The sequence below is a fragment of the Cajanus cajan genome, chromosome 10 (genome assembly GCF_000230855.2).
Source record: "Cajanus cajan strain Asha chromosome 10, NIPB_CcT2T_4, whole genome shotgun sequence".
In the NCBI taxonomy this organism is placed as follows: domain Eukaryota; kingdom Viridiplantae; phylum Streptophyta; class Magnoliopsida; order Fabales; family Fabaceae; genus Cajanus; species Cajanus cajan.
The window spans coordinates 38,682,809-38,824,106 of NC_138526.1; the positions used below are offsets into that span (position 1 = coordinate 38,682,809).

At 35.7% G+C, this 141,298-nt stretch overlaps 6 protein-coding genes and 2 long non-coding RNA genes across 8 annotated transcripts; 4 read left to right on the forward strand and 4 right to left on the reverse strand.

Annotated features, from left to right (window-relative positions):
* The first annotated feature begins 12,021 nt into the window (after positions 1-12,021).
* On the forward strand, positions 12,022-13,896 carry LOC109808548 (stem-specific protein TSJT1). The gene is made up of 4 exons (XM_020371586.3): positions 12,022-12,325; positions 12,725-12,965; positions 13,096-13,216; positions 13,496-13,896. Exons 1-4 carry the CDS (start codon positions 12,114-12,116, stop codon positions 13,684-13,686), a joined length of 765 nt encoding a protein of 254 aa, XP_020227175.1. The 5' UTR covers positions 12,022-12,113; the 3' UTR covers positions 13,687-13,896.
* A 3,279-nt stretch (positions 13,897-17,175) lies between these two features.
* On the forward strand, positions 17,176-20,193 carry LOC109808673 (lanC-like protein GCR2). The gene is made up of 6 exons (XM_020371768.3): positions 17,176-17,414; positions 17,563-17,741; positions 18,306-18,417; positions 18,519-18,635; positions 18,716-19,030; positions 19,648-20,193. Exons 1-6 carry the CDS (start codon positions 17,259-17,261, stop codon positions 19,984-19,986), a joined length of 1,218 nt encoding a protein of 405 aa, XP_020227357.2. The 5' UTR covers positions 17,176-17,258; the 3' UTR covers positions 19,987-20,193.
* A 704-nt stretch (positions 20,194-20,897) lies between these two features.
* Positions 20,898-23,580, reverse strand: LOC109809331 (protochlorophyllide reductase, chloroplastic). The gene is made up of 5 exons (XM_020372603.3): positions 23,412-23,580; positions 23,227-23,325; positions 22,025-22,556; positions 21,363-21,721; positions 20,898-21,262 (listed from the first exon to the last, which is right to left on the reverse strand). Exons 1-5 carry the CDS (start codon positions 23,463-23,465, stop codon positions 21,107-21,109), a joined length of 1,200 nt encoding a protein of 399 aa, XP_020228192.2. The 5' UTR covers positions 23,466-23,580; the 3' UTR covers positions 20,898-21,106.
* Positions 23,581-26,111: 2,531 nt separating this feature from the next.
* On the reverse strand, positions 26,112-32,369 carry LOC109807309 (Transducin/WD40 repeat-like superfamily protein). Its single transcript, XM_083064952.1, has 7 exons — positions 30,777-32,369; positions 28,504-28,594; positions 27,951-28,108; positions 27,815-27,866; positions 27,633-27,715; positions 27,364-27,457; positions 26,112-27,058 (listed from the first exon to the last, which is right to left on the reverse strand). The coding sequence occupies exons 1-7, from the start codon at positions 32,016-32,018 to the stop codon at positions 26,460-26,462; spliced, it is 2,319 nt and encodes a 772-aa protein (XP_082921078.1). The 5' UTR covers positions 32,019-32,369; the 3' UTR covers positions 26,112-26,459.
* Positions 32,370-38,216: 5,847 nt separating this feature from the next.
* LOC114916489 (uncharacterized) lies at positions 38,217-42,405 on the forward strand. Its single transcript, XR_003804915.2, has 2 exons — positions 38,217-41,731; positions 41,876-42,405. It is a non-coding gene; the product is annotated as an uncharacterized LOC114916489 (long non-coding RNA).
* On the reverse strand, positions 40,907-44,776 carry LOC114916490 (uncharacterized). The gene is made up of 2 exons (XR_003804916.2): positions 42,670-44,776; positions 40,907-42,560 (listed from the first exon to the last, which is right to left on the reverse strand). It is a non-coding gene; the product is annotated as an uncharacterized LOC114916490 (long non-coding RNA).
* A 17,641-nt stretch (positions 44,777-62,417) lies between these two features.
* LOC109807308 (uncharacterized) lies at positions 62,418-63,446 on the forward strand. The gene has a single exon (XM_083064847.1). It carries the CDS (start codon positions 62,418-62,420, stop codon positions 63,444-63,446), a length of 1,029 nt encoding a protein of 342 aa, XP_082920973.1.
* Positions 63,447-106,426: 42,980 nt separating this feature from the next.
* Positions 106,427-109,068, reverse strand: LOC109809959 (fiber (DUF1218)). Its single transcript, XM_020373390.3, has 3 exons — positions 108,884-109,068; positions 107,435-107,640; positions 106,427-106,961 (listed from the first exon to the last, which is right to left on the reverse strand). Exons 1-3 carry the CDS (start codon positions 108,971-108,973, stop codon positions 106,700-106,702), a joined length of 558 nt encoding a protein of 185 aa, XP_020228979.1. The 5' UTR covers positions 108,974-109,068; the 3' UTR covers positions 106,427-106,699.
* Between the last annotated feature and the right edge of the window lie 32,230 nt (positions 109,069-141,298).

A 141,298-nucleotide genomic window follows, 5' to 3' on the forward strand; every position in this document is an offset into this window, starting at 1 on the left:
TATGTAGATAAAAAATATAATTAAGAAAAATATCTCATTGAAAATAATTTATCATATCTTTTAATTAAAAAATTGTTATTCATGATAAAAGTAATGAATAATCGATAGTGATAAAATAAAATTACGAGATATGAATCTGAATTGTTTTAGTACTCAACCAAAATTTGTATAAAACAAACATATCATTGAAGATAAGGAAACATTTTGATTCCTTCTTTTTTATATATAGTGAAATCCTCCTCACCTACTCATTGAATTCGTAGTAGTGGCAAAACTAATTAAGTACTATATATTTATATACATACATATATATATATATATAGCTGGCGCAAACTATAGGTTATATAGGATTAAACATAGAAGAACACAGACCGAACGCGTGGACTCAAAACATGCATGATTTTTTAAAGAATGGATATTGAGCGAATCTCTGGTGTGAAATTAAAAAGTGGCACATGCATTGAGTCAGAACTCAGAAGCTGTAACTTGCACATGACATGAGCTGCATTTGATTCATCATCCGTACGTTTCACATGTAACAGATAAGTACAAAATCATTGCAATATTAATGAACTGGGACAAGCACAATCCTCTTTCTATATATTAGAGTTACTGTTTGTTTATCTTCCACTATATATATTATTGTAATGTTAATTTGTGTTCGATCCAAACACGTTTCTGACTCTTTGATGCTACTTTGGGTCCTTCCTTGTCTCTTCTTTTTCCACACAAAAATCAATTCATGCAATGCAAATAAGTCAATTAGACCAGATCCGCATATCGGTTATGGTTAACGTTAATGGGCACAAACTCTGCTAGCTTGATAGAGACTCTCCTTTCGTTTCAATGTTCATTTCGTAACAAACAAGACGCAGACCAAATATCAATATCAAAATTTATTGCTTACGTAAATTTTTGCATAATTCTAAATGTATTGGTTACATTGATTTTGAAATTATGGTTTTATATTTAAAATATTTAATGTGCGTGATGTTTGTTGTTTTTAATATCTGAATATTGGTTAATGTGCCATTATATTTTATTGAAAAGGGAAATCGGAAAGCATAGTGAAAGGAGAGTTGGCTTATCTATTATAGTGTATAGTCTCTGTGTTTTTTTGTCGCTATTCATCCCATACATTGTGTTCACTGTATATGTCTTCCCATCTCGAAAAAAGTAACACAATGGAAAGAGAATAACTTTTATTAAATTAGTTAAATATTCTCATTTTTTTTCTTATTTTATTATGTTATAAGAGTTTACAAAGCCATTTAATTAATTATGTTCTTCTACTTAATCATAACAGTGCTACCATAAAATCTTTTGTTTAAAGGTCACATCTCACGCGTTAAGGACAACTTGAACTAGAATATATATATATAATTAAAATATTTGGAAGACTTTTTTAAAAGAGTTTTCATATATTAAATGAGTAATTTATTTTGTGACAAAAAAATTAAGTTTCATTCTACCCGTACTTGTATAGCTGTAAAATGTTTGTTTAAAAGCTGTTTTGTGCGGACCCAATATGAAAGTGGAGCCCAATAACTTCTTAAAGATGAAACATGAAATAAATTTTTATGTTACACGAATTATAATTGCTTTGTATAGCTATGAAAATTAGGATTAAGTTAGGTGTGAAATTAAAAGGTCTCGTTTTACATGTTATTTACAATCTTTTCCATAAATTTACTTTAAAAAAATTCCCTGAATAAATTAATTTAGATAAATTTAGAAAATGTAATTCGGTTGAATGTAAGATAGACGTAAATTTACATCAGGATAAAAGTAAGTTTTACATAAATCAACTTTATTAATGACTATTTTTTGTCGAAAAATATGATTAATCATTTTTTTAGTAAAAACTCTCTTATCAATAATTTCTTTTTATGTATATAAGACTCAAAATTAAAACATTTTTTTAAAAGAATCGAATTCAACTGCACTATATCTGTGAAAGAACACACTCTTATTATGAAAATTATGGGGTCTTAAATTAATAACTAATAAGCAGGTAGTGTGAATTATGAGTCGCTCTTTATTGCACTTAAAATGTTTGGTTCCCACAAACACATCCATCCAATGTGCAATAAAGGGGCTGTACCTGTACATCCTTGGTAGCTACAAACCTCTCAAAGACATTTCATCCATATTTTAATAAAAATTATGTTATTTTTATAACACTTTAATATATTATTTTTATTGCATTTTATTAATACGAGACTTGCTTGAATTGCATGAATTACTTAAACCATAACAAAGTCTATAGTACTCTTTCAAAAAACTGAATTCATAAGATGAGCAATATGTTCACTCTTAATATAATTTTAAGCAATATAGTGATATTAACACATTAAAATTTACAAAAATAATACATCTTGATTTTTATATACTTTTCAACAATTATTTTCTAGGATGGCAAAGTGGGTCATGGCCCGCGGGCCGGCCCATTGGCCCGCCAAAAATTGGCGGGCCGGGCCAACTATTTCAACCCGCCAACCCGTCAAGCCCGCCAACCCGCCGGGCCAAATAGCGGGCTAGCCCGCCACAACCCGCCGACCCGTATATATATATTTTTTAATTTAATTATTTTTATGTTTATTTTATTTTGATGTAGAAGATGAGGATGAAGATGATTAAGAAAAAAAGTAGAGACAACTTCTTTCAAGAGAGCTTCTAATATTCTTAAAATAAAAATTTAAAGTTAATTAATTGTATTTAAACTTGTTTTGTGGACTATCAAAAAATTTAATTTATAAATAATTTTTAAGTTTATAATTTGGTTTTGATTTTGGTGTAAATGAACTAATTTCTATTTGATTTTGTTTTAAGTTTGTAATTTGTTTTTGTTGAACATATATTATGTACAATATGTATGCATTTTTAATTTCATATGATTATATTTATTTATTTGTAGCAATTTTTTTTTATTTGACCATAAAATATTTTTTTTTCCATTTTTTTTATTTTTATTTTTTGTAAGCGAGCCGGCCCGCCAGCCCGCCAGCCCGATCTTAGGCGGGGCAGGCTAGCATCTCCAGCCCGTTTTACATTGGCGGACCGGTCCGGTCCGCCCCGTTTTTGGCGGGCCAAAACGGGCCGGGCTGGCCCGTTTTTCCATCCCTATTATTTTCTAGTTCTGCATACACGACAAAGTGAATAGCGAGGACAGAATTGAATGTCTGTGCAAATTTAGCAGAAACAATAAAACTGAGTGAGTTTATGGTTATCCCAGCGTGTTTGTGGCACTTTGGCCAAACATTGATTGAAATTTGTAAGTCATAGGTACACGTGCTTGGTGGGAACACAATGATCAAGTTTTCTAGTTACAAGTTACAACCAATCCAACCTTTGCACCATTTATGTGAAGTGTAAACAAAAACAAAGTTCAAACCTAGTACGAATGTAAGTAAAATTATCAGTGTTTTAATTTGGGCCAGTGAACTACACTGTAGTATCAACCTTTTGAAATTATGAAGAGGAACAAGTTTCAATGCATGTTTGGTTCACCATTTTATGCGCACGTTGCACAAATTTTTCATACCTAAATCTCAAATTTACGTATAAGGCAAGGAGGGAGGCAGGACTTTGTAATAGCAGTAGACCGAAATAAAATTTATTTACTATACTTATTATTATGTATTTCAAAAAATTAATCAGATTATAATTTATCAAAATACAATATCTCGTTTACTTGTCACAACAAGATCAGTGATTGAAGTTTATTATTAATTTTTAATAATTTTATTTTCAAAGTATACTAGTAAATTAGAATTAATCAAAAATTCATTTTTTTTTCATCTTATTACAAATAGCAATATCGACTATATTCATATTTGAAAAAAAAATTGCTGCACTCGAGACTAAAAACAGATATTGAACTCAAATAATAATGTTTAGAACAACAAGGAGAACATGTGAAAAATAGTGATAAGAAAAGTAGAAAAAAATTATTTCTTAGTTGTCTCAAAAATTAAATTGTCATTTTCTTATGTAATTTTCACAAATTTTTTTCAATAGAAAATTAATAAATAATAATAATAAAATTTTAAATCAATTATAATAAAATAATATAATGAAGTCATTTAATTGCAAAGGCAAATATTCATAACTTTTAAAATAGCATCAAATTATAAAATAAATAACACTAAAATATTTTATCTAATTATTATATAATAAAGACTATAAAATTAAGTAAATAAAATATTTATCTAAAATGATTAAAAAAATAGAACTTAATTTATATGCACTAATATTATATAATTAATTAAATATTTTCAGTGTCAATCAATAAAAAAGAATCAAGGAAGATAAGACTTGAGTAGATTTTTTAAAAGTCAATAAATTTATAATACATAACAATTTTTATTGGATAATTGTGTAAAAACTCTTTACACTAACTATTCATAACTTATTTTTATTAAAATGGTGTCATTATCTCTACAATAATAACTAAAAAATTATAATATTTATTAAAAAAAACATATAAAAGATATAAATAACACTTGAATTCCATTATATCTACCACTACTAGGGGTGGGTAGATGGACCCGGGTCCGCGGACCGGTCCGTAAGCCCGCGGATTTCGCGGATAACGGACCCGTTTTTTTCAAATCCGTATGATTATGTCTAATTTTTGAGCCCGGCCCGTTAAGTCCGCGGACTTGGCGGATTTAATCCGCGGGCTCGCGGGCTAGTCCGCGGACTTCACATTTAATATTTTTAAATATTATGATTTTAATATTAAGTTGTGTATTTATTTTTTTAAAATTATTATGACATTAAAATTATGTTTAGTTGGTATATATTTGTCATTTGAATGATTTTTATGACATTTTGATGTTTTTATTATTGAAAATTTGCTACTATTATTTAAGTATTTGTAATTATTTTTATTTTAATATTTTAATATTTAGTATTTTAAACCATTTTAACTATTGATAAATTTTAGTATGATAAAATTTAGCTTATAAATAAAAAATATTTTTTCTTCTAATTTTATGTATTTTTATTTTTAAAAAATTTATTTTTTTGAACCATTATTTAGGCCCGCGGACCGGTCCGTTATCCGCGGATTTTGGCGGGCCGGATACGGACTTAAAAAATAAGTCCATTTATTTTACGGACCGGACTTATCCGGCCCGTATAAAACGCGGGTTTTACGGACCGGGCCTTAAACGGGCCGGACCGGTCCGTATACCCACCCCTAACCACTACTCTAAATAAAAAACACCTAATATCAAATTAAATTATACACATATATTAAAATTATAAATAAAAAAAAATCAGCCCCCCCACCCTATAACATACATCCGTCCTCCTATAAGTAATAAGGAGTTGCTGCCATTTCGAATTTAGTACAACAAAAAAAAAAACAAAAAAAACATAATAAAAACGAGAGTTAATCATCTGTACATTATTAATATATATAAAAATTATACTGGTAATCAATTATATCTTTTAATTGTGTCATGTCACTTTTAAAAGTAAATATATTTATAGTAATATATTATAATTAAAAGATATAATTAGTTATTATTATAAAAAAAATTTATACTGATAGTATATAAGTGATTAACTCTAAAAATAAACGTAGCCGACTTTTTTTTTTCTTTCTTTACCTGCCTTTTTATTTTAACTTTTCTCTCACTTTTTATGTGTTTGTTTGGGCCTACCAAGTTGTTCTAAAACACAGTCTGGAAAATAATTTTTATATTATAAATAAAAAATTCATGGTTATGTTATGGACCACGAGTTAAATTTTGAGTGCAAACTCAGAATCATATTTACCATTATATATATAAGGAATATATCAAATGAAAACTTTTATTATCTCGAGAATTGATAAATCTGACATATATACATTATTTAAACGGTCAAAATTTAATAAGAATTCACATGATATAATGGACAGGCTGATGGGCCGGCTTACCGAATGACCCATATTAAACTGGAGGCCGGTGATAAACACACCTCCACTCTCATATAAACACACCCTCTTTTTAAAAAAAAAATATAAAATGTCTAAATTACCCTTTAAAAAAAATGAAATTCTTAAATTTACACCTCCCTTCCCCCACCCTCCTTCCCCGCACCCCACATTTTACACCCCTCTTCTTCCCAAAGCCTCTTTCCGCTCAATGTTATTAAGCAATATACTTTTACAGTCATTCTGAATAGAAAAAAAGGACTAGTCCCACCATAATCAGCATAAGAAAGGTTCTTTTACAGTCATAGCATTTCGAAAAGTACTTTTACAGTCATTAGCATTCCGGAAAGTACTTTTCGGAATAGAAATTATTGTTCATATAATTCCGGAAAGAACTTTCCGTAATAGTAACTTTAATATTATGGAAAATACTTTCCAGAATTATATAACAAAATATTTCCGGAAAATACTTTCCGGAATAAGAATTTAATATTATGGAAAGTATTTTCCGGAACATTTTTATATAATTCCGGAAAGAACTTTTCGTAACAGTAAGAAGAAGAAGAAGAGGAGTGCCAGAAAGAGAAAGAAGAGGGGTGCGCAATGTCGGCAAGTGATTTTGTATGAGAAAGACTCTTACTTGTTCTATGAAAAGAAAGATTAGTACAAAAATAACTTTTAAAATCGGGGTTTTAAAATCAGTCATAAGGTAGCCATTTTAAAAGTGACGCGGTGGCCTGTACTGCAACAGAACGGCCCCAGAACGGCCCTTGCTGCAAGCAGAACGGCCCTTGCTGCAAGAAGAACGGCCTGTACTGCTTGCAGAACGGGGCGTACTGAAAACAGTACGTCCCGTTTTGCTGCAGAACGGCCAGCACTGAAAACAGAACGGGCCGTATTGCAAGCAGTACGGGCCGTTTTGCTTGCAGTACGGCCCGTTCTGCTTGCGGGGAAGGGGGTGCGAGGAAGGGGGTGCGAGGAAGGAGGGGTGTAAATTTAGGAATTTTTTTTAAGGGTAATTTAGACATTTTATATATATTTTTTTAAAAGGGGGTGTGCTTATAGGAGAGTGGAGGTGTGTTTATCATGAGCCTAAACTGGAATAGTGAAGTGAAATATTGGGCCTAAACATTATAGACCCAATTTCTACCGGCACTCCTTTTTATTAAGTTCACACTGCAACTTCATTTTAGTATCTTTTATTAGAATGCCTTGGACAAAATATTTTTACGAGGCTTGGTCTGTGTAATATTTCGATTGATATATACACCTTTTTTTTTTTTTAATAAGTACATCTCCTTTTCTTTTTTAAATAATTAAATTCTTAAAATATTTTATTTTTTAATTTTATTTTCGATATTCAATTTAATATTTTTTTTTCTTTTTCACACACTTCATTTCCTTCTCTTTTTGGTTTTTAAAATTAACTACTCGTATCCAATATCTTGGTAATAATAATTTTTTCTTTACAATTAGCAAAATCAATGACTCATTCATTAGTCTTTCTTTATACTATCTCAAGATTAGTTATCATGTAGGTGTAGAACAAACATGTAGAAAATTATTAACATACAAAAATTATCATTAGTAACAAAGTAATTTACCCAAATTTTAAAAATGTCACTAAAATTTTTATGATGCTTATACCAATAAGAGTAAGTTTTGTTACTAAATTTTTCACAACTGGATTCACTTATTGTATAATAAAGTAATCACTAACATAAAAATCTAATCATTATTATGTAACTCATTCCAATTAAGATATTATTGACTCACTTCATAAACTAATGTAAAAATCTCATACTTTTCTTATTCCAATGCATATTTTAAAATTATTTAATTTTATAATTTCATGTAATAATTTTAAAATACTTTTAATATTTTAAAAATATATCTTATACATTTATATATGAATTCGCACATCGTAGTCAGCATCTAGTCAATATCTAGTTAATTTAATATCTAAGAAGTGTTGGCATAACATTTTTCAAATTAATTAAGATAATTAATATATAATTTCACAAAATTTTAAAGGGTGACTATTTAATTTACTCTTTAACTTATTAAATATAATTTTTTTATAATTATATTATTGATATGAAATATTCATCGCGATGGAATCTACCAAAGGTTGTATTTGGAAGAATTTGAGGAATAAAGAAGATGGACTAGTTTGCATGATAAGACCCATGGAGATATCATTTAATGTTATTTTTTAAATTTTGATGAAGACTTGAGCCCAATTTGAAGATATCATGACAAATTTAAGAAGAAACATTGATGAGTTGGAGTTTAATTAGTTTTTTTGGGCTAAATAGTTGTTTAAGCCAATTTTGTTAATTATTAATGTAATTTTTGTATTTCTTTTTATAATAATTCAGATGTCTTTTTATATTACTTACATCAGTTTTTAATGTTTTTAGGCTTCCTATTATCATAATAATAGTTAGTGGGATAATGAGCAGTTAATTCTAGTGGAAATTAAATGTTAGTGAGAATTTATTTGTAATTGGTGTAGTATCTTTAATGGGAGTTGCTTATAAGCAACTCTCCGTGCCACATCACTGCCACATCAGTTCTGACCCACTTTATGAGTTGCTTAAATTTTAGCAGAGTTGCTTGTAGAAGCAATTCTGCTAAAATTTAAGCAATTCATAAAGTGAACCAGAGCTAAGTTGGCAGTGATGTGGCACAGGAGGTTGCTTATAAGCAACCTCCATTGGAAATGCTCTTAATGGAAATTTATGTTTTATTGTCCATCTAAGCTTATAAATAGGAACCTTTTATAAAGATTTCAATAGAGAATAAATTATTTAGAATTTGTATATTTTTTCAATTGAGAGGATTTTCTCTCTCTAAGTTCTTAGGAATTACTTTTGATTCTTATCTTTGAATTTTCTAATTTAAAGTGACGAATCTTCCTCAACTTATCAACCTTGAGGAATTGTAATGTTGTTTTTCCATTTCTTACCTTAATCCATATTCTTTTTTTTTTTTTTAATTTCCTTATTTTCTTATAAATTGTCCAAAAAAATTCATGATTTGGGATGCTAGAATTTTGATCCTACAGGATTCACATCACACTAACTTTATCAATGATTAATCTCGGTTAGCTAACCTAACTTGTTACGCGTCTCTCTTTCCAACTATGCTTAAACCTTACCTAAAAGAATCAAGTCTTATACTACTTGCACCAAAGACTTGTTAATTATCGGATAAAAGTCTTAAAGGACAAAACTTAATTACAATTTCATAGTTACTCTTGATATCATTCTCCAATCAAAATTAAAATTTTATCTCTCAATAATATACATAAATGTATATCACTAAGATCTGCATTAAATATAAATATATATTTAATAAAATAAAACTTTAATTTTAATATAAAAAAAACAATATCAACCATATGTAAATAACTCTACTTAAACTTTATTTTATAGGTTAAAACCATTATTTGATCTCTTATAATATTTTTTTGTTTCAATTTAGTCCCACTTTAATTTTTTGTTTCAATTTAGTCCCCAATAATTTAAATCATTGTAATTTGGGACTTCCGTCCAAATGATTTAAACGGAGTTAACCGGTGGCCACGTGGATGTCACGTGGATGCCACATAGATGCACAGGTGGATGCCAAATTTCATGAATACACGTGGAACCAGAACAGTCCGTTCTGAAACCAGAACGACCCGTTCTACTTGCACATGTTATGTGTTAATTTTGCAACTGAAACGGGCCGTTCCAAATGCAAATTTAACACAACATGAGTGCATCAAAATGGGCCGTTCTGAAACCAGAACGGGTAGTTCTGCTTTTAGAATGGGGAACGGCCCGTTTCCAGAACGCCAACTTCATGCTTTTTATTGTATTTTTTTTCATTATATATATATTAATAAAAATACAATAAATAAAAATACAATAAATTAATATTATTTATGAATAAAACTAAAAAAAAATCAAATAAATAAAACCTTCCAAAATTCTTCTTTGAAAATCTTGACCAAAATGCCGCAATGTGATTCAAAAATTGAAAATAAAAATTCATAACATATCATAAATTCAAAGACAAAAACATGGTTCAGAAACTGAAAATAAAATTTTAGAACATAACATATACTAAAAAAGTTCAAAGAAATTACTGAGAATGCACATGAAATAACATATACTAAAAAAAATTCATCCTTGACTGTATAGTGTCAATTTGGTAGTAAGTGGTTCACTCCAGTTTGACTAACAATGAAATAAAACCTGTTACCATTGTCCTTAGTGATACACTGCATCGTCCTTAATGATACACTGTATAGCCTAAATGTTTAGCAATCGAAGTTATCAATCCCCATTGACAATATTACCAAATCTAGTGTTTGAAATACTTTGTACCTTGAGTTTTTTTTCCGTGCACGATGAACGACTGTGAAAATTCTGGAACTAGAATGGGCCATTCCAGGTACAAAATTTACACACCAAGAGTGAAACCAGAACGGGCCGTTCTGGTTTCAGAACGGGCCGTTCTGATTCCAGGTGTATTCAAGAAATTTGGGATCCATCTACGTGGCATCTACGTGGCATCCACGTGACCACCAGTTAACTCCGTTTAAATCATTTGGACAGAAGTCCCAAATTGCAATAATTTAAATTATTGAGAACTAAATTGAAACTAATAATTAAAATAAAACTAAATTAAAAAAAATATATTATAAGGAATCAAATAAGGGTTTTAACCTATTTTATATTAAGCACACTAAATACATTACCAATATTATGTGATATTTTTTAGTAAATAAAATGTTAATTTTGGTGACGCTGGAAATTATTAATGACCAATATTACGTGATATATTTTTATTTATTTATTAGAAAACCTTGGGAAAGCCTGGAAATCGCACTCAATAGAACCATTGAATGGTGGGCAGTACCCAGAATTAATCATTAGGTGTGGTGTCCATACATAAGAAAGGAAAAAGGTACCACTGAATCTGCTTCCCTGTGACATTAAATTAAAGCTCACAGAAGATAAAGTAAATAAAAGATAAGAACGCAACATAGTTACAATTTACAAATCCACAGGTTGTCGAAAATACAGTGGCTTTGCTGACTTTTGTGTCACAATTGTCTCTCTTGGTGATCGAATAATTGTATCCGAATGTGTTTTATTTATGTCACCTGGGAAACTGTATTCAATTGCTTTTCATTTTCACTAATTGATTAACATAATTTACCAGTTCAAACTCTTAATTTAACCCTCTTAATTATTAATACCCTGTCACATCTATTGCTAACTTTCTTGTCCTATTTTCAAAGGTCGTATTAGCCGGTTCCCACACGCAATTGCATTCTGCTCTTGAAGCAAAAGCAGCAAAAGAAACACAGAAAAATAAAATTGATAATAATAAAAGAAAATTCCTAGTTGAAGGCTAAAAGAATAATTAATTGCTTACAGCAAGTGACTTTGGTGTCCAAACAAGGGAAACTGCTTCCAATCTCCCATGGTAATAGCAAAAATCGTGGACTTTGGAAGGATAAGATGACAGTGACTAAATGGGTCCTAAACTGTCTTAAAAAACAAACAGAAGAAAGAGATAAATTGTTGTTTGTTTCTAGAGAAAAATACTTTTCTTATTCTGAAAGACTAAACGTGTTGTTCTTGGACATCATCATAAGATTATTTTTTAATAATTTTACTTTTTTTTTAACACAGGATAATTCTTTTGATTGAGAATCAGAGACTAATTTTTTCGAGTGCTGGAAATTATTTAAGAGAGTGGTATCTCTTAACAAATGTTATTATTAATACATGAATCTAAAAATCGAAGTTTAAATCACATATTTACAATATATGATTATCTTTTAACCATAACACATCTCTATAAATTATAATTATGTTGCTAATATCATAATTAAGGTGATAAATATATTTTATAATTCAAAAGAAAAATATTTCCCAGGATAAGATTAAGAGAACAGCTCTTGGAATTTGATACTTATCCATCAAACCAGGCCCACAACATAGAAGACAAGGCCACTTTAACCATTCCCAACTTAGGGGTAGGTAGTAGTACTAATACTATGTAGCACATATGGCTATATAAAAATCACAATGACCCTTCCTAAGAATCCCTGCTTTCCTTTTTCTAACTTGTAGTTCTAGGCAACTATAGTGAGGCAAGAGATTGGTGAAGAATCAAAATGCTGGCCATTTTCCACAAGGCTTTTGCTCATCCACCTGAAGAGCTCAACAGTCCTGCATCTTACAAAGGCTCCAAGAAGCCTAAGGTTCCCCAGGAAACTCTCAATGATTTCCTTTCCCATCATCCTCACAACACTTGCTCTATGAGCTTTGGTCATGCTGCTGTGCTAGCTTATGTCCGTCCTGATCAACCTTTCTCTATCCATCAAAGGTTATTTAATATTCTCATGCTGTAGATCAATGATCAATACATCTGTTATCAACATGTTTGGATATAAGTTTGGAAGAGTTTTTCTACCGAAAATAAAGAGATTTTTTTAAGGAAAGAAACCCTGAAAAACTTCTGTAATATACAGTATGTGTTTTAATGTTACCTACAAGTAGTATACAAGGATAATTACACTAAAATCTCTCAAATTTAGCCTTATTTACACCTACCTCCCTTGCTTTATTCTAAAGGGTACTTTGCATATATGGTCACCTAGAAGTAGGAGAAGTGTTTAATTTTTGAAAAGTAACATGTATCAAGTAAAGGTAGGTGTGAGTATGATTAGTGTTAAATCATGGTTAGTATACAAGGAAAATTCATTTTGCCTTCTTATTATTGCAGGTTGTTTTGTGGGGTTGATGACATATACTGTCTCTTCTTGGGGAGCTTGAACAATTTGTCCCTACTCAACAAGCAATATGGTTTATCAAAGAACACTGATGAGGCCATGTTTGTGATTGAAGCTTACAAGACACTTCGTGACCGTGGTCCATACCCGGCAGATCAAGTTGTCAAGGATCTTGATGGCAGCTTTGCCTTTGTTGTCTATGACAGCAAAATTGGCAGTGTATTTGCAGCACTGGTATACTAATCTACCTTACCTTTTGATTTGTAACACTTTTTCAAACCTATTGCAGCAACATACACAATGGATCTTGTTTTCATTTGATTATTCAAGTGCATCTAACAGAGAGTATGATCATGGTTTGCAGGGTTCTGATGGAGGAGTGAAGTTGTATTGGGGTATTGCAGCTGATGGATCTGTGGTGATCTCTGATGATCTTGAAGTCATAAAAGAGGGTTGTGCCAAATCCTTTGCTCCCTTTCCAACAGGTATCTTTTGAGACATCATTGGCCTGTGACACATTCTGTAACACTCTTACTAATTATTGGAAATCACAAATTTTGATAAGTCTTAGCAATGAGAAACTTAATAAATGAGATGAGACTCATAAAATTTGTGATTTTCAACATAGTTGAATCAATTATAAAGAGTGTTAGAAAAGAGTGCTAGCATTATTCTAGTTGAAATTAGATTAATTAAGAGGCTGATATCCTATATGTTAAGGAAAATAATAGAGTAATAGAAATTGATATGGTGTTGGAATGCAGGGTGTATGTTTCATAGTGAAGGAGGTTTGATGAGCTTTGAGCATCCAATGAACAAGTTGAAGGCAATGCCAAGAGTGGACAGTGAAGGGGCCATGTGTGGGGCAAACTTCAAAGTCGATAAGTTTTCCAGAGTCAACAGCATTCCTCGAGTGGGAAGTCAATCCAATTGGATGGAATGGGACCAGCATTAACTTTGAATTAAATAAACCCTTTGCCTTATGGATAATGTAAAATAAACATGGCATCAATGCTCTTTTTTTTTTTTTTTTTTTTTTTTTTTTCTTTTTTTCTTTTTTTCTAACTTGTTTACCCTTTTGAATTTGTTCTATTTTCTGCTTGCTTGTGTTGTTTGTTCCCCGTTTCCTTCCGGCATAGTACATATTGAAGTGCTTTTTCAGACATGTTACTTGAACATGGTGCTTGAGTTGAGAGTGAGAGAGATCAACACGGTTAAGTCAGGAACTTATGTGTTACAGTGTTTATACATGAAGGTGAACCAACTAGTATAATGTAAGAATATATTTCTCTTATTTTTAATTATTAAAATTTTATATCAAATAAATAAATAACACATAAAAGATATATATAATCATTGAATTATATTTAAAATAAATAAATTTTAATATTTAATATATAATTAATAATACTAATTAAGAATGTCTGCAATTTTAATTTAAAAAATATGTAAGAAGTTAAGGGTCATAAAATATAATTAATAATAATATTTATATTAAAATTAATTATTATTTTATAAAATTAATAAAAATTTAACAAAATTATTAAAATATTATAAAAATATTACTTTGATAATATTTATTAAAAATCTGTAACAATATATATAAAATAAATTGTAAAAATAAATTAACAATATTTATATAATTAAATAATATTTTTCTAAATATTACCGAAAACTCCTTTGTTATAGTGTGTACATACTATGAGTTACTGCAGTGTCTGTCAAAGTGCTTCCGCCAGCTTAATGCCATAGTCATATTGACATTGAATAATAATAATAAAATAAAAAGCATAATTGCTACATTTGTCTTAATTTTTAATACTGATGTGAACTGAAATAATTAATTAGTGTATGCCCAGAAACTTTGGGTACACGAAATAGAAGAAAAAGAATACATAACTCGATGTATGAAAAGAAAAAGTACATGTATTAAAAGGAAACTGTCACCAGTGCAATTTTTTTTTTTTTTAATTCTCAACGTTATTCAAACCTGACGAGTGCATGTTTTAAATTAAAATTTAATTTAATAATTTTTTTATGGATATAATCCATACATAATATCTTAAAATTAATAATTAAAGACTAATCTATATTTTTGTTTGTCAAATATTATTAATTTTTTTATATATTAATATCTTAAAGACTTTATTTTTAGATTATTATTTTTGTTAAGAATTAAATTCGGATTATGTCTAAATGATTTGACCTTAATTAGAAAGTTAATTTCGAAAAAAAAAATTTCAATGAAAAGTTAATTATTTGACTTACATTAAATCAACTTTTCAATTAATAAAAGAGCTTTGAATTACTTAAAAATTACTAAACAAACTTTTTTAATTACCATTAAAAATACTTTTAATTAAATAAATTTATTTGGTGTAAAAAAAAGTTTATAAGTTAAGCAAAATAAAGTATAAGTATGTATTTAATTAGTTTATTTAAGGAAAATAATTTAATTTTGTCAATTTTTTGAAAAACTTTCAAAAGGTAAATTGTTATTTTTTTTTAAATCAATCATTTTCTATTTTTTTAGGAAATACCAAATCTCTAATTAGTGATTGTGTAATTTTAGTTCTCCAAAATTTAATTGAACAATTTTAGTTTCTCAAATATTACGATCGTGTAATTTTGATTTCTTAATTTTTAATCGAATAATTTTAATTTACATAATATCATAATTGTGTGATTTTAAGTCTCTCTTTACTTATTTAAATTATATGTGTTAGTACTTTTAATATATGTATATATATATATATATATAATTTAAATATGATAAAAACTATATTATATATAACTTAAATAGATCAAAAAATGCATAATTACGATATTTATGAATTACAATTATATAATTGTTAAACTTTACTTACTTCTTGACTAAGTCAAATTTGTCACCTAAAATCTTGGGATACTAGTGAAAAAAAAAATCGTACAATCGTGATAAACTAAAATTGTCTAATTAAAAATTGAGGACCAAAATTATAGAATTATGCTACTAGAGACAAAAATTACTTAATTTAAGTGTTAAAGACCAAAATTACACAACTATAATATTCAATATAAAAACACAATTAAATCTAAATATAATAAATAATATAGTGCAATAAAAAAATATAGAAGTTATTAGATAATTTTTACCACCACTTCATAATTATAATCTCGACCGAATCTCTATACGCTAAGTAATTAAGTTTTTTAGCTAAAAAAAAGTAATTAAGCTTTTTAAATTATATGTTACATGGATATAAGGATATTAGTTCCAGATGTAATAACTTTTTAGTAAACTACTATTTTAGTTTATGAATATATATAGTTTTGTCTAGGGGTGAGCAACGGGTGAGTTTGGTCGGGTTCGGGTGAAAAATGTCCAACCCGTTATAAACCGACTTTGAAAAAATGTGACCCATATCCGACCGACTGAGCTTTCGATTTGAGGCGGTTCGGGTTGAAACGGATTCGGTTTTAAGCGGGTGGGTATAATCGGGTTTGAATTTTTTTATAGACCAATTTATCTTAACGAAGATGAAGCTTAAAACGATAAAAAAATATTTTTAAAATAGTGTATAAAAATAGAATGAAGGTGACAATAGATGGTGTAAATAGATTCGTAGTTGAAACATTTACAAACTAAAGAAGCAAAAATAAAAGATAACAAAATTCATAGTTGTTACATGGAAAAGAAATATAAAGTTAGATTACAAAACCATAAGAAATCACAGTCACACAAAATGTACTCAAAATGGAAATAAGAAGATGGAAAAGAAAGACAAAGAAAGAAGCAAAAAGATAACTCTAAAAATGGACTAGTGTGTTGAGAAGTTGAATGAGGAAGGAGAAGACAAAATAAATATTTAAGTTATGAGAAAAAAGAAAAAAATAAGTTACAAATTGATGACTATATTATACTTGAAATAAAGACTTTTAAATTTGGACCATTGTTGTTTAGTTATACAAAAATAATAAAAATTTAAACTTATCTCATTTTCGGTTGGGTTCGGTTTTTAGCGGGTTTAAAAATTCAAAACCGAACCCGCCCAATATAACCCGTATAAAATCAAAATTTTAACCCGATTTACCTATAAGACCCGCCCGAACTCACCCAAAAACAATATTTTTTTTCGGGTTTTTCGGGTGTCGGTTTAATGCTCACCCCTAGTTTTGTCACCTTCTAAAAGTATAATTTATACTAGTTCAAAATTTTAAAAGAGTGATTTAAACTTTATACTGTATAAGTGGATATGATTTAAGTGACTTGAGTTCAAAATTTGCTAGTTAGTAATTTTCCAATTCCTATATATTATCAAATTCAATTCAGAGACTCGAATAAAATAACTAAAATATATGTAGTACTTCATAAACAAAATTCAGAACTTAACATAGTAACACTATATTTTCAATTTTCATGAACCAATAGTAATTTATTTAATAAATTATGGGTGTTGATATGTAAAAACCGAATCTTAAATTATCCTGAGAGGTTTATTTAACCAATATTGATTGGTACACTGCACTTTCCACCGTTGGCCGGAGATGGCAGATCGCTTCTTTCCGAACGAGATGCCACGCTTTGTGGCAGAGACCACTGACCAAACTCCATCAACAGACTCTCTCTCTGCTCTTCTCTCTCTCCCTTACCAATCCCTCTCTCAAAATTTCCAAGCATCTGCATTTCACTTGAAACAATTGGTACACTAAAACTTCGCCCTTTTGTTTGTGGGTTTCTTTCAATTGCCGTTCTTTCATTCTGGGTAGGCTCAAGTTTGTAACTTTCGCGTTGGTGCTATGGTGGGTCGATGTGTGAGTGTTTGTGTTTTGTTCTGTGGTTGTTCTTCAGGTGGTGAGGGAGACATGGGGGTCACGTGGGAAGCGTGTGAAGGACTATTCGCTTTACACGGGGGCTCTTGGGACAGCATACCTGCTTTTCAAGGCCTACCAGGTAACCAAGGATGGGAATGATCTTAACTTGTGCTCAGAGATTGTCAAGGCTTGTGATTCTGCTTCAGCGGATTCTAGGTATTCTCTCTTTCATGCATTGAGGTTATTATAAGCTTATGACTTAGCCATTGTAAAGGGTTGGTTTAAACTTTAATATGTTTAAATAGAGGGTCCTGGTTTTAGTTGTTATAGATTGTTAAAAGAGATGGTTTTGGTTGTAGTTGTTAGACTTTAAGTTGTGATTTGTAAAGGGTTGGTTTAAACTGAAAATGCTCTGAATGGTTTGATTGAAGCACAATACGGCTGCTTGGGTGTTGCCTTACCTATTGGTTTTAAAATCTTATGGTGTCTGGTCATGAATTCTATCTGTGTTTATGCCTTGGATCACTTGAACCAGAATTATAAAAATACTTTTTGGAGAAACATAAACTAAACAGTTGCTGTTTCAATTTGGAGTGCTTCTGGTGAATTTTATAGGTTTCTAGTTTATTTTTCTGAAATATGTTATTAGTATAACTTAATTTGTTATAGTTTGCTATTTTTATGGCAGATGTTTGGCTTGTTGCCATGAACTGCCATTTAATAAAACTGATTTCTTCCCAGTGTGGCAAATGAAATTATTTTGGTTTAATTGATTTGCAGCAAAGTGACATTTATCTGTGGGCGTGCTGGTGTTTGTGCTCTTGGTGCTGTCATAGCTAAGCATACTGGTGATGAAAGACTACTTGACTATTACCTAAGACAATTTAAAGAGGTATTGTGTTGCATTTATTTCTGATCCTTGTGATAATTCCAATTTATACATGAAATCTAGTAGTTTAACCACGTTTATATTTGTCTCTTTGCTTAGAACAGATTGTGATACCTCGTGATTCACCCAATGAGCTATTGTATGGAAGAGCAGGTTACTTATGGGCTTGTTCATTCTTAAACAAGCATATTGGTAACAACACAATACCTACTACCCACATGGTAAGGCATATGTGCTTCATGAGTCATGGCATTTTTAGTCTGCAATTCATTTTGACAAGATGGGTTTTTAACTTCCATAGAGATTAGTTGTGGATGAAGTTGTTAAGTCTGGCAGACAATTGGGTCGCAAGGGAAGATGTCCTCTGATGTATGAATGGCATGGGAAGAAATACTGGGGTGCTGCTCATGGACTTGCAGGAATCATGCATGTTTTGATGGACATGGAACTCAAGCCAGATGAGGCTGAAGATGTCAAGGGTATGCTACGTTACATGATTAAGAATCGTTTCCCTAGTGGAAATTATCCCTCCAGTGAAGGAAGTGAAAATGACCGTCTTGTGCATTGGTGTCATGGTGCTCCTGGAGTCACTCTTACCCTTGTAAAGGCAGCTGAGGTAACCTTCTCCTTAAATACCAAATTTTTGCAGTGTCTTAAAGGAACTGATAAAATGAATAATTTGCATGAATCTTGTCGCTATACATTTTTAGTTTACTGTTTCATTTAAAAATAGGATGACTAATGTGGTATTGAAACCGAAAATGGTAGTGTTTGATTGGCTAAATTTCTCCATATGTACTTCTAAGAGAGAAAATATGATGAAATAAGTTTCTTTATAAGCTAAAATTAGCTTATGCATTATTTAATTTGTAGTTCTTTTTTTTTTTTTTTTTTTTAGTTTTTCTAAAATCTTATATTTAACTTTGCAAAATCTAGTTTTAGTTTATAGAGAAGTTTAATTCAATTTTTTTTTTCTCCTAAGAGAGAATTTGGGAAAGTTTATCCAAACAAGATTATGGGCAATTCAGTTGTTATTCAAGTAATTCAATAAATTATTTCTAGCAGAAGTCATATTCCCTTCACTTGTCATAATCCTGAGTACAAACATGAAATAAAGTTTTACTTCTTGTTTTCTTATGTTTTAAATTGCATAATTGTGCAATAACTATTGAGACTAGTTGTCAAACACATGTTCAGATCTCATGACTGTATACTCTTTTCCATAACCATTAGGTATTTGGGGAGAAGGAGTTTTTACAAGCAGCTGTAGATGCAGGGGAAGTAGTATGGAAGAGGGGTTTGCTTAAGAAAGTTGGGATGTGTCATGGCATCAGTGGGAACACCTATGTATTTCTTTCTCTTTACAGATTGACAGGAAATGAGGAGTACCTGTACAGAGCCAAAGCATTTGCTTGTTTTCTACTTGATAGGGCACAAAATCTGATCTCAGAAGGAAAGATGCATGGAGGAGATCGCCCCTATTCCTTATTTGAAGGTCTTGGAGGAATCGCATATACTTGTCTAGACATGGTTGATCCACAAATGGCCAAGTTCCCAGGCTATGAACTGTGACAATGCATATTTATATTACGCATGATTTTTTTTTTTTTTTTTTTTTAAAACTGCCTCCCCAACGAAGAACTAAATGAACTACTTATAGGGTTGACAAGGACATGGTACATTCTGACAAAATTTGTAAATATGAGAAAAAATTGCAACTCAGAAAATGTGGATCTGTAACGTAATATGATATGTATATGTCTAGGAGTAAACTATGAACCATCATGCATAGTTCCAGCTTTAAAATATATGTTTGAATTAGCTTATATATCGAGGTTAACAAAAGGCTAATTTTTTTTAACAATTTTGAGAGAATTTAAAAAATAATTAAAAAAAAAAGCTAAAACAAAAACAGCAGTATAAATTTTTTTAAAAAAAATTGGACAGAAATTAGTTATCACTAAAGTTGGTAGATATTTTCTACTAATAACATAATTATAAAAAAAAATTTAATGGGCACTAAAAAAATATATAAAGAGAATTCTTTTGCTTCTTACATGTATTGCCTATTAGAATAATTTTATCTGAGATGCAATTGATACTCAAGTACTCAATAGTCAATATGTCTCCCTAGTGGAGATTTGAATTTTGATATCCCACATGGGAGACTAGTAAATAACGAGATTTTTGTATGATTACATTTGAAAAACTTATCCTTTTTTACTCATAATTTTATTAATATTTCCTTTCAACTAATGAACTTGCTACTCCAAAGGAATAAGCTCTATGAAGCCCCTATCTGGTTCTTCCAGCATATTGCTAGTGCAATGGCTCTTGTATGAATCAAGATCTTAAACCATTTGATATGGAGTTCACTTAAAAATGACTATTAACGAAAAACTCGAGAAACTCCAGAAACAGACCCGTGATGGTTAATGAAGAACACCCCACACTACAAATTTGTAGTTACTATGCACAGTTACTTAAGAAAGTTTATGAGCAACTTCGCCATACCACAGGGTTGAATGATTTTATTGAGTCTTGATATCAAAGCAAAGAAGCTCCTAGCTAACAAAACACATTCACGCATTCAAAATGATAGGATATATCTATCCACTCTTTTTAAACGTCATTTTCCTCCATGCAAGTGCAAGGTCTCTAGAACAACATGGATGTTGGAGGCTCCTCCCACTTAGGCCAAACCAACGAGTTTCTCACTAATCTCCCACACCTTACGAGCCTTCTCTGCATCACTAGCCTCCTGTGACAACTGGTTTTCAAATGAAGCAGATGTTTTGTTCCAGCTCCAGTAAACACCAGATTTTGTTAGGCTTGGATCACTCACAACCTACATAAAAGACAATCACCACACATGAGAATTAAAGACACTTGAAAACTTCATGCTCTTTGTATCACTATCTTCCCTTGAGTGTCATTGCTATTGTTACCTGAGCAAGTCTCTTTCCTGCTTCATCTTCTGAGACAAAGCCTTTGGTTATGTACTTTTGGAATGGAGGGAATAGAGTTCTGAACAAGGGAATGTGCTCTCTGAACAAGCCTGTTGTGGCAATGCATCCGGGGTATAGCGAAGCGAATGTGATTCCAGTTTCCTCGTGGAATCTTCTGTGGAATTCTTGCATTGTGAGCATATTACAGACTTTGCTGTCCTTGTATGCCTTGGCACCATCAAAGTCTCCACCATCAATCATGGCTGAACTGTTTAGCCCATTCAAACCACCCTGAAGTCCCCTCAAGTCACCAAGGTTAGCTTTGGGAGGTACATTACCAGCCAATGTGTTTGTGTTCCCTGTTGAGTCGACACAATCAGCATAAAAATGAAATCAAATAAGGACAATATTTAAGTACAGTACCATACATGCTGCTGATGATTCTCCAATCGGAATTGGAAAACATCTTTGTAACATGCATTTATATTTAATACAAATATCAATGCGCATGTTATCAAAGTAAAACTCCAAATCCAATTATGATTGAAGAATAACACTAACAGGATTTATGATACTGGATCTAAGTTTTGTCTAACAAAAAATGGGTGCGATAAGAACTGGAATTCACAACAAACAAACATACTAATGATAATGAACTAGACCTGTGATTGAACCAACAATGATCAAGCGCTTTGAAGGGTAATCAGATTTGTTCAAGTCCTCAAGCAACAAACGGGCAAGGAGAAAATGCCCCAGATGGTTTGTCCCAACACTAAGTTCAAAGCCTTCAGAAGTGAATGTAGGTTCCTTGGCAGTTGGCAAGTAAACAGCAGCATTGCAGACCAGCACATCCAGCGGCATGTCTGATCTTCTGAAGTTATCAACGAATTGGCGGACGCTGTCGAGAGAGGCGAGGTCCAAGTGCATGATGGTGTAGTTTTCCTTGGCCATGCCAGCAGATTTTGCAGCTCTTGAAGCTTTGAGGAAATCCCTGCAGGCCATTATTATATGCCATTTTCCTGTCTCAGCCAAAGCCTTAGCAGTGGCAAGGCCTAATCCAGAGGAAGCCCCAGTTATCACAACACTGCCCTTTCTCAATGTTTTCTTGCCTTCTGGTGTAGATTTGGTAACTGCTGGAGTGGTTGTAGCCACTGTCTCGGCCCTCACAGCACCAATTTTTTGTTGTAAGTCCCTCTGATAGAGAGGGGAACACAAAATAAATAAATAAATTAGACAATGGCCACTAAAACATTTTTGTTCTTGAGGGTGGGGGGATTACACAGTACTTTGTATTTTGTTAAATTTGTTTGTTGTTAAATAAATTGATTAAAAGGATACAGAGCAAAAACCAATTTTTCAACAAGTATAATCACATATTAGACGCTCAACGATTCTAAATTCTAGTTGTCCAAAAAGCATAGGCACATATTAACTAGAATATACTAGTATTATTTTGGTCATTTTGCATGAGAAACCTTAACACTTGGATTTCCAAAAAACATAAAAGAACAAATTACACTAACATCGTGTGAGGTTTCGTTAAATTAACTGATACCCTCCCTTTTTCTACCCTTACATTAATTACTGAATTGTTTGAAAAACATTATACAGATACTCCTAGTGTTTTACTTTGACACCAAAGAAACACATTACAATGTGTACTCTTACAAGGATTGCTATAAACGTTAAGAAAACAAGGAGCCATGTACAATCCGAAGAAACATTAGGGTGTTAGAATAATTTGCTAAATATAAAATTCTTCCGAAATGACATCAAGTAAAATACCTTAATATACTCGGAGATAAGTAAGAAACTACTTAATGGTGAATTGAGAAGAAGATAGCAAAGCTTTAATTGAACTTACCTTGCACCTCAATGCAGAAGAGCTGAAGTCAGCTTTGATAGGTTCTGACAATGAAAGACCGAACAGAGCGGAGTCCTTGAGAGACACACCATTCTTTCCCTGCAAACACAAAAGGCATGATTCAATTATCTCTTTGGAAAAAGCATATAATACACAATGAATAAGAATGAGAATTTGAAGCAAACCTCTTTAGGAAGGGAGAAAGAAGCAGGAACCAAAGAAGCAGCTTGGAGAGCCATTACAAGAAAAAAGTACAAACAAGATTTTCGGTTATGCAATGTAGTGGAGTCAGTTGAAGTGGTGTCACCACTGGGGTAATGAAATATCAAATATGTGGTTCAAGTTTGTGCATTGAAAATGAACTTATATCAAGTGTTGTATCTTTTGAAATGAGAGGATAAGATAAATAGCAGCATGGGCAGTTGCCACGTCATCTCCAACCAACCAATGGAATGGTGAGTTTTGGATTTCTTAAGAAGGGATATTTTGATCCGTTGCCAATAGGAACCACTACATGTCCCCATTACTATTTGTAGTTATGTTATGGCCTATAGTCTGTGAATAATAATATCTGTGGTGAAAGAGATTGAAGGAGTGGAGGTACGTAATTTTAGATAGAATCTGAATGAATGGAAGCCTTTTTTGGCAGCTTTTGGATGGGGATATATTATTTTTTACAAAGAGAAGAAACTAGAAAGTTTGCAACACTCCATAGTCCATGTCCGTTTCTGTGCATTGTGCATGGACTCATCATCATCATCATGGTGTCCCAACCCAATCAGTTTTCTTTTGTGGTCCATGGACTTCAGTAACTTGCTAGATTGGGCTACTCATTCACAATAAATTAAAGAGGGGTCATGCTTTTCATACCTTTCTTTTCTCTGTTAACACCCCTTCTTTTTTTGTTTGATATTTCTAAACTACATCTCTTTTCCCTTATAAAATGGTTCCTCTTCCTCCTCCCTTGCACTCCCTCACTCTTCCATTCATTTCTTCACACCCATCCCCTTGTTGATCCCAAGCCTTAGGTACCAATGGTAGAGACATGAGTTGTTGGGCTTTTTTTTCTTCATAGGATGTCTTAAAATTCTGTGTTGAGATCCTTTGCAAACCATATTGCGTACAATTGTGGGTAGGACAAGATCATCACAAGATGAAAGTAGTCAACCATGGGAATAAGGTGTTACCCATGCTTGAGCACAAGTGAAAGAATACGTGGAGAGGTATAGGCTAACGCCTCTTATACATGCATGGTGGACAAGATTTGTTTGCCTTTTCATAGTGTTAGCACAAGGACACCAATTCCTTTCACCTTCCGGTAGAGGAGATGATCATCACTCTATATGATGAGTTGTGTACTTATAGTGAGACGCTATTTTTAAGTCAGTATGCATCAAACAAAGTAGTAGGAAGGATATATGACTTTCCAACGGGTACCAATTCCAAATTTATTTTTTATTTAGTTCTCTTTAGCTTTTGTATTTTTTTTTTATTTTTTTTAAGACAATTAATTATGTTAATCGTTTTTTAAGCTTGGATCATTGAGTAATTTCTAGCCATTGGCTATTGCCAATTGGCCAAAAAATATATTGAGCAAGAGCAATCATGTCATGCTTGTGAATGGATAGTTGTGAAGGATTTAGTGACGTATTGACCACATGTTAACGAAGTATTGTTTCTTGCACCCATTTTTTTTTTTTTTTTTTTATTTATAATTTTCACCTCAATGTTTCGGACACATAAGATGGGTGTAATATATAAAAAAGTTACGTACAGGAAACATTTGTCAAATTATCACTAGGTGTGCTACAACCATAAAAGGTCATCTAGATGTCTTATGAACATGAGTGAGTTTTCCGGGACATCCCATTTCTTGAGATCTCTTAAATAAAGTTAATTGTTGTGCACCCATCTACCGAAGAGAGTGCTACTATAATTTGGGCATGTACATGAAATTTATTGCTCACTATATGTCATCACAGAACATGTGTTTATTGTCAACGAATGTGATGAGAGCTTTCTTTAGTATCTTAATCACATTTTTGACAAAGATATTAGAAGACTGTGTAAGTGATCCACATCAAAGGAAAAGGAAGATCCACATGCAATGTCATGATATTTCTCATTAAATTTTGCCTTAGTTGTATTATTTTTGTCAATTAAACATATATATTATATGTTAGTATGTGGACTTATTTTTATTTGTCTAATATTTTTACCTGATTTTATTTATTAACTTATTACGGCATTAAAGTTATTTATAATAAAAAAATTGAGTCATGAAATTAACTAAATTAATTATGTTCATATGGATACTTTATTTAACAAGTTTTTTAATTAATAAAAATTATTAACTTGTTTAATTAAAAAATAAAACATTATACATAAATGATAAATAAATTAACTATACTACGAAAAAAAATTATTTTTTTGGTAGTGCAATATGTTGAAATACTTTATGTAAAATAATTTTTGTATAACTCAACGTTACAAAAATTATGTGAAGGACATTGTTGTAAAAAAAAAATTGAGACGGTAGGAACAAGCGAATAGTAGCCCCAGTTATAGCTAAGCCCAAGAAACTACAGTGCTACGAAAACCATGCCTGTAGGCTGTAGCCTAGAACTGTTCAACTGTGTATATGATCGTGGGTTTTGCTCGCTGGGCCCATACTATATAGCTTTATTAGCTGCCAAGAGCTGTAGAGTAGAGTACTGGATGCTTTCACTTTGGAAAAGGGTTCTTACAATCAAGTTTTTAAAACTTTCTTTGTCATGTGCAGATATTGCCATTAGTGACGCCAACACTTGCAGCTATGCTATTTTATTGAAATTATTTCACTTTGGCCAAGATAATGAATTCCATGACAAAACTCGAGACAAAAGTGTAAAAGAATCATCATTTCTAATTTCAATAAACTTTTTCCATGCTCGCGTTACTCTACAATTGCCGATTACATCAATCGGTTTCTAAATTCCTGGTGTAACTTTTTTTTTTTTTTCTTTTTTCTTTTTGGTTTTTTGTTTGCAATGTTTCCCCCCACCTTTATCCCCCCTCACCCTCAGTGCCTGAATGGAATGACAACCTATCTTCATCCAACGCACAGAAACAAGAAAAGAAATGAAACCCCGCTAATATTACAAATCTCGCCCACTTTTCTGTACAGGTTTTCACCAACTAACAATGGAGAAGGTGAATTCTACTGGCTGCCTTCTGATGCATATTCTCATTTCTTATATCCGAAGTGGTAATCCAAAATTTTGGAAAGTTCTAATTTCCCCACGAAGGCCGGCAGTTACAATCACCATACCCCAGGCTGACATTTTTTGACTTACCCCATTAGAGAAATCCATACTCACACGAGGGCTTTGGTTTCTTGCAGCTAGAAGAAGTTTTTCCTCTGGCCATGTTGCAGAAATTCTATCAAAAAAGTAACTATTTGTGGCACTTGCAATGGTCGCATGGCGTGGACTGTTGCTGTAACCTGATGCAGATCTTGAACCCTCAGTAACAAAGTTTTCCTCTACAGGGGTAGGAGGATGATTGGCTGACAACACTTCATCAACATTGTTGTCAAGCTCGGGTTGTTCTCCGGAAAATGTACCATGCATGTCCCATGCATCACCCATACCAGGCCACGGAATGGCCACTGACACATCTTTACAGTGAAAATGTTCATACGATCGTGTGACAGTGACACCTTTACTTCTGTTGGGCCTGCAATCAGCTTCGTTTTTCCAGATGTATACATGGGAGTCCTCACTTGCTGCGACAACGTATTTACCATTTGCCGTGAGGGATGCTGAAATCGGGCTACTTGCATTCCGAAAGCCTGCACAAAACTTCATCAGTTTAATCAACAAGGAAATAAATATACTGAAGACTAGTTGCCATTTAGACAAAGCTGAAAAGCTAGCAAGACCACAACTTTTTTCATCTGTTCAAATAAATGTACCATATGTCAGAGAGACAAATATCCCTCCACTCCAGACAAAACATTAAAAAAATGTTAAAGTTTTGCTTTGAATATAGAATTAACAAAACAAATTTTAGTGCAGATGGAAGCAGTATACCAAATGGTTTGTTCACTTGTTATATGATCTTTTAATTAAATTTTCACTTGATATAACTACATACCTTTAAACTTATGAACCAGATCAACACCATCAACAACCCGAATTCTTGAGTCAGCAGATGTGATAAGTACTTCCGATGAACTTCCTGGGGCAAACTGTTCACAAAATTCAGTTAGGAAGACAAGTATAAACAAGTCAAAGTAAATCCACTACAGTCAAACGCCCCTCCTGTTTTATTTTATTTTATTTTATTTTTTCCCTGTTCATGTTTTGGATTGCTACACAAAAAAATAAGCGTAACTCGAGCATGGCAGTATATCATTACATTACCTGGAAACCAGTAATTTTCTTGTGATGTGATTTCTTTTTCTTGTTCTGCAGATTGATCTGACTTTTCTGTTGCAACTTATTTTCTGAAAGAAATAAAACAAGTTGATAATGAGTGCCTGACAATTACCATAATATAGATGAATAGACACATTTATAAAAACAAAAAGGCCTCCAACAATTACCAGATGTATTATATAAATGGCAGCTACCCTTGTATGAACCAATCAGTGCACCCTGCACCAGCAAATTAAACTGTGTTTGCAACATAAAATTGAATTCCTGAGTGTTCAAATAGATGCATATTAACCCTGGACCAACCTGACCATCAGGCGTATAACATGCAGCAGTGACCATCTCGTGCAGATCAGTCCAATCAACAACTTGTCGATCAGGAATGCTCCATATGCGAACCTTAGCATCCAACGACCCGCTAATGAAGTATCTATCATCAACAGGATTAAACTGGATGCAAGTTACTGTGCCAGAGAGAAAGAAGATTGAAGCAAAAAGCTTAATTAGCAAAGAACAAAAACGGGGACGGGTTGGAGTGAAATAGTTTTCATTGCTAAATCTAGCCACCCTAGTCCTATATGCAATAGAGATGATATTTTGATAAAAGTGCCAGTGTGCAAAATGTAGTTACCCTATCCTCAAAGTCATGCGTATGTTGGAGTATATTGGACAGGGACAGAATGAACTCAGAATCTAATTCAATTTTCAGTGGGGAAGAGGCGGAAGAAACATTGATAAAAACACACATAAGTATACGAGTGTTCAGCCATTTAATCAAGTCATCCCATAAGACTTCTACTCAGATTACAGGGAAGCAAAGATGAGAGCATTGCAAGATGTAATGACTGCATTTACTCACCATAGTCACTGTGTGAAAATACTTTTAAACAAGACTCGCTAGACAAATGCCACAGCCGCACAGTTTTGTCCATTGAAGATGAGAGCAAGTGCTGAGCAGAGCAAAAAAGGTAAAAAAAGAAATATATTAAGAGAATGATCTAAAAATACGTGCATTTTAATTCATATTTATAGAACACATTGCACAGCTTTTGTCAGATATTTGAAGTTTAAAAGATTTTAAACCGATATTAATCTAAAAGATCTATAAATAAATAAACAAAACAAAATAGAAACACACCACCGAATGGAAGCTTTTCAAAGACAACATTTGAATCTGCAATAAATATCAATCATTCCACAATTCATTCTTCAAATCTCAGCCACTCCAAAAGGTGCTCATCCTAGTGCTACTCTTAGTACTCTATAAGGTATGACTCAAACTAGGATGCTAAGAATTAAAATGTGTTATGGTACATATCCACTTGTATAGAAAATGAAGAAAAATAAATTGATTAGAAGTTTCAAAATTATATATGGTTTTATAAAACAATATAAATTAGAAACAGTTTCAAATATTGTTCAATTGTATAAAGTCTAACCATCATCAACAAATATTATTTGACTCATGTAAGCAAATCAATTTTAAAATTTCAAACAAAATAATATTAGGAAAGGTGGGGGGATAAATAAAATAAAAAAAAATTATTATTGGGGAAAATGAGACAGGATTAAAACAGCAACTTAGTTTGGAATTGCTTTTGGACCAGTTTTGAATTTTGACTATCAAAATTTTTAAAATTTAAGTGATTACTAGAAACAAATTTAATTAGCTCAACTGTACCTAGTTATTTTTATAAATTTTAGTAAACATTGCCTAAAACTTTCATAGGAAATAATGATAAATTGACCTGTAGATGAAGTTAAAACAAGATCAAATGTCAACTATTCATTGGAAAGGCATTAATGAACTACTAAAAAGCATTCCCAAGTTACTAAGTACATGTTTGTTTTGACATTTGTGAGAGGCAAACATCCGTTTATTTCAATGCACCTAGATACATGCTATTCCGTTTGGAAGTATAGGAATATGTGCAAATGATAATACAAACACATCCTAAACAGCTGAAGAAGTACTTTAGCGAATTCCGATGCACAATTCCAAATTTCAACATACAAAATTAAATAGGACGAAATTGTTGCTTTGGAACTAAAAGTACTTTTGAGCTCTCTGAACTGAAAACCAAACACGCACAGAGCATGCTAAGCAAGTTACTGACCTGCAGACACTATTTCTGTATTCAGCAGTAAATTTAAGTTACCTTTCATTAAAGCTAAGCCAAATTATCACTACATCTACTGTTCATCACAGTAATTCCTGGAAAAATTGAATACATTCATAGAGTATAATTCACTATCAATGTAAACATTAATTATTACAAAATCTTAAACATATACTACCATCCTTCAGTCTCTAAGTTACTTCTTTCTCCCTAAATTAATCATTTCTAAATTCCTTTGGAAGGAAGGCCTACAATAACAATGTAATTCTGTAGGAAAAAGAAACCAATTTACACCTATTAAAATTAATGTTAATCACCTATACACTGCTAGTGTAAAGTTTTTTTACACTGGCAACCAATTATAGCTATCTATTGTGCCATGTCACTGTTAAAAGTAAATGTGTTTACAGTGACATGGCACAATAAATAGATATAATTGGTGTAAAAAAACTTTACACTAGCAGTGTATAACTCTTAAAATTAAACATTTATAAACAAGAATTCAATCTGATAGGGAGTAGGAAAAATTCCATAAACCTTCTCACTGGGCCAGAACTTTATCCACTGGATCCTACAATACATATTACAATGACTCAACCCAAATAAAGTCAGCAAAACTAGAAAAAGTCTAGTAGCTTGCGCACTGCATATAAAATATCTTCTATGATGCGATAACCAGAAAACACCAACAAAATAGTCGCAGCACCTCTCTCAAATAAGATAACCATTGTTTCATAAACTGTGTATTTAACATAACAGACAACACAATTTGAAATCTAAATTTTTCCTTGATGCATTTTCGGCCACTTGAAAACTGTCTACTCCAGTCAAATTAGTCAACCACCTAAGAATATCAAATCTTTCTGAAATACAGATACAGAGTAGAAAACTCAGTCAAACTGTTGAGTAAAAGCAAATCGTTGGAACCATTCACAGCAACTCAATGTACACTACCTCTACAAATATACTGAGAAATTGAAATTGAAGATCCTTGAGACAATGAGAAGCTAACCTGAGACTTGGACCACGAGAGATCAAGCACATCATGAAGATGCCCCTGAAAGGAGCAAACGGGCTTGTCAGTGAGGGCAAAGACGGTCTGCGGCACCACCAACTGGTCCAAGCTCAACGACTTCCTACTCACACTGGACCTCCCCTTCCTCTTCCTCTCCCCATCGGCGAGCGGCGACAACAGCGCGGCGGCCTCCGGCGAACCATTCACCAGCAAAAGCATATTGACATTACTCCCATGAACATGATCCTCCCCTTTCTCCCTATCCAGCAGCAGCAGCTCCCCCTTCCTCTCCCCCTCCACCACCTGCCACACGTGAATCACACAATCCTCACCGGCACTCGCCAAGTACTTCCCGTCTAAACTAAACTTAATGCTCCAAATGGACCCGTTATGCGCCTGAATCTCCTGGCTCTTGTAAAGCGCAGTCACCTCCTTGCAACTCTTCCCATACTGCTTCACGCGCACCCTCTCCGGGCCGTGGAACGCCGCGTCCTGGCTGTCGTCCGTGGCCGAGCTGGACCGCCGCCCTCCCTTCTCCGACGAGGTGTCCCGCTCGTCGCTGCTGCGGCGGTCGCGGTAGGCGGTGACGGAGGTCGCCACGGTCTTGATGGTCCTGAGCCAGCCGGAGGCGGCACCGGCACCGGCGCCGCCAGCGCCGGCGCCGTTCTTCTTTGCCTTGGAAGAGGCGGCATTGGCGGCGTCGGCGGCTCCGCCGCGGACGCTCTGACGGCGCATGAGCTCCTGCACGATGGGGGAGTGGCCGAGCGTGAGGTCGAACTCCTCCATAGTGAGGTTGCGTCCGGTGGCGACCTCGCGGAGGCGGTGGTCGTTGAGGACGAACTCGGCGCCGTTGTCGAGATCGCGGATTGTGAGAAGCTGCTCCTGGTCGGGCTTGGGATTGGGATTGGGAGGTTTAGGGTTTGCGGCGTCGGATTTGGATCGGAGAGGCGAAAGGCGATCGCGAGGGTGAGGGTGAGGGTGAGGGTGAGGGTGAGGGTTTGGGCGCGTGAGGCCGAGTGAGAGAAAGAGGCGCGTGCGGCGCTCGGAGACGGAGGAAGGGTGGGAGATCCATATGTCGTAGTTGTTGAGCGCGTAGGCGTCGTTGTTGTCGTTGTCTTCGTCGGAGTTAGAATTGGAGCAGGAGCAAGAGGAGGAGAGGGAGAGCAAACGGTCGTGTGAGTCGTAGAAGCAGTCTTGGTCGTCTTCTTGTTGTTGTTGGTCTCCGAGGGCTTTGCTCATGATTCGTTCAAGCAGCGATTCGGCATTCCCATTGGCGATGAAAATGCCCCTTCCCTCCTCCGATCCGATCACCCACTCCTGTGCTGCTGTTAGATCCCAATGCACTATGGCTATGCAGAGAGAGAGAGAGAGAGAGAGAGAGAGAAACCACAAACACAAGCACAAGCACAAGCACAGCGCAGCAGCGTAAACAAAACAACCAGATACGGAATTTCTTTTTTATTTATTTTTATTTTTAATATATATATATATATATATATTTATTTATTTCTTTTTTATCTCATTGATATATGATGATATCTATCTATCTATCCAATCTACCGCCCTCGCCGTTTTCCTTTGCCTTTGCCTTTGCCTTTGCCTTTGCCTTTGCGCTCTGTTCTGTCTCTCTCTGTTTTCCCTTGGACTTCCAACTACTAACAATTTCCAATTCCCCTATTTCTCTTTTTATCTCTCTATCCAAATTAATACTGCTACCACCTTTTATTTATTTCTTTCTAAATTAACGTGGTCCAATTTATTTTTTTTTATCTAACCCTGCCTAAATTATACTTGCTAGAGTAGACCTACACATTGCGCCATGCCTATATAATTCAAACACTACCACCAATATCAAAGATAAGTTCTTGTGTATCAATTTGAGCTCTCAATTTTATGGGTACAAGTTAGTAAATAATGTGTTATATTAGCTAAAGATTTAAACTAACCCTCTTTTTATACTCTTGATGTTTTGGTGCTTTCAACTGAGACATCGTTTTTCTAAATTTTTATAGCACAAAATTCTAATATTAGGTTTGTTTTGTTAAACTTAAAAGGAAGTGTTTTTAAATAAGTGATTAAAAAAATTAAAAAGCAAGTAAGAGTTTTTTTATAAAAAAAAAAAAAAAGACAAATGCTTTTTTTTTTTTAAGTATAAAAGTATTTAATTTATTAGAAAAAAGTATTTAAATATATGAATTATATTTCATATTTATGATGATTATTTTATATTACAATATAAAATTATTTTTATTTATTAATAAATTTTTAAAATATTAATATTTAATTAATAAATAAAAATTTAATTTGATAAGAATTTAAAATTTTCTAAAATTCATCTAATAGAAGAGAAACTCCTAAATTAAATTAAAAAAAAAAACTCTTACGCAATAAAGACGTTGGTACTTAGTATAAAGGTTGATTAATTATTCAATAAAGATGAAACGAGATTACGTTATTTCCTGGGTATTAAGAATATTTGTCAAAGATAAACTTTAAATTTTGCATTTATGTTATGAATAGATAGACGCTAATTCATTTATGAAAACCGATTTTAAAAAAAAACGCTAAATTATCTGTATCTTATGAGGAATATTTTAATTTTATTTCCAACAAAAATAAACATTTTAATAATAGAATATAGATGATTGTCAAATAAAAAAATAACTAGAATATAGATCATCATATCATTGTAATTACTTTTATTTTAAAATGAGATTATTTGTCTTCCTCTTCTTCAAAGAAGAGAAATAATAATAGAAATATGCGTTTCATTTTGTTTCTTAAAATATTTCATCATCCAATAATTGAAAAAATTAATCTTTAAATATATAATCTTCTCAAGTATAATCCGAGGGCAAAGACAGAAAAGCCCTCCATTATATTTTTGTCATAAACATGTTCCATGCCAAGTTTGATTCCCACCAACAATCCCATTGGCGTCATCTTTTGCAAATATTTAACTTCATGCTCAGATTTTTCTCTTTCATTTTCCATAAATATAAAACTTAGAAGAAAAAAAAATGCTTCTAAAATTTTATACACTAAGCATACCTTAAAAAAACAAAAGTCTTATTTCAATGGATGTGTTGTACATAGTTAAGCACATGAGCATGATTTTCCAGGATTGAGTTAAAAGTAACAGTGGTGTAGATCTCCAACCATTACCAACAAAAGTTTTGGTGTTGCTCAATTTGTCCCTCGAATAGTTTAGTGTTTCTCAAAGTGTGTTGCAGTTTTGTGAGGCATTATTATTGTGTCTTGGATTAGCACTCAACAACATATTTGTTTTTGTTTTGGGCAATTCAAAAGCTACCATCACAACAAAGACATTTACTAGAGGAATTTTAGGGACATTTGATTATGCTAACTGGGGACAAATTAAAAGTTAAAGGTGTGTCATTATGCGATAGACACTGTAACTTTGAAAAGTGGTGACTTCCACCCTCTTTACAAGGCTCACCTGAATCATCTATAGGTAGGGATCACTCAACCTCTTTTCTATAATTAAGGATCGATGATGTATTAATTATTTAATTAAATAAACCCCCAATCTTTCCCTTTTAACTTTTCATTATTCATGTGTTGAATATCATTATATTTCAGACCCATGTTATCTTTGTCTTTCAGCAATAATCCAATTTATAAATGATTATTTTAATTGCCTTTTATATATATATATATATATATATATATAAAGATAAAATATTAGATAGAGATTACATTCATGACTATCAAATAGAAAGTTAACAACATATTGAAAATTCTCTGATCAAGCACTTCTATTTATTTAATAATTAATAATATCTAATTGACCCAAAATTTTGTTTATAGAAAATGTATAAAAAAAAATACAAAGTAAGATTTTATTGGCTTTTGAAATACCTCATGGAAGGAAAGTAATGATTTTTTTCTTCTTCTTATATACCCAATATCCACAAGTTACATGACTTTCTAGTTAATATGATCATTAAACTTCGACTAATCTAAATTACCCTCTGGGGGATCCATTTAAAGAGATAAAGTCCTCCCAAATTCCTTTTTTTTTTTTTTTCTCATTTACATTATTTGATCGTGAAATAGTAGTATTACTTAAAATAAATTAAAAAAAATTATCACTTCAACTAATAGACATAAATCATGGAAGGGAAGTGTTGTCAAAATAAATGGTATAAAATCTTTCAATTATTGTACCCAAAAAAACAGTCTGTTTAATTATTAGCTTTATACTACTGTTAATTAGTTTCCCTGCATAGTTTTTTTTTTTTAAATTTTAAATAATGACAGCTGCACGAGAACATTGAGAAGTGAGAATTATTAGAACCATTATATTTTTAAAACTGGTTTTATTCAATAACTAATTAAAAGAGAAAATGTGAGGAAATAGTTAAAAAAAGAACTTGTATGTGTAAGCAATATTAACTTATTGAAAATCTTGTAGTTTTCTCTAATTCCATTAATTTATTTAGACGTACATTAAAAAGTTTTAACTTTTTAAGAATCTGAAATTATAAATATTAATTTTTTTCATGTTTGATTTGTAATTTTAAAAATAATATTTTTAGCAAATATTATTTCTCAAGATTAGTTTTTGCACAAAATTCTTACAAAATTGTTCTTCTGGAAAGTGGAAAAAAGACATTCTTGATTTTGAAAAAAAAGTTTTAATGTTGTAAATGTCATGTTATGTTTTTATGTTTATTTAATACAGTAAAAATATTTAATTTCCATATAATATTTATAAATATTTCTAGAAATATTTATAATTAACATAATAAGTTTTTATCATTTATATAAATCATATTATTATGTTTGTGATTTTCATAAATCATTATTTTTTAGGTATGAAAAACTGTATCATATACCAAACACTCCATTAAAATAAAATTAAGGATATTCAATTCCTACTCTAACATCAAGATGGTTACTAATCATAGATATTAATAGAGGATTCAATATACATAGTTTAGTCAAGCATTTGATATTTGGGAAATATAATAAATCAAAATATTATTCACAAGATATAATTCAATGAGATTAAGGAGGTATATTGAATTGAAATTTTATAAGATTTTTTTTTATGAATTTTAAAATTTTTTTATAAAAATATTATAATTTTAAAGATTTTTATAAAAGATTTTTTTAATCAAGATTTTTTTAATCAAGATTTTGTAATATGAATTGTAATAGATTTGTATCTTAAAAATTTATAAGATTTGAAGGAAATTTATTAAATTTCAAATGACAATATAAATTTTAAAAAATAAAACAATTTTTCTATATACATAAATGTCAAGTAAAGGAAATAAAATTAATTATTTTTTCAATTATATTTTTATGTCCTCTTAAGTAATATTTCTCTACATACAACCTTATATGCATTTATATTTTCTCATTAATAATATGTTTAAATTATAATATTTATTAATTAATAGAATTATCAAAAGAAATTCTAATTATTTTAATTAAATATCACATAACTTTTTATATTAAAAAAAGATTGATTAAATATTACAAGACTTTTTATAATAAACAAATCTTTTAAAATTATTTGAAATCTCAATCTAATACACCTCTTAAATAAATCTCATTCATAAAATAAATATTATAAAACAAGAACTCTCATTTCATTTTTGTTATATATATATATATATATATATATATATATATATATATATATATATATTATTTCCACTAATACATTGTTGACGTATAGATTTTTATATTGAAATACTTTATATTACTTTTAAAAGAATTATTAAAAAAATCAATATTTTTTCAAAAAGCTTTACTTGTTTCTTTCAGTTTTTGGTACACAGTGGTGAACTTATATTGGTAACATTTTTTTTCCATAGATATATTTATGCAATATTTTAAAACTAACAATTAAGAATCAATTCGCGAAATGTATTCCATTAATGGTAACATTTAATATTAAATATAAGTTTTTTTTTATGAAATCAAATATAAGTTATTACTTATTTTATTATATTTCAAAAGTAGATAATAAATTTAATTAGAACTATTAAAATGAGTTTTAACCTGTGAGTAAACCTGACCCATCTTAAAAACGGGCCAAGCCGGAACAGAAAAATGAAAATTTTTATAATAAGTTAAAAAAATGTAACCTAATCCACTTTTGACCCGATCCATTCCGAGTTCAACGGTGGGTCGGGTTGTTCACTTAACCTACTTACACTTTCATCAACCTAACCCACTATAACAACTCACTTGATCATTTATTATTATATATGTATTATTTTAATAAGATATAATTTTTTTGTAGATAAAGGTAAAGTTATTTTAAAAAATTAGGTGGGTTGGTGGATGACCCGTTTAGCCCACCAACCTGTGATGAGTTAGATCAGGTTAATTTTTTTTAGACATTAAGGTTGGTGAGTTGGACCAGGCCAACCCACTTAAAAAATGAGTTGAGATGAACTGAGTCAAACAAGTCAGACACTAGCCCGCTTTAACAACTCTAAATTTAACTTGAATTGTATATGTATACAAGTTCTCAATATTATATATATATATATATATATATATATATATATTAAACATAAACTAAACCTTCTATATTAATATATATTCAATTTTAAAATTTCAAAATCACCTCTTACTGTATACAACAGAAAAATGATTTTTTTTAATTTATTAACTACAACACTATTTACTCTAACATGATAAGAACAAATAAGCTCTTTCTCTAGTAAGTAGAAACATGATAGGAGTATCCGAATCAAGACATAATGCCATAGGATACAACATTATGGCAAGCTCACGATTTTAGTATTAAGAAGATAGCTAAATGTTAACATCAATCTATTATTATTATTATTAAAAATAATATTATAACCAATATTAATAAACTGACGCGTTTCATAGACATGTCTATATATAATTCTGCTATATTAAAGGTCAATTATAGCGCTTACAAGTTAATTTGTCCGTGAGTGGAGACTTGGGCTAGTACAAAAATTGCGAATAATATTAATTAATTAAATACTATACAGATCATCATAACATGGAAACATATAATGAGCAATCAAGGCGTAACAAGTGCAAAATACTTCTACACATGCGATATATTCTTAGGGTCCTAACTCACTTCACATTTATTCTCTTCTTCCTTTAATTCCTTTTTCTTTTTTCCATGCCTTTATTTCACCCCCGAGGATGATTCTTTTGTTTCTTATAAGTTTGCATTTAAGTGGTCAAGAAGAATCTTCCTTTGATCAAAAACTGAAAAAGAACAGAATAAAATCGAACTCAACAAAATACCCACAGGATGTTCATGCCAAGAAAAATAAAATAAAATACGACAGATGTTATACTGGGTTGGATACCCAGTTCAACAATATAATATTTTGTTATTTCATAGTATATATATAAGAATATAAAATTATGAATAATGAAAGAAGTACAAGAGTTTATTAACTTCACGTAATCCTTTAATTTCAACGTAATAACAGTAAATTACAACTCAAAAACAGATGGAAACATGTTGAAGAGAGAGAAAAGCATGTCTTGTTTTTATTTGTTTCCTCTTTGCATATGAAAGCGCTGTCCAAAAAGCACCTTGTCTATGGAAAATGGTTAGAAGGGAAAAAGAAAGGTATAGAATATTATTAAAAAATTTATGATTATAGTGCATTTATTTTTTACGATCAAGAGAGAGAAAATAAGTATAAAAAAAATACAATGTATTGATAGTACTGTACATATATATTTGTTTTATAACTTCATTCAGTTACATGTTATCACATAATAAAATCATTTATTTTATTATAGTTACGTTAATATTTACAATTAAAATGATTTATAATTGATTAATAATTTAAAAATTTGCATTAGCAACTTATAAAAATTAAACTTAAAATAATTAATGGCATTAAAAGATATAAAAAGGATTAAACTATGAGTAACATTCCTTGCATGTGTCAAGCAATGATTGACTTCATGTTGTAGGTTGTGGTCAAACTAAACCTTGCATAGCTCACACGCTATCTACATATTTGTATCATTTGATCTAGTAATTTACCTCTCTGTTTTCCCCCTTTTAGCAAGCACAAGAGAAGATAGCTTCTTCTTCTTCTTTACTAAAAGTAAAAATTAAGTCTAACTTTAATGAAATCCAGAGCATAATTAGGCTTTAAATCTTCAAAGTCGACATACTTTCCATTGTGTTTGGTAGAGAAAACCACAGCTTTTACCTCTTTTACTGCCGACTAAAATCCACATATGAAGATAATCCTATTTGGACTATATATTATATACTATATACTATAACTCCTCAAATACATATATTCACATTATACATTTTTTAATAACTAAATAATCTTTTTGTCAACTAGTAGTCTTAGGGGATTGAGATTCAAATCTGGGTTCTTTCTGAGAAACTCTTGGACCAATTGTGGGGTTGGCATATTTACATTAAATGTTTGAATAACATTAACTATCATACATATATATATATATATATATATAAAATAGAGTAACTCTTAATATGAGGGGACCAAAAATGAAAACGAAATCTACCATACCTTCTTCTGGGGAGGGATTGAGAGTTTAGAGGACAGAAGTTGGGGGGTTCAAATCATCATATTTTTTATTTTAAGATTAATTTTGTTTACTTATAGGTATTCGGCTTGCCACAAACAACAATGTGAGATGTTGGCTTTTGTTTTCTGCCATTCTTTTCTCTTTATTTTGTAACTGAAATAATTGAGACATTCTAAAAAGAGTAATGAAATCTCAAAGTTATGAGGAAGATGAACAGTAGATTTGTTTATTCAAGTAAAAATTGAAGAGGTGGGCTTTTTTGTTAATTGTGAAAGAGAGAGGCTAGGAAAGGGTGTTGGTGGTGGCAGAAGAGATTAAAAAGTGATGGCAGAGTGGTGTGTGTATGTGGGCAACAATTTGAGTTACTGTTCTCCCACACCCACATGGTGTCCAACACCAGCCCATATTCTGTTTGTGTTAAATGAAGGCAACACCAACTCACTTGTTTCAAAATGCTTATTGGATTAAGCTTTAAAAATATGTTAGCAAAAGTTCGATTATCTCTTCCTGCATGAGAAGAAAATTTTGTTAGAAATGACTAAATTCACTTTGATAATCTTAACACTTCAAAATAATTAAAAATAAAATAAAAAAGTGTTTATGCATGTGCCTTTAATTTGAGGACCGTCTTATTAATGTCTCCCACTCCCACCATTCTCTTTTACCTTCCCTCACTTTCTCTTTCTCTCTCACCTTCAAAACACAAAATTCTCCAGCACATATATTTTTTAGCTTGGTTGGTGGAGTTGTGGTCCTAGTAACAACAAGCATAAATGGCCAACATCTACTACTCCTCTAACACATTTCTTACCAACTCCAATCCTAATTAATTTCTAGCTATCTTGCCTTCGGGATTGAAAACACATACTACACAATTAAAATGATATAGTATTCAATAGAACAATTATGAACTGTTCGAGGTCTTCAAGATTGTTTCATGGCTTGTATTTTCTTAGGGTGAAACCATAAATAGCTTGTTTGCTTTTAACTTTTACTCGCTATAATAGTGTCTAAATTAATTTGGCTTCACGAGGCACAAAAATAGAAGTTAAGGGGGGAAATTGTAGAATTGAGAAAATGCTAGTTAGTGGCGTGGTGTGTATGTATGTGCTACGTATAAACTAACAAACATACTCGAGAGTCGAGGTATTCTTATATGTCAGATCGCTTTGAATGGTCGTTAAAGGATAAATTATGTTTTGAAACATAAAAGTTAGTAATAACAAGTGATATAATATGATAGAATTAAGAAGAAAAAAACAAGAGATAAAAGTCTTGTGGTATGTGAATATTGCTATTATATATAGTATAAGACTACACATATTTGATATTAATTTAACATTTTTATATTTAACTTCGCTAATTTGAAGTGAATTTTAGACGCGAAACGTTGTTGATTATTCTCATAATTTCATAAAATAAAATGTCCTAGAATTGCAAAAGATAGTTGGAAACGCATCACCCATGCACACATAAGGATAAATAAAGTGAAAAAAATATTAAAAATGGTGGGGAGGGGGGAACTAATAGAGGATTGCTAGAGAAAAACCGTTATTACACTAGGCTAATGCTAAGAAAGATACTCATTCCATAACCATCAAGTTGTAGTACAATCACTATAAAAGAAAAGACTCAATAACTCTAGTGCCTACACATGTAAAGCACTGATTTAGGGAAAATAAATGTTGTAACGAAAAATAAAATGCTAGAACTTAATTTGTCCACTAAAAAACAATTGGACCTATTACTAGTTTAAAGTCCAATTCCCTCCATTGTTTAATCGTTGAGCTTTAGTGGCCTTCTGGTCATGTGTTTGGGCATCTCATTTGTATCATTATCGGCCTAGCCATAATTGACATTGTCCTCAATGTCATTGGTCACTTTAGAATAGCCACATATCAGTGTTGAGTTGGACGTATGAGATGGAGTTGTGTTTTCTACCAATGACTTGGATGAAGAGGTAGGTGGGAGAAAGTGAGCATTAATGGCTGAATTATTGACAAGGGCACATGGTTGGTCAAAAGAAACGACATCTGCTCCACCAAACAAAGAGTTATCTTTGTTTGAATCATTAGTTGCCTTCCCACCTTCCAAAATGTTGAGAGGCAATGAGAGAGAAGGATAAAACTCCTTTGAGGCTACGGGTCCCAATTGGCAAAGGGGGTCATCTCCCTTATAAGGGCACAACAACGAAACATGGAACATTGGATGAATGTGTGAGGGTTTTGGCAAGGGCACAACAACGAAACATGGAACATTGGATGAATGTGTGAGGGTTTTGGCAAGAGCAGTTCATAAGCCACCAAGTCAATGTGGCGGTGAACCTGGAAGGGGCCTTAATACCTCTTGGCTAGCTTCTGGGATGTGCAACGCTGCAACGATGTTTGTTGGTAGGTCTAAAGCTTTAACAAAACCCAATTGCTGGCCTTAAATGTAATGTCACGACGATGCTGGTTTGCAAAATGTTTCATTTGTTGACGCACTTTGGAAAGATGCATTTTGACCTCCTTTAAAATATTTTTGTGTTCTTGTAGGAGGAGTTGAATGGTCGTGGAAGAATGGCCGTACAACACATCAATGGGGTTAAGAGGCGCACATCCATATAGAGCTTGAAAGGGTGTGGTGCCAATACTGTGTGGAAGGAGGTGTTGTGCCAGTACTCTGTTAGATGGAGATATTGATACCATGCGCAAGGGTGATCATTGACAAAGCAACGGAGGTAACTCATTTGATCTGTGATTATTTGAAAGTATTGTCTGACCAAATATTGACACCACTTTTTTTATTGCCTTCGTGACAACAAACATTTCTCGAACATATATTGACGTGACCTGAAACTTAGGATAAAGGCAATTATTGAAGAAGACAAGAGGATGACAATGCTGGGACAAAACTACACCTATTACTCCACCATAAGCGTCTGTCTCAATGACAAATGGAGAGCTGAAGTCTAGTAGAGCAAGAACAGGAACGAATGTAATTTTTTCTTTTAACTCTATAAATGCTTGTTGGGCCTGTAAACTCCATTGAAAAGTAGTAGAATGCAACAAATTGGTGAAAGGAATGACTATAGGCACACAATTATGAACGAATATACGATAAAAGCTATTTAATTCTAAGAACCCGTGCAGTATTGTGAATGAACATGGAGAAGGCCAACCCCAATAACTTGAATCTCCCTTGGATCAGGTTGAACACCTTGGCCTGAAATAATATGACCTAGATAGGCCATAGAATTCATAACAAACACACTTTGAAAATTTGGCATAAAATTGGTTAGACAATAGGGGCTAAAGAACATAATCCAAATGTGTCTAATAGCACTTACAATATCATACAGCCTCGCTTGGCTCGACATTTAAAATTGCACACTTATGCCCTGCATGAAACTTCTCATCACAATTATAGTAGATACTTGCAAATTTGCATTTTTGTAACCTAAAAAAGCCAGTCCATAGTTGTTGAACCATCAAACAACAATAGATGCAGTTTAGGGGGCCGAATCTGTGAGTTAGGGAAAGGAGGTGGAGGTGGGGTCTGGTGGGTAAAGGTAGATGAATTGGGAGGTATCATGATGGAAGTAATAGATGGAAGGGATGAAGGTATTGTAGTAGAATAAGGAACGCTAGAGTTACCATGGCCAAAAAAATTGGGGCCAGCAACTGTGACAGTAGTATGGTTAGTGAAAATAGGTGGGGTTCTAGGGTAAGATGGGTCAAAATACATAATGTGTGGGGAAAATTGATATGGTAGTGAAATAGGGGGAATATAGGAACTAAAATTATTGTCAACGATGTGCATTGGAGATGAAGAGATAGAGGGTCCAGTGGAAGATGAACCTGGATTCCCAAAATGAGCATGTAGGGTTTCCATGATGGAGGATAGTGAATCTTGATTTTGGGCGATCTCAGATTGCATGGTAGAATATCAAGACCCAGGTTGGAACTTGGGATTCAAATTGTGATTGCAGATCTTGAAATTTTGTGGAGAGGTTATTAACATGTTTATCTTCTTTAGAAGATCGGGGAGGCACGGGGGTAGGTGAAAGCACCAAATAATAGAGGATTGCTAGAGAAAAATGGTTACTACACTTGGCTAATGCTAAGAAAGATACTCATTTCATAACCATCAAGTTGCAGTACAACCACTATAACAAAAAAGAGTCAATAACTCTAAGGCCTACATGTTTAGAGCACTGATTTAGGGAAAATAATTATTGTAACAAAAAATAAAATGTTGAAACTTAATTTGTCTACTAAAAGCCAATTGGACCTATTATTAATTTAAAGCTCAATTTCCTCCATTGTTTAATCGTTGAGCTTTAGTGACCTTCTGGTCATGTGTTTAGGCCTCTCATTTGTATCAGGAATAGATAATATAGGGTGCACTAACATTTCATCTTTAACACATTTGAGTGTCAAAGTCTTTATAAGTGAATTTATAAAAGGACACCAAATATACACCCCTAATATTTAAAAATATAAGGAAATTATAATTCCTAATGTAGTGCTTAACAAAAGGGATGTTTCAAACCCTTTTTTAATTACTCACTAAACACATAAAATAGAAAAACATTAATCAAAATATTCGATATTAGTTAATTTCAATTATTGATTGTTTTCTAAATTATATGTAATGTGAGTTGAGTTTGAATAAAGAAGCCACGAAATGAACTAAAAATAATTTTTAATAATAAATATTGTGTTAATATAAAATATTTGTTATTATATAATAATTTTTTTATAATGTATATGTCACGTGTTCGATAAGTGATGATAAAAATATTTTTAAAATTTATAAAAATCAACAACGGTAAAAGTTAAAGAACTATAATCAAAATTGGTTATATTTGTATAAATTAAAAAATATTAAACTCTTGTTCAAAAAATAAAGAACTGCCACAAAAGGCTTGAATTATACGCTATTAGCAGAAAAGAGTGCGTTGCAAGTGGCAAGTGAGTGACAAGCTTGAATTTGGAAGTTGAGCAAACACAGAACTACGTCAAATCCGATCATAATGTTGACTCATCTTTAAATAATGCACTACATTAACAAAGCAATATATATTTAGTATGCTTATTAATTATGGAATGACGTTAAATGCAAAATCTTATTAATCAAATAAAAGAGTAAATTATATTTTGATTCAATTATTATGATTAATGATTGAAGACTAAATATTTAGGATAGATTTGAGATAGTCAATAATGTTTTTTTACAAGATAGCCAATTATTTGAAAGAATAGATTGTTTTTATGAAATTTAAATGATTTTGTAATATGAGTTTAGAGTTTTAAAGAAGAGAAAAAAATGATTTTAATTTACCTTCAGTTAGATAAACTATATTTATTTTTATTTTACGATTTAATTTTACAAAAAAGTTAAAAATAATATAGTATAATAAAATCGAATTAATCTAATTTTGTTCATATTTTCAAATTTTAATCGAGTCAAATTTAAATTTTAAAAACTGGTTCGACCAAATAATTAGATTAAGGTTGAACAAAAATAAGTCTCAATCCAATTCATATATTCACATCTATAAGTTGTTATTTTCGGGACTCAATACTTTATAGGACTTTTAGTTAAATGAGTCTTAATTAAAAATTAATTTTAAACATGAAAATTTAAAATAAAAAACTTATGTTAATTGTTCAAATTTAAAACAATTTGTACAATAATTAACTGTATTGTCCGTACTGCGAAACCGAGCTCCAAGTTCGGCACCACAACGCAAGCCGACCTCGGACGCGCGCCGCGTGACATCAGCTCAGTATGTAGGTGAATCATAACTGATTCCCGAGGATCTCGCCCCATACGAGATCCGTTATCTGATCATATTACGCCTCACCTCAGGCCCAAGGCCCAAAAGCAACCCTAAATCACACCAAGGTACGTGCATTACATATACGAGACTATTACTCATATAGACCCTAACTTTAGCATCAGAGTCTCTTTTGCAGGTATCACCCCCATCTTGGAGCACCAGCGTACCAGTGAAGGAGGCTCACCGATCTTACTTGGAAGATCGTCCACACGACAAATTCCGGTAAGAACATTTGGCGCCCACTGTGGGGCCGATCAAGACAGCTCTTATCAGCCACCTGTATGGTTTTCACCAGCAGCCATAGCAGACGAGTAACAGACGATGCTGAACACTCAATCACCATGGACAGCGACGCTGCAGCCTTGAGAAGACTGATCGACCAAGTCGAACAGATGCGACAGCAGCATGACATTGACCTGCGCAACATGCATGCCAAGCACGAAGCCGACCTAGCGGCAATGCAGACAGCCAACGAAGCAGACCTCGCAGCGTTACGCGAAGAAAACGAGCGCATTCGCGTCCAACTCCCTCGACGCCCCTCTGATCGCCCTCCTCACGAGAGCAACATCCATGAGGACGAGGCACACTCGGCCTCTCAATCCCGGACGGCGACTAGGGCACCGACCTCACGGCCCGCCACACACCGATCTCATGCATCGACGCACAAGTCGGGCGCAGACGCCAGCAGAGCACCCACTCGTGCCACGGAAGGCCACGAAACCTTTCGCCGACATCCTTTTGTGGACGACATCATGGAAACCCCACTCCCCCGCGGATGGAAGCCTCTCCATCTCGACCGCTATGACGGCACGACGGACCCCGGTGAGCACATTGACCTGTACACAACCCAGGTAAACCTCTACACTAACAGTGATGCTATCCTGTGTAGGGTTTTTCCGACCTCGCTCAAAGGAGCCGCACTCCACTGGTACACCCAGTTACCCGCCGAGTCCATCGACAGCTTCAGCACCCTAATCCAGCGGTTCACGGCGTAATACGCTACCAACCGACCTCACCACACAACCTCCACTGCTTTGGCCAACCTCAGGCAGAATGATGACGAACCTCTGCGAACCTTCATGGAGCGTTTCTCCAGCATCTCGGTGAGGATCCGAAACTTAAACCCCGAGGTCGCCCTGCACTCCATGCTCATGGCCCTCAAAGCCGGCCCCTTTGTCGACAGTCTCTGCCGAGACCCCCGCCCCCGCGACATGGACGAGCTCCGCGCCCGCGCGACCGGATACATCCAGATGGAGGAGCACTCCGCCTTCCGCGACCAGGTTCGCGGGAAAGCTCCAGCAAAGTCGGAACAAGGGCATAAGGATAAAATCAAGGTCAACAACGACAGCCCATTCAAGAAGTCGACTAGGGCAAGCAGAGGGGGGAGATACGACTTCTACACTCCCCTGAACGCACCTAGGGTGCACATCCTGGAGGAAGCCAGCAACAACAACCTGCTCGCCCTTCCACCACCGGGTCACACTCCTAGCAGCGCCGACAAGTCCAAGCACTGCCGGTACCACAGGAACCATGGTCACACCACGGAGGAATGTCGCACACTCCGGGAACGCATCGAGGAGCTCATTCAAGCGGGTCACCTCGGCCAGTATGTCCAGCGACAATAGGGTAACAGAGGCGGCTATGGCAGTCGGGGACGCGGCAGAGGTCGCGGTTCAGGAGCTCGCACTGACCCACACCCGGGCTCCCAGCCAAATGCTAGCGGCCCAGTACAAGCCGAGATAAGCCAAGAGACGGAGTCGGCTCCCTTACGGGGAGTAATCAACACAATTGCAGGCGGCTTTGCGGGGGGAGGCGCCAGCAGCTCGGCCCGAAGGAGACACCTGCGGAGCATCAACTGCGCCCACTCCACCACCTCGGCCCCCCACCAAAGCTCACCGCCGATCTCCTTCTCCGACGAAGACTACGCCGGCGTCAGCCCTAACCAAGATGACCCCATGGTCATCGTTGTGGAGATAGCCAACTGGAAAGTACAGAAAACGCTCATTGACTAGGGAAGCTCGACCGACGTCCTGTACTGGCCTACGTTCCTAAAGCTAGACGTCCCCCACTCTCTCATTCAACCTCACACGGAGCCCCTAGTCGGCTTTGCAGGAGAGCGAGTTGTTGAGATTTCCGTTGAAGTACTTTTGTTATAATTGAAATTTAGTTTAATTCTATCAACGGTCTCAAACACGGCAAGTATACCGGCCGTTCAAGTAGTAAAAATATCGTATCCACAGGGATTAGAAGGTAAAATAAGCATTTATTGACTATTCGTGACTAAAGAATAATTCCAATTTCATAGTTTGTGCAGTGAATTCAAAGTTGTGACTATTGGAATGAAAGCTGTAAATAAATATTGTTTTGTGAGTGGAAAAGGTAAGGAATGGTATTGTGGTATTGTGAGGTTGTGGGGGTCAGATTTCACCAAACGTAACACTAATGTATCCTTAATCTCTTGTTGAATTCATTGCTTAGCCAACCCAAGAGTTTACTCAAACCTAATCCCTTAGAGAAAGAGCCTAGGTGCGGATATTGAATATCAATCCCTTGAGTACCCAATATCTACACCCGCATTACGGGCTAGGGTTTAAGACTACTAATGGGTCAAGCTCTATCCCTAGATACAATCACCACTAGGCATATGTTTCAGAACTAGTTTCAAAGGTTATTTTCCAATACCCATGGAACCTTAAATCATGCAAAGGGTGATCAATCCAAAGCAAGCATTAAGAATAGAAACAAACACAACAAAGAATAAAACAACATGTATATATATCATTAAAACCGTAAAGATTACAATAGAGTACGTTGGTTACATCTAACCCCACAAAATAGGTGAAACCACTCAACAAAGAGGGCAAATACAAAATAGAGATGGAAGAGGAAGTGAAGAACCGAAGGAAAGATCCGCACACGGACGATCCCAAGCCCTGGGAATCCCTTCCGCAGCTCCTGGAGGCGCCCAATGTGAGAATGGGGGTTTCTCCCCCGAAAATGGCTTCAAATACGAGCTTGGGGAGTCAGATTAGGGTTTCGCGCCCGGCGCATAAGTCTTCGCGCCCGGCGCGGGGCCTTCCAGATACTCTCTGCCTCAGGACAAGCCCGGCGCAATTCACATTACGCCCGGCGGAATGGCTCCCAGAGGTGAGATACTCTGTTTTGCTCGCCTGGCGCGGATCACCTTGCGCCCGGCGCAGAACCTCTTCTCTGCTCCTTAGCTTCTTAGATTTCCAATCCTAAGAGTCTTCAACTTTCCACTCTTCCTCAATACCTGCACAAAAAATGAGGTGGATTAAGGTATTGTTAGATGAATTTGGGTTAGTTATATCTGCACACAAAATGAACCAAAAAGAGAACAATTATATTGCAATGGTTCAAAGGATGAGTGGAATTTGTTCAATAAGTCTCATCCAAAAAGAGGTAAAATTGAGACTTAACAACTCCCCCAAACTTAGAACCTTGCTTGTCCTCAAGCAAAAGGTAATTAATCTAGCAGATAACAAGTAATGCAAGTGAGTCAATTTCTACATCCTAGTTCACTTGTATCTTCTTTTCGCAAGCATGAACCTCAGATGAATTTCCAATCACAATTATTGCAATAGAACATGACAAGGTGCAAACAAAGGTTTCAAAAGAGATCAAAGAGCTGAGAAGAGTAATGACTATCTGTGTATGCATCCTCACTAGGAAAATGTTTCTCTCTATGCACACTAGTGTATCAGGGTGAGTGTTTCTCTCTAGTCTACTACTCACGCCACATAATTCAACTTTGCTCTTCGTTTCCAAATGAAACCAGTGGTAAAACAAATGCAGACACTTATCACAAGGTCTTTATTAGGGCAATCTGGGTCAAGCAGGGTCAAGCGGTAGCAGTTTTATGGTTTTTCAAGGATTGAAGGTGCTATAGCTTAAGAGAGCAAATAAGATTTTTCAATGATGTCCCTCTCCATACCCCATTACAACAATTAAGCACATGCCCCTAACCGGATCCAAGCCATTAGCCTTTATGAGATGCATATTTACATTTTTGCATCTTAATATTTTTGTTTTTGTTTTGCTTTGTTTTTCTCTTTTTTTTTTTTTTTTTTTTTGAATTTATTTTGTTTTGTAATGGCTGACCACATACTTTCTTCTTCCCAAAATTTCCCATTCTTCAACTCCCCCAAACTTATTTGATGTCTTCAGTTTGCTCTCTTAACCAAAGCAAGGGTTATGGTTAATTTTTCATGGTTTGGGACAAGTGGAAGGTATGGTGTTTAGGCTTAGGAAGGTATGGGTCAAGTGGAAAATGGATATGGCTTTTTGGCTTAGATGGTTAACAAAATATGGAAGTGTGAATGCCTTGATCATATAAGTGCATAACATAAGCAAACCACCAGGGAAACTCAAGCAAAGTCTATCATGCAACCTAAGCGTAGTTCACTCATCAGTGTTTAGGCTCAAACCTCACCCGGCTATGCATCCACAAACTATCAAGCTCAGCTCAGTTCTATGATCAACATTGAAACCCGTATGCAACTAGTCATGAACTAAAGATCTAATGTGACTTGAAAATGTCTAAGGTACACACACCATAAACATCAAGCAAACTATAATCCAGAATCGACCACAAGCAAAACAAGTATCAACAAGATTAAAAACCATGCTAAGGCAGACTATTCACAAAAAGAACCAACAGAGTAATCACCAAAAGAGATAGATATAAAAATAGTTAAAATACTGAAAATAAAAGACAGAAAAATAAATTGCAAGAAACAAAGGCAAACTAAGGTGAGCTCCATCTGCTTCCATCTATGGGGTCTGGTCATCATCATCTTTAGGGGCTGCTCCACCATCAACGGCTCCGTCTGCATCAGCAGCTCCACTCCCCCAAACTTAGGAGCCTGGTCCCCAGGCCAACCAGTATATGCCTGAAAGTCCTAGAAACCAAGAGTGGTCGCGGAGTATAAGCATGAAAAAGAATGGTGAGCACAAAAATGTATACATAGTGATGACCAAGCGACTATAACACAATGGAGAATATCCTTAGACCAAAATTAAGCACAAAATGCATGTACATAGAAATGGACTAAGACAATGCAACACAAACAGAATACAAAGAAACATGAATGAAAAATAGTTAAATACAAGGTATCAGGAATGCTTTTGCGCCGGGCGCAAAACAGATGCGCCGGGCTTCATATCAGTAAAACTCAACGAGGTCCAAAATCTGATATCGCGCCGGGCATGCATTAAACGCGCCCGGCGTGGTGGTTCCAGAGACCAAAAATTGAGTACTAGGCCGGGCGCAAAAGAGTCACGCCCGGCGCGTAGTCACTTTAAAAGGTCAATTTGCCCGGGTTTTAAATTAGGATCAGACCTTATTTCCACCTAGACACAGAATTGCCTCATTCCTCACATTCCAAACAAAATGTACCCTATATTTACCCATTCAAACATGATTCTAACAACTAACACATAACACAAACAACATATACCACAAAACATATAACACAAAACACAACACAAAACAATCATGCATAACAAACATTAACACTAAAATCTACAACAGAATGAAAGGACAAACACATAAACAAAGTCAGATCTCTGGGTTGCCTCCCAGGAAGCGCTTGTTTACTGTCCCGAGCCTGACGGTGACCAACTTGAAGTGCTCTGATTCTCCTTCTCCTCTTGTTGCTCTTGTTCCTTTTTGCCCCGTGTGCAATCTCATGATTGCTCAACAATGACTCAGAAGGATTGGTGAATCCAATTTGAGCAGTACCTTGCATACAAGAGAACGCTGAAGACTAGAGTACACAGGTTAGCTCCAACAATTCATTGCTAACAAAGAATAACAAAAACAGTAAAGGATTAAATCACAAATAGCTATAAATACTAAATTGCCATTCTAATCCCCGGCAACGGCGCCAAAAACTTGTTGAGATTTCCGTTGAAGTACTTTTGTTATAATTGAAATTTAGTTTAATTCTATCAACGGTCTCAAACACGGCAAGTATACCGGCCGTTCAAGTAGTAAAAATATCGTATCCACAGGGATTAGAAGGTAAAATAAGCATTTATTGACTATTCGTGACTAAAGAATAATTCCAATTTCATAGTTTGTGCAGTGAATTCAAAGTTGTGACTATTGGAATGAAAGCTGTAAATAAATATTGTTTTGTGAGTGGAAAAGGTAAGGAATGGTATTGTGGTATTGTGAGGTTGTGGGGGTCAGATTTCACCAAACGTAACACTAATGTATCCTTAATCTCTTGTTGAATTCATTGCTTAGTCAACCCAAGAGTTTACTCAAACCTAATCCCTTAGAGAAAGAGCCTAGGTGCGGATATTGAATATCAATCCCTTGAGTACCTAATATCTACACCCGCATTACGGGCTAGGGTTTAAGACTACTAATGGGTCAAGCTCTATCCCTAGATACAATCACCACTAGGCATATGTTTCAGAACTAGTTTCAAAGGTTATTTTCCAATACCCATGGAACCTTAAATCATGCAAAGGGTGATCAATCCAAAGCAAGCATTAAGAATAGAAACAAACACAACAAAGAATAAAACAACATGTATATATATCATTAAAACCGTAAAGATTACAATAGAGTACGTTGGTTACATCTAACCCCACAAAATAGGTGAAACCACTCAACAAAGAGGGCAAATACAAAATAGAGATGGAAGAGGAAGTGAAGAACCGAAGGAAAGATCCGCACACGGACGATCCCAAGCCCTGGGAATCCCTTCCGCAGCTCCTGGAGGCGCCCAATGTGAGAATGGGGGTTTCTCCCCCGAAAATGGCTTCAAATACGAGCTTGGGGAGTCAGATTAGGGTTTCGCGCCCGGCGCATAAGTCTTCGCGCCCGGCGCGGGGCCTTCCAGATACTCTCTGCCTCAGGACAAGCCCGGCGCAATTCACATTACGCCCGGCGCAATGGCTCCCAGAGGTGAGATACTCTGTTTTGCTCGCCTGGCGCGGATCACCTTGCGCCCGGCGCAGAACCTCTTCTCTGCTCCTTAGCTTCTTAGATTTCCAATCCTAAGAGTCTTCAACTTTCCACTCTTCCTCAATACCTGCACAAAAAATGAGGTGGATTAAGGTATTGTTAGATGAATTTGGGTTAGTTATATCTGCACACAAAATGAACCAAAAAGAGAACAATTATATTGCAATGGTTCAAAGGATGAGTGGAATTTGTTCAATAAGTCTCATCCAAAAAGAGGTTAAATTGAGACTTAACACGAGTTCACACTCGGGGGTACGTAGACTTGCTGACGACTTTCGGAACGCCACCGGATGCAAGGCGGGTCATGGTCCGATACCTCCTCGTGGAAGCCAACACTTCCTACAACATCATCATCGGGAGGCCAACCTTGAATCAACTCGGGGCAGTAGTGTCAACCCCACACCTCACCATGAAGTTCCCGGGAAAGAACGGTAAAATCATCTCCGTCAAAGCTAATCAGAAAACAGCTCGGCAATGCTACGCCGAGAGCCTGAAGATCTCCTCGTCTAGCAAGCAAAGCAAGGGGAATCCCCCCACCATAGCTCCCTAAGTTTCATTTCTTCTTTTTCTTTCAGTATGAACAACACTGTGCACTCTTTTCCCGCCTCAGCCTTTGACTGAGAGGGTTTTTAACGAGGCACACAGACACCATCAATAAAATTACTCCTTTCATTCATCTCACATTCTTATTTTCCTGTTTATCGAAAGGACGAAAACGAACTCTAAACGCGCAAATGCCCAAACCTGAGGTCGAATACGAACCTCGACGCTCTCGTTAAAGGTGGAGTTCGAACCTTAATTAAATAACCTATCTCAAATTTGAGGTTGAGTCCGAACCTCGACATTCCGAGGTCGAATACGAACCTCGACGCCCTCGTTAAAGGTCGAGTTCGAACCTTAATTAAATAACCTATCTCAAATTTGAGGTCGAGTCCGAACCTCGACATTCTGAGGTCGAATACGAACCTCGACGCTCTCGTTAAAGGTCGAGTTCGAACCTTAATCAAATAACCTATCTCAAATTTGAGGTCGAGTCTGAACCTCGACATTCTGAGGTCGAATACGAACCTCGACGCCCTCGTTAAAGGTCGAGTTCGAACCTTAATTAAATAACCTATCTCAAACTTGAGGTCGAGTCCAAACCTCGACATTCTGAGGTCGAATACGAACCTCGACGCTCTCATTAAAGGTCGAGTTCGAACCTTAATTTAATAACCTATCTCAAATTTGAGGTCGAGTCCGAACCTCGACATTCCGAGGTCGAATACGAACCTCGACGCCCTCGTTAAAGGTCGAGTTCGAACCTTAATTAAATAACCTATCTCAAATTTGAGGTCGAGTCCGAACTTTAACACGCCTGCTTAGATCGAGTTTGAACCTTAATTAAATCGTATACCGCAAAATTTGAGGTCGACTACGAGCCACATATCCGAGGTCGAGTTCGAACCTCGGTGAGACACGCACCACTCTAAATCTAAGGTCGAGTCTGAACCTTAACCAAACCAATTTGCCTATATCCGAGGTCGAATACGAACCTCGACACTTTCGTTAAAAGCCGAGTACGAGCCGCATACCTGAGGTCGAATTCGAACCTTGGCGAAATACACATGACCCTAAACTTAAGGTCGAATACGAACCACTTATCCAAGGTCGAGTTCGAACCCTCACAACGTAACAAGAATATAAGGTCAAATTCGAACCTTAGCATAATTTATTCTACGTCGATTTAAGGTCAAATCCGAACCTCGACACTGTTAACTTAACGGGTCGAATTCGAACCTCGGCACTAGTAAATAAAGGTCGAATTCGAAAAATTCACCTAACGAAAAACCGAGGTCGACATCCTATCTCAACATGGCCAACTCAAAGCAAAGTATCGCCACATATAAAAGCGTAGAACAAACACCAAACGTGTCCAAAAACGCGCAAAATAGCAAAAATCAAACGCGAAGCACATAGGGGCAACAAAAAATATATACATATACGGGCAAAGTTCCCAGAGTTCAACACTTGAGTTCAAATCAGAAAATTAAACCAAGGGGAAAGTTAAACTAGGCTATTACAAAATTGGCCTACGCAGAGGCGTTCTCGCTGGAGCTGTCCTCGACGTCGTCCTCCTTGACAAGCTTCCCAAAGCGGATGACTTTCTCCACATGCATGGAGGAAAAGTCGAACCTGGGAGCGAGGAGCCGTGCCTGGCGAGCAGCCTTCTGGAAACCCCTTTTGTGTTCCACCACCACGGAGCGCTCGACCTCTGCGAGCCTCCCCTCCACGGCCGTCTTCTCCGCCGTCAGTTCCGCCATCTCCGCCCTCAAGGAGGCAATCTCGTCTTCCCGGCCACCAAGAACGACCTCGTTGCGAAGGCGCTCCTCAGCCGCTTCCGCCAACTCCCCTTTGAGAGAGGTCACAACATCCTCCAGAGCCCGCACTTGGCCACAGGAAGATGTTACCTCATCTTCCAAGGAGCGAGCGCGACCTCGAGAGAAGGCGACGAGCTCCTGCAGCTCCCCCACCTGAGAGGCATAAGTCTCGTTCGACCGCAAGGCGATCTCGAGTGACTTCTGCGCCCTCACAAGGTCGCCCCGTGCAGATCAGAGCTCGGCCTCCCGCCGCTTCGCCTCATCAAGGGCAGTGCTGAGAGCCTTGTGCTCCTCCCTCAGAATTTTATTCGCATCCTTCCAAGATTGAAGCCGGCCCCTCAGCTTGGCCAGCTCCTCTTGCTGCTTGGCCAGGTCCTCTCGCTGCTTGGCTAAGTCCTCCTGCTGCTTGGCCCACCTCTGTTTCCAGTGGCCTAGGATGCCCATAGTCCTCTGCAGCAGGACCCGAGCAGCATCGAAACTATCCACAGGGCCGACCTCCTCTATCAGCCCCTGGTCCTCGGAGCTCAACGAACCCTGAGGGAAGAACTTCTCAGCAGTCACCCCCGAGCTCCACAGGGAGTCCATGTCAGCTGAGGCACTCACGTGGTTCAGCCGCACCTTCGAAAGGCCCTTCCCAAAGCGATGGGCCAAGTATCGGCTCTAGGAAGCCCCCTGCGACGAGCCAGAAGGCGGTGCCGAGGCCGCAGCAGTGGACGGGGGAGCCTCACGACTCGGGCCCCCTCCGCGAGCCTCAACGGAGACGAAAACCGGTGTCCCCTGCTCGGCATCCAAGGAGTCCGCAATGGGAACCTCCGCCCTCGCCTGCGAAAACCAACCCCACGTCAGAAAATGAACAAGGTGACATACGGGGAGCCCCAAAAACAAGTAAACACTGCTTACCCCAGCAGCATGGGGGGCTCGCTCGGTGGCTGGGGCCACTTCTTCGGCGGCGGGAGCGACTGGCCCAGCGCCGGAGGTCGCCATCCCGGCAGCATCTCCTGCTTGCGAAAAACGACCCTAGATCAAAAGACAAGAAAGCATAATAAAAGGCAACGAAAAGCCGAAGAAACAATACTCACCACCTCGGCAACTCGAGCAACTTGCTCAGCCGCCCGTACTCCTACCTCAGTGACGGCCACCCCGACCTATAAGAAAACCCACATCACCACAATAAACCAAGCAAAATCTAACACAGAAGAAACGTATAAGGAAGTACGACACTCACATCGGCGGCCTGCGCGGCAGCCTGGGCCGCCCCCCAGTACCCACTGGGGGAGCCTCTTTAGACGGTGGACTCTTAGTGAGATCCACCGCATCAGCATCAGCGGCCTTGGAGGTCACCTCCTCGACACCCAGAGGGGCGGAGGTTCCCTCGACCTCTTTTCCCCCCCTCTTTCTCTTTCGGCTATCCTTCAGGGGGACAGCATCCTCCTTCGAAGGCTCGGGAACCTCGAGCTCAGTAACGTTGTAGCGGTGCTTAAGCTCGCGCCACAAGTTTTTCCCCATAATGCTTGCAGACAAAAACGGAAACACATCAACAAAAGGAAATTACATGAGCCCTGGCAAACCACCAAAACACGAAATACTCACTCTCTAGGCCCCTCTCCCTGTAGGGCGAATTTGCAAGCGACAGAACGAGCTTGCAATCCAACGGGCAAGGGAGCGCAGCAAGGTTTTCAATGGCGGCCGCCTCCGAGGGTTTGGGACGGTTTGGGACACCAGTAAAAAGGAAATTTCGGCAAGCCGCCGAAGTGGAACACCTCGTCCTCCAGGGGGTCAATACCCATAAGGGCGACCCGGAAGAACTCCTGTTTGAAGTTTTTATATGATTGGGAGTAGAGAGTAAACAAACCCCCATCCCTACTCCCATTCAAAGACAAAATACCATAAGGCGGAACGCCTAGCTTCAGTTGATAAAAATGAAAAAAGACGCAAAGGGACACCTCTATCCCCAGAACCGCACACAAGACCTGGAAAGCCCTCAAAAAACCCCAACTGTTGGGGTGCAACTGGAAAGGAGCCGAGTTGATAAAATTCAAAAAATCACACTCGAATTGAGTGAAGGGAAGACAGACACCCAAATCCCTAAAAAAGCATTGATACATATAGAAATGGGGAGGGTCAGTAGGTTCCCCCATATACACGCCCTCATCGGCCTGACAAGGCTCAAGCCGAATCATATGGGAGATCGAAGGGTCGCAAACCCTACACGACCCGGAGATCCTATTGACCTCTAGAAAGGTCCGAAAGACGCTTTGGGGCCCTGCCATCTCACTCTTGACCCAGTCATAGCCAGGAATGCCTGGCTCTGGGCCCCGGGGCTGATCCCTCTTTTCGGCGGCGGCCTTCTCGGTAGCCACCGCCTTACCACGCGCCTTGCCCCGAGAAGGCGCAGAAGGACCGGCACCACTTCCCCCAGCCATGGAAAAGACAAGAAAAACCGGGAAGAAAAGAAAAGAAGACAGTAAAAAGGAAGTACCTGGTACTCCTCTTTAGAAAATAACCCTAACAACGAAGGGGTTACCGGAAACGGTGACTGAAATGGAGAAAATGGAGACGGAGGATGGACGAAAACGAGAGAAACGGCGTACGCAAGAAGTTGAAAGAAGAGTAAAGTGAAGAAGGCAAAGAGGCGCGAGTGAGAGAAAAGAAAGTCTTCTCCCAACAATTCAAAACGGTCGCGCCACGTGTCAACTCAAGGGCACGCCTGACAGCACAATTAATTGCAAATTCATCATTGCATAACCGTCATTTCCCATGGTACGTCACTTGCGCGTTCCTGGGAAATGAACGGTCGCGACACATGTGAAAAGCCACTTTCCCCAACGAGCTCGCCATTAACTCCTCGACCAACGGTCTTCGGAGCTCGGGGGGCTAGTGTACTGTCCGTACTGCGAAACCGAGCTCCAAGCTCGACACCACAACGCAAGCCGACCTCGGACGCGCGCCGCGTGACATCAGCTCAGTATGTAGGTGAATCATAACTGATTCCCGAGGATCTTGCCCCATATGAGATCCGTTATCTGATCATATTACGCCTCACCTCAGGCCCAAGGCCCAAAAGCAACCCTAAATCACACCAAGGTACGTGCATTACATATACGAGACTATTACTCATACAGACCCTAACTTTAGCATCAGAGTCTCTTTTACAAGTACCACCCCCATCTTGGAGCACCAGCGTACCAGTGAAGGAGGCTCACCGATCTTACTTGGAAGATCGTCCACACGACAAATTCCGGTAAGAACATTAACATTCAATAATATTATTTTTTTTCATTATTAAGAAATTATTTATCAAATAGAAAAATAATTTCTCTCAATTGACAGATATCAATTAAATGATTATTTTGTCCAAATTTTCTCACAATAATTAACATTCAACAATATTGTTCAATTATTAAAAATCAGTTTTTGTTCCTATATTAAAAAATAATCCATTTCTTTTATAGAAAAAAAAAACCTTTGTTCCATTATAAAAAAGAGTTCATGTCGCTTTTAAAAAAAATCACGTGACTTAAAAAAAAGTTTATATTCTTATAAAAAAAGATTCCTATTTCGTAAACATATTATGTTGCTGATATATTTTGTTAAAAAAATCCTTTATTATTATTATTTTTTTTATAAAGAAACGTGTTCTACTGTTATGTAAATATAACCCATGACGTTTTAATAATCACTGTATCGTAAGTATGTTCATATATTTTCACAACATACATGTTATGCCCGGCCTTAAAAAATCATTATGTGCTTTTTTTTATAAAAAAAATTACATGTTACTTTTTACTTTTTAATTTTTAAATTTATAAATATATAAAATTATAATTATTATGTATTGCTTATTCGAGTTACGATCCCTTGATATCATGCATAAGTTTAAAAATTTATATAAAATTTTATATCTTCAATAATTTTTATATAAAGGAAATTTAATTGATTTAACCATTAAATTATGTGATATTATATTCATGATCATATATATTAAATTTTATATAACTTAAATTTTTTTTAGATATGTAATTTAATAATGAATATTTACATATATTTTAAATACCACATTACATTATAAAATAAAGTAATTTGATGAACTATCAAATAATCTAAAGACTATTATTTAGATCTCTCATCTTTCGTAATAAAACATTTTTATTGAATATGCTCCTTATACACACATGCACACATAATGAGTGCATCAAGTGAGAGGAGTGTCTTATTATTAAAGATGAAAAGATTAAGTACCAACCTTTGGATAAAAAATTAATAATTGAGATTAAAATTCAATTATAAACATAGTTCTTATAAGACCATTACGAATGTCACCTTCACAATTATCACTATTAGCACTATTCATTATTGTTGTCACCATCATTACCATCGTCACTATCATTACTGTGAGACCCTAGTTCATATTTTTCCTTTCCCGACACTCTCATCTCTCTTCACTCATCTCACTCTCAATCTTCACTCTTTTACCTTGGTTCTTTCTTTTGGCTACTACAAGGTGGTGGAGCGGAGTCACTCGGATTGCTAGCTGGTGTTGGATTCCTCTTCTCCTTTCTCCTTCATTCAAGCCCACTTCGTACTCTCTTCTTCTCCGTTTCTCTATCTCGAAGCTCGGATCTTTGGCCCGAGGTAAGGGAAGTTAGGTTTGTTGTTAATTTTGGTTGAAAATAGGTTGTTGCAAACTCGGTAGCTGTTGAAGTTGGTCAATGTTTGATGAATTTGTTAAAATGCTGAAATTGGAAGTTTTAGGGTTCTTTGAAGGTTTGACCAAATTTTGGGCCTTTTTGATGGTTTTGTTGTTGCAAGTTGAAAAAGGTAGTGTTTTTGGACTCTGGATGAAAATGTAGCAATTTGAACCGATTGCATGTGGAATTTTTCTGATTATTTTGCAGATTGTTGGAGAGTTTTCGAAAATATGAGGTTTACTGCTGAACTCTTGGCCATCCGGGCGGCATTTAGGCAATCCGCCGGGCGCAAAGATGTGTGCGCCGGGCGGGCTTGGAGATGTTAGCCTCTGGATGGCCCACGCCGGGCGTAGGTTGAACCGTGCTGGGCGCGATGTCAGTTGTAACTTGGTTTTGAACTTCTGACTTGACGCTGGGCGTAATTTTGGCCGCGCTGGGCGCGGGGACTCCTTGGAGTCTCTGCCATGGGAGGCGCCAGGCGCAATTCAGATTTGCACTGGGCATGAGACCAAGGGAGGTCTCTACCTTTCCCACGCTGGGCGTGAGTTTGGGCACGCCAGGCGCGAGAGACTCCTTGGAGTCTTTGTCTAGCATGCGCTGGGCGCAATTAGTTATTGCGCCAAGCGTGTGAGAGCTTTGGGCTCTCTGGTTGAGTCCCACCGGGCGCGGGAATGCTTGCGCCAGGCGCTCTAGCCCCTGGTGCCCTTTTGGTTGAACTGTGCTGGGCGCAGCCATGAGTGTGCTGGGCGCATAGATGATAATTCATTATATGCTGAGTGTAACAGCCCAAGCAACCCGCATGAGGATATTGTCCGCTTTGGCCCACGGCCGCACGGTTTTGCTCTTGGCGATGACACGCATGCCACCCCAAAAGGCCTCCTCACAAGGAAGGTATCCACACCCATATATATGGCATGCTTCGTTCGCCTTCCTAACCGATGTGGGACTATATCCACCCCCCCTCAAGGGAGTCCAGCGCCCTCGCTGGCACACCGATCCGGGCCCCGGCTCTGATACCAATGTAACAGCCCAAGCAACCCGCATGAGGATATTGTCCGCTTTGGCCCACGGCCGCACGGTTTTGCTCTTGGCGATGACACGCATGCCACCCCAAAAGGCCTCCTCACAAGGAAGGTATCCACACCCATATATATGGCATGCTTCGTTCGCCTTCCTAACCGATGTGGGACTATATCAATGTAACAGCCCAAGCAACCCGCATGAGGATATTGTCCGCTTTGGCCCACGGCCGCACGGTTTTGCTCTTGGCGATGACACGCATGCCACCCCAAAAGGCCTCCTCACAAGGAAGGTATCGACACCCATATATATGGCATGCTTCGTTCGCCTTCCTAACCGATGTGGGACTATATCCACCCCCCCTCAAGGGAGTCCAACGCCCTCGCTGGCACACCGGCCCGGGCCCCGGCTCTGATACCAATGTAACAGCCCAAGCAACCCGCATGAGGATATTGTCCGCTTTGGCCCACGGCCGCACGGTTTTGCTCTTGGCGATGACACGCATGCCACCCCAAAAGGCCTCCTCACAAGGAAGGTATCCACACCCATATATATGGCATGCTTCGTTCGCCTTCCTAACCGATGTGGGACTATATCCCTACACTTAAATCGGTTAGGAAGGCGAACGAAGCATGCCATATATATGGGTGTGGATACCTTCCTTGTGAGGAGGCCTTTTGGGGTGGCATGCGTGTCATCGCCAAGAGCAAAACCGTGCGGCCGTGGGCCAAAGCGGACAATATCCTCATGCGGGTTGCTTGGGCTGTTACATTGGTATCAGAGCCGGGGCCCGGATCGGTGTGCCAGCGAGGGCGCTGGACTCCCTTGAGGGGGGGTGGATATAGTCCCACATCGGTTAGGAAGGCGAACGAAGCATGCCATATATATGGGTGTGGATACCTTCCTTGTGAGGAGGCCTTTTGGGGTGGCATGCGTGTCATCGCCAAGAGCAAAACCGTGCGGCCGTGGGCCAAAGCGGACAATATCCTCATGCGGGTTGCTTGGGCTGTTACATTGGTATCAGAGCCGGGGCCCGGATCGGTGTGCCAGCGAGGGCGCTGGACTCCCTTGAGGGGGGGTGGATATAGTCCCACATCGGTTAGGAAGGCGAACGAAGCATGCCATATATATGGGTGTGGATACCTTCCTTGTGAGGAGGCCTTTTGGGGTGGCATGCGTGTCATCGCCAAGAGCAAAACCGTGCGGCCGTGGGCCAAAGCGGACAATATCCTCATGCGGGTTGCTTGGGCTGTTACACTGAGTTGAATTGAAATGGACGAATACGACGCGATGATTAGTAGATAATATTGTTGTTGAATATGTTGAGTTGTATTAGTTGTACATTGTTGTAAGATGATATGTTGAGCTGTACAGTTGTGTTGTACTGTGTGATGATATTGGATGTTATAGATCGTAAGGCTGAGGTGTTGTAGGCCGAAAGGTTGAGGTGTTGTAGGCCAAAAGGCTGAGGTGATGTAGGCCGAAAGGCTGAGTTGTTGTAGGAGATCTCCGAGGTGATATGCGTGACGACGCATTGTGTGTGTATTGGTAAATTGTGTTGTAAAACTAACAGGATGTTTATTGATGAATTGTTGGTGGTTGTAATTGTTGTTATTGCTTAAAATTTCCCTATATGTTGTCCTTTTTATGCTAGCTTACCCTTTTTGTTGTTTCCATGTGTTTGGACTGCGATGATCATACTATGTATGGGAGCAGAGCAGGGTTAGATGGTGGCCAGTGGTGAGTTTGCAGCTGGTAGGCGGGACTGACTCTTGTCGATGTTTGGTTTTGTTTTGTTTCAGCCACTTGGCATAGTGGCTTTGGATGTATCTTTTTGTATTGGACACCTTAACTCTAGTCGGATTTGGGACATCTGTATATATTTATATTCTAGATCCTATATATATATACTCGTTCTATTCTGCCTAGTGTTTTCGATGTGTTATGGTTGTGAGTGTAGAGACCAGCCGGGTCGTTACACTTTAGTGGTATTAGAGCAGGTCGAGTCTAGTGGACACTCTTTGGGGGTGGTTCCTTTAGGCTTTTGTTGTGTTAACTCTGTGTTGTGCTGTTCTGTTGTGTTGTTTGCTATGTTGATGGATGTGAGGAATGGCTGTGTTACTAATTGTTGTTGGGTTGAGTAGAAGTATACTGAAAATGTTGTTATTTTTGTAGACGATGACTAGAACCAACGAACAGATAACCCGTGCCATAAAAATGATGGCTATGGCTATGCAACAGCAAAATACTTATTTTGCTAGGATGAAGGCTGAAAGAGTTGCAGCAGGTGCAGCAAGACCTACAGGGTCACAAGAGAGCCGGGATCTTGCTGAGTTCCGGAAGTGTAATCCTCCACAGTTTGCAGGAGATGCAGATCCAGAGGTAGCTGACTGCTGGATCCATGAGCTAGAGAAGATTTTTTCCGTTCTTGGATGTTCTCTAGAGAAGAGATTGGCGTATGATGTGTATATGCTTGTGGGAGAGGCCGAGCATTGGTGGAGGGGCACATATCAGATGCTTGTGGCGAGGGGAGTTATAGTTGACTGGGAGTGCTTTCGGATGGTGTTTATGGAGAAGTATTTCCCGGAGAGCGTGAGGCACGCCAAGGAGGCTGAGTTCATGCGGTTGCACCAGGGAGGGCTGTCTGTATCGGAGTATGCAATGAGGTTCGAGCACTTGACTCGTTTTTATTCACAGACTATTTCTGAGGCCTGGAATTGCAGAAAGTTTGCAAAGGGTCTGAAGTATGAGTTGAAGAAGGTGGTGGTGCCTATGGCCATCACCGAGTTTCCTGCCTTGGTAGAGAAGGCGAAGATTGTGGAGAGGTTAGAAGGGGGTGATCGTGTGATCAGAGCTACTGAGGGACCAGCTGGGTCCAAGAGGGGAGGAGGAAGTCAGAGGAAACCGTATGATAGGCCCCAATCACAGCAAGGGGGTCCTGTTAGTAGGCAATTTTCCAGTACTGCTAGTGGAGGTAGACAGAGTGGAGGTGCCACTCTGAGATGTTACAGGTGTGGTGGATCCCATTTGATCAGGGATTGTCCACACACGGAGAGCAGATGTTACAGATGTCAGCAGATGGGCCATTTGTCGTTCAATTGTCCCACCAGGAGCAGACCGGAGGGGAGTACACCGAGGAGAGATGCGCAGAGAGCTGATACTCAGAGGAGTAGTGTGTTGAGATTTCTGTTGAAGTGCTTTTGTTAATATTTGTAAATTCGTTTAATTCTATCAACGGTCTCAAACACGGCAAGTATACCGGCCGTTCAAGTAGTAAAAATATCGTATCCACAGGGATTAGAAGGTAATATAAGCATTTATTGACTATTCGTGACTAAAGAATAATTCCAATTTCATAGTTTGTGCAGTGAATTCAAAGTTGTGACTATTGGAATGAAAGCTGTAAATAAATATTGTTTTGTGAGTGGAAAAGGTAAGGAATGGTATTGTGGTATTGTGAGGTTGTGGGGGTCAGATTTCACCAAACGTAACACTAATGTATCCTTAATCTCTTGTTGAATTCATTGCTTAGTCAACCCAAGAGTTTACTCAAACCTAATCCCTTAGAGAAAGAGCCTAGGTGCGGATATTGAATATCAATCCCTTGAGTACCCAATATCTACACCCGCATTACGGGCTAGGGTTTAAGACTACTAATGGGTCAAGCTCTATCCCTAGATACAATCACCACTAGGCATATGTTTCAGAACTAGTTTCAAAGGTTATTTTCCAATACCCATGGAACCTTAAATCATGCAAAGGGTGATCAATCCAAAGCAAGCATTAAGAATAGAAACAAACACAACAAAGAATAAAACAACATGTATATATATCATTAAAACCGTAAAGATTACAATAGAGTACGTTGGTTACATCTAACCCCACAAAATGGGTGAAACCACTCAACAAAGAGGGCAAATACAAAATAGAGATGGAAGAGGAAGTGAAGAACCGAAGGAAAGATCCGCACACGGACGATCCCAAGCCCTGGGAATCCCTTCCGCAGCTCCTGGAGGCGCCCAATGTGAGAATGGAGAGAAAGATCCCCGAAAATGGCTTCAAATACGAGCCTGGGAGATCAGATTAGGGTTCCGCGCCCGACGCACAATTCTTCGCGCCCGGCGCAAGTTCTTCCAGAGAAGTCAAGCACTCTCTGTCTCAACACAAGCCCGGCGCAATTCTTTTTGCGCCCGGCTTAATTCCTTTTGCGCCCGGCTTAATTCCTTTTGCGCCCGGTGCAATATAACTGGCAGAGATGAAATACTCTGTTTTTGTCACGCCCAGCGCAGGTTATATTGAGCCCGGCGCAGAACCTCTTCTCTGCTCCTTAGCTTCTTAGGTTTCCAATCCTAAGAGTCTTCAACTTTCCACTCTTCCTCAATACCTGCACAAAAAATGAGGTGGATTAAGGTATTGTTAGATGAATTTGGGTTAGTTATATCTGCACACAAAATGAACCAAAAAGAGAACAATTATATTGCAATGGTTCAAAGGATGAGTGGAATTTGTTCAATAAGTCTCATCCAAAAAGAGGTAAAATTGAGACTTAACAACTCCCCCAAACTTAGAACCTTGCTTGTCCTCAAGCAAAAGGTAATTAATCTAGCAGATAACAAGCAATGCAAGTGAGTCAATTTCTACATCCTAGTTTACTTGTATCTTCTTTTCGCAAGCATGAACCTCAGATGAATTTCTAATCACAATTATTGCAATAGAACATGACAAGGTGCAAACAAAGGTTTCAAAAGAGATCAAAGAGCTGAGAAGAGTAATGACTATCTGTGTATGCATCCTCACTAGGAAAATGTTTCTCTCTATGCACACTAGTGTATCAGGGTGAGTGTTTCTCTCTAGTCTACTACTCACGCCACATAATTCAACTTTGCTCTTCGTTTCCAAATGAAACCAGTGGTAAAACAAATGCAGACACTTATCACAAGGTCTTTATTAGGGCAATCTGGGTCAAGCAGGGTCAAGCGGTAGCAGTTTTATGGTTTTTCAAGGATTGAAGGTGCTATAGCTTAAGAGAGCAAATAAGATTTTACAATGATGTCCCTCTCCATACCCCATTACAACAATTTGGCACATGCCCTTTACCTGATCCAAGCCATTAGCCTTTATGAGATGCATATTTATATTTTTGCATCTTAATATTTTTGTTTTTGTTTTGCTTTTTTTTTCTCTTTTTTTTTTTTTTTTTTTTTTTTTTTGTTTTTGTTTTGTAATGGCTGACCACATACTTTCTTCTTCCCAAAACTTCCCATTCTTCAACTCCCCCAAACTTATTTGATGTCATCAGTTTGCTCTCTTAACCAAAGAAAGGGTTATGGTTAATTTTTCATGGTTTGGGACAAGTGGAAGGTGTGGTGTTTAGGCTTAGAAAGGTATGGGTCAAGTGAAGAGTGGAGATGGCTTTTTGGCTTAGATGGTTACAAAATAGAGGAGTATGAATGCCTTGATCATATAAGTGCACAACATAAGCAAACCACCAGGGAAACTCAAGCAAAGTCTATCATGCAACTTAAGCGTAGTTCACTCATAAGTGTTTTAGGCTCAAACCTCACCCGGCTATGCATCCATAAATTATCGAACTCAGCTCAGTTCTATGATCAACATTGAAACCCGTATGCAACTAGTCATGAACTAAAGATCTAATGTGACTTGAAAATGTCTAAGGTACACACAACATAGACATCAAGCAAACTATAATCCAGAATCGACCACAAGCAAAACAAGTATCAACAAGATTAAAAACCATGCTAAGGCAGACTATTCACAAAAGAACCAACAAAGTAATCGTCAAAAAGACTATATATAAAAACAGTTAAATACTGAAAATAAAAGACAGAAGAATAAATTGCAATAGACAAAGGTAAACTAAGGTAGGCTCCATCTGCTTCCATCTATGGGGTCTGGTCATCATCATCTCCAAGAGCTGCTCCACCATCATCAACTCCATCAACCTCAGCAGCTCCACTCCCCCAAACTTAGGAGCCTGGTCCCCAGGCCAACCAGTATACGCCTGAAAGTCCTGGTAACCAGAAGTGATTGCAGAGTGTACTCATGAAAGAACATGGTGAGCACAAAAATTATACACAGTGATGACCAAGCAAATATAGCAAAAATGGAGAATATCCTTAGACCAAAATTAAGCACAACATGCATGCACACGGAAATGAACTATAACAATGCAACTTAAAGCACACAAACATACAACATACAACAGAACATAAAGAAACATGATTGAAAACAGATAAATATGGGCTGTCAGGAATGTGGTGCGCCGGGCTTAACACAGATGCGCCGGGCTTAATATCAGTAAAAATCAACGAGGTTTCAAAATCTGATATCGCGCCGGGCGTGCGTTAAACGCGCCCGGCGTGGTGGTTCCAGAGACCAAAAATTGAGTATTAGGCCGGGCGCAAAAGAGTCACGCCCGGCGCGTAGTCACTTTAAAAGGTCAATTTGCCCAGGTTTTAAATTAGGATCAGGCCTTATTTCCACCTAGACACAAAATTGCCTCATTCCTCACATTCCAAACAAAATGTACCCTATATTTACCCATTCAAACATGATTCTAACAACTAACACATAACACAAACAACATATACCACAAAACATATAACACAAAACACAACACATAATACTAAACAACACTTATAACACAGAACAACATGCAACAAAAATCTTAAACACAGTTCAGATCTCTGGGTTGCCTCCCAGGAAGCGCTTGTTTACTGTCCCGAGCCTGACGGTGGCCAACTTGAAGTGCTCTACTCTCCTTCTCCTCCTGTTGCTCTTGTTCCTCCTTGCTTTGTGCTCAATCTCATGATTGCTCAACAATTGCTCAGAGGGATTGGTCAATCTTGTTCATAGTACCTAGCATACAGGAGAAAGTAGAGGACTAGAGCGCCCAGGTCAGCTTCAACAATTCATTGCTACCATAAAATGAAAATAAAAGTAAAAGAATAAGTCACAAATAGCTATAAATACTAAATCGCCATTCTAATCCCCGGCAACGGCGCCAAAAACTTGTTGAGATTTCCGTTGAAGTGCTTTTGTTAATATTTGTAAATTCGTTTAATTCTATCAACGGTCTCAAACACGGCAAGTATACCGGCCGTTCAAGTAGTAAAAATATCGTATCCACAGGGATTAGAAGGTAATATAAGCATTTATTGACTATTCGTGACTAAAGAATAATTCCAATTTCATAGTTTGTGCAGTGAATTCAAAGTTGTGACTATTGGAATGAAAGCTGTAAATAAATATTGTTTTGTGAGTGGAAAAGGTAAGGAATGGTATTGTGGTATTGTGAGGTTGTGGGGGTCAGATTTCACCAAACGTAACACTAATGTATCCTTAATCTCTTGTTGAATTCATTGCTTAGTCAACCCAAGAGTTTACTCAAACCTAATCCCTTAGAGAAAGAGCCTAGGTGCGGATATTGAATATCAATCCCTTGAGTACCCAATATCTACACCCGCATTACGGGCTAGGGTTTAAGACTACTAATGGGTCAAGCTCTATCCCTAGATACAATCACCACTAGGCATATGTTTCAGAACTAGTTTCAAAGGTTATTTTCCAATACCCATGGAACCTTAAATCATGCAAAGGGTGCTCAATCCAAAGCAAGCATTAAGAATAGAAACAAACACAACAAAGAATAAAACAACATGTATATATATCATTAAAACCGTAAAGATTACAGTAGAGTACGTTGGTTACATCTAACCCCACAAAATGGGTGAAACCACTCAACAAAGAGGGCAAATACAAAATAGAGATGGAAGAGGAAGTGAAGAACCGAAGGAAAGATCCGCACACGGACGATCCCAAGCCCTGGGAATCCCTTCCGCAGCTCCTGGAGGCGCCCAATGTGAGAATGGAGAGAAAGATCCCCGAAAATGGCTTCAAATACGAGCCTGGGAGATCAGATTAGGGTTCCGTGCCCGGCGCACAATTCTTCGCGCCCGGCGCACAATTCTTTGCGCCCGGCGCAAGTTCTTCCAGAGAAGTCAAGCACTCTCTGTCTCAACACAAGCCCGGCGCAATTCTTTTTGCGCCCGGCTTAATTCCTTTTGCGCCCGGCTTAATTCCTTTTGCGCCCGGCGCAATATAACTGGCAGAGATGAAATACTCTGTTTTTGTCACGCCCAGCGCAGGTTATATTGAGCCCGGCGCAGAACCTCTTCTCTGCTCCTTAGCTTCTTAGGTTTCCAATCCTAAGAGTCTTCAACTTTCCACTCTTCCTCAATACCTGCACAAAAAATGAGGTGGATTAAGGTATTGTTAGATGAATTTGGGTTAGTTATATCTGCACACAAAATGAACCAAAAAGAGAACAATTATATTGCAATGGTTCAAAGGATGAGTGGAATTTGTTCAATAAGTCTCATCCAAAAAGAGGTAAAATTGAGACTTAACATAGTGTACAGAGAGCTGAGACTCAGAGGGGTGACAGACCCACTATAGCTGGTAGGGTGTTTTCTTTGACGGGTGCTGAGGCTTCGACTTCTTCTGATATAGTGAAGGGGAAGGGCAAGGCTGCCGGTAAGAATGTGATATTTTTGTTTGACTCTGGGGCTTCCCATTCATTTATTTCCTATGCTTGTGTTGCTGTACTGGGTATGTCTGTGTGTGACTTGGGGTTGAGACTGCTAGTGTCGACGCCCGCATCTTCTTCAGTAGTTGCTTCTGAGCTGTGTGCTAACTGTCCTGTTGTTGTGAATGGGAAGAAGTACAAGGTAAATTTGATTTGTTTGCCTTTGGTTGATATTGACATAATCTTAGGGATGGATTGGTTATCTGCCAATCGTATCCTTATAGATTGTGCCAATAGACGGTTGATCTTTCCCAAAGAGGAGGATGAATTGTTGATTTCAGCTGGCCAAGCTGAATCTTTGCTGAGAGATGGAGCGGAGTGTTGCCTCCTGCTGGCTGCTATGAGCGTGGAGACTGAGAGGGTTATTTCTTAGATAGATGTGGTGAGAGATTTTGCTGAGGTGTTTCCCGATGACGTGCCTGGGTTGCCTCCTGTTAGGGAAATGGAGTTTAGCATTGACTTGGTTCCAGGTGCGGGGCCAGTGTCAGTGGCTCCCTATAGGATGACTCCTGCCGAGCTGATTGAGTTGAAAAGTCAGTTGGAAGACCTATTGAAGAAGCAGTTGGTGCGGTCGAGTGTTTCACCGTGGGGTGCCCTTGTATTGTTGGTGAAGAAGAAGGATGGGGGTAGTCGACTTTGTGTAGATTTCCAGCAGTTGACCATTAAGAACAAATATCTCCTCTTCCCCGGATAGATGACTTGATGGATTAGTTGAGGGGAGCATCGGTGTTTTCTAAGATCGATTTGAGGTCAGGTTATCACCAGATTAGGGTGAGGGAGGGTGACATACCAAAGACTGCTTTCAGGACGAGGTATGGTCACTATGAGTATGTCGTGATGCCGTTTGGTATGACCAATGCCCCTGCAGTGTTCATGGATTACATGAACAGGATCTTCCGGCCGTTCTTGGATAAATTCGTAGTGGTGTTCATTGATGATATTTTGATTTATTCAAGAACCCAAGAAGAGCATGAAGAGCACTTGAGGGTGGTGCTGGAGATTTTGAAGGCGAAGCAGCTGTATGCTAAGCTTTCAAAATGTGAGTTCTGGTTGGATGAAGTGTAGTTCTTGGGTCACGTGATTTCAGCTGAGGGGATTGTTGTTGATCCGGCTAAGGTGGAGTCGGTGTTACAGTGGGAACGTCCGAGGACTGTCACTGACATTTGGAGCTTTATGGGTTTGGCGGGTTACTATCGACGGTTCATTGAGGGGTTCTCCAAGATAGTAGCGCCTCTAACCCAGCTGACGAGGAAGGAGCAGCCGTTCATTCGGAAAGATGCCTGTGAGCGGAGTTTTGAGGAGTTGAAGAGGAGGTTGACTACTTCTCCTGTGTTGGTGTTGCCGGATTCTAGTGAGCTCTTTGAGGTGTATTGTGATGCTTCTCACCAGGGTCTTGGGTGTGTGCTGATGCAACACGGGAAGGTGATGGCCTATGCTTCAAGGCAACTGAAGAACCATGAGAGGAATTCTCCCACTCATGAATTGGAGTTGGCAGCGGTTGTTTTTGCCTTGAAGATATGGCGACACTATTTGTATGGTGCTCGGTTCAGCGTCTTTAGTGATCATAAGAGTCTGAAGTATCTGTTTGATCAGAAGGAGCTGAACATGAGGCAGAGACGGTGGAGGAGTTTCTGAAGGACTATGACTTCCAGTTGATGTATCATCCTGGTAAGGCCAATGTTGTGGCGGACGCGTTGAGTAGGAAATCCATCCACATGTCGAGTATGATGGTGAGGGAGTTGGAACTGATTGAGAAATTCAGAGATTTGAACCTCGGTGTGGAGTTAGCTCAGGATCACATTAGTTGTGGGACGGTTACCATAACTAATGAGTTCTTGAGGCAGGTTGGACTTAAGCAGTTGCAAGATGCTGAGTTGGTGAAGCTTCTTGGGTTGCTGGGTACCGAAAAGGCTGTTGGCTTCGAACTGGGAGAAGATGGAATCTTGAGGTTCAAGGGCAGAGTTTGCCTACCTCAGGATGCTGACCTGAAGAAAGTTATGTTGGAAGAAGGCCACAAGAGTAAACTTAGCATACATCCGGGTATAACTAAGATGTACCAAGACCTCAGGAAGACTTTCTGGTGGCCTGGCATGAAGAGGGAGATAACTGAGTATGTGGCGGCCTGTCTGACTTGTCAGAAGGCAAGGGTGGAGCATCAGAAGCCGAGTGGGTTGATGCAGCAGATGGAGATTCCGGAGTGGAAGTGGGATAGCATTACCATGGATTTCATTGTTGGGTTATCTAGGTCAGCTAGGAATAGTGATGCTATCTGGGTGATTGTAGACCGGTTGACCAAGTGCGCACACTTCTTTCCTGTCAACATCAAGTGGTCCTTGGAGAAGCTGACGCAGTTGTATGTGAGGGAAATAGTACGGTTGCACGGGGTGCCTTCCAGTATTATTTTAGACAGAGATCCGAGGTTCACTTCCAGATTTTGGCAGAGTCTACACCAAGCCTTAGACACGAAGTTGAAGTTGAGCTCTGCTTATCATCCACAGACGGATGGTCAGTCAGAAAGGACAATCCAGTCCTTGGAGGATCTTCTTAGGGCTTGTGTGTTAGACCACTTGGGTAGCTGGGAGGAGATCCTACCGTTGGTTGAGTTCACCTACAACAACAGTTTTCATGCAAGCATTGGGATGGCACAATTTGAAGCGTTGTATGGTAGAAGATGTAGGACTCCTCTGTGCTGGTACCAGGATGGTGAGTCAGTGGTGGTAGGTCCGGAGCTAATCCTACAAACTACTGAGAAAGTGAAGATGATTCAGGAAAGGATGAAGACTGCTCAGAGTAGGCAGAAGTTGTATGCTGACAAGAGGAGGAAGCCTTTGGAGTTTGCCGAAGGGGAGCATGTGTTTCTGAAGGTGACTTCGACTTCTAGTGTGGGTAGAGCACTGAAAGCTAGAAAGTTGACACCGAGGTTCGTGGATCCCTACCAGGTCATACAGCGTGTGGGTCCGGTTGTCTATCGGTTGGCTTTGCCACCGTCTCTTTCAAACCTGCACGATGTGTTTCATGTCTCCTAGCTGAGGAAGTACGTCCATGACCCGAGCCATGTGATGGAGTTAGATGATGTGCAGGTGAAGGAGAACCTGACTTTTGAGAAGTTGCCAGTAGCTGTAGTTGATCATAAGCTGAAGGAGTTGCGGGGCAAGTCCATTGCTCTGGTGAAGGTGTTGTGGGATGCAGCTACTGGTGAAGCTACTTGGGAAGTGGAGCAACAGTTCAGGGAGCGGTACCCATTTCTTTCCCAAGTAAGTCTATTTTCGGGGACGAAAACTCTTGTTGTTGGGGAGGTTGTGAGACCCTAGTTCATATTTTTCCTTTCCCGACACTCTCATCTCACTCTCAATCTTCACTCTTTTACCTTGGTTCTTTCTTTTGGCTACTACAAGGTGGTGGAGCGGAGTCACTCGAATTGCTAGCTGGTGTTGGATTCCTCTTCTCCTTTCTCCTTCATTCAAGCCCACTTCGTACTCTCTTCTTCTCCATTTCTCTATCCCGAAGCTCGGATCTTTGGCCCGAGGTAAGGGAAGTTAGGTTTGTTGTTAATTTTGGTTGAAAATAGGTTGTTGCAAACTCGGTAGCTGTTGAAGTTGGTCGATGTTTGATGAATTTGTTAAAATGTTGAAATTGGAAGTTTTGGGGTTCTTTGAAGGTTTGACCAAATTTTGGGCCTTTTTGATGGTTTTGTTGTTGCATGTTGAAAAAGGTAGTGTTTTTGGACTCTGGGATGAAAATGTAGTAATTTGAACCGATTGCATGTGGAATTTTTCTGATTATTTTGCAAATTGTTGGAGAGTTTTCGAAAATATGAGGTTTACTGCTGAACTCGCGCTGGGCGCAGTTCTTCGCGACGGGCGCGTGGCCATCTAAGGGCAGCATTTAGGCAATCCGCCGGGCGCAAAGATGTGTGCGCCGGGCGGGCTTGGAGATGTTAGCCTCTAGATGGCCCACGCCGAGCGTAGGTTGAACCGCGCCGGGCGCAATTCAGATTTGTGCTGGGCGCGAGACCAAGGGAGGTCTCTGCCTTTCCCACGCTGGGCGTGAGTTTGGGAACGCCGGGCGCGAGAGACTCCTTGGAGTCTCTGTTTAGCATGCGTTGGGCGCAATTAGTTATTGCGCCAAGCGCGTGAGAGCTTTGGGCTCTTTGGTTGAGTCCCGCCGGGCGCGGGAATGCTTGCGCCGGGCGCTCTGGCCCCTGGTGCCCTTTTGGTTGAACTGCACTGGGCGCAACCATGAGTGCGCCGGGCGCATAGATGATAATTCATTATATGCTGAGTTGAGTTGAAATGGACGAATATGATGCGATGATTAGTAGATAATATTGTTGCTGGATATGTTGAGTTGTATTAGTTGTACATTGTTGTAAGATGATATGTTGAGCTGTACAGTTGTGTTGTACTGTGTGATGATATTGGATGTTGTAGGCTGTAAGGCTGAGGTGTTGTTGGCCGAAAGGCTGAGGTGTTGTAAGCCGAAAGGCTAAGGTGATGTAGGCCGAAAGGCTGAGTTGTTGTAGGAGATCTCCGAGGTGATATGCGTGACGACGCATTGTGTGTGTATCGGTAAATTGTGTTGTAAAACTGACAGGATGTTTATTGATGAATTGTTGGTGGTTGTAATTGTTGTTATTGCTTAAAATTTTCCTATATGTTGTCCTTTTTATGCTAGCTTACCCTTTTTGTTGTTTCCATGTGTTTGGACTGCGATGATCATACTATGTATGGGAGCAGAGCAGGGTTAGATGGTGGCCAGTGGTGAGTTTGCAGCTGGTAGGCGGGACTGACTCTTGTCGATGTTTGGTTTTGTTTTGTTTCAGCCACTTGGCATAGTGGCTTTGGATGTATCTTTTTGTATTGGTCACCCTAACTCTAGTCGAATTTGGGACATCTGTATATATTTATATTCTAGATCCTATATATATATACTCGTTCTATTCTGCCTAGTGTTTCCGGTGTGTTATGGTTGTGAATGTAGAGACCAGCCGGGTCGTTACAATTACACAACAACACAATAACACAATAACACAATAACAATGGTATTGAAAATAATAATATGATGGTAGTGTAAATAATGATAGTGACAATAATAATAATAAGGTGACATCATTACTATCATTACTATCGTTGTCCTTGTTATTACTATTATTTTCACTATCTTACCACCTTTATCATTATTATTATTATTATTATTCTTATTATTATTATTATTATTATTATTATTATATCACATGTTGCATACTTACAGACTACATCACCTAAACCTTAAAACTAAAACTAGCTACAATTATTGAAGGTGTTGAACCCGCGGCTGGTGATGCATGGTGATTCTTTTTAGAAAAAACAATAGTTTTATACCTTTTTACGTGTCAACAAGACTAATATAAATATTACAAAACAACTTTTGTGAAACGACACGAATGCCCAAAATGAACCAAAGGACCAAAGATGTTTGTATGTTGTCAAGTAAAATATGAACATGACTTTTAGTTTTATTTTGACTTTGTATAGCAAGCAAACTTCGTGGTCAAATTCGTGAAACGTACTTAATAAATATAATAAAAGTGTTCAGCTAATTTACTAAAAAAATAAAGTTCTCGGATAAATGCCACCTATCACCTCCAAATTGAACTTTTAATTTCTCTGTAAAGCATTATTCGTTGAATATATAATTAATTTTTTTAAAAAATAATAATAACAATAATAATAATAATAATAATAATTATTATTATTATTATTATTATTATTATTGTTATTATTATTATTAGAAATACGTTGGGTGGACGCACAAAGATGAAAAAGACATATGTAGCGTTCTTGCTACGATATGATGAGAAGCTATCCAGCTCCAAAACAAAAGGATTAAAACCTTTCACTCCACATGTCATTTACTAATTGTATGTTATAGTTTATAAACATCATATACTGATATTTCAAGACCATAAAATCATGTTACATGCATGAAATGCTCCAGAACCCTCATAAGAAATAAATGAATTCCAAAATATTTAGACAACTCTAACTTAACTTTCTTTTACTATCATGTTATTCATCGAATAATATTATTATTATCGTCTTAATTTGTCAATAACTAAGATTTTAGTTTATTTTTTAATGAGATTCTTTTTTAATCATGTTTTTATTTATTTATTTGTAATACTTAAATTCAAAATCTTAATTAACATATTTGAATTTAGTTAATTTGAGAAATTATCTATATGTTTTCCAAATACTTTTAATAATTAACAATAGTTCAAGATATTTTAACAATTATAAATAATGGTATAAATTTATCTCTAATTGATGATAAATTTAATTCTTATAGAGCAAATAATATATACATTAATAGTGTAAATTTGGTCAATATAAAATTTGATTTTTTCTTAAAATCCTTTTAGCATCTAATATTATTAGACTTGATACATGAACAATAATGAGTAACCACTTTAAAGTAGATTTAAAATAGTTTTAATATCATCTTAAAATAAGAAATAGATTTAATTAAAAGATGAAAATTATTTTTCGCTTATAAATTCTTTATTTATCTTATATCTAATTAATGTATAACTTCAATTTTTATCTACTGTTTTATATGTTGTATGAAAGAGTGGCGTATATACCGAAAACAAATGAATAGATGGACATTAATTGGGTTTGAATATAGTAAAAATATAAAATGAATGCAATATGAAGGAGGAAATTAGAATGAAAAGTGTATGATGCTGTGTTTGGGTTGGCATGAAGAAGAGAGATAGAATGATTTTGATGGACAAGTCATTTGGAGCAGCCCCACATGAATTTGAATATATGTCAACTAGCTAGGCAGCGTTTGAGGACCATCTTCCATTGGCACAAGAGACATCATTTTCAAAGCATCTGGACAAGAGAAGAGAGAATCAAAACTTGAATATATAGCCAAATACATTCATGGCTCGTGGCTGGCCCGGACTGCATGCAATCAAACACAGTTCCATTTCGTCTCAGTGTGTGCATGCCTTAATTCAATTCAATGCGTTCAGTTGAGATGGTACATGAATGCCATCCTGCAAAATCTCATGCAGTTGACTTAACGCCAGTGAATGCCAATACGTACGTCTTTAGGTGCATCCCCCACAAATAAATACTTTAATAGGTCATTGAATTTAAGATTTTTTTTTTTAAATTCGTAAGAGTTACAATAATGATAACAAATTAAAATTTTAGTTGTTATATTAGTTTTATAATAATAAAAAAAATTTTTAAAAACACTTGACTATAAATTTTGGTACAAACCATAGTTGTTTAATTTAAAAACAATTTTGTTCGAGTCGAATAATATAACAACCCAGTAAGTCTCTATACTCAATATATATACATAACACAATATTATAAAAAGAAAAGCTACTATTTAAGGTTCTCATGCAAAAGATATCATACATACATATATGATATCATATACACCTATCCAGTATAATATCAAACATACTAAATTGTATACATAACAATGTTATTGTCGGTTAACGTCTCTATACAATCATCACTGCATCAGAGTAATAAACTCAAAATAGGTCACTTCTAGCATGACTATCTACCAACATCCAAGTCACCAAGTTAATCATGTCTTGCTTCCATATCAAATATGATCATTGCGATCTAACAACAAAGAAAATAAATATTATAAAAAATGTTACATATAGTGACATACATATATAAAATGCCACTACAGGTGCAATATATATAGATATATATCTATTTGACATATAATTACACACAATTTTAGTATTAATTTTGAATGAATTTTAACAACATATTTTGTGTATCACTATAACTTATATTCATACTTTTTAATAATATACCAAGATATATTATATTTATTGTGTGAATAAAAATAATTTTTAGCGAAAAATATTGTCTCACTATAGGTGTGTGTCACTATATGACAATTTTCTTGTAGTGAAAGAGTAAGCTTGTGAACAAGGACGGAGCCAAGGGGGGACCTACGGGTGCCACGGCCCCCCCAACAATTTTAATTTTTTTTATATACATATATATTACTATATGGCACCCCCTATTTTTAATATAAACTCATATGTATAATTAAATGAATAACCCAAATTTATTTTTTTATTCAACTTTTGGACTTCTGGTACGGCCTGCTATGTGGTATCACTTTGGAATTTTTTTTTTTTAAAAAAATGTAGCGCCTCATTTGATCATTCCAATTCTCGGCCCCCCAGTATTGAAATCCTGGCTCCGTCCCTGCTTGTGAAATAATCATAGCAACAACAACATAAATGTACAACATACAACTTCAATGACTTAAATAACATCCGACTAGTTCACAGTACAACCTCAACATATCATCATATATTTTAGAACTTTCAATCTTTGTATACAACTTACAATATAAACAACATTTTCAACATACACAACTTTCCATTACAACATAAACAACTTTAAACAACTATAATGTGTCGTCACACATATCAATATATGGAGGTCTCCTACAATAGATGTGAGTGACTTGACCCTACCGAATCACTATCACATCCAAATCAAGTATATACAACGTTAAGCCTCTTAGAGAGTGTCTCGTAAACAACTTAAACTGATTTATAAGGATTTTGTCAGTTAGACTAGGAAAGTCTAGTACTACTGTCAAGGTAGAACAACTTGGGTGTGAGTCTACTATGACCTTAACATGCATATCTGAGCCTCATATGGAATTAGTCTATCGACTACCTTCCAAATACAATGCATTTTTTCGACAATCAATTAAGGATTTTACCCCTTGACTTCATAGTTTACTTAGTTGGTCACTTTATACACATATGGCTTAACCTAGTCCCATACATATTCCACATAAAATCTAGAGAAAACAACTAAAAATAACTATCCATTCAAAAGTCAACTTACTTACTAAAAGGGTTTTCAACTTTGGACTCTTCGAGTACCACAACTTATATCCCCATAATGGGATATTTTAATTAAAAAAATTACTCTTCTCTAATTTTTATGTATCTCAACTTAGACATGCATCTTTGCCACATGTTTATACAACTCATCAACTTAAATCAACCTACTACATACAACTAAACAACATACATTTTACAACTAAATCAACTTCATCAACTCTCATTCATTAAAAAAATTAAACATCACCACACACAATCATTCATATGAATTAATCATCATACTTCAATAGTTAAACAACTTAGAACATCACATTTTATTTTGGCATACCACACTTGGCTTTATCTTTACCCCACCCGATGTCAGAAAGGTAGAGAGCCTCAAACTCGCCCATGCTTGACATCAATTTACCTGCGCCCAGCATGGATGAGACAGAGAGCCTTTAAGTCTATCATGACTAGCATGGCCAAACTCACCTGGCCTTGGCCCATTCTAGGAAAATGGCCTCTACCTGACTCAAGTTCAACATTAGGCATCACAACACTAGTGCTCGATGTCATTTAGGCAAAAAATCCTTGTCTAGATCATGCTTAGCGCCACTCATCTTAGGGTCCAACGTCACCAAGTTAGAGGGTACCTCAAGTACTCACGCCCAATGCTCATCACTTCATGTCCGACATGACTAAGTCAAAGAGCTCCTCATTAATCCATAACTAATGCTACCAATCTCATGCTTGACGTGATAAGGGCAAATAGCCCTAACTTATTAAGCCACAGGCAATGCCATAAATTTTTTTTCACTTGATAGAATCTCATTTGGCTCAATCCACCTGAAACTTAAAAAAAATGCAACACAGAATTAAACATATATGCATCATAAATAGCTCAAAATTAGGTCGATAAGCAACATCAAACCATTACATTTTATGGATCATCAAATTCACCTAAAAGCACTTTCAAGCACCAAACTCAAGCAACTCATTTTCCTTATGAATTCAATCAAAATCAGCCAACATTTGATGCATTCAATTAGCTTACAAGTAATACAACACAACAATTCATTTATCGCAAACTTTCCTTACCTCAAATCCCTTGAAAACGAGAAGAGAAAAAAAAGATGGAAGAAGAACGGAAAAGGATCCACATGACTCACAACTCAAATTCCCAACTACTAAGCTTCAAATCCAATGACCTATTGTCGTTGCCTAGTTAAGGGAATGGATTAGAAAGGATCAGAGGAAGTAGAAGTAAGAAATAATGTTTCTAGCTCCAAAGTCTCTCTTTCTAACTTGTCTCTACTTTTCTTAATATATAAATTTATAAGATTTACATTTTAAGAAAAATCCTATATATCCTTCATTAAGTTAGACCAGCTTAACTCTAAATGAAACTAACTCTCAAGAGTTCCTTGACCCTCAAAGTTTTAAAACAACAATAATTACAATAATCTATAAATTAATCACATAAATCATATAAATTAATAAATACACAGAATCACACAATGTTGCAAATAAGATTACTATTAGTGACAAAACTTTTTTTTTTTCCGAGTATTCACCATAGTTGCATATACAAAATTCAAATTCAAAACTTTTTGTTAAATTAAAACAGCCTCATACTAGTTCATCCACATGCTCGATCAGTAGTAGAAGCACTCCCTTGAGTACTATTGTTATTTTATAAACTAGAAATAAAAAATTATCTTACATTAACATTTAATGTCTAAATTATAGGATAAAATTTAAATGAAAAAGGTTAAATTTCCTTTTTGTTTTGTTTTTATTTACTATTCAATTTGATGTCTTTATTTATTCATCTATTTTTTTTAATAAATGTTTAATAATATCTTTTCATCTAATTTTATTATTGTTTAGAATTAATTTTTTTTAAAAATCAGAGGACTAAATCAAATATTTTTAAAATAAATAGATCAAATGAATTAATAATTTATCTAATAAATTTGTCTCTATATAAATAATTCTGAATTTTATTTTATCCAATTAATGTTTTGTTTATTGGATAATCCTTCTTTTATGTTAATTTTATTTTTACTTTTTTATTCTAAGTACTCGATCGATTGTCTATTATGATCTGGTTGAATAAATTTAGTTTATTTTCGTAAATAATTTTTAATTTTAATTATTATTTAAAAATTAGATTTAGCTATTATATTCGATCAGTCTAACCAAGAATCAATGTGGTGATGTATGTTAAAAAAACTCAAGTTATATTAGCACGGGTACCAATTGGTCAAACCAATTCATAATCGGAAAAAAAAAAAACTAAGGAGTTTTTCAATGTTTTTACTATTTGAATTTAATCTAAATAGTTTTATAATAAATAAAAATATTTATTTAAACACTAGATATAAGTGTAAATTATTTTTTCTATAATTATTTGATCTAATCGCTATTTTAAAATATTTAATTTGATTTTCTTATTTTTAAAATATTTAATTTCATCATATATTTTTTTAATTTATTTTTTTTATCTAATTTTAACTTGATATCAATTTAGATGAAAGGATAAAATTAAATATTTTAAAAAATTATAAGTATAAATTATTTTGTCTATAATTATTTGATCTAATCTCTCTATTTTAAAATATTTAATTTGATTTTCCTATTTTTAAAATATTTAATTTCATCATATATTTTTTAATTTAATTTTTTCATTTAATTTCAACTTGATATCAATTTAGATGAAAGGATAATATTAAATATTTTAAAAAAATTAAAGGATCAAATTGAATACTTTTAAAATATAAGAACCAAATCAAATAATATAAATAAAAAAGGGACTAAAAACTAATTTAACCTTTAAAAACAATGCCAAAAATATGTATGTATATCCATGTTTTCTTTCTTTTTTCACTTATATATACATTATTTTTGTTAAGTCAAAAGATGATCCCCTAAACTCAAAGTTTCAATGCTAATAGACAAAACATTTTTATATAGAAGAAATGTCTGCGAAAACGTCTTTGAAAGACTTATCATATGAAGTGTAAGAAGAAAATTGTCTATAAAACATTGTTAATTAGACAAAACATATGGTTTTTCTTGTATATATTGAATATTTATCATTTATCGAGACTAATGATAAAATTTGTTTTGAATGTTTCATTCCTTAACAGATCGAATCAAAAGACCATCTTGAAACTCACAAATCTGTTAAAGAGAAGAATCATACTTTTCGTCAGAACCAAATCTCTTTAATCATAGGGAAAAACAAGTAAAATAACTACTATACGTTGTTCTATGCTGACATTACTTCTGCAAGCCCCATTTGGCATGGAAAGTTGATAAGTAGATTCCTTGATCAAATAAGAGGTACCATTTGGTGAAATATAGTTAATGTTCGCATTAAATGAGCCGAGTTACCATTACAAGGAAAGACAATGAAGATAGATAAAACAAACATGTGACCTAGACTCAAAATGTTACAATGGTCATCTTCTTCGAGCTATTATATAAGAAGTTTTAAAGCACAAGAAAGGGAAAGATGCTAATTCTACATAGATACATTTGTATAGAAGTCCACTCTCCATAAATTTATTCTTTTTTGTAAACATTCATTGTTCTGTAATTGGCTGTATAACTTCTTAGTGAAACGAACACAACTTCCATGTAACCTTCATAATCATTGTTATAAGGTTGAGTCTGGAAAGACTTGTCTGAAAAATAATACTTATTTTTGAGCTTGGAAAGACTTGACTATAAAAGAATACTTGGTTGTTAAGCCTGGAGAGACTTGTTATTAAAAGAATACTTGCATAGTTACTTGAATAGGTAAGTCAAAGAATATTTAGGGTGGAATTAGAAGTGACTTATTAAAAGAATACTTGTATATTTATTTAAAGATAGTGAAACTCAATCTGGTTGGATTGAAAATTGGATGGCGTTGGTGGTTGAGACGAAATGGTATAAAAAGATTTAGTGTTCCATCTGACTATTCTTCTTACTTCATCTGATTATATTATTACTTCATTGTAGAAACGTGCAAGTTTTTTATATATACTATTCAAGCCTCCCTTTTAGTGTTTATCTTTTTTTCACATTTTTTTTAAGTAATAAAATTTAATACAAGGATGTAATGGTCATGCACTGTCAGTGTAAAAAGTTTTAACATTGTCAAGTAATCATAAATAAGTGTATGCATAACTTTTAAGGTAGTTATTATAAAAGTCAACAAATTTTCATTGATATTGATTTGTGATTGGATGATCGTGTAAAAATATTTTATGTTATCAATGCATAAACCTTTTTTCTCTTAATATAATATTTAGGAGGGTATATTAAATTGAGATTCCATAAGACTTTTTTAATAGAAAAAGTTCTATAAATTTTAAAAGACTTTGTAGGAATTTAATAACTTTAAAAAAAATTCAAAAGAATTTGTAGGAATGTAATAACTTCTAAGAATTCTTGAAAAGACTTTTTTAATCAAGATTTTGTAATATGAATTTGTATCTTAAAAATTTGTAAGATTTGAAAGGATTTTATTAGATTTCAAAGGGCAATATGAATTTTTAAAAACAATACAATTTCTCTGCATACAAAAATGATAAGGCTTGAATTAAGAAAATAAAAAAACTATATTTTAATAAACAATTGATTCTAATTTCATATCCTCTTAATTAACATTTTTTTACATTCAGTCCTTTATTTATATATATTTTCTCATTCATACTATTAGATTTGAACAATATATTTAATTATATTCATTATCTGGTAGAATTGTCAAAATATATTTTAATATATGTTTAACAATTTGATATTTCAATATTAAATTTTATTAAAAATAAAAATTTGTTAAATTTTAATAATTTAATTAATAAATCAAAATTTTAAATATTTAATCATTATTAAATATTAATAAATTATACATTAATATTGATAGATAAAAATATAATAAAAAATATTGATAGATAAAAATAGAATAAAAAAATATTGATAGATAAAAAAAGGTAGCAGAAAAAATAGAGAAGAAAAAGTAGAAGAAGAAATAAATGAGATGAACAAAAAAAAAAGATGAGACAGAGAAGACATAAGAAAAGAAACAGAGAGAGAGAAAGAGAGTTAGAGAGGAAAAAGAGAGAGAAGAAAAATAGGTGAGCGAGAAAATGAAGAGAAATAAATGAGAAAAATAATTCATACAAAGTCTTGATGGTTTTGATAAAATTGTTGGATAAATTAATTATATGTACATTCTAGTAGAAAGTTTCATGAAATCCATCCATAAAAATAATCCATTGAAATTTCTATGTTTATGAATATCAATAGACTTTTTTTAAGTGAAAGAAATTTTAGTTAAATACTATCAAATTTTGACATACTTACCTTTAGATTTTGATGTACTCTTAATTTTTTTTAATTATCTTAATTAAATACCATATAACTTTTTTATATTAAAAAAGTTTTAATTGAATACCACGAGAATTTTATATTATAAAAAAAGTCTTTTAAAATACTTTAAAATCTCAACCTATATACCCCCTTAATTAATAATGTATGAATTAGGTAAGAATATAATAACCATTAATAGTGTTAAAGTTAATTTTCAAGGGGTACATAAAAAAAAGAAGAAGATAATTTTAATTTAAACAACTTGTTGTTAAAGATGTTGTTATTTACCGAGTAATTTTAATTTTAAATAGAAATTCAATAATTAAAAATGTTATTTACTGAGTAAGGTCAAACAATCACATAGTTATCTTAAGACAGGGCCAACTGTCTCATATGGATCCTCCAATAAGCTCAAATATCTTACATGAGTGGTCAAATGTTGACTTGAAAAATACTTATCCAATATTTTTTAACTACTTATCTAATTCAGTTTGTATTTATCATAATAATTTATAAATTAAAATTTAATATTTTTAAATAAATTATCAACAAATAAAAATAATGTTATGCTATAATATAAATTATTTATCATAAATTTAAAATATAAATTATATATTTAAAAATATCTATTTATATAAATTTTAAATATATAAAGTATTTATTTATAAATAAAATTTGTTATAATTTTTAGTTATATATAGTTAACTTGTACATACTAAAGTACTTAGTTTATTCAAATGAATCAAAATAAACTCCATTGAACTTAATTATAAAAATAACCTAATAAAACTAATTAAAACATTAAATAAGATTAAATCAAAATAAATCAAATTAGATCTTATGATTCAAATGAATTATTAGGATTAGTATAGTGCACATTAAAATAATATATATAAAATCTTACGAATATTATAGTAAAACATAATTTTTTTTTTATCTAGATCATTCAAACATTGAATTGAACTAAATATATACCTAACCAAATTAGTCATACCTAATTGAATTGATAGAACCAAACTGAAATTGATAATATCAAACAAAACCCAATTAAATTTCACCAAATTAAACCAAACAAAACCCAACACGCATTCGTAAACAAAATCAAACCAATACAACCTAACACAATTAGAAGATAAAAGAATGCTTTTAAAGAATAAAATTAATTTAACATACGTCAATAACTCATTAATTACTTTCCATTCAAGATAGTTACGTAATTAATTTAATATTTTACAATATTAGTCTTAATAAAAATCATAAGAGATTCGTATCACCAACCTTTTTGTTTTTAAGATATCTTTTAAGCAATAGTTGGAGACTACTTTTTGAAATGTATAAATTACCGAGTTGAATTTTACATCTCTTAATAAAGTCTCCTCTATATACGCCATTAGAAAATCAAATTCATTTCAATGTATTTAAGGAACTCAACTATTTAACAATTATGTTATTCATTGTTAAATAGTCACTTTCTAATTATGTGACATATTTATACATAAGAATTTTTTAAAAATTGAAAAATTATGAGCAACGAAACTTATAATTTTTTTTTAAAACAACTAAAATGGAATTTAATCATGTTTATAAAGATTAAAAATATATTTTAGTTTAAAAAGCATTCAAAGGAGGAACCGGAAGCGTAGAAAAATTTAGACATATATAATTAAATAATAAGTTATAAAATATTACATATTTTTTTATACAGTTTTTTTTATATAAAAATAATATTAGAAGGAAGAGACAGGGCCCACACATATTCTTTCCTAAATCTGTCCTTTCTATAAATAAATTGTCCGTATCAAGTAGGACATATTTAAGTTACTTTTAAAATTCTAAGTTCACGTCATTATATTGGTTACATAGATGAAAAACTTTAGACAAAATGTTATATTCTTTAGATTTTTATGCAATGTGCCTGTTACTGTTTTGCTTTAATCACCCTTTTTAATTTATTCTTTCAACATATAAATCACTTATCCCTCTTTTGTACAAAAAAAACACTTTTACACGAGATGACGACAATATGCCCCTTAGCTAATATTTTAATTTTCATGTTTTAGCTCCTCCAAATTCAACCAAGTTCTATTTTTTCTAGTTAAGACTGTAAATAATTTCTTCTTTTTTTTTTTCTCTTTTTCTTCTGAAAACACAAACTCACAAATAATATATATGTACAAAGGCATATATCAACTTGATTCCAACATACCAAACAAATTTAATGAGAATGTCCCAAAAAGACCGATCCTCAGAAAATAAAATGCCCCATAATTTAATGAAAGAAAAAGATGGAAATGTAGATAGATTATGGTTATTATTCAGAACTTATGCAGTTAAAATAGTTAGAAATTGGATATGGCAACATTGAATTCTTGGTTCATAGCTGCGAGAACGTGAATAGGGGTAGCCAAGGAAAGAGACCTAACTTATGAACTAACAAACCAAACTAGAATGATAGATGCATACATGTTGCAATAAAGTAAGATGTCATTACTACTGAGGAAAACTTGGGGCATGTGAGTGGCAACTATTGTCAAAGCTAGCTAGATAATTGATCATGAGGATTTTTTTTTTTTTTCTCTAGCTTGTTTAAAGCATGCATGTGCATTGTACTATTTTTTTCCCATTAAATTCAAAAGAAACAGCCAGGCAGAAACATAAATGCGTTGCTGGCCACTTCACAATTTCATAAGAGCTGGTCTCATTAAAATCCCACAATAAATATTTTTTTATTAGTGAAAATAATTGAGAGAGGATGATACACACTTTCAAATAAGAAGCTAATTACATGATGGAGATTCTGAGACAAATCATTATTCACTTTCTGCGAGTAATCCAAACCATTCTACAACTAATATGAAAGAATTGACTTATATTTTAGTCACAGTTTTAAAAACCGGACCGGTCATCGAACCGGTTAAGGTATTGGATCAATGGATCAAAGGTTGGACCGGTGGGTCACTGGTTGAACCGCATGACTCGATTTTTATTTATTTATATTAAAAAATATTCATATTAAATATATTTATACTTATAAATTTTAATAAATTCATATCTTATTTTAAATTTAAATTTTTCTATCTTATTTAAAATTATTTTTATTTTTATTTTGTAAAAAAATACATAAAAAAATTACATATTAAACAGTATATTAATACAAATTAAAAATATAAATAATATGTACATATATAATATGCTTGCAATTAATATCACAAAATAATATATGTAATATTTACATAGATATTGAATTATTAAATATAATTTAAAATTAATAATATACTATAAAAGTTATTTAAGTTGTATATATTGCAAACAAATATATTAGAACAAGTAGTCATTGTTATATTTAATAAGACTCCTTGATTTTTCATTAAGAGATTCAATTTTCATTATTATTTTTGTGATTTATGGTCCCTTAAAAATTTTATATAAAAAAAAAAAGTGGTTGAACCGGTTTGACCCACCGGTTCACCGGTTGAACCGGAAAATTGACCGGTTCAATCCGGTTTGAAACGGGCCGACTGCATAACCGATCCAACTTCAGATTCGGACCGGCTGGACCACCGGTTTCCGGTCCAACCGGTCCGACCGGCCGGGTCGGTCCGGGTTTTAAAACACTGATTTTAGTGTAGTTAAACTCCTCGAATAAAAAAATAACATAAATTATACTTTAATAATGTTCAATAATTTTTTTTAACAATAGTGAATAGTTATATTAAAGTATCTTTGAATAATAATTTTAATCTTTTCTACAATTTTCGCACAAATACAGCAAAGAAATTTAGTTTATTGGTTATAAAAATGGAGATTTTACATTGGTTCTAGGACTCACCAATATAAAAAAAAAATATTTTCTACATCAGTTAAAATTACAAATAATATCAAAAGGTGTTTCTTACTTTTTATGTGGGTTCACTTATGGGTGAATATGAAATAAGACATTTATGTAAAAATTCATATTGAACTGATGAACAAATAGTTCATGCATAAGTGGAAGAAATATTATCAGGTCATCTTATCCATATAAAAATGTTTATCGGAGTGTAACACATTATATCGTTAATAGAAATGTTTTATAAGGAAAAACATATTTTTCAAAAGTTTTTTTGCTGAACTATTTGATCATGGTTTAAAGTCCACTGATTACACAGATTGAAAAATGATTGCAAACTTGCAATTTTTCTAAACATAGTTGGTCATGGGGTAGGTAACACGGTGTTTCGAGAGATGTTTCAACACTTTCCATAAGGTAGTACTAATTATTTGTCTCAAATTGTATAGGCCACGAAATTCTTTATTTATTTTTTTTATAATCATGCAAAAATACAAAATGATCATCAATATTTGGCCATTTTTTAAGAATTCTTAAGTACATTTAATTGATAAACATGAGTAGTTACCCGCAATAAACAAGTTAGAATTATTAAAACATGTGTATGAGTGATTGAAGATGTTTTACTTTTGTATTAGATGTATGGAAATTAAGGTATTAATTGCCCATGATGATCAAATCTTTGATCATATGCTCCCACAACTACTAAGTTACTAACATGAATTTTCTACATCCTCATTCATATATTGCTGCTTTATATGACACATCTGAATTTCAACTTCAATTAAATTTCATCTTTATATTTTATATTTGGTAAATAATATTCAGTAGATCTTGACTACAAAACACTAGTGGAGGTACATTATTGGTCCTTTCAATTTTAGGTATAAACTTGAGTTAGCAAATTCTATTGGAGGTTTCAATTTTTAATGCTCAAGTTTAAGGTACACAATTAAAAGAATCTTTTGTTGTATAATTTTGTGACACATGCTTAAGTACAAACTCAAACTACCACAGGTTCAAATTCAAGTAGTATGTGCAATAAATGACTATACAATTTTATTAGAAGGAATATTGAGATCAATATTGATTTTAGTCGTTACAAAAACGAAAACGTAATTCTTAACTCAAATGATGATAATTATCATATTGAGGTTTTCTTGAACCAAACCCAAGTTTTGAACATGGTTTCTTCAATTCAGATGAATCATATTTTTGAGACTTAATATGAGGTCAAATTATATGATGCAAAGAAAAGAAAACAGTATTGTAGTTATATGTCAAAGTCGTATTGCATTGTAATTATTTTTTATATGTACCTTTTTGCTTGCCACTTTTTTTTTATTGTTATGTTTATTTAATTTCTAAGGTTTTATCAACACTATTGTATTTTGTTTCAAAATTTATATATTTTGCAAATATTTTAACTATTAATTTTACTATAAATATATTTTAAACCTAGTTATTTAATTTTAAAATATTAGTATAAATATAAATTTATCTCAATAATTACACATATGAAATTATTAGTTTTACACTGGTGCAAAAAATACATTTTCTAACAACTATTTAAATCAGTTGTTAAATAATTAATTTAATCAAGATGCATGAGGTAAAATTTTTGTAAATAATTTTTTTTCCAAAATGAATGATATAAAGAGGTGGGTATACGAGTTAGCTTGACACGTTTAAGGTTCGACCTACGAAGCTTGCATTTTTAATGAGTTGTATAGCTTGTGAAATAAATGTTATTTATTTCATGGTATGTATCTATAGCACAAAGTTCACGATTAAACAAACAAACCCGTGACCCTAATAAAAAAAATTAAAAAATATCTTTTCTTTTCTTTTTTTATGTCAAGAATATATGAAGGGGAAATACATATAAAAATATAAAAATCAAATAGTTTAAAATAATAATAATAAAATGAATATGAAAGTCTTAAATACAAAGGTTTACACATTTGAACTAAAACATTAAAATATTAACATATCAAACTTATACATTTAATCTAAAACATATTTATGCATAAAAAAAATCTAAAATATATTAAGGTAGCAAAAGTGTAATATATATATATATATATATATATATATATATATATATATATAATATACTAAATTGAATATACTTACACCTATTTATTAACAAAATACTAAAGTCACTCATTATTTAAAATCTCTCAGCTAGGAAAAAAAACATTTCTCTTAAATAAGTGGCTCATGGGGTTTGTAGATTAAGTCCATGGAATTCGTGACCAGGCTTAATTTTTTCTATAATTATCCAAATGTTTTTAAAAAAATAGGTCTGTTAACCATGTCAATCATAGGCTTCACGAGCCAACTTGTGGACTTGAGCCCATATAACCATCCTTAACAATATTTAATCAATCTAAAAATACTGTTCACTTATAACTGATGCAATAAATCTCTTTACATCGATTACACTTCAAATTGATGTAAAATATTTGTATTCCTTATTTAAAAAGACACACACAAAGAACAATAATGAGAAAGAAAAAGGCACGACAAAGAGCAATTGACCTTCAAGAAAATAAAAAGTTTCTAAAACGACAATATGATAATAATGAGGTCCTAGAGACTCTCTAGTCTCTATGCCAAAATTGTTATTGTCAAAGATGACACTATCTATCATAAGGTTTCCTTCGATCTCAAATTTAGACGCTCTTTTATGGTCACTAACTCATTATATATTTTCAAAACAAACACACCTTCCCCATGTTTTAATCTTATTCTAAATTATTTCTTTAGAATAATTATTGTTATTCATCTTGACATTCAGATGCAAGAGATTTGCAAGCCTAATTAAAGGCATTCCATCAAATATAAGCGTATGTTCTCGAGTCTTGTCCTTTCATATCATGCTAGCCCAACTTCTTCCTCATTCCTCATCATATAACTTGTATTGACAAAAATATATTAATTTCTTATGTCATTCATTCGATCTAATGTAAAAAGGTTGATCATATCTAGTCATAAAGAAACACTTTTTATATCAATTGTGACACTTATCGATCTAGAAAGTGGAACTTATTGCAACATGTAGTCATTAATTGATGTAAAATGTTTATTTTTGTGTCAGTTCAATATCCAATCTAAAAAATCTAACATTATATATCCCATTCATCAATAATAGGCCATAAATCGATGTTAAAAGTATGTCTCCACTAATGTTAATTAATCACAAATTTTAAAATCATAATTAATATCAAAATTAATTTTTTGATATTTATTACTAAATAAACTATCACATTACTTCATGAATTCACAAATTACTTTACATATGGTTGAAAATTAAGTTTTTAAATGTAACTAATGCTAAGATTGACTACTTTCTTATGTGGTATATCATGTACCACTAATTTTATTCTTTAGATTAATCTAAGACTCATATTAGTAAGGTGTATCATTTGTACCATTTGTATCACTATCTACCATGTCGTCGTCGAAGACGATTTCCAGTGATGGTGGTGGCAAAAAATCAACATCTTTTTCACTTCTCTTTGCTCTCACTTTCCCCCCTTTTTTTTGTAAGTCTGATTTTGATTTGTAGGTTTGACAAAAAAGGAAGCACACAAGTGCAAGGGAGACTCAACACAATACAAAGGAGTGTGGCAAAGACACGACGTGGCACGAAGGAGTGTTGTAGAGACACGATGGGCATGGATGCATGCAAGTGTGGACTTGGACGTGGAGGCATGAGTGTGAACCATGACAAAGGCACAAGTGCCAATCGCGACAAAGGTGGGAGTGTAGTTAGCAATAGATGTGTTAGTATGAGTCGCGATTTGATCGAGAATGTCTCCAATGCAAACTGTCGCACCATTTCCCCTTGTTTTCTACTTCTTCCTAAGTGATGAACACAATTTCGGTTTGTGCCTTCGCTTGATCTTTGACCTATTTGCTCTCAATCTTGTGGTGGTTGTGTTAGAAAAGATGACTAATTTAAGAGGGAGTGAATTGGATTTACAAAAAATTCTTTTAACTGTTCTTTGATAAAAACTTTTCTTAGTATTTTCAGCTGAACCAATTGATCTTAACTATGTTGGAATAAATGTGTTTGATGATTAATCAATGCAAGACTGAATTAAAATACCTTACATGTTATTTTTGGATACAATATATAGATTAATCAACATGTATATATTCATATTAAACAAGCAAGTAAAACTCAAGTATAGGTAAGAGAAATTTGCACAAAAATTTATACTAGTTTAGTCACTACCACCATTGTGACCCACATCCAGTCCCACATAACCCGATTGAGTATTTTTACTATTTTTTAATATCCAAAGGTTTACAATCACAAATCACATGCAATTCACTTTAGAAAATTAAAGACACACACTTCTTAAACCCCATGAAGTAACCCCTTATAGAAACCGACTACAATAAACCTTTTTACCTTGAAAAACCTACTTAAGAACAAAGAAAGAATAAGGAAAGATATCACCTGATGTACAAAACAAAATTGAACAAGTGAAAGGTTGAACCATATTGAGTCCTAATTCTTCATGTAGATTGATGATGATTCAATTCTCTTGATTCATGATAGAAGTAACCCACAAAGGGTAACACTCTTCTTATATCAAGAATCCTTGGCTCAAAAGCTCACTCAGTTGTTCAGAAATCATAAAAGTTTTGTTCTCTCTAAGGGTTGATTTGGTTGAGGTGAAATGGGTGAGGAATAGGAAGGAGAGAGTGGAAATAGGATGGTGGTAAGTTGAGAAGTTTGGCTGATAAGAAATAAGGATGTGAGAAATTATAATGTGGTGGGCTCCAATTCCTTTTCTTTCTTATATATACCTTATTTCTCACCTTGGAAAAAGTATTTTCTTTCTTATAAAGAAAAGGCTTTCTATCTTTGGGATTTGATACTACACCGCTGCTAAAAAAATCAGGGGATCCACTTTATTACATAAGCGGTTTCCTTACTTTTCTATCATGAGATAAGTAAGCAGTTTTTATTGTATCGGCTCAAAACCGTGTTAATTGATCTTTACGATGCTTCCTTTATCAATTAGATCACTCCTCAACCAAACAACTAAATTTCTACTTTATTTCTTTCTTATTTCCACTAACCTATTTTTCTCTCATCTATTTCTCTCTATTCTATTTCTCACCTATTTATTTCCTCTCTACCAAACACAAGCTAAGTTCTAAAAATGAAAAATGTTATATAGAATTTTATTTATGAAATAATCGATAATTTTGATGAGTAATTGATTGTTTTGTTCTTTACAAATCTAGAAACTCGCCAAGAATACTTTAATCAATTATTTTCATAAACAATCAATTATTTTTACAATTGTTTTCATATCATTTGAAAATAGAGCAAATAATTGATTACTAAAGATAATTGATCATTTTGAGAAAAAAACTCAATACTTTGATTTTTCACTCCAAATCATCAATTTTAAACGTCACAATTATTAATCTAAATCACCAATCATCAACTTATATGAAGAATAATGGACTGACTAATGATTTAACACTTAAGTAGAAAATTAAACATACACAAAGCAAAACACACAAAATAAATTACAAGTTGCATTCTTAATTATCAAGAAACTTATACAATTACATTTGTAATCATCAAAACATAAGAACTTTAACTTGATCTTAATCAACAAGTTGTAGTGGAGGTTACGGTGACAGTAGATACAATCATAATGATCGAGACAACAAATTTGGCCGTCAATAAAGGTGATTGACAACCAGAACCTGGATAAGAGAATAAAAAGTAGTAATGTAGTGTAGAAAGTTTATGTTACTAATATATACTTTATTTTAATCTAATAGATGTTAATTGTGGTGCATAGTAGACCACCTTTTCCCTAAAAATTTTCTTCAAATGCATCTCCAATATTCACTCCAATGTACAACCATATTCATTGTTGGGTGTTGGCTTGTTGCCACCATAGATGATAGGGATCTACCTGCAACGTTAAAAAACAATCATATATAGTCATAAATATCTAAGTTTGCTGGTTGAAAATTGATAACGTCTTTGGAATTTTCAGAGTAACTTCGATGATTGGAACAGTGTCGATTTTCGATTTCCACCGTAATGACATGGGGTTTGAACTTTGAAACGTTTGACTTCTCAAGTCCTCCTTCGGCGGCAAGACTTGGAAGCTTGTGTACCCAAACGTGATATTTGCCTTGTATTCCTTTGCTTAAGGACTTTATTATCAATTTTAAAATGTTGATGTAAAATATTCTCCACTTCTTCAACAACTGTCACTACTTTATATAGTATATCAACAATTTTAGCTAAAATGTAAAACTAGCTAGGTCCACCATTAGTAATTAAATCCTGAAACAAATATAATACATAAAATTCATTGATGAGAACATTGAAGGAATATTCTTGTTAATATAATGTTTAGACTCATTATTGATAAATGACATGAAAATAAGTTAATTAAGGTAAATGAATGTTGATATTTTAAATGAATATAAATTAAGAAAATTTTAATATATTAAGGTAATAAATTATTATTATACCTTGATTAAATTCCCTTGTTTAATTCCTCTTTATTTAATATATATTCTTTTACTTTTCATTATTTTTGTTTGTTTTTATTTGTTGTTCAAATATTTTGTTCACAAATTAAAAAATGCACGACCCATAAGTGTATATTAATATTTGGATAATAACTTTTGGACACTATATAAATTATGTTTATAGACAAAAAAAATTAATAAATGTAATTACTATGTTAAATAGAATCTCAAATTTCATAATACGTTCTTAGTTTCATAACACCATACTTTCTTAATTATGTATATTTGATATATATGTAATTAAGTATTTTATTTCGTGATGTTTTATTGTGGATAGTGTTTGTGGGTTGGAAGTTAGAGTTGTGATAACTCTAAACTTTAAATTATATAAAATATAACTTAAGTGCGCGAAGTTAACCTAGGGAGGGTTAAGGTATATAAAACGAATTTTTAGGAATGAACTTCATAAGTTTATAATTCTAGAATTTTAGAGCGAAGTTAGAGAGAGGTGTTTTAGGGCTAGCAGAATCTGATCTTCAATCTAATTCCACCCGAAGAATCCTTTTCTTCCCCTGTTGGCTAATTAGCGTGATAGAAGCTCTAAGGAACTGAGAATCTAAGCTAGTGTAAAGCTTTTGGGGGTCATTTATTCTTCTTCCTTCTTCCTCATTCTTTTTGAATTTGAGTTTAGGGAAGCTATAACTGATTTATGGATGATTTGTTGAGTTGTATATGTCTTGGATTCTTTAAATTTATGGCTGTGTTGATGAATTCGATGGTGGAGAGCGTATATGGTGCATGTTGAAGGTTTTGGTGTTCTTGTGGTATGTTGTAGGTGAAATGCATGTTTTGATATTAATGGTTGTTGCATGTTGACATTTTGAGTGGATTTGTGTTGTTAATAATGTATATGTATGAATAATTGTAATGCATGTTGGAATTTTCCTACTTTTCACATGGTTTTAAGCCAGATTTGTGATCTGCTAAGTGTATAACTCATCATCACATTGGGTGATGGAAATCTAACCCCAAGGATCCTTTTGGAAGATGTAAGACCAAGAAGGGTGAAGGTTGATCCATAGGAGAGCTCACACTTGAAGGCCATTGGACCTTTAACTAGGTCCATGTTTAGCAGGCTAGAGGAGGTTTCTACAGAGGAGGTGCTTCTTAGACCTATGCTCTTCGTGAGAATTGAGTATGATTCCTCTTATTAGTCTCTTAGTCTCCATTGTATGATACTTGTACATAGTAGTTACTTGTATATGTGTATTTTTCCTTTGTATTTGTGAGACACTTTCTTTCTTTTCTTATAGGTTATCCCTTTGGAATTTTAGGGTATGTTACTTGGAGACTTTTACTCTATTTGACCTTGTATTTAATATTTTTAGTAGTAGAAGTGGGGTGACAAATAGTAAAGTGTGTAGGTGAAGCTATCAATTGGGCCTAGTGAGCCTAGGCTAATTTTTACATATTAGGCTTGTTTTGCTCCATTTAATCCAAGGAATTGATTTAGCTAAGTCTCACCCTCATTAGGTGCACCTAACTAAACCAATTCCAACATTTTTGGATTGGATTAAGTAAAGGAAAACAAGATGGGCCGCCTAGCTCTTCTAGCTTCTCCCACACGCTTGGATAGCTTGTGCTACAAGCTTCTAGCTTAGCTTGCTCCACAAGCTTCTAAGTTAGAAGCTTGTTCCACAAGCTTCCAAGTTACTAGACTGGTTAACTTGAGTGTAAGAAGGCTAACCATGGTTCTCCTTGAATCATAGTTAGTCTAGCTTGCACCACAAGCTTCTCCCTCACTATATAAGCCTTTTTCTTTACTTTGTAAACACTTTTGATCATATATTTGAGTGAATTCTGAAATTTGTTCAGAAATTCTCTCTTCCAAAAGTCTTTAACCTCTTTGATATTCATCCAATTCTCTTATCCTCTTCAAGCAAGAGTGTGGTGAGGATTGAAGTGACTTATCTCTTCCAAGGAGTGGTGCCTTTTAGAGTGTTTCTTCACCAACCTTTGGTGAAATCCGAAGCTATTCCACAATTGGAGGCTTTGGAGAAGCTTAAGGAGAATCAAGGAACCAAAGGTCTAGGGAGAAACTTGAAGAGAAATCAACATCAATCCGGTTCCAAAGAAAGTTTCCATCATTGGGCGTGGCTTAAATCAAGGGTTCTTTGTCTTGCTCACACCATAGTAAGATTGGTGGCATCGAACATGAGGAAAGAGAATTTCCTTTAACTTTATCACATCATACATGGTTTGAATGACATTGGACGTGACAAAAAAGACTCATATTTGCCAGAAATGGGGTTGAGCGTGGACTTTGCTATGCTAGGCACGATTGTCCCACAGGTCCTCAATCTCATCCACACTAGGTATAGGTTGTATGGTGTCAGATTTGGACGAGATAAGGAGTACCCTGTCTTAATGGTATCGGGCGCAAGATGCATGGCACCGGTCACGGTTTTCTTTGCAAGAACTTTTTGTTTGTATGATAAAATGATAAACATGGATAGATTAGGTGAATTTATTGCATGTTCTATATTTATAATTGTTATTGGTTCTATGTATATTAATTTGGGATTATATATATATATATATATATATATATATATATATATATATATATATATATATATATATATATATATATGTATGTATTTACTGAATTGTTGAGACGATGATGTTGAGAGTGCTTAAAACATTTAGGCATGTGGTATTGATTAACTTAAGATTAGAGGAGAAAATGTTTTTGAAAAATGAATATCTCATTATGCAGATATGGTGTTTTGGTGCTTTAAAAGCCCAACTGTTGAAAAATCCTCTTTGAGTAAGTGTTATCTGCTCGAGTAGGGTGTTGAGTCCCCTCTAAATCTTTATTAGTTAATGTTTGAGTATGGTGTGAAGTTGAGGTTTAAGTCCTTAATTGATTACTAGAGAGTTGCGTGGTATCACGAAGATAATTAGCGGGTTGTAATTCACATGTGACTTGGTTAATGCATGTCAATGTCATGGTAGGCTCATACTCAAGCTATGTTATACCTAATAATGATGTTGTACTTTCCTAGTTTAAGTAGTGCCATTCAAGAAATCATATTATGGATTTGTATCCAACTTGGTCGTTGATCTAGTAGACATAAAAAGATCGTGTTGGTTTGGTAGGATCAAACTTCTTAGACTGTTCACCTATGTTGTAAGAGATCTTCATAGGTGAATACATGACGACATATATAGTTGAGAAATTATACATAAGTATGTTGATTTTGGTGTTGTTCATATGATGTGTGATTTATTGTTGAATGACATTAATGTGGTGGAACATGAAATCGTTATATGTTGTTAAGTTATTTACCTTTGTAAGGTTGTGAAATGTCATGTTGAGGTGTTGATGTTATGTTACCATAGTTGTAAGCCATGAGGCGTTGGGTTGAGTGGTTTACTTTGATAGGTTGGTTGTAGTCATATTTTCTTCTATACTTGGTATGTTGATCTATATTACTATGATGAGGTGTTGTTTAAACTGAGTTGTATTATGTCACATGTATCAATTTATATATAATGTTGGGCATATATTATGTTGGTTTGTGGAAAAGTTGAAGGTTTTGAGGTGATTACTTACATGCCATTTTGAGATAGTGGTGATCGTATAATTACTTTGTAAGTTGAGAATATATTGTGTTGTGTAATTAAGTTACAAGTTGGTTAAATCTTGATGCTCGTTGTTGAGTTGTTTAAGTTATAATATAGTTAGTTAATTTTTCATACCTTATTAATTTTGTGTACACTAGTTTATCTTTATATATATTTCTTTATAGTTAGATTGTAATAATCATACTTGATATAGGAACATGACAATAATAGGTTGTAGGAGGAGTTCTTATTTTGGGAGTCATGTTAAGTGACTGTATAGCGAGAAATTACTCTTGTATAGTTTTTAGTAGAATTTCTTGACTAACAACCTAATGTTATACTTGTATAATTTAATAGTTGATGCAACTTTTACTATATATTTTATCACTTACATATATATAATAATATGTGTTAATTTTAGATAAATGATATTTTCTTTATTGCCAGTTGTCGATTCTATTAAATGCAGTGATTATAATGAGTCATTATGAATTTATTTTATTTATTATCTTCATTATTATAAATAATAATAACTACCCGTGCATTTCTTTCAATGTATATAATAATTATTCCATACGTACAGATAATATAATCGTAAAATGCTTACATAAAAAGAGAGAATATGCCGATTCATGACACGTGTTATCGACCGCCTAACTGCTAATAATTTTATCATTACTGTCGATGGCTTGGCTGATAGTAATGAGATAATAATAATAGAGCTAAATATTCTTGTTGTGAAATGTCAAAACAAAATTAAACAATTCAATAAAACAAAAATTCCACAAAATGAAAAACGTTACACCATTTCTATATATAATGATTACTTGTGGGAGATGATTTCGTTAGTAAGAATCCAAACTATTCACCTGGACTTCGAATGAATATTCATTCTTCTATTCCTCTAGACTAATTTGTACTAAAATTTTAAATGTTATTAGTGTGAAATATTTATTAAAATCTTCTTCAATCACATTTATTTTTCTCCAAAATCAGTTAAACTAAAGATATATAGAAGAAAAGGGTTTAAAAAAGGAGTGGGGGAATTAGAAAAAAGAGGTGATTAATGTTGGTGGTTGATGAATTTGGTTTAGTAGGAAAGAGAGAAAGGCAGGTTTTAGTTTGGGGCACGTTGTTGGATCTTTTGGAGACAGCTTTGTTTTCGCAAACTAAATCCCCCAACTCTCCTATTTTAGTGATGTCTTGGTAAAATTGGGTGGTTTCTTTGTCTTTTGACCCCTCATTAAGCTTATTCTCAGTTCTCACACACAATTGGTTCAATGTGGAAAAGGTGCACAGTCCCTCCCTAAGAGGTAACCTGTTCCTCCTTCCTCCTCACTACACTGCAACCATTGTTGTGCACAGTAACAACAACGTTAGAAAAGTGTTACCTCAGTGACGTGATACTGTGTGTGTGCTGAGCTACTAGGATTTTCTGTGGCCCTATATCCCATCTCTGAATTCTAGCAGCTTTATATTATATGATATCATTTCATGAGATGCTCCAAAACTTTCACATACTAAGCCAATTCAATTTATGACCATAGTACAATTATGGACCATCATCTAACGATTTATAGTCAGTAGGGTAGCTGCACCCCCCTAAGGTACTATTACTAACCTACCTCTCTTTGGTTTCTCGACATGATCTTCCAGGGACGCCTACAGTTTTTCTTTTTCAATTCTCACTTTCACATATAACTCTGCCTTTAGATATACGTTATATAATGGATTTTATAATAACATAAATTTGCATATTTGATTTTAAATAAACATGAATTTAAACTAATATAATTTTATTTGAATGATAAAATATATAGATTTAATTTTTATATTGAATATTATTTAAAAACTTGTTAACAAATTTGATTTTGAATGTATAATTATAAATATATATAGATAAAAATTCTAAAATTAATTTTATTTGATGAAAAAGTTATTAATAATTATTTCAAGTAGATATGAATTTTGACATTTTGAAATTGATTTTGTTGATAGTAAAGATGTAATAAATGTAATTTTGATCATCTTGAAATCAACAAAATTAATTATGAACGTATTAGACATGGAATCAGATATATCCTAAATTTTTAAAAAAAAAATTAAGTGTTGCATTGATTAGAAACAAAACTAAAATAGAGTACATAAATTAGAACAATTCTCATATTATATTTTGATTTTATTAAGGTTAAATTATGTTTAAATTTATATTTTAAGATGTCATGTTAGAAAAACTCAAGTCATTTAATACCTACTATTTATTTATACAAAATATTCATTAACTTTTTTTTTTGGCAATGATTAGTGGTTCACCACTAAACCTAGTTAAACACATTTATGGGAGTAAAACACTCACTCACAACATATTCTTAAAAGTTCTCTATATCCATACTTGAACTTGAGTTTGATAAGGAAGAAGTGGTCCCTTACCATCTCATCTCACCTCATATAAGTTATGTCGACTTTGGTGATGAGTAATATTTATCAAGTCAAGAAATTTGTGTGACTATCCTTAATAAGATATCATTTGTCGATAACATTATTTTTATCTACTAAATTCAAACCTTAAACTTTATTAAGTGCAAATTCATTTACACCAACGACTTGATGGTAATGATATATTGTATATGGGTTAGGGTTAAACAACTATTATACTTGTTTAAAGGGTACACTAATAATCTTCTCGTACTCTGAAGGTCGAATGAGAGCTCCAGTAGAATATTCCGCTGAGAGGGAGGATACCTGCAAAAGGTACTCCGACGCTCAAGTCAGGACAAACACAGATACCGATAGTAATTAATGAACAGTGACGTTACCTCGTGACTTGAACTATTTATACTGATATTAATGGGCCCTGACTCCCATGAGCCCTGCAACAAGATTACCATATTAGGTAATATGTCTCTAATCGGCTTATTGGTGTGATTAGCTTTTAACCCTTAATTAAAGGTAACTTTTAGTCCTTGATTAAGGATGACCTGAGTTTATGGAGCATTCGATGGCCGATCGGATGTCGACTACCTAGTTCGGCCGTTCGGGCACCGATTGGATATCAGCTACCTGATAGTCGAATGGTCTTGGTACAGCAATGATTGATTAAAAACTTAAGCTATGATTGATTAAAAACTTAATCCGGGTTACCATTTTGTCAACGAAATTAGTTGTGGCTGTTGTTTCCTACAGCGATTGATGGTGATGCGAAACTAGATTCATTGCCAATGGTTTATGTGAGGCCAAAAAATAAGTATTGATGGATTGTATTACTAATATCTCTTGCAAATTGCAATCATAGTTGAAAGGATGCATGAGATTAAACCTCCCTTTCATTCGAAACAGGAGAAAACTTTGTTTTCTAACGCTGAAAATGATTCATAAAGTACAAGAGTCACGTTGCTGTCACTTTGAGGCAACTTTTGAGGAAAACAACAAAAGAAATTATACGTACTAGAGATTGTTACCTTTTGATTATCTAATTAATGATGAAATTCAAATGTTGTATCTATCTTATGAATCCTGTAAATATTGGCAAACGTTTTAAAGAACTTAAATTTCCCCAGCTGTCACCAATCTTATCTAGGTGTATTAATGGTGCAAAGGGTTGCTGAAATGGACAAGAATAATGTAACAAGTTTTAAATGTCCTTTGTGTATTTTGTATTATTCTTACTTTGATGATATTTTTTCGGCCTATACGACTTAAAATCATGTTGACAATTCTAGTTTAGATATTGGAGATATTGCATATAATAATGCAAGTGTTATAAAAAAAAAAAAAATGACACCATATATGGCTAAGATTATCTCAATGTTGGGCATTGGAATGTGAAATGGTAAAATTATATGAGCAATAGAAAAAGTACAAGCGAGGTAGTACTGATTTTGGGAACTAAAAACTTTCATAGTATTGATTCATATGAAACGATTAGTTGGAGTGTTGTGTTGGGGTTTGTGCTGTGTTCCCTTGAAACAGTGTGTTGTAATGTTTGAGAGATGTGAAGCACTAGCCCTAGCATGTGGCACTTATCTTTTTTGGGGTCAGGGATTTGACCCTATGGGATTCGATCCTAGTAACTATATTAACTACATAGGTCCTAAAATGGACCTCATGCCTTTTGATTTTTTTACCTCTCACTATCTAATTAGTTTCAACATGTGAAGTCATGAGTGAACCAAGGTCTGTCAGCTTCCAAAAGAAGGGAAGAGTGTAGGCCATGATTTTTAATACTCCTACATTATTTTATTTCTCCTACTTCTTTATTATTGTAAATATCATATACGTTTCATATTTTTAAAGCATATAGTATTTTTCTTTTTTTTTATTTAATAACATGTCATGAGTCATATTAAATTTCTTTAGAGTATTAATTAAACTATTATGATGGATCTAGTTATAGAAATTGGGGTAATGTGTATAAATATTAAGTTTAAATCTGGTTGTTTTTAGTGTAATTTTTTTGGATAAAAAATAAAAGGGTAATGATTAAAGAATTAAAAGATAATTTTTATTGAAAAATATGTTAAAGTTGCATTAAAAATCACATGAAAAAGTATTATAAAATAATTTTGTTTAATATACAAATTTTTATTTTTTAAGCATCTAACTTGCAAAAAGTAAATTTTTTTTTATTTTCTTTTTTATTTATAAAGCTTTTTATTTTTTATTTGTTATATTATTTTTCATTCGAGAAGATATAATGTGAATTCTTTTGTTATAATAAAAATATATTAAAAAAAGTAAAGATGAGATTTTTTTAATTTTAAGGGTAGATAAATAAAAATATATTAAAGACACTTAAATTTAAAGTTTAATTATAAATCATGCAGTTGTTAGTAAAAGAAAAAATCAAATTGATAAATTCCATTTAACTTAATATCAACGGTGTTATACTTTAGCAAAGAAAGTGACACTTCAACTTAAATGTCAAACATCTTTTTTTTGTTGTCTTTTCAAGTCTAATACCATTTTTTCCTTAAAGAAAAACATTGGCAAAAATCATGTGACATTAGATTTCATTTTCATCTCAATGATACCAAGTCAAATATTTCATTTTCTTGAAATATATTATTAAGAGCAAAAAAGAAAACTTTAGTTTGGCAATATATTTCCTATGTCGATACACATCTAAAACCTTTTCCCTTCTTCGGTCTTGTTCACAGGAAACCTAATTTCTTTGTCGGTGGCATTTGTCTCACGCAGCGTAACAAACTTTTTCGTTTTCGTTTGAAAATTCTGTCCAAAAATACTATATTTTTAAAATAATATCACTTTATTCTTGTTTCGTCTATATTTTTATTATGGTCACTTTCTTCTTTCGAATTCTGTTTTTTTTTTTTTTTCTTATAAGACCAACTTTTTTATCCAAGGAAAATTCAAACAGGAGAAGACCCTACTGCGAAGAAAATTCTTGCATTCTATTATCGTACGAATCGATAATAAATAAATAAAAGGATATAGAAATTAAATATAAATATTTCAAATAGGAAGAGAATGTTATTATTAAGACGAATTTATCCTTGGTTTTGTGTTACATAGAAAAGGGCTTGTATGTTTTAAAGTCGAGTGAAATTGATTAAGATAAGATTAATTTTGGACCATTAAATATTTGGAATATATGTGTATTTTTAAAATTTATATTGAAATGTGCATTTTTGTTTGATAACGTAAACTCTGGACAAGGCCTGTCCAGGTCCAGCAAGTGTTGTTGACCCAAAAAAAGATTATTGTTAGGAATTAGCTGGGCCTATCCATGGGCCTATGCGTGAAGTTAGTTTACTTAGTATACAATATAACAATTATTTTCTCTAAAATATGATGGTTAACAAACTTGTATTAATTCTGGTGCAAGATCCTTTGAACCAATGCTAACTAATCTATATGAGAAAATAGACAAATCCTTTGAATAAAATTCAGAGGTCAAAAGTAAAGTCACGGTTGCAATCAAACAAAAGGCTACAAAGTTAGTCCAAACAAATCAGGAAGGAAAAGAAATAGCCCAAAAGATCTAAAGAAAGAGTAGTACAAAACATAATAGAAAAATACACATGTTTTTGGATTTAAAAATACAAGGTTAATTTTATTTTCTTTTACTTTCCCAACAAAATAGTCATGTTTGGTTTTGAATGTACTTTCTTTAATGATAGGTTCATTTTGGAAAGTATTTTATGGAATAATATATGTTTATTTTGAAAAATATTTTCTAGAATGAGACATTCATTTCGAAAAGTAGTTTTAGAAAATATTTTTGAAAATGTTTATATGGCAATGGAAGAAAAGAGAATGAAGAAGGATGACCGGAAAATGCATTTCCATAAAATTAAATAAAAATTAAAAAAATGGAAGATAAATCTGAAAGTAATTTGGAGAATTTAAAAAAAAAAAGAAAAAAAAAAGAGGTGTATATTTTATTAATAAAAGGAGGTGCATCTATAATTTCCCGTGAATTATCTTATTCCATCCTGGCCCAAATATGTATTGGCCTGCATGGGCCAAACCCAAATGCCCAGGTTAACTTTAATTGACAACGGCTAATGATATATACACCTCCTTTTTTCTTTTTTCTTTTTTTTTTTTATAAGTATATCTCTTTTATTTAATTTTTAAAAAAATCCTAAAATATTCATAATTTTTTTTTTAATTTTTAAAATTTTTAATTTTACATTTCTAATTTTTAATTTACTATTTTTTCTTTTCACACACCTCGTTCCTTCTCTTTTTCAGTTTTCACATGCACCATCTTGTTTTCCTCTAGCTCCTCACTTATTTCAATGGATAGTTTTGGTTCTCTCGATTTTTATTTCAATGGATAGTTTTGATTCTCTCGATTTTATATTACTCTTTTATTTTCTCACCTCTTTCACTTTTTCACATGCACCAAAATCATAGAACTGGTAGGCGACAACATTGTAGGTATATGTAGCTTCTTCGACAATTTTTTTATCAAATTAGACATATTTTTTCTTCCAACACTTCCTTTCCTTTCACCCCTCCAAAAACCTTAACATTAAGTTTAGTGTTATGAAAAAAAACATTTTCACTATTCTAGAGTACTGTGCGAATTGTAAAATCAGTGAAAAATTGAAAGAAGAAAGGAAAAAAGAATAATGTAAAACTAAAAAAATTAAAATTACCTATCAAAATAGGTGGGGTGAAGAAAAATTAAGGAAGTGAATATGAAAATAAAGGAAAGAGATATGTAAAAAAAAGTGTTAAATTAAATGTTAGGAGTGTAAAACTAAAAAATTAAAAATAATGAATATTTTAAGAATTTAATTATTTCTTTTTTTAAAAAAATGGGATGTACTTATAAAAAAAAGTTGTATATATCATGATCCTTGACAACCCTAGCAAAAATACATCTATGGTCTTTATTCAACATAAAAAGTTTAGGTGGAAAGCATTTCGAATTTTCGTGCATTATGCTATTGTTCACGACTCCTTTGACTACCTTTTGAAAATGAAAACTAAATCATAAATATTAATACAAACTTGCAACTTGTAATAGTTTTATACTTTTATTTGTATTTAGAAACATTTACTCAAATTGTAGACTTTGGTTGTCAAGATTATGAAGTCCTTTTTGAGAATTCTATCAATCAATTGAGACAAGTTATAGCTCAGATTTTAAATTTGCGTTGATCTTACTTCTACCGCAACACTTTTGGGAATAAAACAAAAATTTAAGATATATTCCTGCAACAATGTAATTACAATTTGGTGCAACTATATAGAAGGTGCGTCTAAAACACTTTCATGTCCGGAATCAAATATCAGAAAAATTTCTCAAAATAACTTAAATATATTTAGTTAACCATTAATGTTATTAAGAACATTTATAGATTTACTTAGAAATATAAAAAACTTACCGCAATAAATTAATGAATAAAATAATTTTACTGCAGTAAAAATTTTCTTTAAACTAAGAAATTCTCACCTTATCGTTAAAATTTTGCGGAAACTTGAAATAATAAAATAAACAAAAAAAAAAAGCTAACATTTTCAACTTGAAATTCTCCAAAAACTAGAAACTTCCTGTGTACCCTTAAGATTAGGGGAGTTGCTACTGTACCCCTGATAAATGAGGAATTTTGGTACTGTAGCTAATGTATATATGTACACATCATCTAAATACCATGTCAAATGCCATGTCAACCTTTTAAATAAAAATTATTTTATATTTAAATTTTTACATTATTTATTTTTAAGTTTTTATTAATATTTTTATAATTATACGATCTCCTCTCCCCTCCCTCCGTCTCCCACCTCTCCCTCTCCCCTCCGTCTCCCACCTCTCCCTTGCCCCTCCGTCTCCCACCTCTCCCTTGCCCCTCCGTCTCCCACTCCCCTCCCCTCCCCTCCGTCTCCCACTCCCCTCCCCTCCCCTCCGCCTCAACCCCTCTCCCTACTTCTTGAACTCCCTCGCCACAGCCATTTACCACTCCTCCCTCCCCTCCTCCTCCGCCCTCCACTATTCCCTCCTCTCCACCGTCGACCATGACTCCTCCAAGGTTACCTTTGTCTCTGACGACATCCTCGTCCTCCGCGGCACCATCGGCGTCAACCTCGGCTCCTCCGACGCCGACGCCGTCAACCAGAATCTCGTGGAAGAGACCAACCGCATCCTGGCCGAGATCCGCTCCGACACCGACCCCAACGACCCCGACGAGCAAGCCCCCTTAAACCCTAACGTGACCTACAGCCTGGGCTCCAAGATCCGCAATTGGGACGAAGAACGCAAGGCTTGGCTCCTCCAAAATCCCGAATACCCTAATTTCGTGAGAGGTAAACCCCGCATCTTGCTCCTCACTGGTTCCCCTCCCAAGCCCTGTGATAACCCTATTGGGGACCATTACCGCTGAGAGGAAGAAACACGAAGCAAACATTTCGAAAAAAAGAGAGGAAGAAACACGAAGCAAACACTCCGAAAAATATTAAAAAACGTGAATTTCATTATAATTGACGTGGATATTGAATTATAAATAATTATAAAATTATAAGTGATTTGGATCACACATCATCGACACGTCATCGACAGTACCGGTACCCTTCTTTTACAGAGGGTACCGTAGAAATTCTCTAAGATTAGTATGTTATATGTTAATTTCAAAATGTGGCAATAATGGCATTTGTTATAAACTAAAAATAGTAACTGCCTAATGTTCTGAGGTGAATGTAAATGGATAAGGCGGGCTATCTCCATCCTTTGAAGCATCAAATGTGAGAAATCATAATCATCATCATAAACTACCAACAACATTAAGGAAATAGACCCTACTAACATTCTTTTATAGTTACTAACATTTGAATGAAGGGACTAAAATATATGCAGAAACAATAAATCAAGTGCTCAGTGAATGCAAGAAATTATTTCTCTTGTTGATATGTATACATAACAAAGAACTCCAAAAACTGTAAAAGAGGCAATGAATGGGTCACCCATAACATACGACAATAGGTAACAACAAAAAAATTACTAAGATACAACATATATATATATATATTCTAGTAAAGCAGCTAAACTGTAAATACAATAAGTGCAACAAAATTCATAAAATGTGCTGCAGAATCCAGACTCCAATATAGTCACACCTAAATGTTGGCTGTAGAATTCTTAACTAACAAGCTCATTTGTAGGTTCCCATACCTACGCCGGTCTCACCGCCGCTGTAAGGTTGGAAGCTTTCCCTGGCACTTGAGTAGTTGATGTAGTAGAATTCAGAAACTATGGCAGTGAAGAACACAAAAGCAGCACCAGCAGCAAAGACTCCCTTCCTAACTGTTTCACAAGAAGGGGGATTTTCCATAAAGAGGGTCCTGTACTTGGTGTGATAGGCATTTTCCACTGATCCAGCCAACAAACACACCTCAGCTATGAGGAAAAACACCCTGGAAGAGAGTTGCAAAACAAATTTTCTCAGTTAAAATGTTAAATACAAAAATAAAAAGCAATAAATATTCAGTTATCATGATGTATCATGTGTGGAAATCAAATGAGGTTAATCAGCTTTGCAGGATATAAAAAATGCCTACACATTCTACATTTAAAGTCTGTTGGAATAAACTTGTCCAGAAGCACTTTTTAAGAAATAAAATAGGAAAGAAAATCCAAAAGTATTTCTATAAGCTAAAACTAGTTTATTTATAAGTTTAAAATAAGATTTGGACAAGCTAACAAGAGAGGAATTTTACAAATTAGCTCATGTACAAGTTAATTGTAGTTCATGGAAAAACTTATTTTGTTTTTCCTTATTTTTCTCTCTTATAAGTGCTTATGGAAAAGTTTATCCCAACACACCCTTAATTAAGACTTGATATATCTTATTCACTATTGCTAATTTAGTGAAGAATGACAAATATACCAGCAGATTATGAAAAGGACAACTGCACATGCCCTTGAGCCTCCAGGGCTTAGAGGCTTCCCACAACAGAAGCATCGACTCGCCACCATTATTAGGACTTGACTAACCAAGAGGAACAAAAATGCTCCAACACCATAGCCAGTTGCTATGTCAGAGTTATAGACACAGTAATTATAATTCTGGTCCCTGTCCTGCACTATTCTAGCCTGTCAATGAAAACAGATAAATATTAATTGAGTAGGAGGTAAAAGGTACAGGGTCTTGCTAACCAATTCCCTTTTGACATTGGTTAAGGAATCAATATGTAGAAAATTTCCCCTGAAAACTACAATTAAGTTACATGGAAGAATGTATAGAAGCACTTCTCAATAAAAAACTTTCTACTTTTGATTCCTTAACCATTGCCACTGGTTAGCATTTTCCAAAGGTAAAAACTCAAAATTGATTGCATCCTATATATAAAAAGGTCACTAATAAGTCACTTAATTTACAAGATTATAGGTTCAAAGTTCAAACCTCAATGCCATAAATGTACACCAACTTACAAATTACCACTTTATTTCTTCAACCTGAAGAATTATGATTATACATCTCCTAACTCTAATAATGGGATTGCCATTGCATTTTCACAAACACTTGCTGAAAAATTTTGAACTAGATGAGTCTATTGTTTCATATATACTATAAAAAGATTTCACTTGAATCATGAGTTACACCAACCGGGAATTAAAAAGAAACTTGATTGCTTGGTTCTATAAGCATTTGTCACTATCCATTAGTAAAACACCTGTTACCTTAGTAGTCATAAATTCATAATCAAGCAAAGCAATACGCAAGTACAAATCTGAAGCTAAGGTGGCACATATGAAGAAAACAGATTGAAATGAATTCCTTGTTGAACTTCAATGACAGAATTCAGATGAACTATTTGCCAAAATATGATATATGTTCAGGTTAAAAAGAAAGAGAAAAAGATGAGATCTGAGGTTTCACTTCACATAAAACATTTCTTCTTGTATACAAAAAGGACAGTAACGTGTGAACACAGATCTGGAGTACTATTTGCAAACACAGCCAAAGAAACCACAAACCTATTACATCAATGAAGAACTTCTTCACCCAAGGACAAAACAATAAAAGTTTATTCATAATTTCATATCACATTCACAACAAGTTAATAGAAAGCACACATTTTCAGCAGCAAACAGATCTGGGTATGCCCACATCAAAACAACCCGGGAACTCAATAAAAAAATTAAAAAAAAAAAAAAAAGTTCACTTTTTTAAACCATTTATGCTAACATTTCATAAACCCAACATCAAATTCCAAACTTTAATTCGTAGAAAGAAATTTAAAAGACTAAAGATCCAATCTTTGGGCACATTCCTGTGAAACCCAGATTGTAGCTTTGGATTTAGAGGGAAAGGAAGAAGAAGGTGAATACTCACAGTGCTTCTTCTCTGCTCAGCAGCGACAGCGAGTCCAAAAGCAATCAAGTCAAAAACGAAGACAGTAATGAGTAACAACTTTGAAGCCATGGTTGTTACTGAGAATGAGAATGAGAATGAGAAGACTTGTGTTGTGTCGTCACTTCTCTTTGCAATTGCAACTATAAAAGCAAGCTGGATTCCTGAGTGTGCAAGTTAAGCGGCAATAAATTGTATACAAAATAATAAAATAGAAAAAAGAAAAGGACGTGGCACCAATTCACTATTATTTCAACATAGCTATTTTACCTGCTAACACACAGATTACTTACCAAACCCATATCATTTTCAGATTTTCTTTCGCTTCCACAACTAAATCATTAATTATTCTCGGTATAATCTTTTATATAATTTTTAAGATCATTATTATAAAAGTAAAAAAATTAACATATAAAATATCTTATACTTTCCCTCCGTAATCTCTTTTCTCTTTAATTTAATTTGGACAAAAGGCCTGAGTTGCTTGTGTATCCATGTAATCACATTATGTAATATAATTAAAATGTAAATTGTAATATGAATGAATTGATGTATAAATTCAATCATCATATTTTTATTTATAAAAAAAATTATAAAGATGGTGAAAATAAAGATTAAATACAAGTCTTTTCTACATCAACTCCTTCCTCTATTTTTAGGCTAAATTAGAATATGTGTAAACATCTTTTTATAAATATATAAATAGTTGAAATATTTCTTTTACATCATTATTTATGGTAATTTATTTTATATAATCAAATGATTGGCCTTTATAATAATTATTTTAAAAATTATATTTAAAATAATTTTATTTTTTTGATAATTATATATAATTAATATATAGTATTTTTAATTTTATTGGAATGTCTTCTCTCAATATTTTTTTTCATCTGCGCGACTTAATTCAAAATCTTATTTAAAAAACTTGGATAAAGTACTATAAATTTTTGGTAAGATAAGATGTTTAATTAATTATGTTTAAAATTCTTTAAAATGATAATTTATGAAAATTAAATCCATACAAACATGAATTTATTAAAATGTATTCAAAGATTTTTTATATATTATGATTTAATTGCGTATTCAATGAATGGTGAGTGTTTTGAGTTTCATGGTAATTAAATTTATGCATAAAATAATTTCTGATTAATTTATGATATATATATACACTCTAATAAAATAAAATTATATAAATATTTATGATTGTTATCAATTGTTTTAATTTATACTACAGTAAATCTTAACAACATAATAATTTGATTATCTCATTTTAGTATCAAATAAATTTTTAGTTTAACACTTTCAAAATAAAATGAATTCCTAAAAATTAAAGTGTAATAAATAACATCAGAATGGCCTATTTGTCCCTTGAAATCTTGAATCAGGTTTGGTCGGGAGTCGGTGAGAAACAGACGGTTGTTGAAGAATTAAAGAAGGGGTAGTTTGGTAATTTCGCGATGCGTGAGGGTGTGACGTAGTTGTCGGTGAGGGCAAAATTGGAAGAAAATTACGTAATAAGGAAGGAAAAAAGGAAACAAAACCATGCAAAAGGACATTTTTTTTTAAAATATCTCTATATTCCTTCGATGAAAAGATGAAACAAATCATCATCGTCTAGTTTAATATATTTTAAAAAATAATTATCTTATTTTTTAATAATTTCTTGCAAAACCATTATTCCTAAAACTAGTTTAATATATTTTTTAAAAAATTAAAATTTATTGAAAAGCCATTATCTCTAATGAAAGCTTAGAATTAGATGGCGGAACTTTGCTTTCATTTTCAGCCTTCTGTTTTGTTATTGCCTTGTTGGTAGAATATTTATATTTTTTTTATACTCTAAGCACAATAAAATTATGAGCATTTGTAACGTCCCCACAACTTTTTTTTTAATTAATTATACTTGTTAATGAATAAATTTAGTCATCAAACATATTAAAATGACTAAAACATATATGTATTTAGTTCTTATAAATATTATTTTAATCTTTTGATTTTTGTTGATTTTAATTTTTATAAATGTTAAATATAATCTCTATTACTATTTAGTAATAATGTAGATTAACAAAAAAAAGTTATGACTAGAGTTGTGACGAGATGTTATAATTATCAATTAATGAAATTGAGATATTTTATGTTTTTATAAGATTATCAATATTTATTATTAATATTTTTATAAAAAATTATTGATGTTTGTGAGGACCCTATTTTTATTTTCCCATTTTCACCCTTACTCATTTTCAGCCTCATTCACTCTTCCTCACACAAGACTTTCTTTCCCTCTAAACCCTCACTCATTTTCTCTCAAATTTCCTTGTGGTGAATCTTGGTGACCGTAGGTGCAAGTGGTGTGAGAGCTGATTCCTTGTCCGAGAGCTGATTTCGCAAGCTTGTTCTTCCTCTCCGTTCAAGCTCTTTTTCACTCTTCTTCTTCTCCGTTCAAGTTCCCGGAAGCTCGGAAATCTTTGCCTGAGGGAAGTTAGTTTTGGTTGTGATTTGTTGAAATCGAGTTCACGAACTCATCTTATGGCTGATTGCTTAATAATTTGTGGTTGTGTGTGATGAAATTCGTTTTTTTGGGGTTCTTTGGGGTTTTGTGATAATTTTGGGGTTTTATTTGATTTGGTGGTTGCATGTGTAAAAAGGAGGTGTTTTTGAGCTGTGGGTTGAAAATGTGTTACTTTGAATGGATTGCATGTGCTGGAAAGTGGATTTTTGGCAGGATTGAAGCAAATTTTCAAACTTGGTGGGTTGATGCTGAGCCTCGCGCTGAGCGCAGTTCATCGCGTCGGGCGCGAGACCATCTGGGGGCTACTTTTTGACAAGCTCGCCGGGCGCAAAGATGTGTGCGCCGGGCGAGCTTGAGAAGGTGAGCCTCTGGTTGGCCCACGCCGGGCGGGACAGGTATCGCGCCGAGCGCACAGGCCATATTTGGGTGGTGGTTTTGCGCTAAGTGCGACCCTAGTCGCTCTGAGCGCGAGACTCCAAGGGGAGTCTCTGCCAGGAGGGCGCTGGGCGAAATTCAAAATTTTGGGCGCGAGACCAAGGGGAGGTCTCTGCCTTCCCCGCGCTGGGCGCGGGCCTAGGCACGCTGGGCGCGTGAGACTCCATTGAGTCTTTGCCTGGCAAGCGCTGGGCGCAATTCTAAATTGTGCTAGGCGCGTGAGGGGGTCACGCCGAGCGCGAGCAGTCTGGCGCTGGGCGCGATGGCCCCTGATGCTCTCTGGTTGAGCTGCGCTGGGCGCGCCCATGGGTGCGCTGGGCGCGCATGAGGATGTGAAGTTATATGCTGAAATTGGCTGACAAATGTTGTTTTATGCTGAGCTGAGCTGTAATTGATGAACACGCTATGCCGACTAGATGTTAATGTTGTAAATAGATGTATATTGCCGTGCTGAGCTGGGCTGTTGTTGATGATTTTAAAATGCTGATTTATAATATTGCTGTGCTCTAGAATGTTGAGCTGTGTTGTGAGTAGTAGGCTGTGTTGATTACTACTTAGTTGTGCTGTATGCCAATTTGCTGTGCTGTGCTATGAGCTATTTTGTTGTGTTGTTCTTTGCTGAGCTGTATGCCGTGCTATAGCCACTATTGTGGTGTTGTCTTAGCCGCTATGTCGGTGCTGTTATAGCCACTATTGTGGTGCTGTTTTAGCCGCTATGTCGGTGCTGTTAGCCACTATTGTGATGTTGTTATAGCCGCTGAGCGGTGCTGATATTGCTAAATTGTTGTGGTGTAGTATAAGCTGTGCGGGTGTGCTGATAGCTGTAGATGCTTTTATTTACATATTTATGTATGTATGTTGATCTCTTTACACTAGCTTACCCTTTGTTGTCTCCATGATGTTTGGACTGCAATGATCATACTTTGTATTGGAGCAGAGCAGGGATAGGTTGGTGGCTGGCGATAGGTCTGTAGCTGGCTGATGAAGCTGATTTTTTTTGGACATTTTGTTGTTTTAGCTATGGGTGTAGTAGCTTTGATGTATTTTGTTGTACACTCTAACTCTATTCGGATTGGAACCTTGTATATATATATATATATATTCTAGATCCTATATTATATACTTGTTCTATCTGTCTGGTGTTTCCGGTGTGTTGTGCCGTGTGTAGTGACTAGCTGGGTCGTTACACTTTAGTGGTATCAGAGCAGTTCGAGTCTAGTGGACACTCTTTGGGGGTGGTTCCTTTAGGCTTTTGTTGTGCTGAACTCTGTGTTGTGCTGTCTTGCTGTGTTGTTTGCTGTGCTGATTGATGTGATGTTTGTTGTGCTGTTGATTGTTGTTTGGTCTAGTTATTGTGTACTAAAGATGTTGTTACTTTTGTAGACAATGTCTAGAGCCAACGAACAGATAGCCCGGGCCATGGAGATGATGGCCATGGCTATGCAGCAACAGAATGCCTATTTTGCTAGGGCAGAAGCAGATAGAGCTGCGGCTGGTGCAGCAAGGCCCACTGGGTCACAGGAGAGCCGGGACCTAGCCGAGTTCCGGAAGTGTCATCCTCCGCCATTCAAAGGGGATGCAGATCCAGAGGTGGCTGACCACTGGATTTGCGAGCTTGAGAAGATTTTTACAGTGCTGGGCTGTTCACAGGAGCAAAGATTGGCATATGCTGTATATATGCTGGTTGGGGAGGCAGAGCATTGGTGGAGAGGTACCCATCACATGCTGACTGCCAGAGGGGTGGTTGTTGACTGGGAATGCTTCAAGAGGATGTTCCTGGAGAAGTATTTCCCCGAGAGTGTAAGGCATGCCAAGGAAGCTGAGTTCATGCGGTTACACCAAGGAGGGATGACTGTTTCTGAATATGCAATGAAATTCGAGCACTTGGCTCGTTTTTATTCGCAAGGCATAGCTGAGGCTTGGAAATGTCAAAATTTTGCTGAGGGTCTGAAATATGATCTGAAGAGGGTGGTGGTGCCTATGGCCATCACGGAGTTTCCAGCCTTAGTGGAGAAGGCGAAGGTTGTTGAGCGGTTGGAAGGTGGTAACCGCGGGGTGAAGACTACTGAAGGGCCATCCGAGTCCAAGAAAGGAGGGAACCAAAGGAAGCCGTATGATAGGCCCTAACCACAATAAGGGGGTCCTGTCATCAGGCAACCTTCTGGTGCTGTAGGTGGAGGGAGGCAGGGTGGAGGTGCCACTCTGAGATGTTATAGGTGTGTTGGGCCCCACATGGTCAGGGATTGCCCGCACATTGAGAGCCGCTGTTTCAGATGCCACCAGATGGGCTGCGAGTCGGCCAACTGTCCTACTAGAGGTAGACCGGAGGGAGGTGATGCTCGGAGGGGTGGTGCCCAGAGGGGTGATACTCAGAGGGGTGACAGACCCACTACAGCTAGTAAAGTATTTGCTTTGTCTGGGGCTGAAGCTTCTACTTCCTCAGATATTGTGAAGGGGAAGGGTAGAGCTGCTGGTAAGGATGTGATGATTCTTTTCGATTCTGGTGCATCTCATTCCTTTATATCTTATGCATGTGCTGCTATGCTGGGTGTGCCTGTGTGTGATTTGGGGTTGAGACTGTTAGTGTCGACGCCCGCTTCTGCTTCGGTAGTTGCTTCTGAACTGTGTGCTGGTTGTCCAATTGTTGTGAATAAGAAGAAGTACAAGGTGAACCTGATTTGTTTGCCTTTGGTGGATATTGACATAATCTTAGGGATGGATTGGTTGTCTGCCAATCACATTCTTATAGATTGTGCCAATAGGAGGCTGATTTTTCCTCAGATGAAGGATGAGCTGTTGATTTCAGCTGGCCAAGATGAATCATTGCTGAGAGATGGAGCAGAGTGCTGTCTTCTGCTTGTTGCTATGAGTATGGAGATCGAAAAGGTCTTAGCTGATATTGATGTGGTGCGGGATTTTGCTGAGGTGTTCTCGGATGAGGTGCCGGGGTTGCCTCCTGTTAGGGAGATGGAGTTTAGCATTGACTTGGTTTCAGGTGCGGGGCCAGTGTCGGTGGCTCGCTATAGGATGGCTCCTGTTGAGCTGGTTGAGCTGAAGGGTCAGTTGGAGGACTGTCGCCACCGGCCCGAAACGGGCTTTCGGCATTCGCGAAGGATGGTTGGACTCTTTTATTTGTTTAAAAATATGGATTGCTAGAATGACTTATTCTCAAACTGAGACCTTGTCAAACGAGCAATTTTATTAAAAGGCTCACCAATCCATGTTAATCCCAAGCGGGACCCTCCATGGATTAGCGGTTTTCATAAAAAGGAAGGATTCATGGAGTCGCCACCAATGTTTTACTCAAAACATTGGAAAAAGAAGTTTAAGGCAATCGATTCAAAAATCGACTTCGGCCATGACAACTAGAGTCGGGTAAGGGAGTCGGTTACGCGTGGGGAAGGTGTTAGCACCCCACAGCGCCCCTTTCGGGTTCCCTATGACAGATTATTTCTAAAAATAATAGTGCAAAATTACTAAATTACCCCTATTTATTCTAAACAATTATAACTTAACTATCTACATGATGACAGTTAAATATACACACAGAAAGCAGTAAAAGGAAGGTCTTAAGAAGAAACCTTTGAAGCGTGCTTTTATATTCAAGTAAAACTGGGAAGCTTTTTGGCGTTCCCTCGCTCTATAAGCCCGCTCGCTCCCTCCTAGAAAATTTTAACTATGGAAATCCGGAGGATTTCCCTTCGACTCAGTTCGAGACTCAAGCAAAAAGCTCAAAACTCGAGAACTTTGTCGGATCAACTCTCCGAGTGATTTCTAGGCAGAGCACTGCTCAAAAAAACCCAGAATACTCAAGAAGAGGGTTAAAACTCAGTGTCAAAGTGTCGAATGACGTCCAATTGACGTCATATTTATAGGGATGAGGCGCAATACGGCCTCTGGGGGTCAATACGGTCCGTATTGAAGTTTTGAACTACAATACGGCCGTATTGAATTCAGTACGGCCGTATTGAAGTTCAAAAAACCTCAATACGGCCGTATTGAGTTCAGTGCAGCCGTATTGAAGTTCAGTGCAGCCGTATTGAGTTCAGTGCAGCCGTATTGAAGTTCAGAAACTTCAATACGGCCGTATTGAGTTCAGTGCGGCCGTATTGTAGTTTAAAATGTTCAATACGGCCGTACTGAACTTTTGGGAGGCCGTATTGGGCTTCATCCCCTCCACTTTCTTATTTTTTGCTACTCTAAGACCTCTAAACCTACAGATTGTCATCCCACGATCTTCTAAGAGTCCCTTTGGCTGACTTTCCTTTGATCTTCGAGAGTCTTCGAGTCTTATTTCCGACCCGGACAATTTTAGGGGTCTACAGCTGCCCCCCCTTTACTTAGTCGGACGGCCTTTTGGTGTACCGGCTGACAAGTAAAGGAGTTGACCCAATTGTCCGGGTGATGTGCCAACCTTCTGACTTGTAGCGTCTTCCGGTGGAAAATTGTTGAGTAGCCTCTCCAGGTTGTTTGCATACCTCGGCGCTTCTGACAACCTCGGTAGCTAAGTTTACCCTCTCCAGGGTCAACTTCACTCGACGCCCGAGCCGGAAGTTGAATACCAATATGCCTCTGACGACGCTGATGGTTGAGTACTGTCTCTCCAGACCTTGAGTACCGTCTCTCCAGACTTTGAGTACCGTCTCTCCAGACTTTGAGTACCGTCTCTCCAGACTTTGAGTACCGTCTCTCCAGACTTTGAGTACCGTCTCTCCAGACTTTGAGTACCGTCTCTCCAGACTTTGAGTACCGTCTCTCCAGACTCTGAGTATCGTCTCTCCAGACTCTGAGTACCGTCTCTCCAGACTCTGAGTACCGTCTCTCCAGACTCTGAGTACCGTCTCTCCAGACTCTGAGTACCGTCTCTCCAGACTCTGAGTACCGTCTCTCCAGACTTTGAGTACCGTCTCTCCAGACTTTGCTTCGGTTGTCTCTGACGACCTAGGCAACTGAGTTTGCCCTCTCCAGGGTCTGCGTCCGTGTCTTCTGATCACTTCGGCAATGCGAGTTTACCCTCTCCAGGGATCTGAGATGATTTTTTTGTCTCCACAGTCCACTATGCTGCTTCGATGGTTTTTTCTGATTTTGTGCCACTGAGGGCTGGATAACGCAGGGATCCGTCTAGGGGATGTGCAGTCATTCATAGGTTCTTGTGCCCCAACTTGCATTTGCATAGTTGGTACCCATGGGGAATTTCTGACTCCTTGGGGTGTAGACACATATGCTCTTCTTGAATTGAGCGATGCCTTATGTTTGGCTGACGTCCTTTGACGTTGGTGGAGTATCCCGGTTATCCTTATTCGGGTGACTCTTTTGGATTTTCTGATTTTTGCTGCCTCTGTGTAGGCTGTTATCCGCTGGGGATTCTGGATGTTGATTTTTGATTGACCTCTTCTGTTAGGCAAATCATCTTGATGTTTAGTGGTTTGGCTAGATGCCGAATTCCGCTTGGGGAATATTTATTTTTTATTTTTCTCCTTTTGTAAGGGTGCCTCTTGAGTAGGCGACTGGGGATTTGGGGATCTTATGTATCCCAGAGTATTATTTAGAAAGCCTCTTCAGGCTTAGCTTCACTCTTTGTTTGAGTTGGAAAGCTATCTTCCACTGAAGAAGTTTAAGTCCTTTGACTTGGATATTTTGTTTGGATCATGCTTCCGTTGGGGATCTTGCTTTGATAGCTCTCTCTGGGAAATTTAGTCCAAGAGTGAAAGCTAAAATATCTCTGGGGAGTATTATTTCGGCAAGCCTCTCCAGGCTCAATTATTCTGTATGATGAATTGGTTTTTTGTTCAGCCCGAGAATGCGAGCTGAGACGTCTTTTGGAGAGTATTATTTCGGCAAGCCTCTCCAGGCTTAATTATTTTGTATAATTTGTTGGATTTTCTGTATTTTGCCTTTTTGTTGATTTTGGCTTTTTCTGTGTTTTTGCCTTTTTTTGTTGATTTTGGCTTTTTCTGTGTTTTTGCCTTTTTTGTTGATTTCGGCTTTTTCTGTATTTTTTGTTGATTTTGGCTTTTTCTGTATTTTTGCCTTTTTTGTTGGTTTTGGCTTTTTCTGTACAGAAATGTCTCTGAGGAGTATTATTTCGGCGAGCCTCTCCAGGCTCAGTTATTCTGAGAGAGTATTATTTCGGCGAGCCTCTCCAGGCTCAATTATTCTGAGAGAGTATTATTTCGGCGAGCCTCTCCAGGCTCAGTTATTCTGAGAGAGTATTATTTCGGCGAGCCTCTCCAGGCTCAGTTATTCTGAGAGAGTATTATTTCGGCAAGCCTCTCCAGGCTCAGTTATCTTGAGAGAGTATTATTTTGCCAAGCCTCTCCAGGCTCAGTTATTCTGAGAGAGTATTATTTCGGCGAGCCTCTCCAGGCTCAATTATTCTGAGAGAGTATTATTTCGGCGAGCCTCTCCAGGCTCAGTTATTCTGAGAGAGTATTATTTCGGCGAGCCTCTCCAGGCTCAATTATTCTGAGAGAGTATTATTTCGGAAAGCCTCTCCAGGCTCAGTTATTCTGAGAGAGTATTATTTCGGCGAGCCTCTCCAGGCTCAATTATTCTGAGAGAGTATTATTTCGGCAAGCCTCTCCAGGCTCAATTATTCTGAGAGAGTATTATTTCGGCGAGCCTCTCCAGGCTCAGTTATTCTGAGAGAGTATTATTTCGGCGAGCCTCTCCAGGCTCAATTATTCTGAGAGAGTATTATTTCGGCAAGCCTCTCCAGGCTCAGTTATTCTGAGAGTATTATTTCGGCAAGCCTCTCCAGGCTCAGTTATTCTGTACGTTTTATTGATTTTCTGAATTTCTGCATTTTGTTTGCTGCTGTCATACACAAGCAATTTTTCTATTTTTTCTATTTTATGTGACTGCCTCATGATGAGGTCTTTGAATGTGCAATTAATGTGCGTGATGCACAAACTGCAAGTTTAATTATTTTATTAATTTGTGTGTGTGTTTTTTTTTTTTTTTTTTTTTTTTTTTTAGAAAAAATGAATGGCTCCCCCTATCCTCTTCTTCTTGGAGGAATTTTGTCATCGACGTGAGGGAGGACTTCTGTTATTGCCAATACGGCCGTTATTCATTTCAGTATGCCCGTATTGAATTGAAAATTTGTTCATAACCCTAATTTTGGTACGGGCGTACTGAACATGATACGGGCGTATTGTTTTTCTGAAGTTTATATTTTTTTGTTTTTTTTCAATAAACAGAGAATAAGTGATCTTCCATTACACCTATCATCTGTATGCATGTATGCAGTATGATGCACCTAATTCTATTTGATTTATCTTTCAAAAGAATTAACCGATGCGTTTTTGTTTGGATTCTGCCATTCCTCAAGACGGACTGTGCTCTGCCGACTTCTATAACCGAGGAATAATGCATGTTATATTGAGATTTGGCGTCATCAACCAAATGATCCTTCCCTTCCTCTAGAAGATATGTCAACCCTCCTATTGACCACTATATCTCCATGTTTCCACTAGATTATTCAAAAATCGTTTGGGACAAGAGAGAAAAGAAGGAAAGGATATTTTTTCGAAAGTTTGTGTTTTAGAGGGGTTTTTATTTTCATTTTGAAAAATGGTTTTTGTAAGAATGGCTGGCCAAGGTAGGCTTATTGTGTTTAGGTTTGTTTGTTTAAACATTCATGAAGTTAATCAAATCTTGTTATTGACGTTGTGATTTGACAACTTAGATAACTTCCCTTGAACCTTTCTTTTTGAATTCGGTTCATGGTACCATCATGGATTTCTTTCGTTTTTTGATTGTCCTTATTTTTGCCTAAAACACCCTTTTGTGGCGTTTTAGCGGACCTTTGTTTTTATTCATTTTCGTAACCCTAACTTTTGCCTAGGTCACCCTTTTCGTGGGATTCCTAGCGGGTCTTTTGCTCTTATTTTTGCGCAGCCCCCTTTTTGGGTTTCCTGCCGAGCTTCTTTTATTTTAAAGGATTTCTTTTTATCCATGATGGCACTTGTCGAGGCCAAGGAAAGGTGCTCTAAGTTGTCACGCACACTTCCACATAAAAATGATGCGGGTTTATTGTTATTAAGACAATCTTAACCTCATTCATGCTTATTCAAATAGGGTTAAAAATAATGTGGTTTAGAATTTTATTGTAAGTAAGAAGAGAAGCAATAAGAAAGAATAAAGAATGATTTTATTATAATCATAATGGAAACATGTGCCCTATCGAGGCTCGGGGGTCGGGCTGTCCCTGAGGAGTAATCTCTAATAGTCATCAGGTCTATACATCCCTATTGGAAGGAGAAGAGCACTTGATGACGACGACCGGCCTTGACGCTTGTGAACCGGCCTTCCTAAAGATCTGGCTTAAAGAACGTCGAGAAGGATCTTGATTCCTCTTCGTTCTTTGATCTTTAACAGGGTTGTATCCTAACCCTTGTTTCCCAGGATTATCCTTGATGATGGGTAGCTCCGGAATTCCTTGGGAGTCCTTGCCAAGTCCTTGTCCCGGCAAGTATCCATTCTTGGTGAGCATATGGGCTACCTTCTTCATTTCTCGGGGAAATGTCTCAACATTGGCGATCTCCAATGCTTGGAAGGCGGTTTCTAAAGCTTCCTCTGCTGCATCCACATAAGGTATGGCGGATGGCTTGCTGATGAGTATGTCATCTTCAGCTTGTACGGTCACCAGTTTGTCACCCACTATGAATTTGACTTTCTGGTGGAGCGTAGAGGGAACAACTTTCGCATCATGAATCCAAGGTCGGCCGAGGAGACAGCTGTATGCAGGAGTAATGTCCATCACTTGGAATTCGACATTAAAGATAGTGGGCCCAATTTGGATTGGAAGACTGATTTCTCCCACCACTTCTCTTTTAGAGCCGTCGAAAGCTCGAACGATCATGTTGCTCGGGCGCATTTGGACTCCCTTGATTGTCATTTGGTCGAACGTTCTCTTTGGCATTACGTTCAAGGAAGATCCATTATCCACCAAGACCTTTGCGATGTGATACTCCTTGCACTTTACAGAGATGTGCAAGGGCTTGTTGTGGTTCGGTCCCTCAGCGGGGATCTCTTCATCGGTGAAAGAGAGGTGATCATTAGCCGTGATGTGACTAACAATCCCCTCAAATTTGTCTTGGGAGATAGTATGCGACACATATGCCTCGTTCAAGAATTTCAACAGAGCTTGCCGATGCGGTTCGGAGCTTAGGATCAATGACAACAAAGTGATCTTTGCTGGTGTCTTGTGAAGTTGATCCACAATGGAATACTCGCTTTGTTTGATGATTTTTAACAGCTCATCAGTCTCCTCCTCGGATTCTCTATCTTCCTCGGTTTTCTCCTTTTCTATTCCTTTATTCTTGGGAGCTTTGTCGTGCAGATCTTCGGGAGTGTAGATCCTTCCACTCCTAGTCATGCCCCCAAGTCCAGCGATGTTGGAGATATCGCTGTCGGCAGAAGAATGGACGTCGTATATCCACGGCACAGCCTTATTTGATTCGTAAGGGAAAGTGTTAAGTCTCAATTTTACCTCTTTTTGGATGAGACTTATACAAGATTTAATGATCAAATTCTTCCATTCTTTGTATCATTGCATATAATTGTTCTCATTTTGGTTTCTTTTGTATATGCAGGTATTCAAGTAGAGAATTGAGGAAAAAAAGGGTTAAAGGAGTGGAAAACAAAAGAATTAAGGAGCAGAGCAGGCAACCGCGCCAGGCGCCGTATTAATCTCGCCGGGCGGGCATAAAATAGAGTACTCTCAGCCTTTGGGAACCTCGAGCCGGGCGCAATTTAGAATTGCGCCGGGCGCAATTCAAGGCCGCGAGCACATTGAGCATCAGGGGAAGCCCGCGCCGGGCGCGAAGTGTAACGCGCCGGGCGCAATAACCCTAATTTGTCTCCTCAGGCTGCATAAAAGGAAAATTTCGAGGGTTTTCTCCCTCATTCGCCCAGGGGCGCCTCCAGGAGCTCTGCAGGAGGGATTCTCAGGCTTCGGAAGCCTCCCACGGTGGATCATTCCTTCGGTTCTTCCTTTCCTCTTCCATCTCTATTTTAGTTTTCCCCTCTTTGTTTTGAGAGGTTCTATCCATTGTATTGGGGTTTTGATGTAACCAACAAACTCTATTGTAATCCCTTTGTGTTTAATGATATATATGTTTTGTTTCATTCCTTGTTGTGTATGATTCTATGCTTAATGCTTGCTTTGGCTTGATCACCCTTTGCATGATTTAAGGTTTCATTGAGTATTGGGAAATATCCTTGAAACTAGTTATGAACATATGCCTAGTGGGAATTGTACCTAGGGATAGGGCTTGACCCATTAGTAGTCTTAAAACCCTAACCGGTAATGCGGGTGGAGGTATTGAGTACTCAAGGGATTGATATTCAATATTTTGCACCTAGGCTCTTTCTCTAAGGAATTAGGTCTGAGTAAATTTATGGTTGACTGAACAATGGATGTAACAAGAGACATAGGATTCTCTAGTGTTTGTTTGGTGAAATCAAACCCCCACAACTTCAAGTGTCCATTTTACCATTTCTCACCCCATTTCATTTCTAATCCATTTATTTGTGTTTTAACAATTCCAGTAGTTTTGTTCTTAAATTCATATTCATATTTATTGGGATTGTTCTCAAGTCACAAGTAGCCAATGAATGCTTAGTTTACCTTCTAATCCCTGTGGATACGATATTTTTACTACTTGTACGGCCGGTACACTTGCCGTGTTTGAGTCCGTTGAGGGAAGTAATCTAATCTATAATTATAAATAAAAGTACTTCAACGAAATTCTCAACAAGTTTTTGGCGCCGTTGCCGGGGATTAGAATGGCAAATTGAGTATTTATAGCTATTTGTGACTTGTTTGTTTATATGTAAATATGTTTTGTGTTATATGTTGTTTGTGTTATGTATTGTTTGTGTTATTTGTTAAGTGTGTGAATCATGTTTGAAATGAGTAAATATAGGCTATACTTTGTTTGGAGTGTGAGATATGAGGTAATTCTGGTTCTGGTTGGTTACAAGGCTCCCTTCAAAGCAAATTTAGGCAAAATGTAACCATTTCAGAGTACCACGCCCGGCGCGAGTTTGTGCTGAGCCCGGCGCGGTATCAGAATTTGAACCTCGTTGGCCTTTTACTGATATGGAGCCCGGCGCGAGTTTGTGCTGCGCCCGGCGCGAGCACTCTCCTGAACCTATATTTCTCTGTTTTCAAGCATGTTTCTTTGTGGTTAATTTTGGTCTAAGGTTGTTCTTCATTTTTGATATAATTGTATGGTCATCATTGTATACTATGCTCACCATGTTCTTCATGATTATACTCTTTCACAACTTCTGGTTACTAGGACTTGCAGGCATATACTGGTTGGCCTGGGGACCAGGCTTCTAAATGTGGGGGAGTGGAGCTGTTGATGCAGATGCGGTTGAGCACTTACTGAGGAAGATGACCAAATTTGATGGAAATAGATGAAGCTCACCTTAGTTCACCTCTGTTTGCAATTTATTTTTCTGTTGTTATTTTCAGTATTTTAATTGTTTTTGGATTACTCTGGTTGGTACATCTTTTTGAATATCCTGCTAGAGCATGGTTTTTAATCTTGTTGAATACTTGTTTTGTATGTGATCAATTTTGGATTGAGGTTTGCTTAATGTTTATGGTGTGTGTACTTTAGACATTTTCAAGTCATATTAGAGCTTTAGTTCATGATTAGTTGCATACGGGTTTCAATGTTGATCATAGACTGAGCTGAGTGTGATAATCTGTGGATGCCAACCGAGTGAGGTCTGAGCCTAAATACTGATGAGAGAAACTACACTTATGTTGCATGATAGACTTTGCTTGAGTTTCCCGGGTGGTTTGCTAGTGTAGTGTATTTACATGATCAAGGCATTTCTATATTTTGATAACCATCTAAGCCAAAAAGCCATATTTATTTTTCTTTTGACCCATATCTTCCTAAGCTTAAACACTCAACCTTCCACTTATCCCAACTTTGAAAAATTAACCTTAAATCCTTGTTTTGGTTAAGAGAGTATATTGATGACATCAAATAAGTTTGGGGGAGTTGAAGAATGAAGAAATTTGAGAAAGAAGAAGTATGTGGTCAGTAAAAAAAAAAAAAAAAAAAAAAATATATTTGAAATAAGATGCAAAAGTGTACAGATGCATCATATAAAGGCTAATGGCTGGAATTGGTTGAGGGCATGTGCTAAAATGATACATTGGGGTATGGAGAAAGAAATTATTGAAGAAATTTCAAGTACTCTCTTAAGCTATAGCACCCTTATTCCTTGAAAAACCATGAAACCGCTATGCTTGACCCTAATTACCTTAAATTGCCCTAATAAAGCCCTTGTGATAAGTGCCTGCATGTGTATTACCATTGGTTTCATTTGGAAACGAAGAGCAAAGTTGAATCCTGTGGCGTGAGTAGTAGATATGAGAGAAACACTCACCCCTATACACTAGTGTGCATATGAGAGAAACACTTTCCTAGTGAGGATGCATTCATAGATAGTCATTAGCTTTTCTCAGTTCTTTGATCTCTTTTGAAACTTTTGTTTGCACATTGTCATGTTCCATTGCAATAATTGTGGCTGAAAATTCGTTTAAGGTTCATGCTTGTGAAATGAAATTGTAAGTGAACCAAGAATAAGGAATTTGACACACATGCATTGCTTGTTATCTGCTTGATTAATTACCTTTTGCTTGAGGACAAGCAAGGTTCTAAGTTTGGGGGAGTTGTTAAGTCTCAATTTTACCTCTTTTTGGATGAGACTTATACAAGATTTAATGATCAAATTCTTCCATTCTTTGTATCATTGCATATAATTGTTCTCATTTTGGTTTCTTTTGTATATGCAGGTATTCAAGTAGAGAATTGAGGAAAAAAAAGGGTTAAAGGAGTGGAAAACAAAAGAATTAAGGAGCAGAGCAGGCAACCGCGCCAGGCGCCGTATTAATCTCGCCGGGCGGGCATAAAATAGAGTACTCTCAGCCTTTGGGAACCTCGAGCCGGGCGCAATTTAGAATTGCGCCGGGCGCAATTCAAGGCCGCGAGCACATTGAGCATCAGGGGAAGCCCGCGCCGGGCGCGAAGTGTAACGCGCCGGGCGCAATAACCCTAATTTGTCTCCTCAGGCTGCATAAAAGGAAAATTTCGAGGGTTTTCTCCCTCATTCGCCCAGGGGCGCCTCCAGGAGCTCTGCAGGAGGGATTCTCAGGCTTCGGAAGCCTCCCACGGTGGATCATTCCTTCGGTTCTTCCTTTCCTCTTCCATCTCTATTTTAGTTTTCCCCTCTTTGTTTTGAGAGGTTCTATCCATTGTATTGGGGTTTTGATGTAACCAACAAACTCTATTGTAATCCCTTTGTGTTTAATGATATATATGTTTTGTTTCATTCCTTGTTGTGTATGATTCTATGCTTAATGCTTGCTTTGGCTTGATCACCCTTTGCATGATTTAAGGTTTCATTGAGTATTGGGAAATATCCTTGAAACTAGTTATGAACATATGCCTAGTGGGAATTGTACCTAGGGATAGGGCTTGACCCATTAGTAGTCTTAAAACCCTAACCGGTAATGCGGGTGGAGGTATTGAGTACTCAAGGGATTGATATTCAATATTTTGCACCTAGGCTCTTTCTCTAAGGAATTAGGTCTGAGTAAATTTATGGTTGACTGAACAATGGATGTAACAAGAGACATAGGATTCTCTAGTGTTTGTTTGGTGAAATCAAACCCCCACAACTTCAAGTGTCCATTTTACCATTTCTCACCCCATTTCATTTCTAATCCATTTATTTGTGTTTTAACAATTCCAGTAGTTTTGTTCTTAAATTCATATTCATATTTATTGGGATTGTTCTCAAGTCACAAGTAGCCAATGAATGCTTAGTTTACCTTCTAATCCCTGTGGATACGATATTTTTACTACTTGTACGGCCGGTACACTTGCCGTGTTTGAGTCCGTTGAGGGAAGTAATCTAATCTATAATTATAAATAAAAGTACTTCAACGGAATTCTCAACAGAAAGGTCTTGGAGCAGTAATCCTTAATGGCGTTGGACCTTCCCCTTTGTTTGTCTTGATTACCAACAACGGAGTTGACGTATGCTCGCTTGGCGCGGTTGTTGGCTTACACTTAATAACAAACGGCGTGCGATCCATCTTGAACATACGCATCGATTAATTCTTTCTTTTTATTAATGTTTATTAATGAATTACTAGGAGGGATGTATGAAATGTAAACCTAGATCCCTCCATGATCTTTGATAAGAATGCATGATATGAGATGATGACGTTGAATATGCATGCATTGTGTTTATTCAACTAAGCATTATCATGTTTTTAGGATGTCCCTAAGATGATGCATGATATTGCTTGGTTTGGATAAATAACCCTTTTTTCCTTTTTTGGGTATTTTGTTTTTTGTATTTTTTTGGGTGAAAAGGGAAACTACCTACATGAATGTGATGAAGGTAGATGTTAACACCATGCAATGGAAGATTCTTATTCCTATTTATTCTTATTTAAAAAAGGAATGTTGTATGTTTAAAGAAATGCAATGTATGCTCAAACAATTTCACATAATCAATGCACAAACAATTCACTCATCCACGAACAGTCACGAGCGAATCACGAGGTAGGGGTATCCTGCAGAAAAGTGCATATTCAAGGTGGTTCTAACTGTTCTCACCGGTCTGAGGCCCCCAAGGTGCCCCCATTATAGGGACCCAATTCCTCTCGTCGTAAGCCGATGGAAAGCTCCAACGCACTGTCGGACTCGAGTTCATGGTTATCACCTTGAGTGATGCTTTCCGACAACGGTCTACGGGCACCTATAGACCCATTCGACAACCGGCCGTACTAACATCCACTCCCTATGGCTTACCACTCAAGCCCCCGGGTATAGAGGGAACTGTTGTGTGCAAAGGTTTGTGTGCAGTTTTTATTTCAAACATTTGCGAAAATTTAAACATACAACAGTTATTAAAGCCATATAAATAAAGCATGTTATCATACAAACAAGGGGTAATAAAGTAATTTTAACTATTATTTGTTAAAAATAATCTGTCACTAAATGGGACTGACTCTCGAGGCTTCCCCAGTGGAGTCACCATCTGTCGCCACCGGCCCGAAACGGGCTTTCGGCATTCGCGAAGGATGGTTGGACTCTTTTATTTGTTTAAAAATATGGATTGCTAGAATGACTTATTCTCAAACTGAGACCTTGTCAAACGAGCAATTTTATTAAAAGGCTCACCAATCCATGTTAATCCCAAGCGGGACCCTCCATGGATTAGCGGTTTTCATAAAAAGGAAGGATTCATGGAGTCGCCACCAATGTTTTACTCAAAACATTGGAAAAAGAAGTTTAAGGCAATCGATTCAAAAATCGACTTCGGCCATGACAACCAGAGTCGGGTAAGGGAGTCGGTTACGCGTGGGGAAGGTGTTAGCACCCCACAGCGCCCCTTTCGGGTTCCCTATGACAGATTATTTCTAAAAATAATAGTGCGAAATTACTAAATTACCCCTATTTATTCTAAACAATTATAACTTAACTATCTACATGATGACAGTTAAATATACACACAGAAAGCAGTAAAAGGAAGGTCTTAAGAAGAAACCTTTGAAGCGTGCTTTTATATTCAAGTAAAACTGGGAAGCTTTTTGGCGTTCCCTCGCTCTACAAGCCCGCTCGCTCCCTCCTAGAAAATTTTAACTATGGAAATCCGGAGGATTTCCCTTCGACTCAGTTCGAGACTCAAGCAAAAAGCTCAGAACTCGAGAACTTTGTCGGATCAACTCTCCGAGTGATTTCTAGGCAGAGCACTGCTCAAAAAAACCCAGAATACTCAAGAAGAGGGTTAAAACTCAGTGTCAAAGTGTCGAATGACGTCCAATTGACGTCATATTTATAGGGATGAGGCGCAATACGGCCTCTGGGGGTCAATACGGTCCGTATTGAAGTTTTGAACTACAATACGGCCGTATTGAATTCAGTACGGCCGTATTGAAGTTCAAAAAACCTCAATACGGCCGTATTGAGTTCAGTGCAGCCGTATTGAAGTTCAGTGCAGCCGTATTGAGTTCAGTGCAGCCGTATTGAAGTTCAGAAACTTGAATACGGCCGTATTGAGTTCAGTGCGGCCGTATTGTAGTTTAAAATGTTCAATACGGCCGTACTGAACTTTTGGGAGGCCGTATTGGGCTTCATTCCCTCCACTTTCTTATTTTTTGCTACTCTAAGACCTCTAAACCTACAGATTGTCATCCCACGGTCTTCTAAGAGTCCCTTTGGCTGACTTTCCTTTGATCTTCGAGAGTCTTCGAGTCTTATTTCCGACCCGGACAATTTTAGGGGTCTACAAGGACCTATTGGAGAAACAGTTGGTGCGGCCGAGTGTATCGCCATGGGGTGCTCTTGTATTGTTAGTAAAGAAGAAGGATGGAGGTAGTCGACTGTGTGTTGATTACTGACAACTGAATAAGTTGACCATTAAGAACAAATATCCACTTCCCCGGATAGATGACTTGATGGATTAACTGAGGGGAGCATCCGTTTTCTCGAAAATTGACTTGAGGTCAGGTTATCACCAGATCAGGGTGAAGGAGGGTGACATACCGAAGACTGCTTTCAGGACTAGGTATGGTCATTAAGAATATGTTGTGATGCCGTTCGGTGTGACCAACGCCCCTGCTGTGTTCACAGATTACATGAACAGGATCTTTCGGCCGTTCTTGGATAGATTCGTTGTGGTGTTCATTGATGACATCTTAATTTATTCAAGGACCCCGGAGGAGCATGGAGAGCACTTGAGGTTAGTGCTGGAGATTTTGAAGGCGAAGCAGCTGTACGCTAAGCTTTCAAAATGCGAATTCTGGTTGAGTGAGGTGAAGTTCTTAGGACATGTGATCTCAGTTGAGGGGATTGCTGTTATTCCGGCTAAGGTGGAGTCAGTGTTGTAGTGGGAGCGTCCGAGAACTGTCACGAATATAAGGATTTTTGTGGGTTTGACGGGTTACTATAGGAGGTTCATAGAGGAATTCTCCAAGATAGTGGCGCCTTTAACCCAACTGACGAGGAAGGAGCAGCCGTTCATTTGGACCGATGCTTGTGAACGGAGCTTTGACGAGCTGAAGAGGAGGTTGACTACTTCTCCTGTGCTGGTGTTGCCGGATTCTGGTGATCCTTTTGATGTGTACTGTGATGCTTCTCACTAGGGTCTGGGCTGTGTGCTGATGCAAAACAGGAGAGTGGTGACATATGCTTCAAGGTAGCTGAAGAATCATGAGAGGAATTATCCCACTCATGACTTGGAGTTAGCAGCGGTGGTGTTTGCCTTGAAGATATGGAGGCATTATTTGTATGGTGCTCGGTTCAGTGTCTTCAGTGATCACAAGAGCCTGAAGTACTTGTTTGATCAAAAGGAGCTAAACATGAGGCAGAGGCGGTGGATGGAATTTCTGAAGGATTATGATTTCTAGTTGATGTATCATCCTGGTAAGGCCAATGTTGTGGCAGATGCGCTGAGTAGGAAATCCATCCACATGTCTAGTATGATGGTGAAGGAGCTGGAGCTGGTTGAGGAGTTCAGAGATCTGAATCTTCATGTGGAGTTAGCTCAGGATCACATTAGTTGTGGGATGTTTACCATAACTAGTGAGTTTTTGAGGCAGGTGGACAAAAGCAGTTGCAAGACATTGAGCTGGTGAAACTTCTTGGGTTGCTGGGTACCGAGAAGGCTGTTGGTTTTGAGCTGGGAGAAAATGGAATCTTGAGGTTCAAGGGCAGAATTTTCCTACCTCAGGATGCTGAGCTGAAAAGAGATGTATTGGAGGAAGGCCACAAAAGCAGACTTAGCATACATCCTGGTATGACTAAGATGTACCAAGACCTCAAGAAAACGTTATGGTGGTCTGGTATGAAGAGGGAGATAGCCGAGTATGTGGCGGCCTGTCTGACTTGTCAGAAGGCAAAGGTTGAGCATCAGAAGCCGAGTGGGTTGATGCAGCGGATTAAGATTCCGGAATGGAAGTGGGATAGTATCACTATGGACTTTGTTGTTGGGTTGCCTAGGTCAGCTAGGAATAGTGATGTTATCTGGGTGATTGTTGATCGGTTGTCCAAGTGTGCACATTTCTTGCCTGTCAACATCAAGTGGTCCTTGGAGAAGCTGACACAGACGTATGTGAGGGAGATAGTACAATTGCACGGGGTGCCTTCCAGTATTATTTCTGACCGAGATCTAAGGTTCACTTCTAGATTTTGGCAGAATCTACACCAAGCTCTAGGCACGAAGCTGAAGCTGAGTTCTGCTTATCATCCGCAGACGGATAGTCAGTCAGAGAGGACAATCCAGTCCTTGGAAGATCTGCTGAGGGCTTGTGTGTTAGACCACTTGGGTAGCTGGGAGGAGGTCCTACCACTGGTGGAGTTTACCTATAACAACAGCTTTCATGCTAGCATTAGGATGACGCCGTTTGAAGCCTTGTATGGCAGGAGATGTAGGACTCCTCTATGCTAGTATCAGGATGGTGAGACAGTAGTTGTGGGACCGGAGCTGATCCTACAGACTACTGAAAAGGTGAAGATGATTCAGGAGAAGATGAAGACTGCTCAAAGTAGGCAGAAATCATATGCTGATAAAAGGCGTAAGCCTTTGGAGTTTACTGAGGAGGAGCATGTATTTCTGAAGGTGACTCCGACTTCTGGTGTGGGTAGAGCGCTGAAGGCAAGGAAGTTGACACCGAGGTTTGTGGGTCCCCATCAGATCATACAGCGTGTAGGTCCAGTTGCTTACCGGTTGGCCTTGCCACCGTCTCTTTCAAACCTACACGATGTATTTCATGTATCCCAGCTGAGGAAGTATGTTCATGACCCGAGTCATGTGGTGGAGCTGGACGATGTGCAAGTAAAGGAGAACTTGACATTTGAGAAGTTGCCAGTAGCTGTGGTTGATCATAAGCTAAAGGAGTTGAGGGGCAAGTCCATTGCTCTGGTTAAGGTGTTATGGGATGCAGCTACTGGTGAGGCTACTTGGGAGGTGGAGCAGCAGTGCAGGGAGCGGTATCCGTTTCTATTCCCAAGTAAGTTTGTTTTCGGGGACGAAAACTTTTGTTGTTGGGGAGGTTGTGAGGACCCTATTTTCATTTTCCCATTTTCACCCTTACTCATTTTCAGCCTCACTCACTCTTCCTCACACAAGACTTTCTTTCCCTCTAAACCCTCACTCATTTTCTCTCAAATTTCCTTGTGGTGAATCTTGGTGACCGTAGGTGCAAGTGGTGTGAGAGCTGATTCCTTGTCCGAGAGCTGATTCCACAAGCTTGTTCTTCCTCTCCGTTCAAGCTCTTTTTCACTCTTCTTCTTCTCCGTTCAAGTTCCCGGAAGCTCAGAAATCTTTGCCCGAGGTAAGGGAAGTTAGTTTTGGCTGTGATTTGTTGAAATCGAGTTCACGAACTCATCTTATGGCTGATTGCTTAATAATTTGTGGCTGTGTGTGATGAAATTCGTTTTTTTGGGATTCTTTGGGGTTTTGTGATAATTTTGGGGTTTTATTTGATTTGGTGGTTGCATGTGTAAAAAGGAGGTGTTTTTGAGCTGTGGGTTGAAAATGTGTTACTTTGAATGGATTGCATGTGCTGGAAAGTGGAGTTTTGGCAGGATTGAAGCAAATTTTCAAACTTGGTGGGTTGCTGCTGAGCCTTGCGTTGAGCGCAGTTCTTCGCGCCGGGCGCGAGACCATCTGGGGGCTACTTTTTGACAAGCCCCCGGGCGCAAAGATGTGTGCGCCGGACGAGCTTGAGAAGGTGAGCCTCTGGTTGGCCCATGCCGGGAGGGACAGGTATCGCGCTGAGCGCACAGGCAATATTTGGGTGGTGGTTCTGCGCTGAGCGCAAGACTCCAAGGAGAGTCTCTACTAGGAGGGCGCTGGGCGAAATTCAAAATTTCGCTGGCGCGAGACCAAGGGGAGGTCTCTGCCTTCCCCGCGCTGGGCGCGGGCCTAGGCACGCTGGGCGCGTGAGACTCCATTGAGTCTCTGCCTGGCAAGCGTTGGGCGCAATTCTAAATTACGCCAGGCGCATGAGGGGGTCACGCCAGGTGCGAGCAGTCTGGCACTGGGCACGATGGCCCCTGATGCTCTCTGGTTGAGCTGCGCTGGGCGCACCCATGGGTGCACCGGGCGCGCCCATGGGTACGCCGGGCACGCTTGAGGATGTGAAGTTATATGATGAAATTGGCTTACAAATGTTGTTTTATGCTGAGCTGAGCTGTAATTGATGAACACGCTATGTCGACTAGATGTTAATGTTGTAAATAGATGTATATTGTCGTGCTGAGCTGGGCTGTTGTTGATGATTTTAAAATGCTGATTTATAATATTGCTGTGCTCTAGAATGATGAGCTGAGTTGTGAGTAGTAGGCTATGTTGATTACTACTTAGCTGTGCTGTATGCCGATTTGTTGGGCTGTGCTGTGAGCTATTTTGTTGTGTTGTTCTTTGCTGAGTTGTATGCCGTGATATAGCCACTATTGTGGTGTTGTCTTAGTCGCTATGTCGGTGTTGTTATAGCCACTATTGTGGTGCTGTTTTAGCCGCTATGTCGATATTGTTATAGCCACTATTGTGGTGCTGTTTTAGCCGTTATGTCGGTGCTGTTAGCCACTATTGTGGTGCTGTTATAGCCGCTGAGTGATGCTGATATTGCTGAATTGTTGTGGTGTAGTATAAGCTGTGCGGGTGTGCTGATAGCTGTAGATGCTTTTATTTACATATTTATGTATGTATGTTGATCTCTTTACACTAGCTTACCCTTTGTTGTCTCCATGATGTTTGGATTGCAATGATCACTTTGTATGGGAGCAGAGCAGGGATAGGTTGGTGGCTGGCGATAGGTCTGTAGCTGGCTGATGGAGCTGATTTGTTTTAGACATTTTGTTGTTTTAGCTATGGGTGTAGTAACTTTGATGTATTTTGTTGTACACTATAACTCTAGTCGGATTGGAACCTTGTATATATATATTCTAGATCCTATATTATATACTTGTTCTATCTGTCTGGTGTTTCCGTTGTACTGTGCCGTGCGTAGTGACTAGCTGGGTTGTTACAATGTTAATAGGTGTTTTATTTAATTTTCAAATCTAAAAATATTGAATTTTATATTTATAAAAATAATTAATTTTTAATACTATTTTTTATAATTTAAAATTTTAAGATAAAATTATTTAAAAATATATATATCAAATAAGACAATCTATTATATGTTATAGATATTATTAAAATAAAACAGACACATCATGTCTATGTGAAAAGGAAAAAAAAAAACAGAAGAAATGATAATTTTTTTTAACATTTTTTACTGTTTTAGAATATAACAGTTTTTATGGTAAATTTTTAACAGTTAATAGAAAAATAGATTAAAAAAATGTGTTTATAAAATATTCCCTTTTATTATTAGCATCTAAGCATAGATTATTACCTTATGAGGGTTGGAAAATATAATTAGGAATAGAAAATTAAATGTAACTATTTTTTACTATATTGATATTTATAAAAATAAAATGATATTTTCCTCGTAATTTTATATATTAAACGCATATCAAACCTCAGTTATTTATTAAATAGCGCGAGTACCAAATTACTTCATCTAATTTGGTTAAAATTTTATTAAACATTAATACTTTTAAACAATATCTTTGTACATCGATAAATGAGTAGACTTCATTAATTAACTCAACCTAGTAACATTTTTATTTGTTTGGTAAAGATCTTCTAAAATAGAAAAAGATTACTATTTTTTTCTTTTCAATTTGAAGCTAAATTTATCTATAAGTAGTATTTTGACTTTAAAGCATAGTGAGTTAAGAAGTAGTTATATATGTAAAATTGGATAATAAACATATTAAAAGCACTTTCTCCATTTATATATAAAATTTGTTTGATTAAACTTAAAAAAAAGTGTTATTAAACAAATATTTAAAAAAAAAAATAACAAGCAAATAGGAGTTTTTTTTTTAAAAAAAAAGCAGAAAATTGTTTATTTTATAAAAAGTTTAGACAAATAAATAAAAAAATAATAAGGTATTTATTTTATTTATAAAAAAAATATTTTTATGAGAAAACATTTAAATAAACGGACCTATAGTATAAAATAGGCTATTTCTCATTTATCTTATTTTTAATATTTATTTTAGTCTTATATTTTTTAAAATATCATTTTAGACTTTTATCTTTTAAATTTGAGTCAATATGTTTCATTTGAAATAATTATCAGTTTCAATTAGAGATGTCAACAAGATGAGATGAATACGAGTAGTAGTTCTTTGTTATCCATTTCATTGGATAAATATTTGTTCCATATTCATTCCCATATTTTTGCGGATACTTATGTATTTTTTTAATATCCACAAGTATCTATGCATGGGTATCCGTAAATATTTATTAAAAATTAAAAAAAACTTATAAATAATTTTAAAAACATTTTAATAATAATTTAAATTTATTCTAAATATAAATTTAAAAATAATATTTTAAAAGTCAAAATTTAAATAAGTTAAATATTATGCACAACTTTATTAATTAAGATTCTTCAATTTAAAAACTAAATTTAATTATTAAAGTATTTCATTCTCATAAATTTAAACAAATTTAATAAACAAAAATAATTTAATTCCACAAGCTCAAAAGTAAAAGTTAAAAAATTATAATGTCTTAATCTCACAAATCTAAATAAAGAAAATTTTAAGTAATATCATATTTTTACTTAATAGATGTTATATACTTTAACAAAAAAAAACAAAAATTTTATCATAATGAGTATCTGTGAGACACATATTTTGATAACCATCTCCATCCCCATTAATCAGCAAACACGAATATATTCATTTAAATTATTCGTAGGTACCCATTTTAAGTATATTCATTTATTATTTGTTGTGGATATTAATCATTGTAACACTCATGTTTAAAGTGTCTGATTTGAGTTGTGGGATATAATAGAGAGTTGAGGTTAGTAAGTTGATTCGGCTTTAAGGGAGGGATCTTATGGAGCTTTCTTGAGAAAGGGAGGGGAATGCTCTATTTTTCTTCTTTGTTTCAGTAGTTTCAAGAGAGCAACCATAACTTTTTATCCTTTGCTACTAAAACCTTCCTTCTTCTTTTTCTTCCTTGTTGTTGAACCAGTGGGCTAACTAGAGGAGCAAGACTAGTGGAGCTGAGATCCATCTTCAAAGTTGTACAAAGCTTACTATCTTCTCCTTTCCTTTTTTTTTTTTTCGTTTTCGAATTATCAAGAGGTAAGAGAAGCTTGTATTTCTTATTATTGTTGATTGCTTACTGGTATGCTTGATTTTTGTGGCAGGTGTTATATTTTGTGGATCCTTGGTGTTCTTAGTGAAGAATGAGAGGTTTGATGATGATAGATTTGTGTGTTGTTGCATGTCTCATTTTCTCCAATTTATGAGTTGCATGTCTCATTTTCTCCAATTTATGAGTTGCATGTCGTTATAACTAGAAAATTCTAAGTTTGCATGCATGTATTATTGTATGGATTGAGAGGATTTAAGGTTATTCTTGAGTTGTTGGTTTTTCTAGAAGTTATGCATGTTTTCTAGGTTTGGTCGCTTAGAGCACCCATGGGGTCGCTCCAAGCGAGTCTAGGTGGTTGTTTATAGATACTTTGACTTGGTTGTTCAAAGCAAATTTCGGTTGCTTTGAGAAAAATTTGGATGTTCTAAGCAAGTTTTTGAGCGCTTCAAGCAAATTTTGATTTCTTTGAATGAGCTAACCTCGCTTGAATAAATGATTGGCTTGCTTAAGCCAATAAATAATTGAATTTGTTTTTTTGATCTTCATGAAAGTTTTAGCCTTGGATGTTAGCTTTCCAATGACTTTAGAATCACTTAAAAAGAAAGTCTATAACTCATGTTATGACTTTTTAGTGAGCAGAGGTCAAATTCTCAATATTAGTCATAAATGTTGTGGTTTTAGTATAGTAGATGATGGAGTTAGAACTTGAGGTTTTCATAAGATTTGTAGATGAACTTTTTAATCTTTTTTATTAGGTAAGGATGAACATGATAAAAGTAGTAGAACTCTCTATGTGTTGTTTTCTATGAAAGTTATCATTGTATGATAGTTGATGATGAAAGTGAGTTGCTCATGATATTGCAAAATACATGAAAAATGATAATACATGATGTTGTATGAAGATGAATTAAGATGAAATAAATGAGTTGAAATGAGTGATGTTAATTTCTTACAAACATATGAAGTATGTTGTGTGGTGTGTGACGATATGTAAGAGGCATGCGATGTGTAGGATAGTGTTTTGAAAGCATGATGAGATAATATGTTGACAATCACAATGTTTATAAGTTGATGTTATACATGATGATGTTTATGCTATAAAATGTGTTGATAAAATGTACAAGTTGTTAATGTTGAGAGTTATAAGTTGATAAATGTCGATACAAAGATGTAAGTTGAAAGATGTAAATTTGTTAAGTTATTAGGTATGTGATTGTGATACATGTCTATTTCAGATACATGAAATCTAGAGGAGAATTAAAGATATTTTTGAAAATTTTAAATATCTCATTGTGTGTATATATGCTATAATGCTCTAAGAACCCAAGTTTTTCCTTTCGGTAAGTAAATTGACTTTTAAATAGATAAACTATTTTCAATAGTCTCGTTTAAGTTTTATGTGGTATCCATATGGGGGCTAGGTTGAAGCATATATGTATAAATTGACCAATCGAGTAAAATATCAGGTCGGGAACTTAGTCTCTAACCTAGTATCGAAGAGACATAGTATTTGGAGGGTAGTTGATGGGATAATCCCATAGGTAACTTAGTGTTGCAGACTAATGTCATAGTAGGTTCATACAAAAAATATTTTATCTTGACAGTAGTACTAGACTTCTTATTTTAGTGACAAGACCTGAGAAATCAATCTAACTTATACTAGTCGTTGTTTTTAGCTTTATGCTAGTTGTTGTTTTTTTACCATAGTGTCAATCATTGTTTATAGCTTTATGCTAGTCATCATTTTTGGTTATAGTGTCAAACGTTGTTTATGGTCTTAGTGGTAGTCATTGTTTTTTATTTTGTACTAGCCGTTGTGATTCGGTAAGGTCTAGTCACTTAAATTGTTCACTTCAGTTGTAAGATATATCTAAAGTTGATATGTGTGATGACGCATTGTGTATCTATGTTGTTCTGTAAAAAGTATGAAAGTGGACTTTAAGTTGTATGTAACGACCCGCCCTAGGCCGTCACATCAATAACCAATCAATATAAAAATATATAAAATAAAGAAAATAGAGCAAAAGCCAGCTACGCTAGAGTGTAATTATACAATAACATATAAATTGTTTCCAAAATATATAATATAATCTGCTACGGCAGAGTCATAATTCTTATTAAAGTTATACAGTAATCCAAAAGATAATATAATAAAGACACCCTAGGTGCTGGTCAAGCTCTAAACCTTGCTACTACTCAAAGTAGCTATCAAAAGACTTCTTGCTATCCCAAGCCTCACACCTGATCTGCTCCCCCACAAAGTGAGATCATCACAGTCCAAACCACAAGGAAAACATGCAAGGGTTAGCACATATAAAACCAACCATAGTACAATAAAATGAAATATCATTAAACAGATATTTATCCATAATATATATCCGCACCAAGGAAATAAACCTTATAAATAGTTATTTCCATGCCAAATATAAATCAAATCTAGAATCCAATGCATACAATCCACACCATTTGTATACATATTCCACATCCGGAAACAAAGTCACACCACTGTATAATTATTCCATGATCTCACACCAACATATACTCACAATGTTGGCCTCAACACCATCCACCAAGTGTTGACACGCACGCTGAAACATATCAGCAACCCAGGAATCACACCTGACCTCTCATGGATAATATACAGCTGGATTACGTCGTCACGTAACCCTGGTGATCATAGCCACTTCATCCATCGGTATGACTCGGCCTGGCCCCCATACCGGTAGCAAATAGAATACTTAAAGGAGTACTTCAGAATCCACCTAACATCTGAAGTGGTTTATCATATAACCTTTGGAAAAGTTCCACATTGGAATCCTCACCATGGGATTCCCAATTTCATACTTTTCCAAAGATTATATCCTGATCTCACCAAGAGATCTAATCCATACCATAACCTTACTCCTTTAAGTCCTATTTACTTTTCCAAACCACATACACAGCATATTCCATAATTAAACATAACCATAACCATACCAAATTATCAATATAATAATAATATAATTATCCAAAACAACCATCAACTTGAATAAATAACAACCTTCATACAAACAAAATAGCATATTAAAATTATACTATTCCTATCATGGTCATACGCACTAGATTAATTTTATAAGCACTACCCTTACTTAGCATACTAGATTAATTTTATAAATGCCACCCTTACTTAGCATACTAGATTAATTTTATAAATGCCACCCTTACTTATATGAACCTGAACTGAAACTCGGGCAGAACCTCCACCTCTCTCCTTAAACAGGAACCGAAACTCGGGCAGAATCTCCTCTACTGGATTCTTCTTTCTTCCTCTCCTCTTTCCTCTCTCTTTCTCCCTTTCTCTCTCTTCTTTCTCTCTCTAGAAATTCTCTCTCTCAAGGCATACATTTCCAACACCCCAAGGCCCCTATTTATAGCAAATTTTCGCCACCTAACCAGAACGGCCCGTTCCGGAAACGGAACGCCCGTTCTGAATCCTTCAGAACAACGTAAATTTTTCAACTGGAACGGCCCCGGAACGGCCCGTTTCGAAACCCAGCAGAACGGCCCGTTCTCCTTTCGGAACGGCCCGTTCTGCAAGGAGAACGCCCTGTTCTCCAAGCAGAACGGCCCGTTCTGCAAGGGGAACGCCCCGTTCTCCAAGCAGAACGGCCCGTTCTCCTTTGGAGAACGGCCCGTTCCGGACCTGTACTGCACAAACCCAGTACACGTGTTTTTCTCTTTTGGAACGGCCCGTTCCGCTTTTGGAACAGCCCGTTCCAAAATCCGAAAATACCCCAAATATTTTAATAAAAATTACGAAAATGCCACCGATAATTACTAAAATGCCATCCAATAATAAAATTACAAAAATACCCCTATACCTTTGAAAATTTACGAAAATGCCATTGATAATTAATAATAAAATGGGTATTACAATTCTCTCCAACAACAAAAATTTTCGTCCTCGAAAATTGGCTTACTCTAAAAGAGATATGGGTATTGATCCTTCATCCTTTCCTCCAACTCCCAAGTAGCTTCATTAGTAATCTCATCCCAAATAACTTTCACCAAATTGATAGATTTACCTCGCAACTGTTTAACTTTCTTATCTGCCACTGAAACTGGCTGTTTCTCAAAAGTTAAATTTTCCTTAACTTGTACTGCCTCTGATTCCAAGACATGACTTGGATCGTGAATATATTTCCTCAGTTGTGAAACATGGAACACATCATGCAGATTAGAAAGGAACGGAGGTAATGCAATCTGATATGCCACTGGTCCAATCCTCTTGAGAATTTGATACGGTCCAATAAACTTAGGATTCAACTTCTTAGCTTTGATAGCTCTTCCCACACCTGTGGTAGGAGTTACTTTCAAAAACACATGTTCTCCTTCTGAAAACTCCAAAGGTTTCCTCCTTTTGTCTGCATAAGACTTTTGCCGACTCTGAGCAGCTCTCATTCTTTCCTGAATTTGTTTCACCTTTTCAGTAGTCTGTAAGATGATCTCTGGCCCCACCATCACTGATTCTCCCTCTTTAAACCAACACAAAGGTGTTCGACATTTCCTCCCATACAGAGCCTCAAACGGTGCCATTCCTATACTTGCATGAAAACTGTTATTATAAGTGAACTCGACCAAAGGCAACATCTCTTCCCAATTCCCTAGATGATCCAAAATACAAGCCCTCAACAAGTCCTCCAAAGATTGGATAGTCCTCTCAGACTGCCCATCAGTTTGTGGGTGATAAGCAGAACTGAGTTTCAACTTAGTTCCTAACGCCTGATGCAAACTTTGCCAAAATCGGGATGTAAAACGAGGATCCCTATCAGAGATGATACTGGAGGGCACACCATGTAATCTAACAATCTCCTTAATATACAATTGAGTTAACTTTTCCAAGGACCACTTTATATTCACCGGAAGAAAATGAGCACACTTAGTTAATCTATCCACGATCACCCAAATAGAATTACAATTCTTAGCAGACCTTGGTAATCCAACAACAAAATCCATGGTTATACTATCCCATTTCCATTCTGGCACTTCCATCATTTGTAACAAACCTCCTGGTTTTTGATGTTCCACTTTAGCTTTTTGACACACAATGCAAGATGCAACATACTCAGCTATTTCCCTTTTCATCCCATTCCACCAAAACATTTTCTTCAAATCTTGATACATTTTTGTCATACCTGGATGTACACTTAACTTACTTTTATGACCTTCCTCAAGTATCAACTTCTTCAACTCCTCATCTTGTGGAATACAAATTCTACCCTTATACCTCAAAATTCCATCTGTACCTTGTTCAAATCCTTCAGCTTTCTCAGAACCCAACAACTCTCTAACTTTATTCAAACCAGCATCCTGAACTTGTTTTTGTTTCACCATCTCTAAGAAATCACTAGTAATGGTAGTCATACCACAACTAATAAAATCTGAGGCAATCACAACATTAAGATTCATATCCCTGAATTTCTCTACTAACTCCATCTCTTTAACCATCATATAAGACATATGAAGTGATTTTCTACTCAAAGCATCTGCCACCACATTTGCTTTACCTGGATGGTACATTAATTGAAAATCATAATCTTTCAAAAATTCAATCCACCTCCTTTGCCTCATATTTAACTCTTTCTGATCAAACAAATATTTCAAACTCTTATGATCACTGAACACATCAAACTTTGCTCCATAAAGATAATGTCTCCAAATCTTCAAAGCAAAAACTACCGCAGCCAACTCTAGATCATGCGTAGGATAATTCCGTTCATGAGTCTTTAACTGCCTAGATGCATAGGCCACAACCTGTCTATCTTGCATAAGAACACATCCTAAACCTTGATGAGATGCATCACAATAAGCCTCAAAAGATTTATTAGGATCTGGCAGAATCAACACAGGAGATGACGTCAACTTTTCCTTTAACTCTTGAAAACTCCTTTCACACTCCTCCGTCCATATAAAAGGATGATCCTTCCTGGTCAGCTGTGTCAAAGGCATAACTATTTTAGAAAATCCTTCTATAAATCTTCTATAATAGCCAGCCAATCCCACAAAACCTCTAATTTCAGTAACTGATTTTGGACGCTCCCACCTCAAAATCGCTTCCACCTTAGTAGGATCAACTGCAATTCCTTGTGCAGAAATCACATGACCCAAGAACTTAACTTCAGATAACC

Bases quoted from the DNA above. Each gene is read 5' to 3' on its own strand.
- LOC109808548 (XM_020371586.3), top strand. From the start codon at position 12,114: ATGCTGGCCATTTTCCACAAGGCTTTTGCTCATCCACCTGAAGAGCTC. The intron at 12,966-13,095 runs GTATACTAATCT...CATGGTTTGCAG, and splicing joins GCAGTGTATTTGCAGCACTG to GGTTCTGATGGAGGAGTGAA. The intron at 13,217-13,495 runs GTATCTTTTGAG...GTTGGAATGCAG, and splicing joins CTTTGCTCCCTTTCCAACAG to GGTGTATGTTTCATAGTGAA.
- LOC109808673 (XM_020371768.3), top strand. From the start codon at position 17,259: ATGGCAGATCGCTTCTTTCCGAACGAGATGCCACGCTTTGTGGCAGAG. The intron at 18,418-18,518 runs GTATTGTGTTGC...TGCTTAGAACAG, and splicing joins ACCTAAGACAATTTAAAGAG to ATTGTGATACCTCGTGATTC. The intron at 18,636-18,715 runs GTAAGGCATATG...TAACTTCCATAG, and splicing joins CAATACCTACTACCCACATG to AGATTAGTTGTGGATGAAGT.
- LOC109809331 (XM_020372603.3), bottom strand. From the start codon at position 23,465: ATGGCTCTCCAAGCTGCTTCTTTGGTTCCTGCTTCTTTCTCCCTTCCT. The intron at 22,557-23,226 runs GTAAGTTCAATT...CCTCTCTATCAG, and splicing joins CTTCTGCATTGAGGTGCAAG to AGGGACTTACAACAAAAAAT. The intron at 21,722-22,024 runs GTCTAGTTCATT...TCGACTCAACAG, and splicing joins CATTGTTGGTTCAATCACAG to GGAACACAAACACATTGGCT.
- LOC109807309 (XM_083064952.1), bottom strand. From the start codon at position 32,018: ATGAGCAAAGCCCTCGGAGACCAACAACAACAAGAAGACGACCAAGAC. The intron at 28,595-30,776 runs GTTAGCTTCTCA...TGCTCTGCTCAG, and splicing joins TCTCGTGGTCCAAGTCTCAG to CACTTGCTCTCATCTTCAAT. The intron at 28,109-28,503 runs GTGAGTAAATGC...TCTCTGGCACAG, and splicing joins ATTTTCACACAGTGACTATG to TAACTTGCATCCAGTTTAAT.
- LOC109807308 (XM_083064847.1), top strand. From the start codon at position 62,418: ATGACTAGAACCAACGAACAGATAACCCGTGCCATAAAAATGATGGCT.
- LOC109809959 (XM_020373390.3), bottom strand. From the start codon at position 108,973: ATGGCTTCAAAGTTGTTACTCATTACTGTCTTCGTTTTTGACTTGATT. The intron at 107,641-108,883 runs GTGAGTATTCAC...TTTCATTGACAG, and splicing joins CTGAGCAGAGAAGAAGCACT to GCTAGAATAGTGCAGGACAG. The intron at 106,962-107,434 runs GTATATTTGTCA...ACTCTCTTCCAG, and splicing joins GTCCTTTTCATAATCTGCTG to GGTGTTTTTCCTCATAGCTG.